The sequence below is a fragment of the Arachis ipaensis genome, chromosome B1, assembly GCF_059453495.1.
Source record: "Arachis ipaensis isolate K30076 ecotype BB chromosome B1, ASM5945349v1, whole genome shotgun sequence".
In the NCBI taxonomy this organism is placed as follows: domain Eukaryota; kingdom Viridiplantae; phylum Streptophyta; class Magnoliopsida; order Fabales; family Fabaceae; genus Arachis; species Arachis ipaensis.
The window spans coordinates 51,041,895-51,186,073 of NC_142436.1; the positions used below are offsets into that span (position 1 = coordinate 51,041,895).

General features: G+C 36.9%; 5 protein-coding genes and 1 non-coding gene across 6 annotated transcripts; 4 read left to right on the forward strand and 2 right to left on the reverse strand.

Annotated features, from left to right (window-relative positions):
- Positions 1–15,175: 15,175 nt before the first annotated feature.
- On the reverse strand, positions 15,176–16,076 carry LOC107630104 (uncharacterized). Its single transcript, XM_088500459.1, has 3 exons — positions 15,826–16,076; positions 15,607–15,631; positions 15,176–15,259 (listed from the first exon to the last, which is right to left on the reverse strand). The coding sequence occupies exons 1-3, from the start codon at positions 15,939–15,941 to the stop codon at positions 15,176–15,178; spliced, it is 225 nt and encodes a 74-aa protein (XP_088356585.1). The 5' UTR covers positions 15,942–16,076.
- An 18,939-nt stretch (positions 16,077–35,015) lies between these two features.
- On the reverse strand, positions 35,016–35,702 carry LOC107606639 (uncharacterized). The gene has a single exon (XM_016308682.1). It carries the CDS (start codon positions 35,700–35,702, stop codon positions 35,016–35,018), a length of 687 nt encoding a protein of 228 aa, XP_016164168.1.
- A 10,868-nt stretch (positions 35,703–46,570) lies between these two features.
- On the forward strand, positions 46,571–47,239 carry LOC148576533 (uncharacterized). Its single transcript, XM_088502742.1, has one exon. The coding sequence runs from the start codon at positions 46,571–46,573 to the stop codon at positions 47,237–47,239; it is 669 nt and encodes a 222-aa protein (XP_088358868.1).
- A 3,674-nt stretch (positions 47,240–50,913) lies between these two features.
- Positions 50,914–52,068, forward strand: LOC148576534 (uncharacterized). The gene is made up of 3 exons (XM_088502743.1): positions 50,914–51,087; positions 51,350–51,553; positions 51,808–52,068. The coding sequence occupies exons 1-3, from the start codon at positions 50,914–50,916 to the stop codon at positions 52,066–52,068; spliced, it is 639 nt and encodes a 212-aa protein (XP_088358869.1).
- Positions 52,069–87,644: 35,576 nt separating this feature from the next.
- Positions 87,645–87,752, forward strand: LOC148576535 (small nucleolar RNA R71). Its single transcript, XR_015903526.1, has one exon. It is a non-coding gene; the product is annotated as a small nucleolar RNA R71 (small nucleolar RNA).
- Positions 87,753–100,909: 13,157 nt separating this feature from the next.
- On the forward strand, positions 100,910–101,671 carry LOC148576536 (uncharacterized). Its single transcript, XM_088502744.1, has one exon. It carries the CDS (start codon positions 100,910–100,912, stop codon positions 101,669–101,671), a length of 762 nt encoding a protein of 253 aa, XP_088358870.1.
- The last annotated feature ends 42,508 nt before the right edge of the window (positions 101,672–144,179 follow it).

Here is a 144,179-nt window from a genome sequence, read left to right on the forward strand (position 1 = left end):
GTCGCCACCTTGTGGCGAATCCCATACCGGACCATGGCAGAGTAAAGTTGTTTGTTGCAGAAGTGAGTGCCCCCATCACTGATTAGTACTCTAGGGACCCCAAACCTGCTGAAGATATATTTCTGGAGGAACTTTAGCACTGTTTTAGTATCATTGGTGGTTGTGGCAACGGTCTCTACCCATTTTGATACGTAGCCAACTGCCACCAGAATGTACTGCACCAGAAGCTTGTCATGCCTCTGCCCCAGTACTGCACCAATGGCGTGATCACTGGCATCACACATTAGCTCAAATGGTAATGTCCAGTCTGGTGTAGAAATAACTGGGGCTGTGACCAGCTTGGCTTTCAGCATTTCAAACGCCTGCAGACACTCTGTGTCAAACACAAATGGCGTGTCAGCAACTAGCAGATTGCTCAGAGGTTTTGCGATTTTTGAAAAATCCTTTATAAACCTCCTATAGAATCCTGCATGCCCCAGAAAGCTTCTGATTGTCTTAACATTGGCAGGTGGTGGTAATTTTTCAATTACCTCTATTTTTGCTTGATCCACCTCTATTCCCTTGTTTGAAATTTTATGCCTAAGGACAATCCCTTCAGTCACCATAAAGTGACATTTTTCCCAGTTTAAAACCAGGTTGGTCTCTTGGCATCTTTTCAGAACTAGTTTTAGGTGATCAAGACAGGAGCTGAATGAGTCTCCATATACTGAGAAGTCATCCATGAAGACTTCCAGAAATTTTTCCACCATATCAGAGAAAATAGAGAGCATGCATCTCTGGAAGGTTGCGGGCGCATTACACAACCCAAATGGCATCCTTCTATAAGCAAACACTCTAGATGGACATGTGAATGCTGTTTTCTCTTGATCCTGGGGATCTACTGCAATCTGGTTATAGCCTGAGTAGCCATCCAAAAAGTAGTAATAATCATGACCTGCCAATCTTTCTAGCATCTGGTCTATGAATGGTAAAGGAAAATGATCCTTTCTGGTGGCTGTATTGAGCCTTCTGTAGTCAATACACATGCGCCACCCTGTAACTGTTCTTTGTAGGAACCAGTTCATTCTTTTCATTATGAACCACTGTCATGCCTCCCTTTTTGGGGACAACTTGAACAGGGCTCACCCAGGGGCTATCAGAAATAGGATAAATAATCCCAGCCTCCAGTAATTTGGTGACCTCTTTCTGCACCACTTCCTTCATGGCTGGATTTAGCCGCCTCTGTGGTTGAACCACTGGTTTAGCATTATCCTCCAATAAGATTTTGTGCATGCATCTAGCTGGGCTTATGCCCTTAAGGTCACCTATAGACCACCCAAGAGCTGTCTTGTGTGCCCTTAGCACTTGAATAAGTGCTTCCTCTTCCTGTGGATTTAAAGCAGAGCTTATGATCACTGAAAAAGTGTCACCTTCTCCCAGGATGGTGGTAATGGTTTGAGCTCGGATTTAGGAGGTTTTTCCTCTTCCAGAGGAAATTTCAGAGGCTCTTTCATTTCCTCTGAATCCTCCAAATCAGGCTGAACATCTTTGAAGATGTCTTCCAACTCTGATTCGAGACTCACAGCCATGTTGATCTCTTCTACCAAAGAGTCAATAAGATCAACTTTCATGCAGTCTTTTGATGTGTCTGGATGCTGCATGGCTTTGACAGCATTCAACTTAAACTCATCATCATTGACTCTCAGGGTTATTTCTCCCTGTTGGACATCAATGAGAGTTCATCCAGTTGCTAGGAAGGGTCTTCCTAGAATGAGAGTGGCACTCTTGTGCTCCTCCATTTCCAGCACTACAAAGTCAGTGGGAAAGGCGAATAGCCCAACTCTGACAATCATGTCTTCAATCATGCCTGATGGGTATTTAATGGAGCCATCAGCAAGTTGGAGACATATCCGGGTTGGTTTAACTTCTTCAGTTAAACCAAGCTTTCTGATAGTGGATGCAGGTATTAGGTTGATGCTTGTCCCAAGACACATAAAGCTGTCTTGGTGCAATTACCTTCTAATGTGCATGGTATCAGAAAACTCCCAGGGTCTTTAAGCTTTTCAGGAAAGCTTTTCAGAATGATTGTACTGCACTCTTCAGTGAGGAGAACTTTTTCAGTTTCTCTCCAATCCTTCTTATGACTCAAGATCTCTTTCATGAACTTGGCATAAGAAGGTATTTGCTCAAGTGCCTCTGCAAATGGAATCTTTATTTCAAGAGTCCTGAGATAATCTGCAAAGCGAGCAAATTGCTTATCCTGATCCTCTTGGCGGAGTTTTTGAGGATAAGTTATCTTGGCTTTATATTCCTCAACCTTAGTTGCTGTAAGTTTATTTCCTACAGAAGTGGTTGAAGAAGCCTTTTTAGATGGGTTGTCATCAGCACTTGTGTGTGTCTGATCCCTTACTGGCAATTGAGTGCCAGAGTTAAAAGCTGGAGTGACGTTAGACGCCAGCTCCTCATCTGTTCCTGGCGTCTGAATGCCAGAACTGTGCTTCTTTTGGGCGTTCAACGCCAGATCCTTGCTTGTTTCTGGCGTTGAACGCCAGTCCTGAGCATGGTCTGGGCATTCAGCGCCAGCCTTCCACCCAATTTCTGGCGTTTTAGTGCCAGAATGATTTTTCCCTGGGCTCTTACTGTCCTCAGGTGGATTTTGGGTGGTTTGCCCATTTCTTGGCTTCTTGCTACCTTGAGGTGAGGTATTTAACGTCTTCCCACTTCTTAATTGAACTGCTTGGCATTCTTCTGTTATTTGTTTTGACAGCTGCTGCTTTGTTTGCTTCAATTGTTCTTCCATATTTATATTAGCCATCATTGTCTCTTGTAGTTTATCCTTGAATTCGGCTAACTGCTTTGTTAGAAAGTCCAATTGCTGATTGAATTCAGTAGCTTGTTTTACAGGACTGAGTTCAGCAGTTACTGTTTTAACCTCTTCTTTCATGGAAGGGTCACTGCTTAGGTACAGATGCTGATTTCTGGCAACTGTATCAATGAGCTCTTAAGCTTTTTCAATTGTCTTTCTCATGTGGATAGATCCACCAGCTGAGTAATCTAGAGACATCTGAGCTCTTTCTGCAAGCCCATAATAGAAGATGTCTAACTAAACCCACTCTGAAAACATTTCAGAGGGGCATTTTCGTAGCATCTCTCTGTATCTCTTCCAGGCATCATAAAGAGATTCATTATCTCCTTGTTTAAAGCCTTGGATGTCCAGTCTTAGCTGTGTCATCCGTTTTGGAGGAAAGTATTGATTTAGGAATTTTTCTGTCAGCTGTTTCCATGTCCTTATGCTGGCCTTAGGTTGGTTATTTAACCACCTCTTAGCTTGGTCTTTTACAGCAAATGGAAACAGTAATAATCTGTAGACATCCTGATCTACTTTCTTATCATATACTGTGTCAGCAATCTGTAAAAACTGTGCCAGAAACTCTGTAGGTTCTTCCTGTGGAAGACCGGAATACTGGCAACTTTGCTGCACCATAATAATGAGCTGAGGATTCAACTCAAAGCTACTGACTCCAATGGAGGGTATGCAGATACTGCTCCCATATGAAGTAGTAGAGGGGTTAGCATATGACCCCAGAGTCCTCCTGGACTGTTCATTTTCGCTTAGGTCCATGATGGAGAAAGGGAGATGATGTAAAATAGAAGAAAATTATTTTTATTTATTTAATTATTTATTTATTTCGAAAACAAAATAAATTAAAATAATTAAAAATGGGTGAAGATTTTCGAAAAAATGAGGAGAGGGAAAGTGGTTAGGAAGTTTTGAAAAAGATATGATTTGAAAAGGGTTTTAAATTTCGAAAAAAAAAATTTGAATTTTAAAATTGATTTTCGAAAAATTGCTTTAAAAATAGAGGGAAAAGATATTTTTGAATTTAATGAGGAAAGAGAAAAACAATAAAATAACACAAGATCTAAAATTTTTAGATCTAATGCTCTTTGTTTTCGAAAATTTTGGAGGGAAAACACCAAGGAACACCAAACTTAAAAATTTTAAGATCAAGACACAAGGAAAACTCAAGAACACTTTGAAGACTCACAAGAACACAAGAACATGAAGAAACAATACCAAACTTAAAATTTTTAGAAAATCAAAACAAATTTTCGAAAATAAAAAAAATCAACAAGAAAACACCAAACTTAAAATTTGGCACAAGATTTATTCAAAGAAAAATTATTTTTGAAAAAGATTTTAAAAATAGGATAGTTAATTACCAAGAACATAAGCACCACGCTCTAGCTAATTGAGCTATAAATTTAAAGTGTTTTAACAACGTATAAATAATAAAAGACTCTAAACCAAAAAGAAATATTTTTCCTAATCTAAGCAACAAAATAAACCGTCAGTTGTCCAAACTCGAACAATCCCCGGCAATGGCGCCAAAAACATGGTGCACGAAATTGGAAATCACAATTCTTCACAAATTCGCACAACTAACCAGCAAGTGCACTGGGTCGTCCAAGTAATACCTTACGTGAGTAAGGGTCGATCCCACGGAGATTGTTAGCTTGAAGCAATCTATGGTTATCTTGTAACTCTTAGTCAGGAAAACAATAAAATAATTCACTTATCAAATTCGATTGCAAGGAATAAAAGGGCAGAACACAAATTATACTTGTATGCAATGATGGAGAATATGTTGGAGTTTTGGAGATGCTTTGTCTTCTGAAATTCTGCTTTCCTCTGTTTTTGGTTCATGCACGCACGTCCTCCTATGGCAAGCTGTGTGTTGGTGGATCACCGTTGTCAATGGCTACCATCCATCCTTCCAGTGAAAAGGGTCCAGGTGCGCTGTCACCACACGGCTAATCATCTGCAGGTTCTCGATCGTACCGGAATAGGATTTACTATCCTTTTGCGTCTGTCACTACGCCTAGCACTCGCGAGTTTGAAGCTTGTCACAGTCATTCAATCCCTGAATCCTACTCGGAATACCACAGACAAGGTTTAGACTTTCCGGATTCTCTTGAATGCTGCCATCAATCTAGCTTATACCACGAAGATTCTGATTAAGAGATCCAAGAGATATTCATTCATTCTACGGTGAACGGAAGTGGTTGTCAGGCATGCGTTCATGGGGGAATGATGATGATTGTCACGTTCATCACATTCATGTTGAAGTGCGAATGGATATCTTAGAGAGGAACACACATGTTTGAATAGAAAATAGAAATACTTGCATTAATTCATCAGGACACAGCAGAGCTCCTCACCCCCAACAATGGAGTTTAGAGACTCATGCCGTCAGAGATTACAAAGTTTAGATTTAAAAATGTCATGAGATACAAGACAAGTCTCTAAAAGTTGTTTAAATACTAGACTAGTAAACTAGGTTTACAGAAAATGAGTAAACTAAGATGGATAGTGCAGAAATCCACTTCTAGGGCCCACTTGGTGTGTGATGGAGCTGAGACTTAAGCTAATCACGTGCATAGGGCCGTTTTGGGCGTTCAACGCCAGCTTTGGATCCTTTTCTGGCGTTGAACTCCAACTTGTAACTTGTTTCTGGCGCTGGACGCCAGACTGCAACATGGAACTGGCGTTGAACGCCAGGTTACGTCACCTATCCTTGAGCAAAGTATGAACTATTATATATTTCTGGAAAGCCCTGGATGTCTACTTTCCAACGCAATTGGAAGCACTCCATTTGGAGTCTTGTAGCTCCAGAAAATCTATTCCGAGTGCAGGGAGGTCAGAATCCAACAACATCAGCAGTCCTTTTTCAGCCTGAATCAGATTTCTGCTCAGCTCCCTCAATTTCAGCCAGAAAATACTTGAAATTACAGAAAAACACACAAACTCATAGTAAAGTCCAGAAATATGAATTTTGCCTAGAAACTACTGAAAATAAACTAAAAACTAACTAAAACACACTAAAAACTATATGAAAAGCGTATAAAATATCCGCTCATCAAAGGTCGGCCAGTAAAAACTTGCTCGGAGTACCTTTTTGGAAAGAGCTCATGCCTCGAGGTGTTGCCGCACATGCCACTGTGGACCTCCTCAAGAACTTCCCTCGTGGCGGAGGTCGGGACACATTTTAAGAGGGGTGTAGAGATTCCTCTCCTGTATAGGACGTCGTGCACTATGGTGTAGTACTGTGCTTCTTGTACTAGCCTTTTTGCCTCCTTTTTATCTGCGGGGAGTGTTTCAGATTTGAGGTAACTAATTATGGGAGTCATCCACCCTTGGCTCTGGTCTGATATGCTTAAGACCTTCTTTTTTTCCAAAGTTGACAGATTTTGTAGTGTTTTCTGGATGAGGCTTCTATTATTGCCCCCCGGTTTGGTACTGGCTAGTTTTGAAAAGGCATCAGCTCGAGCATTTTGTTCCCGAGGTATATGTCGAACCTCATATCCCCTAAATTGTCCGAGCTGTTCTCTGGTTTTATCTAGGTATTTCTTCATGGTGGGATCCTTAGCCTGGTAGCTCCCTTCTATTTGTGAGGTTAATATCTGTGAATCGCTGAAAATGGTAAGCTTTTGAGCTCCTACCTCCCTAGCCAGCTTCAATCCAGGCAGTAGGGCCTCGTATTTAGCTCGGTTATTTGAGGCGGGAAATTCGAACTTTAATGAGAGCTCGATTTGGGTTCCCTGATCGCTTTCTAAAATGACGCCTGCGCCACTCTCGATTTTGTTTGAGGAGCCATCTACGTAAAGGCTCCATTCTGTGGGGGTGCCCGGGGTGTCAGTGTACTCTGCAATGACGTCGGCCAGGTACTGAGACTTGATAGCTATCCGAGCTTCATATTTGAGGTCGAATTCGGATAACTTGACTGCCCATTGTAGGATTCTCAGCTAAGTCTGTTTTCTGTAAGATACCTTTTTGGGTTGGTTGGTCTATACTCTGATGGTGTGAGCTTGAGAGTATGGTCAGAGTCATCGAGAAGTGAGTATAAGGGTGTAGGCGAACTTTTCTATCTTTTGATAGTTTAGTTCAGCCCCTTGTAGAGCCTTACTGATGAAGTAGATGGGCTATTTCCCATTTTTGTCTTCTCTGACTAGTGCTGAAACTATTGTCCGACTTCCTACGGCAAGGTACATGATTAGCTCTTCACCTTCCTTGGGTCGGGTTAGGATGGGTGGTTGTCCCAGGAATGTCTTGAAGTCTTGGAAGGCTTTTTCACATTCTGGGGTCCATTCAAACCTCTTTCCTTTCCTTAGTATTGCGTAGAAAGGGAGAGATCTTAATGCTGAGCCCGCCAGGAATCTAGACAGAGCTGCTAGTCGTCCGTTGAGCTGCTGGACCTCCTTAACACGGGTCGGACTTTTCATGCTAAGTATGGCCTGGCATTTATCCAGGTTTGCTTCAATCCCCCTTTGAGTGAGCATGAAGCCTAAGAATTTTCCAGCTTCTACTGCGAAGGTGCACTTTGTGGGGTTAAGTCTCATCCCATGCTTTCTTATGGTGTTGAACACTTCAGTGAGGTCGGATAATAAAGTTTCCTCTCTTTGTATCTTTACCAGCATGTCGTCTACATAAACCTCCATAAGCTTTCCGATGTGATTGGCGAATACTTTGTTCATCAATCTTTGATACATAGCCCCTGTGTTCTTGAGGCCGAAGGGCATGACTACGTAGCAGTAGTTTTCTCTTGGGGTTAGAAATGAGGTTTTCTCTTGGTCGGGTTGATACATCGGGATTTGGTTGTACTCCAAATAAGCATCCATGAAGGAGAGGTATTTGTATCCCGATGAAGCATCGACTAGTGTGTCTATATTCGGGAGTGGATAAGGATCCTTTGGGCAGGCTTTGTTGAGGTCGGTGTAGTCGGTGCACATCCGCCACTTCCCATATGACTTTTTGACCAATACTACATTGGCTAGCCATAATGGATATTTCATCTCCCTTATGAACCCTGCCTCCAACAAGGCTTGTACCTGCTCCTCTACGGCTTACAACCTCTCTGGACCAAGCTTCCTACGTTTCTGCTGTACTGGTCGAGACCCAAGATATATAGCTAACTTATAACACATTAGTCCAGGATCGATCCCGGGAATGTCGGTAGCCTTACATGCAAAGAGGTCGGAATTATCCCTTAGGAGCTTTGTTAGCAGCTTCTTTAGGTCTTCATTTAAGTTTGCCCTTATGTTCGTCATTTTTTCTTGAGTGTCTCCAATTTGAACTTCTTTAGTCTCACCTTCCGGCTGAGGGCGGAGTTCATCGCGAGCTCGAATTCCCCCGAGTTTTATAGTATTAGTTTCCTTTCCTCTGGGGTCGCCTTTAAGGTTCAGACTTTCATTGTAGCAGCGTCCCACGAGCTGTTGGTCTCCCTTTATGGTGACAATCCCTTCTGGCGTCGAGAACTCCATGCATAGGTGTGGAGTGGAGACCACTGCGGTGAGCTTATTTAGTGTTGTCCGACCTATGAGAGCATTGTAGGCGGAGTTCACATCGAATAAAATGTAGTCTATACTTAGCATTCTAGATCATGTTCCTTTTCTGAAGGTAGTGTGTAGCGAGATGTACCCAAGTGGTTGAATTGGGGTATTCCCAAGCCCGAACAGACTATTAGGGTATACTCTGAGTTCCTTTTCCTATAGGCCGAGCTTGTCGAAGGTGGATTTGAACAGGATATCCGCATGGCTTCCTTGGTCTACCAATGTTCAGTGGAGGTTGGCATTGGCAAGTATGATGGTAATGACCACGAGGTCATCATGCCCCGGGATGATGCCCGCGGTATCTTCTTGAGTGAAGGTGATAGTGGGGAGGTCGACCGACCTGTCCCCTCCTTTGACATGGTACACCTAGGTGTCTTTTGTAGGATGACTTAGAGATCCCTCCTCCTGCGAATCCTCCATTTATCATGTGGACATGTCTCTCAGGGGTGTGAGGGGGACGATCAGCTCGTCCGACCTCTTCATACCTTCTTCTCTTTTTTGGTTCATCCGCTCTGTTGGCTAAGAACCGATCTAATCTCCCTTCTCGTGCCAATTTTTCTATGACATTCTTTAGGTCGTAGCACTCGTTGGTAGAATGCTCGTAGATTCGGTGGTATTCACAATACTTTGTCCGACTTCCTCATCTCTTGTGTTTAATCGGGTAAGGTGGTGGGAGCTTCTCAGTGTTGCATATCTCCCAATAAACGTCCACGAGAGACACCCGAAGAGGGGTGTAGTTGTGATACTTTCTGGGTTTATCAGTAGGTTGGTCTTCTTTCTTTTTGGATTCTTTATCCTTGTCCCGTGGTGGGTAGGAGAATCCAATCTTGGAGGTTTCTCCTAATCGGGAGTTCTCCTCCATATTAATGTATTTTTCCACCCGTTCTTGAACCTCGTTGAGAGATGTTGGATGCTTTTTGGATATAGAGTGACTAAAGGGTCCTTCTCATAGGCCATTGATGAGACCCATGATGGCTGCTTATGTTGGAAGATTTTGTATGTCCAGACATGCTTTGTTGAATCTTTCCATGAAGTTGCGGAGGTTTTTCCCATCTCCTTGCTGAATCCCCAGCAGGCTTGGAGCATGCTTGGCTTTGTCTTTCTGGATGGAGACTCTAGCTAAGAATTTCTTGGCGAGGTCATCGAAACTTGCTATTGATCTTGGCGGCAAGCTGTCGAACCACTTTATCGCCATCTTGGTTAAAGTGGTCGGGAAGGCTTTACAACGGATTGCATCTGAGGCATCCGTAAGATACATTTGACTTCTGAAATTGCTGAGATGATTGCTTGGATCAGACGTACCATCATACAGGGTCATGTCGGGGGCTTTGAAGTCCTTTGGAACTTTAGCTTTCATGATCTCCTTTGTAAACGGGTCTTAGTCCTTGTGGGGGCTATCTTCGCGGTTGGATCGGATGGTCTTAGTTTTGAGGTTGGCTTCGAGCTTTAAAAGCTTGTCCTCCAGCTCTCGACGCCATCTTGTTTCTCTCCAGAGGTCTCTCTCGGCCTCTCGCTGCCGTTCAGCTTCCTGTTCGAGCTGTTTAAGGCGATCCTGTTGTTCACGGATTGCATCTAAAATCTCTGTGTTTAGGGTTTGCTTGTCTCCCTTGGATTGAGGTATTTCCTTGGATGCAGCATCCGTGTTCTTATGCGGCATTCTTTCTTCCAAACCGGAGTCATGATCATTGTCAGGATTATCTGCCATAATGGTGGGATGACTTCCAGGTCCCCGGCAATAGCGCCAATGTTCCGGGGGTTACCTAAAACTGAAGGTCGATCTCGGATGAGATCTTTGAGTATGATCAAAGTCGCTGGGTCCGACTTGCTGAATCTTGAGATACTGCTGATCCTTGGTCACCGGAGGATGGTGGTACTTGCAAGAGATTCCGATGTTTAAGTTAGCACAAGCTTTAAGCAGGTTTTTTGTGTAGAATCAGAGAGTGAGTTATACCTGTGTGCTCTAGTGTATTTATAGTAGTGTGGAGTGACCTCTCCTGAGATAAGTTAGTTATCTTATTTTATCTTTTTGTGGGTGAGTCCACTTATCTTTGGCCAGCCGCCTTCAGGTGGGTTGTGATCTTCTGCTTTGGGCCTGCTTAGGCCCTTATAGCGATTTGGCCGAGCTCTTTGAGAAGAGGTCGGTGGCGAGCCAACCTTATAAGAGGTCGGTCGTTTTTGTCTTCGTCCAACTCAGATCACCTAGCTCGACCCAGGGTATGAACAATCAGGTTATAATGTGATTTTGGTTGATGAATTTTGAAAATTTGATATTTAGTTGAGAAATATTATTAATGGTATATATCGTCAAATAAATTGAGTCTAGCTGCAAGTATGTATATTTAGGACACTCAAGACTTAGATGTTGTTTAGTAAATTATAATGTGGAGAGTTGGATTAAATTTGTGCAAGTAGATGTGTTTGTGTTAATTTTCAGTTTTGCGGCTTGTTTTAAAGCCTCTCAAGATAAATTAAGGAGAGATGTTGCATGTTAATCCTATTGATTGATAGTGTTGGTTATGATGAGTTTATTGAGCTTAGGGTGGTTAGATTTTGAGTAGAGCTGAGGTTTGAGTAAGAAGAATTAATGTAGTTCTGAAATGCAACAAAGAATCAATTTTTTGGTTGAGAGTGACTACCAATTTTTTAATAATCACAAAATATAGATTATCTAAGCTAGAGAATCGATTCTTTGGATAACAGTAGTTACAAATTTTTGAAAAAAAATGAAGAAAAATTGATGGTTTGATTTAAGGAATAAATTGATGAAAACTCTATTTTAAGTGAAAATGACATTTTCATGTTATAGAATCATTCAATGAAACAACAACACAACCTTAAAAATGTTATAGAATTCTCAAAGTGAAAAAGTGAGTGTGATTATTATCGAGTAAATGTCCAATTTTGTCCCCAGAATTCAAATTGCGCATCAATTAAATTCCTGATTTTCATAAATGACCAACTACATCCCTTAAATTGAAAAAAGTGAATCTTCGTTCATCCCCGAGTAAACTGCCGTTATCAAACCACCACCATTATTTATTCTTTGTCTCCATCATCAACACCACCATGTTCTCAGCCGCCACCACCACCACGACCACCACCACTATCATCCTATTTTTGTCTCCATCATCAACCTTACCATGCCACCTATTTCCACCACCTCATTCAACTTACCGTTGCCTCTTCTATATCTGTGACCCAGTATCATCCATTCTCCACCCTTATGTTCACTACCCACCCCACTTTATTACCTCACCCTCACTCCCACATCACCATCACCATCACCATCAACATTATCACATCTTTAAATTCTGATGCCTCTCTCTCTCTCTCTCTCTCTCTCTCTCTCTCTCTCTCTCTCATGGGAGAGGAGCATTGTCACAATAGCACCGGACCAGAGACATTTTTATAGAGGAAGACATAGCGTGCGGTCATAAAAGAGGCCAAAGGGACTTCCAAGGCAGATTAGGGGGTCACCGACAAAGACGATACTCTATTTCTTCAAATCCGAGAAGGCACAGTGATAGGCTTGCGTGGCAATGCCCATGAGACACCAACCATATATGGCTTCGGGGGATGGTTAGGGGCACAGAGTGTGAGGCTCGATCTCGACGTCTTGCAACATGTAGTGAAGGAATTTTCGATGACAATGGTTTCTTGGAATTAAGTGTTGATAGAGAAGAAGAAAGGAAAGATTAAAACTCCGGGTCTCAGCATGGGTAGAGCGGGTTTCATGTAAGTTTTTCTTGAACGACGTCGTTTTTATATTGCTAAATTAGCACTTAACGGTTGTTAAAGACGACAATTTATTCGAGGATGAACGATAACTCACTTTTTTCAATTTATGTAACGTAGTTGATCATTTATAAAAATAAGAGATTTAATTAATGCTCAATTTAAATTTTGGGAATCAAATTAGACATTTATTCGATTATTATCACTAGGAAATGGATATGGTAGTTATGAACTTATGGTGAAGTTGGATGTGGCACTAGAAAAATTTGATATCATTGATGAATATTTGATATCATTGATGAATATTCATTGTGGTATTATAATGATAAAAATGATATATTATTAATGTTAAGATTTGGTATGTCTTTATGATAATATGAATATAAAAATCATGATAAAGTTTGCACAACAATAAAGATGAGCTTATGCATATGATACTAAATGATTTTGTTCTTATTTGATTCTTTCAATTATAAAGATAATAGGACAAGTTGGGTCTGTCTTTAGTAAGTTCAAGTGTTTTGAGCTTTTGTGATAAGCACAATAAATAATTTATAAATAGACCCCAAATGGGATTTTAATAATAATTATTAAATTTTTATTTTTACTATAAATATTTTTAAAATTCATTTAGATAATCCTAAATTTGTTATCTTCACTCAGTGACTAAACCCACTAACACACTCTCTACTCTCGTTCTCTTCCCTTTTCACAGAAACCACTGTCGTCAACAACAATCCTTACCCACTGCCATCAACCTCAACAATAATCCCTATCCATTGCCTTTCTCTTCCCTTTTCATAGAACCCACTGCCATCAACAATAATCCCTACCCACTGCCATCAACCTCTCTTTTTCTTCCCTTTTCACAGAACCCACGTCTACTGCCAATTTATTTGAGAATTCCCTTTTCAGTTTCAGAGTGCCGTCGTTCTTTCTACCTTCATCGTGCACCGCGTCTTTTCGTCGTCCTCAGTGTCGTCCCCCCTTCATCTCTACACTTCAAGAGTTTCAATGGATTTGTGTTTGGGTTGATTTGGGGTTTGATCAATGAGATCAATGAGTTCCTGGATTTGTCAATTGCATAGAATTTTTCAATTAAGAACATAAAGCAATTAAAAAAATGGTGGAAAGAAGCTGTGATATTTTTTTATATTCAATAGATTATTTTTCTTGTTTATCTTGAAAATTGAAATGAAGTTGTTTTCTCTGTTAATATGTGCTGTAATTTGTAGTTTCTCAGGGGTATTTTTGTTATAGTAAGTTGATCTAAACATGAATTTATGCTTTGTTGAATGTCATAATAGATATTGTTTTCTCAAATTTTGCAGGTACAACTAGAAGCTTAGTTTGGTTAGAGGTATAGTTTGATGGCACAATTTCAAATAAAATCTTAATCTTTATCATCTGTCACTGCTACTTCTAAATCAGTTTCAGGTCAACCATCTCAACAATCCATCAAGTTAACTTTTGTAGGATAATTTGTTGGCACAAACTGTCATAATACACTAATTTAAATGTAATTTTTTTTCTCTCCAGAATTAAAAAAGATGTAATGTTGCTCCTTGAAATATAAGAGCATTTCTATGTGATTTTAAGAGAATGCCATGTCTATGAACATTATATATTCTGCAGTGCTCATCATGTGAACATAAATTTTCATAAGGTTCATCACTTGTGGTTACTCAATAGCACTTGCTGCACATCAGATCAAAGGGTGTCTTAACTTTTAAATAGAAAAAAAATTAAAAAAATCTAGTTATCAACATAGTTAATTAATATTTTTTTAAAATATCAATTGAAAATAATTATGACCAATCTCAATCTTTATTTAAATATTCTATTTCTATTCTAATACTAAAATTCCTATTTTCATGGCTTGATCTTGTTGGAAAGTTTCATTAACGGTCACTTTTGGAAACTCTTACTTTTACCAAATGTTGTAGCATATATACATTATTCCTTTTTGATGACATAGCAAAGAAATGCATGGCGTGTCTCGTAGAGGCAACAATTTTGGTCCCAAAACCTCACATAAAGGAATCTTTGTATTACACAGACCTCTTAAACCATTGCAAAACCACCAATTGCATAAAACAGACGCATGCCCAGATTGTTGTTAATGGTCACTAATATCAATTTCATACTGGAATCATGTCATTTGATGAATTGTCACAATGTTTCGTAAATATTATAAAACTAAATAAGTGAACAGGAATAATATTTAGTAAAGATTGATCCTCTCGAACTCTTTTATTCATAACTTGATAAAACAATTTGTGAGCTGATAAAACAAAGTGTGTTGTTTTTTTTGACTAATTATTGAGAGAGAAGCTGTCCTAAGGGAACTGGGAATTAATAATCCATTAAAGTGTTAAACCAATAAGGTTCTAAATAGGCATCTTGATCTTGAAAACCAAAAATTTTAACATTTTGGTTATCTTTGGATCGGTGATATCTGATATAAGCTAATTTGTAAACTCTTAAGGAAAAAATCAAATAATATTGTTGCATAAGATCCAAATATTGTTAAACAACTCGATGCAATAGGCAAAAAAACTAGTATCAAATAACATAAATTACAACAAAGTTGAGTAAAAACAAGGTTGAGTACAAATTAGTTTGCAATCAGCCCCAGCGCAAGGATCCTATTTCCTCTTCCAGAATGAATTGTGGAAGCTGTGTTGTTCCTGCCTTTCCTTTAGAGCAACATTAAGTTTATCCTTTCAAAAATCACTCTGTTGTGAAGAGATAGATTTCGTAGCAGTTAATGATTGTTTCTGTCCCAAGTCAGTGGATACAGAAGGAAAACTAGAAGACGCTTCCCCCACTGATTGTGAGTTATTCAAAAGATTTCTTACTCTTTGTTCAATATCTGTAGACATTCTAATTTTCAGAACACTTAACAAAGTTAAGTACATTTCTAAATCCTTCCACACAAAAACAGAAATCAGACATTGAAAAAGGGAAGATATACTCTATCTCTTTCTGTGTTGATCCATGACGCTCGTCAAGATTTGCACGGTAATCAGGCAAAGGAACTTTGCTTACAACTAGAGTTTTCCCTTTATTATAAGCATGGCTTTTTTTTCCCAAGCATCTTCATCTTCCCTATCTTGTCCCACCACTCATTCTCATCAAGCACCTCCTTCTTCTGCACCCCACCAAAATTAAAAATAAAATCAATATTATCAATAAATATTTGAAGTATCTATATCCTAAGTTCCTAATCAAACCAATATAGCACTAACTATTCAACTTGGGAGTGATTATTATCAAACACATCATACACAGAAAAAAAGAGTTTTTCCCAACTAGATTGCATTGACTACATGTGTAAGACTACGCCATTATATCATCTTGTCAGTCATATCCATATCAAACCATTTAAACCCTACTATACAACAATCACATCGTTAATAATAAAACTAATTTAAATATCTCTCTACTATCTATACTAAAGCAATATTGAGTTAACAGAAAGTGAGATACATTACATACCTCCTTCAACCTCTTTCTTTTCAGCCTGCATTCAACCAACTTAATCAATAAAAAAGAAGAAAAATCTCAACTTTAATTCAGTAAAGCTCCTCAATAGTGAAATTTCCAAGAATAGTGAACCTCACTTACCACATAAGAATCTCCATTTTCCAAACATAAAATAAAAATATATAAAAAATGAAACTTTATTAAAAAAAATTTGAAAAATGGGGTAAGTACCTGTTTGCGTTCATAGACCTAGCAGCAGACTCACGATTCTTGATCATGCGTCTCTGTTTCTGAAGGCTGGCCTTGTCCACTGGTTCCTCCACCGCCCTTCTCTTTCCCTTTGCCATCGCAACTGCCCCTTCTCCTTTACCACCACCGCCTCCTGATAATAACGAGGGTGCTGAGACTCCACTTGTTACCGCAGCATGAATCCCATTGGCAAAAGGCTCAGCCGCGGAGGAAGATAAGCCTTCAACGGTGGACACCTGCGGGAACTGATGAGGAACATGATGATGATTATGAAGAGGAGCAACAGCGGTGATGTCGTCATCAGTGACGGCAGCGCTTTTTGAGAGCAAAGCCTCAAGGGTAGGGAAAGAAGTGGAGGGTCATCGCGAAGAGAAAGAAGGCATCAAACTGTTGAAATGAGGGTTTGGTTCTGAAATTTTATATGGGGCAATTTTAAAATATTAAAAAATTTGTATCTCTTATTGTAATTCATAATAAATTATAAATAAATTAAATATAAACTATTAGATTGTTTATCAATCTAATCCAATGGTTTAAATTGTATGGTGCATTAGATCAGCTCAAAAGACCTGAGCTGATTTTAGACAGACCCGGACACTTTCCTTAATATCTCTAAGAAAAGGTGATAAGGAATTTTTCCTATGAGACAAACTTCTTAAAAGTTTTGGTTTTCCTATGATACTATATGTTGTGGACTCTGAAAAAATAACCAACCCACGAGATCATGGTGAAAAGGAACATACATAAATCATATGCATTGATTTGTATTATTTTAGTGTACTTAATTTCTTGTAAATGTCAATTATGTGTTTAATTGCTAATTGATATTATGTGATTTGTTTGCAATTTGATACTGACTGGATTCGCTTGTGTTTATTGGTCATATGGAGGTAATGGAGGTACGGGTAATGTCAGAGAATAGAGTTGACCCGAAGCCAAGAGTTTGTGCTAAAAAGGCAAGGAAAATGTTGAGTTTAATGCTATAATGCATAGATATTGATACAAGATATAATACGACATAAGACATATAGATACACAAATTTTAAAATTTTATAATATATATATATATATATATATATATATAGATAAATCATAATGATATTTTTATATTTTATTAATATTAAAACATAAATTAATTTTTTATACCTTATTTTAATTATATAAAGTATTTAAAATATTGTTTGTTTTAATAAATAATAATAATATATATTATTTCTAAATTTATTTCAAAAATACATATTAAGAATAAAGCTAGACATGCTGACACGTGATGATATTTAAGTGTGTCCAAATGTATCTGGAGAATAATTTTTTATTTTTTATTAAGACGTGGTTGGATACAGCAGACACGTGTGTCGGACGAGTGTCGATAAGTGTCGTGTCTGAAATGTATCCGACACGCAGACACAGCAACTCAGTAAAATATCCATGCTTCATAGTTTCAATGAATTACTTAGATCCTAGACAAGTGTATCCTTAGGATGAAAAACTAGGAATGCCTTGATAAACCCCATTTGTAGGGTTTATCTTGTGATGAATTTAGAGCATTTTGATAACCTTTCCTCACATTTATTCAATGAAATAGCATGGTTTTATAACTTCTCCTTTAATTGTGCTTAAGAGTGAAAACATGTTTTTAGGACTCAAAATAGCTAAATTTAATTCACCTTGATTCCATTAGATGCCTTGATATGTTTGTTAAGTGATTTCAGATTTAGGAGGCAAAGATTGGATCAAGAGAATAAAGGAAAAGCATGTAAAAATGGAGAACTCATGAAGAAATGAAGGAATCGCAAAAGTTGTCATGCCGACCTCTGTGCACTTAATCGGCCATAACTTGAGCTACAAAGGTCCAAATGATGCGGTTCTAGTTGCGTTGGAAAGCTAACATCTGGGGCTTCGAAATGATATAAAATTTTCCATAGTTACATCACGTTAAGGGGTGCGCACGCGCACAGTACGCATACGCATCGATGGTGGCACATGCTTCACTCAATGCAACTCGTGGCCAGCGATTTTAGAAGCCTTGTGGGCCCAATCCAACTCATTTCTGATGCTATTTAAGCCAAGGATTGAAGGGAGATTGACATACTTTTGATCATTAGTCATAGTTTAAGTTTTAGAAGGAGTTAGAGTTAGTTTTAGAGAGAGAAGCTCTCACTTCTCTCTAGGATTAGAATTAGGATTAGGTTTAGTTCAATAATCTAGATATAGGTTTCAATTCATGCTTTCTTCTTCTTCTTCTACCTCTCAATTCTTTGTTGTTGCATTTATGATTCCTCTATTCTTTTGTTGTAATTTTCTTTATGTTGTTTCTATGCTTTATTGTAGATCTACTCTTGTTCCTTCTATTTTCTTCCAATTCAATTTGACGTAATTCATAATAATTGTGTTTCTTTTGATTGTTGTTATTAATTCCTTGCAATAAGTAGTTGTTAGATTTCATTGTTGTTATCAATTTACTTTGCTTTCCTTTTATGCCTTCCAAGTGTTTGATGAAATGCTTGGTTAGATTTTAGTATAGAATTTTCTCCTCTTGGCTTTGGTAGAGTAATTAGTGACGCTTGAGTTATCTAATTCCTTTGTTGATTGAAGATTGAAAGTTGCTAATTGATTTGGATACCACTAAAGCTAGTCTTTCCCTTGGGAGTTGGCTAGGACTTGTGGAATCAAGTTAATTCATCCACTTGACTTTCCTCCATTGTAGAGGTTAACTAAGTGTTAGCAATGAACAATTTATGGTCACAATTGAGGAGGATAACTAGGATAGGACTTCTAGTTCTCATATCTTGCCAAGAGCTTTGTTAGTTATTAGTTTATTTTCATTGCCATTTATATTTCTTGTCTAAAATCTCAAAAACCCAAAATATTCCTCATAACCAATAACAAGACATTCTATTGTAATTCCTAGGGAGAACGACTCGAGGTTTAAATACTTTGGTTTATAGATTTTAGGGGTTTGTTTTAGTGACAAACAAATTTTTGCATGAAAGGATTATTGTTGGTTTAGAAACTATACTTGCAACGAGAATCCATTTGTGAATTCTAAACCACACAAAAGTCTTCTCATCATGCCTACGAATTCATATTTCTATATATAGTTTTTATCTATATTTGTTACAACATGCAAATGCAGGGAGAAAATGAGTAATCTCATTGATTAATTCTGTTACAGATGGGATATATATACATTTGCATAACACAGGGTTCTAACCGCTTAGTGAGGGAATGGTACTCTAACTAACTAATCAATTATTTTGCAGAGAAGCTAACTAACTAAGTTACATGAGTGACTGACTATTTGTTAGACTAGTGACTAATTAACTCAGATGGTCCATAATATCCCCCTTCAAGTTGGAAGATAAATGAGATTGTTGAATTGAGCTGGGGTCACTGGCTTGGTGAACACATCAGCTACTTGATGTTGCGTCCGAACATGAATGAGCCTAATAAACCCCGCAACCACCTTTTTGCACACAAAGTGGTAGTCCACTTCTATGTGCTTAGTTCTCTCATACAAAGTGGGATTAGATGCTATGTGAATAGCAGATTGAGAGTCACAAAATAACATAGAAGAGGGAATATCAACTTGAAAGTCAAACAGGAGGCCTTTTAGCCATGTGAGTTTAGCAGCAGCTACTGTCATGGCCCAGTACTCAGATTCTACATATGATCTGGAGACGGTGTTCTATTTTTTCGATTGCCATGCAACAAGGGAATCCCCAATGAACACACAGAACCCAGTGACACTCCGTCCAGTATCCGGGCAACCTGCCCAATCTGCATCTACATAAGCCATTAGTCTATTCTCATAGTTTGCCGAAAAAAGTAAGCCTTGCCCTATGGTGCCTCTGATGTATCGCAGCAAATGATGAAGGGCATGAAGATGTTCAGTGCGAGGTTGGGACAGAAATTGGCTAAGGGTGGAGACAGCGTAGGTGATGTCCGGACGCGAGATGGTGAGGTACATCAATCTCCCTATAAGTCTTCTATAGCTTGCAGGATCCTTGAGCAACTCCCCATCTAAGATACTAAGCCTTAGGTTGGGTTCCATAGGCAAAGAGGTAGGCTTAGATTCAGCAAAATTGGTATCTTCAAGGATGCTAAGGGTGTACTTACGTTGGCTAATTCCAAACCCAAAAAATACTTCAAATCACCAAGAATCTTCAATTTGAAGAGCGATTCCAATAACTTCTGTACCTTGTACATCATGTCTTTAGATGGACTGGCCAAGATAATGTCGTCGACGTATACAAGGAGATAGACTGTTTGGTCACCACTACCATAGGTGAAAAGGGAGTAATCGCGCCTCGATTGTTTGAAGTGGTGGTTAAGCAAAGCTGAAGAGAATTTGCAAAACCATTGATGGGAAGCCTGCCTCAAACCATAAATGGACTTGTTCAACTTACATACAAGTCCAGAATTTTTGGAATTGTAGCCGAGAGGTGGTTCAATATATACCTCTTCGAATAAATCCCCATTCAAGAAGGCATTGTTCACATCCATTTGAAGCAAAGACCATTTGTTTATGGCTGCCAACGACAAAAGCACTCGAACAGTGGTGAGTTTTGCCACGGGTGAGAATGTGTCCTTGAAGTCTATACCAGCTTGTTGGGTGTATCCTTTTGCAATGAGTCTGGCTTTATATATGTCCACAGAACCATTAGTTTTGCATTTGACTTTGCAGACCCATCTGCATCCAATGGTGTGTTTTTCAGCAGGTAGGGGCACCAAAGACCAAGTATTTGTGTCTTCCATGGCCTGGAGCTCTTCATCCATTGCTCTTCACCATTCTGGAAACTTAACTGCTTGATGAAAGAAGGCAGGTTCAGGGATTACAGCAACATTGGCAATGAAAGCATAGTGAGGTTGAGAGAGATGTTTAAAATTCATGTGGTAAACATTGTGGTATTGATAATCCTTGAGGTACAGAGGTGGTTTTGATGGTCTAGATGTTCGGTGAGGCTCAGTGGTGGGAATCGTCTGAGATGAAGTTGGGACTTGTTGAAGTTGTGGCTCTATATTGGTGGCAGGTGGAGAGGAACTAGGTGTCACATCCGGAAGGCAAAGAAGCATGACCACATCAGGAAAGATATCAACAATGGTGCCGAAAGTCTTAGAGGATTGTTGAAATGGAAACCCAGACTCCACAAAGGTAACGTCCCTCGAGATAAAGATCTTCTTAGTGATTGGATCATAGAGCTTATATCCCTTGTAGCCAGAAGGATATCCAATGAAAACTGACCACACTGCACGTGGAGAGAATTTGTGTCGTTTGGAAATGAGGGTGGAAGCATGAGCTAGACAACCAAAGACCCGTAAAGAATGGTAGTCCGACTGTTTGGAGAATAACTTCTCACACGGTGAGCTATATTGAAGGGCTGGACTTTGTAATCTATTGATTAGAAATGTGGCATTCAGAACACATTTGCCCCAAAATTCAATTGGAGCCTTGGATTGGAAGAATAGAGCCCAAGCCACATTGAGCAAATGCTGGTGTTTTCGTTCAACTACAGAGTTCTGCTCAGGCCTTTCGACACATGAGAATTGATGCACTATCCCTTTCGAATTGAGGTATTCTGTGAGGGAAAGTTCACCTGCATTGTCCGATCGCATTTGCTTCACCCTGGTCTTAAATTGAGTCTCAACCATATTGAAGGAATTGATAAGAGTATTAGAAGCATCAGATTTATGTTTCATCAAGAAGGTCCATGTGAATCTAGAGTGATCATCCACAACAGTAAGAAAAAATCTCATATTATTATATGTAGGGAGACGATAAGGCCCCCAAATGTCATAATGAAACAAATCAAAAATGGCAGAACAAAAGGTATTATTTGATTGAAAGGATAAACGCCTAAGTTTGGCTAATGGACACACATCACAATTGGAGTGATTGAATTTTAAGGGTGTTGAAGACAAAATAGAATTCAACCTATTGAAGACTTTTTTCAGATGTATGACCTAATCTTGCATGCCAAGTAGAGCTACTAACAAAAGAAACTAAATGACAATTATCAACATCAAGAGAGGGAGCATGCATTGAGGGTGGTGATTGCAGAACAAACAGATCATCAACTTCATCATCTCTGTCAATCACCAGCTTGGAGTTCTTATCCTGTATCACAAATGATAGGTAAGAAAAATGGACACTACAGTTTGACAATTTTAGAAGGGAACTAACCGAAATCAAATTGACTCTAAAGAATGGAATGAATATGATATTAACAAGTGTTAAAGAGGGGTTGAGGACAACATTACCAATGGCTAATGCACGAATTTTGGTATGATCAGGTAAAGCAACAAAGTGGTTAGATAATGATTTTGGGTCAATTAGAGAATTAAAGGAGTTGGTGATATGGGCGGTAGCACCTGAATCAACAATCCAGGCACTTGGAATTGCCTTTCGGTTCATGTAACAAGAAGAGAACACTTCACTTGCACATATCTTAGGTTCAATGTCTTGAACAGCTTGCTGTGGTTAAAGAAGAGCCATCAATTAGTTGTATTGAGCTGCCGTGAGAGAGAAGGAAGAGGTGGGTGATGAATCTTGCACTTCTGGAGCATGATTCACTTGAGCCACATGATGCACCTAAGGCTTGGGAGTCTTGTTTTGCAGATAGCCTGGTGGATAGCCATGAAGGTGATAACACTTGTCTTCAGTGTGTCCCATGAGTCCACAGTGAGAGCAAGTTGGATGATATTTTTTACCCTTTGGCTTCGAATTCTGATGCATAGAGAACTTTGGAGACTGCTTGACTGCGAATGCCATGTGCTGGCTAGGTTGAGGAGAAGTAAGTGCCCGTTGTTTCTCTTCTTGCAAGACCAGAGAGAAAACTTTGCCAATTGAAGGGACGTGATCTGATAACAAGATTTGGCTTCTAACATTTGCCAAATTTTCATTGAGCCCCATGAGGAATAGCATGACATATTCTTGATCGAGGTAGGTTTGAATCGATTTGACACCACTGCATGAGCACGAGACCAAAGGCTTGAAGGTATTGAGTTCTTCCCAAAGGATCTTCAACTTCATAAAGTATTCTGAAACAGAGAGAGAGCCTTGGGTCAGTGATATGAGAGATCGTTTCAGCTCAAAGATGCAAGGTGCATTGCTTTGAGAGAAATGCGTCTCCAGGTCCTACCAAAGGAGAGCGGCTAAACCCGCGTAGATCACACTCGCAGCAATGTCCTTGGAGATCGAATTTGCAACCACGTTGTGATGATGTCGTTGGTGCATTGCCAAGATTCTGCAAGCACGGGATGAACAGTTGGATCGGGTTTCTCCAAAGAACCATCAATGAAGCCAATCTTGCATTTGCCACTCAATGCAAGACGCATCGATCTGCACCACGAAGCATAATTGTCTTCTTGGAGCGGCTGAGAAACAAGCACGAGTCCTGGATGATTGCTGGACTGAAGCAAATAAGCCTTGGGAATCGGCGAAGACTGTGCCGAAGAGTTCGAGTTGCTTTGAGAGGGATTCGATTCATAGATTGTGGACATCTTGATCGGAATCAGTGAAGCAAGCAGCTCGAAAAAGAAAGGAAGGAGAAGAAAATTGAGGCGAAAAAATCGGGAAATTTTCCCAAAAAATCACAATGAATAGGAAAGTGTAGCGAAATTGTGAAGATAATTCACTTCTGATACCATGTTACAACATGCAAATGCAGGTAGAAAATGAGTAATCTCATTGATTAATTCTGTTACAGATGGGATATATATACATGTACATAACACAAGGTTCTAACCACTTAGTGAGGGAATGCTACTCTAACTAACTAATCAATTTTATTGCAGTGAAGCTAACTAACTAAGTTACATGAGTGACTGACTATTTGTTAGACTAGTGACTAATTAACTTAGATGGTCTATAATAATATTTTAGTAGATTAAGCTAGTTACACCTTTCATGTTTTGATGTGATTTTTAGTAGAAGATTTTGAGAAAGGCCAAATCTTATTGTTTTATTGTGGAATTAAAAATATTTTATCTAATTATTATGATGACAAATATTTTGTTGGTCTAATTAAGTTTGACCTAACTGATTTTATTGTTGATCGTACTATTAAGTGTTTTAGAATTTGATATTGATATTTATGTTAATTCGGTTATTTGTGGAAACAATAAACTATCAAAAACAAGATTTGATAAAGATTTAGAAGAGATTGCAACTATTATTAGAAAAGAAAATTATCATGACAATAATAAGAATTAATTTACAACAACAGTGAGCTAGAATAAAGAGCTACTGATTTGTTATAAGAAGAGGATCAATCGTGAAAAAAAGGTAAGAAGAAAATTAAAAAAGATAGAGTGCACTTTGAGGGTCATTATTCTTCTTTATTGGATTTTAATTCGATGATTTAGTTTTAGTATTTTAAGTCTTCCTAGTTTTGAGTAAAAAGCTTATCTTTCTGTAAAAGATTATTTGAGAAAGAAGAGCTTATGAGTGAAAAGGCATGAACTAAGAATAAAAGCTATAATAATTTCAGTTCAAGTTTTAGTCTTTGTCTTTGATTTTGATTTGGTGTTGGAGTTTGTCTTTGTTTCTCTTTATGAAGCTCAGAATTGTGCCTTCATTTGTCTTGGCATCTGTCTTTGTCTTTCTTTATAAAGCTTGAAATTATGACTTCGTTTGTCTTGCCGTTTATCTTTGTATTTGTTTGTGAAGCTCAAAATTATGACTTTATTGTATTAGAATTTATCTTTATATTTGTTTGTGTAGCTCAAAATTATGACTTTATTCTATTGGTGTTTGTTTGCGAAGCTCAAAATTGTGGCTTCATTTGCCTTGGCAAGAAACCGGTTTGGTTTATTTGTCTTCGTCTTCGTCTTGATCTTAGAATTTGTGTTTGTAATCTTAGTTATTGATATAATAAAATTCTATTAAAATTTTGGTAGAGATTAGACATAGACCTTATTGCACTTTGGAGTTGAACCAGGATACTTGATGGGGTCACTTTCTCTATTCCTTTATCTTTAAGTTTTTGTAGTTGCAAGAGATAACGAAAAAATCTCTTACTAGCTTAATAACCCGTTCTAAATTTGAAAAAGCATGTTGATCCAAACCCTCTCAAGGCCCATAATGTAATACCTACCACACAGAGCTTTATGCCTAGAACATAAATCAGAGGTGGTGAGACGCTACGACCTCTAAAAATAAAAATACAAATATAGTATGGTTGAAAGAAATGGTAACTAGGTCTCTTGAAAGAGAAGTTAAACAGAACCGTATCAGAAATCGCATCACACTTGTCCGGATAAGCACAAACGGATAAAGAGAATCGAAAAGAAGGATAAACTATATACAAAAAAATCAAAGTTTCCAAAGATACAATTATGAAGTTTCAGACTCGATCTGCGAAGCTAAGGCCATCCAGAGTATACATACATATATATAACCTAAAAGTCTAACTCAAACTCTAAAATAAACACCTGTTTCTCCAAGTCAGCCTCTAAGAGAGATAAAGCATAAAATATACAAGGCAGAGAATCTATTTACACATATGTACATACACAAAATACAAACTCTAAGTCCCAAAATAGTTCTTCGTTTCCAAGAGTCTCCAAAATGCTCAATGAGGTGCCTCTCGACCTGCATCTAAAAACAACAATATATGCATGGAATGAGAAATGGAAATTCTCAGCATGGTAAAGGTGCCCGCATAGTTAATATAAAAGGTCCCGAAAAAGCCAAAGACAGTCCTAGAACTTCACACTCAGATTTAAACTTAAGATCAACCTAAACGAGAAATTAGGTAAAACTATCTAAGGTATTCAAGTTCAAATCTATCTTTAACCTAATATTTCACTTTCCATCTCCTCCAACCCTTCGAATCACTAGTGGAACCACCCTCAGCGTCACCTCTGCCAGCATGAGGGATCTCACAGGTGCAAACACATACAATATAATCATGGAAAATACAATTAGGGATAACAAGTACAGTAGATAGGACAAGTAGTAACTAATTACAATTAAACAATTAGGCAAGCCAAAACAAAGTATTCTCAAACAAATCACATAAATGCACATGATGCATGTCTACCCTATGGCCGATGAGTCTCATCTGTCGGTTATATAGCCAAACCCGACATGTCCGACAGCGAACTTTGGACAAAATATCAAACACAGAGCAAGTGGATCCAAACTACAATCCTTGCATCTTACCCGTGTACCTCGAGTAAAGGGACAACCTCACCCTTGCCTCTTATCAAGGCGGTGTTACAATTCTCAACCCGAAGCAAACAGCGACAGAACTCAACCCTTACCTCTTACCCGGAGTCTCGAACTCTTATCCGGAGTAAGTGGACAATGGCACTGCATCTTATCCGGCTTCTCAACTCTTACCCGAAGTAAGTAGATAACACCACTGTATTTTATCCGGAGTCTCAACTCATACCCAGAGCAAGTGGAATTTAATGCTCTTTGAGTTATTTGAGCTTGTATTAGTGTGTGTTGGTGATGCAATTAATCTAGAGATTAGAGATCATGACTAAAACTACTGTTGAGGAAGAATCAGATTCATCCATGGAGGTTGAAGCTAGAAGCAATAACAACATTGTCTTTAGAAAGTGAGTGACACTACAAAAATATTTTATTTTGTGAGAGTTTTATAATGGAGGTTTTAACTAACCTGTGGATAGACTTAGAGAATAAAGTTTTCTCTTTTGTACTTTTTAAGATTTATTAGCGGCAACTTTTATTTTAATTGGCAGGAATTTTGAGAACCCCAAAATTTAAATTTATTACTCCAAAATTTATAACTAATAGACCAACAACTCCATTTCCGTGAACCCTAATTTCGTAGTGCTCACAATGTCTTTTCTACTCACTACTCTCCTGAGGTTGACTATTAGTTGTATTTGATGAGGTTGCTTATCGTTCGGTTAGCGCCACTATTGGTTCCATTTATCCCACTGCTAGTTGTTTGCATTCACTAGCTTTGTTGTTGTTGTTTTATAAAAAAAATATATAATACCCCTCTTCGAAATATTTATATAATAATCGAATTTATAATTAAAATTAATATGAAGAAAGAAAATGCTTATAGTGAGTTTGTAATTTGTTAATTATATGTTAATTAGTTTTTACATACATACTAGTAAATTTGTTATGTCTGTCATGAAGTACAAACATCAATTATAGGATTAAGATTATGGTGGTTTATAACTCCCACAAAATAGTCAAACTTGTTTGGGAGATGAGTAATTTGTAAGTTTGAAACTGCCACACATTTGATAAAAATCACTGTAAATTGTAGGAGTAGAAAATCTTCACAACGTCCAAAAAATAACCGCAATATAATAGGGGTTTCTTAAAACTGTCGCAACCTAATAGCAGGACACAAAATTGTGATAGTTTTATGAATTGCCATAACACATCTAGTAGAGATTAAGAATCGTCACAAATCTAAAAAAATGTAAGTTAGCGTCTTTTTGTAGTGTTGTTGCCAAGTGAAGAGAGGTGAAAAGAAGAAAAAGAGAAACAAGAAAAGAAATGAGAGAGCTTGCATTAGAGGACAACATCTAATAGAATTATAATTAGTGAAGTTAATGATATGACTCAAAGTCTATGAATCACTTCAATAGGATCTACCAAGATTGTAAGAATAGAAAATTCGCAGAAAAATTAGACAAAATTATATTTGATGCTATAAGACTCTGAAATCAACGATTCTACAATGAGAAGAAAGTTCACATTTTGAATCACAAGACTCAAGAATAATCGAAAATGGAGTTGTACGATTGTAAATATAAACGAAGTTAAGAATTGATATAAATTTGGATAGGATAAGATGGCACAATCAAATATTGATAATCCTAAAAATGCCACAATGATGATGAGTACCCTTGATAAATTCAGAGAATTCTGTAAAAAATTTGAGAGGTTAAACCTCGCAAAATATCAATATATATAATCTATTTTTACATAATATATGGATTTGTATTTAAAATGCTAAGTGGATAGAAAGTTTAATAAAAAATCCAATCAGATAAGATTTTTCCTCTAAATCTAATGTTCTACTACAGTAAAAACAATCATTAAAATGTTTAAAATACACTTAAAAAAAAGTCTTTAGAAAATATGACATAAAAAAGCACAAAAATTACATAAAATATACTTAATTAAACTAATAATTTTAGCAAATTCTTGAATACTTTGATTTGGGCTTATTTTGGTTGCTATCAGATTTAAGCCTCTTTTCTTTCAATTTGTATTAATCAATTCGCTATCTTGGACGATAATTCTTTTAAATTTAAACATGTTTTCAAACAATATCCAACAAGTTTATTTAGTGCCTCTTTTACCCTTTTTGCCTTGTTATTGGACCTCTAAGACCTTGTAATTCTTCCCGGTTATATTCCTTGAATCCTTGTGCTCTTTTTTTTATGACCTCATCGAATAATACGCTAACAAAATTCATTAGCCTCTACTACTATATATAGAAACTTTCTCTTAAAGATCTAATTCACCTAATTGATAGTTGTATATAAAATAACTATCTAATTTGTAAACTAAGCTAGGTAAGAATTACAAAAAAACATCACAATAAATGTAAAACATCATGAATAGTCATGAGTCCAGCAATCTAATATATTTCTACTGTATGTTGGTGCAAAGATGTACATAATTTTATTCAATTCTTATGGAAAGATGAGATTTTGTGCATGCATCTAACAGGAAGGGACTTGCTTAAGAAAAGAACTGCTCCCGATTAGTGCTAATTGCTTCCTAGTTCCTACCATTTCAGTTCTTCTTTAATCATCAATTTACCCTTCAAGTAACCATTGCCACAAATGCTAGCTTCTTTCATCCTAATTCGCATGCACCTTATATTGGGTATATTAGTATGAGAAGATGACTGATAAATTATTATTTTATGGTTTATCTTGTGCTAATTTGAGTGGTTTTTATCAACTCTTTACTCACTTATTCATATAAATCGCATGGTTTTACATTTTCTTTCCTAACTTTGTTCTATAATTGGAAACTTGCTTCCCAAGCCTTTAAATTACCAAAAATTAATTCTCCTTTATACCATTCGATGCCGTGATATGTGTGTTAAGTATTTTCAGGGTTTATAGGGTAGGAATGGCTTAGAGGATGGAAAGGAAGCATGCAAAAGTGGAAGGAATACAAGAAATTGAAGGAATTGCTAAAACTGTCCAGCCTGACCTCTTGGTACTAAATCGACCATAACTTGAGCTACAAAGGTCCAAATGAGGCGGTTCCAGTTGCGTTGGAAAGCTAACATCCGGGGCTTCACAAGATATATAATTTGACATAGTTGACTGGCTTTCTGGATGTATCAGAAATCATTGGGGGCGATTTCTGGGCTGTTTTTGACCTAGTTCTCGGCCTAGAAAACACAGATTAGAGGCTATAAAGTGAGGAAATCCATTCATTCATTCAGAACTTCTCATAATTCACATAATTTTAGGTTTTTAGATGTAGCTTTTAGAGAGAGAGGCTCTCTCCTCTCTCTAGGATTTAGGATTCCTAATTTTATACTGTTGAGTTGGATATTACAAACAGTTACTACCTCCGTGAAGTCTTTATTATTCTAGTTTGTTTTCTATTCCCTTACTCTTTTTAATTTTCTATTTACCTGTTCAGAGTTACAATTGGATGTCCCCTATTTTGAAATTTATTAATGCAAAAGATACTTTTCTATTTAATTTCTTTATCCGTTGATTATCCTCACTTCCATTCCAATTAATTTGATTATTATGCCTTCTTTCTACTTCCTTCTCCCAACAACAAAGATGGTATGCATGTTGATAGAATAGACTCCCAACTTGACATGGAAGTTGATTAAAAGGAGACACTTGAGTTGGAATGCTCAAGTAATTAGTTAAATTGGTAGTTGTTGGCTAATTCTTTATTTATTAACGCTAATCCTTCCCAAGGGAGAGGATTAGGATTTGCGAATAAGAGTTAGCTCAATCACTTGATTTTCCTTTGTTTAGTAAGGGTTAACTAAGTGAAAATAACAACCTTTTGATACTATACTTGAGAAAATCCAACAAGGATAGAACTTCCAATTAATCATTCCCCCGGTCAAGGCTTTTTATTTCTATTACATAAAACCTCTTGTTAATTTTTATTGCTTTAATTTATAATCATTTATTTTTCCATTCCTCATTCCAAAATTTCTCAGAAAACAAAAACCCATAACCAATAGTAACACACTTTCCTGTAATTCTTTGAGAGACGACCCGAGGTTTAAATACTTCGGTTATTAATTTTATTGGGTTTGCTTTAGTGACAAACAAGTTTTTGTACGAAACAATTCTTTGTTGGTTTAGAAACTATATTTATAACGGGAATTTATTGTGAAATTCTTTACTGACAAAAAATTCGATCGTCAATGACAAAATCTTATATTTGTGTAGTGGTTTCAAAGCACAATTAGATCGCTTTCTTTAGAGAGATATTTGTCCCCACACTTAGTTACTATAGGGTTGATGACAATACTCTCCCAGGATACAATGAAACCTAAGAATTTCTTAATTAGCAATAGTAAGAAATTCTCAACTCTCTTTAACAAAGAAAATCTCTTAATAGTTGAGTAAATTGTACACTTAGTACTTGTATTTTTGAAATAGTGGACAAGGACTTATTTATACATATTGCACGTAGCAATTATGATTAGTTACGTATACAAATGATTGTGTCTTTTCTATTGCCAATAGATACAATATTTTGAACATACACAACTCTTAAAGAGTTGTGTCCCTTTAGCCAATAGACACAATGTTTTGAACATACACAATCCTTAAAAGGTTGTGTCCCTTTAACCAAATGGTAATAAACGGTTAGTAACCATTTATTAATATTAATAATATTAATTAATCAAATTTGTAAATACCCTTCAATTCCCCACTATTTACAAAATTTAAATGTCATACAAGTATCTGCATAAAGAATGTGTCACTAAGATTAAACATTCTTTTAGTGTAAATTTTAAAGTTCTAACGAAGTAATAGGTGTCTAATCGATTAAACCTATACTCCATATACTAGAACCAAAAATCACACACATTACTTATACCCTCCAAGTTGAAGAGTTTACAATTTTAAGCACTTATATAGCCTTGTGCTCATCCTGGTTTCATGAATATTTACGAGAATAAAACCTCTAAAATTCTCGATTAGAGTGGCACCACTCTTATATTCATATAGGTGGAATCTTTTGATAAATAATATTATCATTCCATTAAGAGTTTAAACTCACCCTCCTAATTTATTGTAAATAGCACTAAATCCTGTACCTTAGTGCTCCAATTGCTAAATAACTTGTTATTACCCATTAAACCTTGAAACTAGTGGTCTACTAGAATAAGGTTGGGTTCCCATCATTTAGCAATAATAGGTTTTAATCCCATTTTAACAGTAGTTTCTTTGATTTTATCCCTTGACAAACCTTTAGTCAAAGGGTCTGCTAAATTTCCTTGAGATCTTACATAAGTAATGGTAATTACACCATCATCTATTAGTTGCCTCACAAACTCATGTCTCAAACTTATATGTCTAGACTTTCCATTATAAACCTTATTATATGCTCGAGACATGGTTGATTCATTATCACAGAAGATTGAAATGGCTGTCGTCTGCTGTGGCCACAGCTTTATATCATATAACAAATTTCTTAACCATTCCACTTCTTTATCTGCGGCTGATAAAGCTACAAACTCAACCTTCATAGTAGAATGTGTAATACATATTTGTTTCTTTGAGGCCCAACTTATTGCTCCACCACCTATGGTGAAAATCCATCCTGAAGTGAATTTGTTGTCACTAAGATTTGTAATCCAACTTGCGTCGGAATAACCTTCTAAAACTGTGGGATAATCACTATAATGTAATCCCAAGTTTATGGTTTTCTTGAGATAACCAAGAACTCTTGTTATAACTTTCCAATGTTGATTGTTAGGCTTTCCTATAAACCTTGATAATTTACACACAACAAATGCTATATCAAGTCTAGTATGATATATTGCATACATTAAACTTCCTATAGCACTAGCATATTCTAATTGTGCTATAGGTCTTCCTATGTTTTCTTCTAATTTAAAATTAGGATCATAGGGCGTATTAGATTCTTTAATTGTGAGATGATCAAACTTTTTCAATACCTTTTTGATATAATGAGATTGACTTAAAGTAAAGTCAACTTCATTCTTATGCACTTTTATGCCTAATATTGTATCAACTTCATTCAAATCCTTCATCTTGAATTTAGAAGTTAGATACTCCTTCGTTATATGAATACCTTCTAAATTTGTTCCAATAATTAACATATCATCAACATATAAACAAATAATTACTCCATAATTTTTAGTAAATTTTAAGTAAATACATTTATCTGCACTATTATGTGAGAAGCCATTTGATAACACCACTGAATCAAACTTCTCATGCCGGTGTTTAGGCGCTTGTTTTAGCCCATACAAAGACTTAATTAATTTAAAAACTTTCTTTTCATTTCCGGGTAGCACATAGCTTTCCGGTTGCTCCATATATATTTCTTGTGAAACATTAGTATTATTTTGGGGATATTATAAATTAGACGAAGTTGAATAATTGATAAATTTATTTTCAATAAATTCTACCTCTCTTGATTCAACAACTACATTAGACACTAAGTCTAATATTTATATGCTTTAAAATTTTGAGCATATACTATAAAAGTGCCTTTTATAACTCTTGGCCCCAATTTGGTTCTGTTTTGATCAGAAACTCGATAAAAGGTTAAACACCCCCCACACTTTTAGATAATTTAAATTAGATTTTCTTCCTTTCCAAAATTCATAAGGAAAAACCTTTCTATGTCTTGATGGTATCCTATTATGGATCACCCACAAATTGTTAGACAATTTTGCATTTAATAACATTGAATTAATCATATCCACTAAGGTACGATTTTTTTTTCTCAAACCATTTTGTTGCGGAAGATTCATGCACAATACCACATAATTCACAAAAGTTATCAAATTCATTAAAAAAAATATTTTTCACCTTGTAATGATTCAAAGATCACCACTTGTAGATCACGAAGTCTACTTACAAGGATTTGTAATTCATGAATTTGATCCATGACAGGTATAGTATCATTCATAATAAATTCAAAATATTTTATCATAATAAACTTATCTGTTCCTTGTCGTTCGGTATTGTACTTTTCTTCCAGAGATTTCCAAATCTCTAATGGTGATTGAATTGACATGTAGAGATCATAGAGTCGATCGGATAAAGTATTGAGAATATGACCTCGACATGCAAAAGTATCTTCATCACGTTTCTTCTTCAATTGAACAATCTTTTCTTTCTCTTCCGGTGTGACATTTTTAGCGGCATCGGCAATTGGTGTAGTCTTTGGGTCAATCACATATGCAAGATTGAGAACTGAAAGAAAAAACATCATCTTGTCTTTCCAACGGTTGAAGTTCGTTCCATCAAAGCGATCTAATTTGATGAACTCTTGATTCATGACCTTGAACGTAGTGTTTTGATCTTGTGCCATCTTCAACAAATATCTCTCTAAAATTGTTGGGTATATTAGTATGAGAAGATGACAAAATCTTATATTTGTGTAGTGGTTTCAAGGCACGATTAGATTGCTTTCTTTAGAGAGATATTTGACCCCACACTTAGTTGCTATAGGGTTGATGACAATACTCTCCCAAGATACAATGAAACCTAAGAATTTCTAATTAGCAATAGTAAGAAATTCTCAACTCTCTTAAACAAAGAAAATCTCTTAATAGTTGAGTAAATTGTACACTTAGTACTTGTATTTTTGAAATAGTGGACAAAGACTTATTTATACATATTGCATATAGCAATTATGATTAATTACTTATACAAATAGTTGTGTCTTTTCTATTGTCAATAGATACAATATTTTAAACATACACAACTCTTAAAGAGTTGTGTCTCTTTAGCCAATAAACACAATATTTTAAACATAAACAATCCTTAAAAAATTATATTTCTTCAATCAATTAATACTAAACAGCTAGTAACCATTTATTAATATTAATAATATTAATAATAATATTAATAATATTAATAATATTAATTAATTAAATTTGTAAATACCTTAGACATTGTGATGTCATCGTTGATATTATAGTGTAACATTTGTCGTAGCATTTGTCTATTAGCATGCCATGGAATTGGTGGGTGATAAAACAAAAGTTAGAGTAACTTGATGAGGGGATGTGCTGAGAAGAGAGTTGGCTTTATCGGCAATGCTAAATGGATATATTAAAGATTAATTATTAATCTGGTACAATATAAAAATATATATTTGATATTTATCAAAAATTTTATTATACTGCTGTAATTATATTTGATTATTTTAGAAATAAATTACTTTATTAAAAAATGTAAAATAACACGTACGTTTCATACCCGAATATTTAATGGCTAGTTTTTGGCATTTATGGATTTCTTTTAGTTTGATATGAAAAAAAAAAAAAACTAGAGATACATCTTTTTGGATATTTTATTTTATATAAAAAATTGACAAAATAAAGAAAATTACTATAGGTTTAGGGTATAATTAGCGCAAACGTCGAGAAAATTAAAGAAAAGTAAAAAAAAAATTAATCTGTTACTAAAGAGGTGAATGCTGGTATAATTAGCGCAAACCTCGAGAAATATATTAGTATTAGTAGTAAATTCGTGCCATGCACTGACTTATATTTAAATTTGACATGTTAAATTAAAAATAATATTTTATAATTATAAATTTTTTTAGTTTAGTATAACACGATCATTATCATTATATAATAAACGTACTGAATATGTTGTTTTATCTTTATTCAAAGTAAAAAGTAAATAGAAGAGTTTAAAGTCTATAATATTCTTGAACCATAAGGAGAAAGATATGAAAAAAATAAGAACATATATAACTATAATAATAGCATGTCAATTTTACACTAAATTTTATATCAAAAGGCTAATAAAAATTTTTCGACAACCTAGTATCTTACTAACTTCATTAGAAAAGCAATTGGCATATGTTGTTGTGCTCCTTGTTACACATTTCATCTCAAATCTGAAAATAGAGTTATAGATAAATTTGTTATATCTATAGTAAATATTTATAAAAAAGTGTAAATCATAACATGCTATTAAAATAAAAATAATATTGTTATTACCTAAATATTATTAAAATCTTCTTTCAACACGACATTTTTTGTTGATGACTTTAGATTGCCGTCTTCGTCTAGAATTAAAACATTGATGTCACTGCGACTCTTAACTCTTGACAAAGCAACATAAAGTTGTCCATGGGTGAATACTGATTTTGATAAGTAAAGTCCTACATGTGATAATGATTGACCCTGACTCTTGTTAATGGTCATTGCAAAGCATACTGTTAATGGAAATTGTCTCCGTTGAAACTTAAATGGCAACCCTGAATTTGAAGGGATCAAGTTCATTCTTGGAATGTACACTTTATCTCCAATATTTCTACCCGTCACTACCGTCACTCCAATTACGTTGCTGCCAAGTTCGTTAACTATTAATCTTGTCCCGTTGCATAAATCTGAAGTCTGGTCTATGTTTTGCAGTAGCATTACAGCGACTCCTGGCTTCAAAGTCAACTTATGATTGGGTAGTTCCGAATATTTGATGTCATTTAGGAACTCTGGTGTGAACCACTCTTGTTGTATATCTTCATTTTCATCAGCTTGACATGTTGTGTCAGAACTCAAATAAAGGCGAACATCAGACATCTCAGGATATGGCATTGATTGATAGTCTCTTAATGATCTCGCATTGCTGTTGAGTATCTTCTCAATCTCAATAAGACAGAGGTTTTTCAATTCGTCATCAGTCATGTTTAGTCCTAGTAAAAACACATTGTGGTTTTATGAAATATTTAATAAGTAATTTTAAAATAAAACTATTAATATTATTAATAAAAATAAAAATAATAAGAAAATACAATCTTGATATAAAAAAAGATATAGTAAAATATCTTGATTTTTCAAAATTTTTCTCCTCTTATATAGTATTCCATCAGCTAATAATGTCCAAGTTGCATTCCAAACATGCTTTGGGTTGCTAATGCTATTAGATATCAGTAGCATCGCAAATAATTTTCTCAATTGATAACAAGATGCAAGTTCAGCTACTTCATTAATAGTTGTAATGAATTCCCTATCATCACACAGTAGTCCCATGGAATAGCAAGCATATTGGAAGCTAGAATATGTAATTCCATTAACTGTTCTAATAGACTCATATGTTGTGCAACCTCTCTGAAAAGCTAACAAAATTCTCATATAATAAATATCACATGTACCCGATGGAACATAGTTTAACCTCTCGATAAAATACCCTCTTTTGCATGGATGTCATTCCCTTGCTTCTCTATCATAAACAAATTGATTTGGAAACTCAGCATATGTCAAAATTTGATCTGGTTCAAATTTTTTATTGGCCTCCATCCATGCTAAGAACATCGTACATTTTTCTTCCTCTTCTTCCACGATTTTCTCAATATCATCATCGTCTTTAAAGGTGATATTTTGCTCTCCAGGCAAATGAAAAGTTAATCTCATCACTGAAGGCCAATCTAATTCGATTTGTGTGCTCTAATGAATCTATAATAATTATATAGCATATACCAAAGATTGTTTTTAATAGACCAATTGAAAAATTAAATGTTTGGTCTTTAAGTAATAAAAGCATATTAACATACGCTGGCTTTGTAACTGGTCGATATTGTTTGATGTTTGTTGAAGCTGTTGTTGACTTGTCTAATGACATGGGCTATCATATGCTTCACGTTTGATACCCGAATTATTAATACTATTAATATTGGCACATTGTTCTTTTTCACTTACAGAGTGTGGATTAGTAGTTGGAGACCTTGTTCGATATGGTGTTAGGTTATTACCTAATAAGATAATTCGAGGCATTAATTTTGAACAAATTTTCTGTTAAAGTTTATAATTGAATAAATGGTAGGAAAATCAAAATACATAAAGTGAATGCATATTCACATAAGCAAGTTTCAAAAAAAATTCATCCAAAAATCAACCTGTATTGATGCTGCTATTTGTAATGTCCGACAACACCGATTCAAAATGTACACCATTAGAACTATCACTCGGATTTTCTGTAATTTTTTTATAAACAAATTTAGTAAAATATTACGAAGACAATATAAACTAATAATTTATTACTTGTCAATAGCTAAATAATGTATAAAAAATATTGTATTTTATGGGATTTTATTTAGCCAAAATACCCCTGACCCACCACGCACATTTGCTCCTTCTTCTCTGTTCATATTCCATCAAAAATTCTAAATCAATCATTATGTTTTGTTATATATTTATATCCATGTAGTTCTCATTTTTTCTCTATTTTTTTCCAACCATTTCACCAATTATCCTATTTGAATTCAATCTTCTCACTCTTCTGCATCTCTGCTCAACAAATAAATAACTAAATGGTCAGTTTAATTTCAATGGCGGTTTTAATTTTCTTTTCATTCTCATTTATTTAGTTACGTAAATATATTTTACGAAAAATAATATATATGTTTTCACAAAAGTTTTTTTTTCAAATAAATATAAGTTTAATCTCACAGTGAATAAATTGAACCAATAGTTAAATTTTTTTTATTTCCTTAAATAAAGAAATTGAAAATGAATAGCTTATAATTAAAAAGAGAGAAAAAGATAAAAGTACTTCTGTTATTGTAAAAATATCAACTGTATGAATCAAATTAAAAATAAAACCATAAGTAATAATCAAATAACTTCAATTTATATTTAAAAAAAATTCTAAATTCCAAACATAAAAATCCAAAAGAACCAAAAGAAAAATAACAACTCAACAAAAGACAATGTTTCCACCAAAATAAACATATGCTTGACATTATTCTATTAGATATACTCTAAAAGGGATTCTAAAACATGTGCATCCAAATTCTCAAGTTTCATTCTCAATCTTGATCTTCTTTCAAGTTGAGGTATCTCCTTGCACCTTCGAATCTTCCGACTACGAGGATAGTCGCTTGGTTGGTGTAATAGCATTTTTCAACACTTCAGATTCATCATTGTCCGCAACTTCATTGGAGATTTTAAGCAACAAATTTTGTACAAAATACAATGTTAAATTAAAGACTTTCTTCTCACTTTTGATTTTATCTCAATAATATTTTTTTAATAAAATAAAGATCTAACTTTGAGAAACCAAACAAACAAAAAAAATCATTTTTTGAACAAATACCTTAACACCTTCTACTTTCTCCCCTTCAACGATTGAGGAAGCCTTTAAAGTTGGAAGCAAACCACCGGTATAGTCAACATCCTAAAATTATAATTAGTTATTAATTATTATTTATAAATTAGATACTACTAATGACCAAGAAAGAGAAAAATAAACTGCTTTTTCATATAAAGTACACTTATAATTGTACTTACAATTTGAATAGGGTGAGCCTTTTTGAATTTATTTATGAGGTCCACATTATCAGTCATTTTCTTAACTTTATGAAAAGGTGAAAAATGTGGATTATCAGATATTTAAACTTCAACGATGAAGAGAATGTCTTATCAATTAGATTGAGTAAAAGTGTAGGTATATCCGATAGATCTCCTTTTTGCAGGGTATTACATAATATATTAATAATAAATAATATAAAAATTAACATTAAAAATATCTTCACTAATGTTTTTAGAAATAAATATTGGTTAGAACTTGCCAATAGGAGTAGATCAAGTATCTCTACATAGCTCTTTCCCAAAACTTGTTTTGCCTCCTTGTCACGAATCGAGACACAAGAACCCTCTTAACCGAGGCATGTATTTTTTCTCCCTAGAATTGATAAACAAAAATCAAAGAACAATTAGACGGGGATAAACAAACAAATTTAAAATATAAATAATATAAATTTAAAATAAAATAAAAAAATATTTATAGAAAACTCACGTCTTCATCGAGGCAAACCATCTCAATTGAGTATGACAACGAAGAATTACCGTAACTTGGTAGTGTCCAAAACCGTATCACTTGATACATACACACAAATTGTCGATTGTAGGTTTGATTTCTGCGATTTTGTGAATACCATCCATTGGAATAAGTAGAGAAATTTTAGATTTTGGATGTATGTAAAGAAAGGGGTTTGATGTACTTTGAATTGTGGTGCTACACATATCTCATAATTTATACTTTTATAGTTGACTCATAGCTAAAATTTTTTAAATTTAATTGACTTTAATTTAAATTTGAATTAAATTTGCAGATAAAGTAAATAAATATATTAACAATTTTTAAAATTCTAAATTAACGTAAATATATTTAAATTTACATATGTAGGCATGTAGCTGCAGTTTTTGAAAAAAATCTACAAAAATTTAAAAAATAATGCTAAAAAGAATCAACAAATTTTAAAAAAATAGTGTTAAAATTTAAAAAATAACAACCTAAGTACAACAATCTAAGATTTAAAAATAACAACTTAAATAAAAAAATTTAAAATTTAAAAAATAACAACCTAAGTGTAACAATCCAAATAAATAATTTAAAATTTGAAAATAACAACCTAAGCAAATAATAATTTATAATTTATAATTTATAAATATAAATCTAAAAATTTCTAGTGATGACACCTAAACAAATAAACTCTCAGACTCGACGTATAAGCGCCACGTCAGCATATAAGCTCCCCATTTATATTACTATAAAGATAATTTTTTTAAATTTAAATCTTTTAAATTTTAAATTTTATTTTAAAAGATAAAATGTAATTTTTATTATTTATTTTATATATAAAACTAAAAAAATGTTTAAAAATAAAAAATTATATTTTACCATCTCAAATAAAAATTCAAAATTTAAAATATTCAAATACATCCTTACTTAAACGTGAACGTTTACCAGGGTGCAGAACCCAACTTACTTCGCTCCCATTTGTCACAACGTTAATTTCTCTATGGATTTAGCAATATGCCCTCTTTTTCTTAATTTCTTTGCTTATCTCTACTACTGTATTCTCCTTGAAACACAGAGCACATTTCTTCAATAACTTTTAAAGTCATAACTAATTCTGATATTTAATCACTAGTATCTTTTTGTATATATATATATATATATAGACAAAATTGTTTTAAGCACCGACAAAATTAGAGGCGCCCCTTATTTCAAAGAGGGGGTGGATTATTCACATTTCATTTGATGGTCAAAGGCGAATTGAAAGCTAAGCTCCCCTAACTTTCGTCTCTCAGTGTCAGTGTCGGTCCAGCAGAGTGCTTTCGCCGTTGGTGTTCTTTCTGATCTCTACGCATTTCACCGTTCCACCGAAAATTTCCTCTGCCCTTACCGTACTCCAGCTTGCTAAACCCGTGCTGATAAATAACCAAACTCTTTTCGCTCCGCTTAGCCCTACTTCAGGGGTATTTTAGTGATAAGTTCTATAGGAACTGAACGATTCTATTTGGTCAAATACCTAGCGACAAACTCCTATATTCTTTTCATTACAGTATTTCTGAACAAGTTCCTATATATATATATATATATATATATATATATATATATATATATATATATTATCCGGTACTGAATTATTGACATTATAATTCATAATTACTTTTGGACCAAGCAGAGTAGGTAGATGTTCTATTCAGAATATATATAATTATATGTAATCATTATTTCATTAGACAGCCTCCTCTTCTTCTTCTTTTTTATTATTATTATTATTATTATTATTATTATTAAAATATTAGTTAAATATTAGTTAAATATTAGAGTTTAACTATTGTGTACTCTAAAAATATTAGTTAAATATATCATAAAAAAATATTTTAATGTTATTTATTATAAAAATAATTTTTTTACATTTTTAATTTATTAAATATATAAAAAATATTAAAATATTTTTTTATGATATACTTAATCAATATTCTTAAAACACAAGATAACAAAATTATTATTATTATTATTATTATTATTATTATTATTATTATTATTGCAATTTATGGACATGGATTTATAATAACAACATTGCAAGAAAAGGACATGATAGAAAAGTTGATCAGTGGCGATATTGGACTTGATGATATATAGCTACAATAATGCATATGCTCATGTTGGTGGAAATAATAAAGGGTATTTACTTTATATATTAAGTTAATTAATACGAACTAATATTATTGCTATAAGCATTCAAGGCTGATAAGAAAAGTTTGTCGTATAAAGAAGTTGACAGGTTTTCTTTAATAATTTGTTATTCATAAAAGACGTTAAATAGCATTTACAAATAGCAAAGATACATTAAATTTATATCTAAAGAAGAAAAACATTTTCTATATTTTTTGACAGAAAAGAAAAAAACATTTTCTATACTGAACTAGAGTACGCACGAGAGTTATCGAGTATAAAAAATGTTAAAAAAATGACAGATTTGTATCTTTTTAGTTTTCAAATCTATATAAAAAATATTGTAGTAAAATGATGAGCGAAAATAATCATCTTAGATATTAGTAAGTGCACCAGATCGTTTAAATTATACCAAAGTGAATGAATATTGTTTCCACGAGAATTAACAGATTGAGGCAAACAATCGCTAATTAAATTTTTAATTAGGTCGATCAAACCTTGAATTACAGATTGTAGATCCTGGAGAAAAGAAAGAACAATGAAAAAGAGAATGAGAGAATGCTTTGAAGTTGGAAGAAAATGAATAGATAAAAATATTGAAGGTCATAGAGATGTTTGATTTTTAGAAGAACAATGCTTATACTTTTTTATTTAATTCATGCAAAAATTTTTTCACAACAAATTATATTTAATCAAATCTCAACTCCTTGGTAATTTAATTTTTCTAAACCCAATTAATCGCCAATGTTTTTGTCAACACATTAAGAGAAGAGGTGAAGAATGGTTTTGATTTTAAATCACACAATATTCAAAAACTATCACTAGTTGAATTATATGTCACTTATTCAAGACTATTTATAAATAATTGAAGATTATGAGATGAGTTTCAAGCTAATTTCGAAATTAATTTTTCCAAATGTAATTATATCCAAGAAAGAATTAGAATATTTCCGATAGTTCTAATCATTAGTGATGAAGAACAAAACCCTTTCTTAGAAAAGTAAAGAAGCATGAATTGAAATAACGAAAACTCACATTATAAATCCATAAACCAAACAGAGCTCCTAACCACCAACAACAGAGGTTTAGTAACTCATGATAAAGAAGAAACTAATCCTAATGATGAGAGATGGTGTATGATTCGATTTTCCCTTCTGTGAACCTTGTTTACTTTTTTATATCATAAGTTTTATCTAGAATTCAAATTCAAAAACTCAATCTAATCTTATCTTTGGAAGGTTAAGATAGATAAACTACCTACTCAAATTCAAATAAAATCTTAACAATAATTCAAATCTAATCTAGAAACAAATCCTAACAACCAAATCTTTATCTTTCTAGAGAGAATTAATGCTAACTAATCTCTTGAATCTTGAATCTTTGGATGAGATTAAGGCTTTTTCATGATTTGTATATTTGAAATTGGGCCTTAATAAGTGTTGCATCCTGAGAGTTGAGGCTTAGAAACGATGTTTGTACTTCAAATTTGAGCGTTGGCCCAAATTGGTCTTCTAGGGATGTTGGTCGCCGGGTGGAGAGCTGGCCGTCGGGAGTGTGTCCCATTTGAGAAGAGCCTCCGAGCGTGTGTGGTGGCCATCATGCGTGTGTGGCTAAAGGCTGGGCGTCCAGTTTTTATGCTTTGGGTCTGGTTGGGCCTTCTTTGGATATATTTGTGTTTTCTTGTTAAAAAGGATTTAATCCTTGATTACTTTGAGAAAAAAAACTCTTGAAAACATAATAATACTAACATAACTACAAACACTTGATTAGTTTTGAAATTCTACTAGAAAACATAAGAAACTTGGTTGAAATCTAAGAAAACTAATGAAAAAGAAACCTAAAAACTACTAAAGATGCCTAGGCATCATAACACTAAAAATTTTGATTGTTCTCAAGTAAAAAGAAAAGTAAACATAGTTTATCTATAATAAAAGAATTGAAGAGTTTGTAAATTTAATTCCAAAAATAAAAGTGGGATTTATAATAATCTTTGTGATTACATTCGGGCTTCTCTTTTAATGAATCTTGCACTTAGGGTTTGAAAATTTCCAAAAATCTAGATTCGAATTGTATTATGAAAATTCTTTTGGGCTTATATAAGTTGAAGGCAGTTACTTCATATTTAATTTGGAAAAAAGATCATTGAGGCTTTTGACTCTAAATATTTTGTCACAAAGAAGCTTTTAATGGGCTTCCAATTAATAATCCCGAGTCAATTGCCTAAGTTACCGGGTGATTGATGCGTAAGCATCATTTTCATCTTTTCTTAGTGAATTGCATGCATATTTGTTGGATTAGTTTAAAACTTAGGTGTTTTAAGTCACCATAAATGCTACTTTGAGTTGTTTTGCAATTTGATTTATCACAGGTAGCATTAGGGCAAGTTTGGCAGAGTTCAGAGAGAGAAAAATCTTTAAATCCAAAGCTGCCAGGGTAGCGCCAAATGCCACCTCACCGGTGTTTGGCACCAGAACATAGAAAGCCCAGCTTCCCCTCTATCATAGGGACCTCGAAAAGCATGAAGAGTTGCTGCCCAGGTGGCATCAAATGCCACCGACCTAGCGTTTGGCGCTAGTAGCGAAACCAGAGTGGTCCCCACGTGATTCAACACCAAATCTCTTGCTCTAATTTGACTTTTAAATAAATTTTGAATAAAGAAAATATATTTTTAGGTTTTAGAATTTAAATTTTGAATAATTAGGATTAGATATAAAAAGGAGAAGATATCTTGGCTTAGGTCTTCCTTCTCCACACTTTTGCACTTTTTTCTGCTAGGATTTTTTCTGCACTATGAGCAACTAAACTTCCATTATTAAGGTTATGAGCTCTGTTATTTTAATGGATTAATACTATTGTCATTCCACTTTTAATCAATGCACTATTTTATATTCAAGGATTAATTTCGTTCCTCATCCTAGAGATTAGAGTATATTGGAAGATAACTCTTTTTTTAATTGCATTCTTGTTGAATCTTAGAAAAGTTAAATCACTTGAATAACAACTTGAAATTAATTCATCACAGCTCTCTAATTACCTAGACTTAATGTGATATGTGATATATAATCATCTTATCTTCGGGTACTTAGGGTTTAAACCTCTAATTTAAATTAAGTGACCAATGAATTGGCAGTTGATTGGGTTAGAGGAGATTAAATTACTAAGGAATTAGAGTTTAATCACCTAAAGTTTGTCATGAATTGAATCTCTGCATGATTAAAGTGTGTGATAAGGACCATTAATCCAAAATTTTAACATCTCCAAAATCTTAACTGATTTCTCATACTATTTTTACCAACTGTTCATTACTTATTTTTTTGAATTCTCTGATACATTGCTTTATGATACTTGGAACACAAAATACTCAATTTGGTTTGTCTGACTAGCCTAATCATTCAATTATTGTTGCTCAATCCATTAATCCTCGTAGGATCGACGCTCACTCACCTGAGTTATTACTTGGTACGACCCAGTGCACTTTTCAGTAAGTCTGTAGTATTCGAAATCTGCACCAAGTTTTTGGCATTGTTGCCGGGGATTAACTGTGATTGACAATTACCCGTTGTTTGATTACTTAGATTAGACACTTTCTTGCTTTAATTTGCTTATTTTTCTTTTTCTTATTTTCGAAAATTGTGTGCTGTTTTTCCTTTTCTTATTAATTTCAAAAATTTTACTTAAAATTTTTCTTTAATTTCAAAATTTCCATTTTCCGTTATTTAGCTAATTCTATTTTGATTCTTTTACTCAGTTTACCTTACTGGGAATCTTGTTCACTCTGACATAGAGATTTCCATTTTTTCTTATTTTCTGTTTGTTTATGAGTAGAAACAGGGACAAGAAACCTCTTCTTGATTTTGATCCTGAGATTGAAAGGACCATTAGAAGACGCCAACAGCAGGCTAGAACTTTTAGAGCTGCTGAACGTTTCAGAGACAATTCTAAGGAGGAAATTGAAGAAATCACTATGGAGCTAAACAACAACAACAACAACAATGTTGCTATTCCCAATGCTCCTGAGTAACTTAGAAGAACTCTTAGTTCTTACACTGGTCCAAATCTCACTTTCTATGGTAGTATCATTGTTGTGCCCTCTGTGAATTCCAACAACTTTGGGTTGAAGCCTCAGTCCATTACTTTGGTGCAACAAAACTGTCAGTTTCATGGACTCCCGCAGGAAAATTCAGACTTATTTATCTCTAATTTTCTGTAAATTTGTGATACAGTGAAGACCAATGAAGATCTACGGGGTGTTGCTCTTTCCATTTGCTGTACAGGACCGAGCTAAGAAGTGGCTTGATACACAGCCCAAGGAGAGCATGGATACATGGGTTAATGTGGTAAGCCGGTTCTTAACTAAATTCTTTCCACCTTAGAGACTGACCAAGATGAGGACCGATGTTCAGACATTTAGGCAACAAAAGGGTGAATCTCTCTATGAGGCTTAGGAGAGGTACAAGGTGATACTTAGAAAGTGCTCTCCCGACATATTTTCGGACTGGATATAGTTGTAGATCTTCTATGATGGGATTACCTAGGCCGCCAAGACCTCTTTGGATAGTTCTGCAGGAGAGTCGCTTCATATGAAGAAATCTACTAAAGAGGTTCTGGAGTTGATTGAGATGGTTGCTAATAACCAATATCTATACTCTTATGAGAGGACGCCATGAGGAAAGGAGTTATGGAACTAGATATTCTGGATACCATTCTTGCTCAGAATAAAGCCATGTCTTAACAAATAAATGCCATTACTCAATACTTGGGTGAATTACAAGTATCAACCATTAATACCTAAGATGCTTTTTATGACATGAATGGTGAATTTTCTCAAGGTGAGAGTTATGATTATGGTCAATTTTCTTCTAAACAGGTTAATTACATGGGCAATTCCTCCCGACCCCCGAATAATGATCCTTTTTCCAAGACTTATAATCTGGGGTGGAGGAATCACCCAAATTTTGGATGGAAAAATCAACCACAGAGGTAACCACACTTCAACAAGAACAACTCTACTCTGGGTTATTTTAATCAGAATAATTTCAACAATAACAACTGACAGTTTCAATCCTATCAACTACACCATGCGCCCTCCTCTTCTAAAAAATTCTCTGACCTGGAATCTCTAGTTGCATAACTTGGCAAGAACACTAATAGTTTCATGCAGGAAACTAAAGCTTCAATTAGAAACTTGAAAGTTCAAATAGGTCAGTTGAGCAAGCAAGTAGCTAAGAGGCCTCCTAATACCTTCCCCAGTGATACAGTGCCTAACCCAAGAAAAGAGTGCAAGGCTATACATCTGAAAAGTGGTAAGGTAGCAGGTTTAGAAGCACAGACTAGTGAGGACCCGATTGAAAAAGCTCTAGAGAAGGCTCAGGACAAGGTGGAGCACGCCTCTGCAAGACACCTGGACAACCCCTTTTCGGTTGATCTTGAACAACATAAAGTAAAGTCTCCAGTGCCTGAGTACAAGTTTAAAATGCCATATCCTCAGAGGCTTCAGAAGGCGTCCAAGGACAAGCAATTTTCATGATTTTTAGAGGTCTTCAGGAAGTTTCAGATCAACATTCTCTTTGTAGAGGCTTTGGAGCAAATGCCTCTCTATGCTAAATTTATGAAGGAATTATTGACCAACAAGAGGAATTGGAAAGAAATTAAAACTGTGGTACTCACCAAGGAATGTAGTGCTATTATTCAGAAGGATCTCCCTGAGAAGATGCAAGATCCGGGAAGGTTTTTGATTCCTTGCACCATTGGTGATATTACTATTCAAAGGGCCTTATGTGATCTTGGAGCAAGCATCCATCTCATGCCACTTTTTTTGATGAGAAAGCTCCAAATTGATGAGGTAAAACCCACTAGAATTTCTCTTCAACTTGCTGACTGTTCAGTTAAATTTCCTCTTGGAGTTTCTGAGAATTTGCTAGTGAAAGTAGGACCCTCTATTTTTCATGCTGATTTTGTGATACTGGATATGGAAGAAGATTTGAATACTTTCATTATTTTGGAAAGACCTTTTCTAGCTACAAGGAGAGCCCTTATTGATGTACAAAAGGGTGAATTGAATTTGAGAGTTAATGATGAAGAGGTTATTTTTAATATACTTGAGGTTTTGCAACATCCTAGTGATTCTGAAGGATGTATGACAATTGATCTTATTGAGCCATTAATTCAAGAGGTCTTTGAAGCGGAAGAGCTTGATGGTGTCTTGGAACCTCTTTTAGAGGATGGTTTGCTAGAGATTGATAATTCACCACCATAAAAAGGGGGAACCAAGCATGCCTATTAAAGAGGAAGGGTCACCCAAGCTTGAGTTGAAGCCTTTACTTCCCTCTTTGAAGTATGCATTTCTAGGTGATCATGATTTTTGTCCAGTGATTATTAGCTCCTCTTTGAGTCACGATGAAGAGGAGGCTTTGATAAAGGTGCTTGGAAGCCACAAAACAGCTCTTGGATGGACCAATAGTGACTTGGAAGGAATTAGTCCGGCTTTGTATATGCACAAGATACTACTTGAGGAAGATGCTAAACCAGTAGTACAACCACAAAGGTGGCTCAATCCAACTATGAAATAGGTGGTCCAGAAAGAGGTTATGAAGTTCTCGGAAGTCGGGATAATTTACCCAATTTCTTATAGTCTATGGGTGAGTCCTGTGCATGTGGTTTCCAAGAAGGGAGGTATAAAAGTGATCAAGAATGAGAAGAATGAGCTTATTCCTACAGGAACCATCATGGGATGGCGTATGTGCATTGATTACAGGAGGCTCAATATAACAACTAGGAAGGACCACTTCCCCTTGTCTTTCATTGATCAGATGCTTGAGAGGTTAGCTGAACATGCATTTTATTATTTTTTAGATGGTTATTCTGGTTATAATCAGATTGCAGTGGACCCTCAAGACCAAGAGAAGACAACATTCACATGCCCTTTTGGTGTATTTGCTTATCGGAGGATGCCGTTTGGATTGTGTAATGCCTTAGCAACTTTTCAGAGGTGCATACTTTCTATATTCTCTGACATGGTTGAAACGTTTATTGAGGTATTTATGGATGATTTTTTTGTATTTGGTAATTCTTTGGATTCTTGCCTGAGACATCTTTCCTTAGTCTTAAAGCGGTGTCAAGAAATAAACCTTGTTTTGAATTAGGAAAAATCCCATTTTATGGTAACTGAAGGTATTGTTCTTAGGACCTGAATTTCAAGTAAAGGAATAGAGGCTGATAAAGCTAAGGTGGAGGTAATTGAAAAATTACCACTAGTCACTAATGTAAAGCCAATCCGAGTTTCTTAGGACATGCAGAATTTTATAGAAGATTTATAAAGAATTTTTCTGAAATTGCTAAACCTCTGAGCAACAGATATTCCATTTTGCTTTGATGATGATTGTTTGCATGATTTTGAAACTTTAAAAGCAAAGATTGTCTCTGAACCCATCATAGCTCCTCCTAACTGGGATTTACAGTTTGAATTGATGTGTGATGTCAGTGACCATACTATAGGAGCTGTCTTGGGGGCAGAGACAAGACAAGCTTATGAACGTCATTTATTATGCTAACCATGTGCTAAATAACGTGCAAAGGAATTACACAACTATAGAAAAATAACTATTAGCTATAGTTTATGCTTTTGATAAGTTTAGGTCCTATTTGATTAGTTCTAAGGTTATTGTTTTTACTGACCATGCTGCTCTTAAGTACCTTCTAACCAAACAGGATGCTAAACCAAGGTTGATCAGGTGGGTGCTCCTTCTTCAGGAGTTTGATATTTAGATTAAAGATAGGAAGGGGTCAGTGACTCAAGTGGCTGACCACATTTTCAACCTTAAGCCTAGAGATGCTATGCAACAACCCACTCCTGTGACTGAGAATTTTCCTAACAAGAAACTCTTTGTTATTCAGAGAGTCCCGTGGTTTGCAGATATTACAAATTACAAGGCTGAGGTTCATCCAAAAAGAGTACACTAAACAACAAGTGAAGAAGTTACTCAGTGATGCCAAGTACTTCTTATGGGAGTACACTAAACAATAAATTTTCCGTTGCTTTTAGCATGTTTTTATTGTGTGATTAAGTGAGGCGAGTGATTTGCTTTGCTTGTTGCATGAAGAAGATTGAAGGATCCAACACTAAGGTGATCTGCATGGTGGTTGCTTTCAGTTTTCATTCCTCTGATCTAGGTTGTCAAGGAAAGGTTCTTTGAAAGCCTAGTCGGGAGCCCCTTCTGGTGACCTAGGTTGCTAAGAACAGGTTACTTAAAGGTCTAGTAGGAAAAACTCCATTTATCTATCTTTTGTTGTTCTCACTATGTTCTTTTGGGTGTGCCTTTTACTGAATAATCCTTATCTATTGTGATAAAACCTCTAAGCCCTAATCTATTTCTTATCATCTGGTATCAGTTACAGGTCGTAGGTAAATTCTTATTTATCTGCACGTTCCAGGATTGTTACTTAGTCTCTTTATTTTTCTCTTCAATTTCTTCAAATTTACTTCAATTGCTTCAAAAAAAAAAAAAATTCTTACTTAAATTCTGTTACTACAATTTCCATATATTAAAGTTAACGTTTGCAAAAAAAAAAAAAGTAAAAAAAGTGAAATTTTAAAATTTTCACCTTTGTTTTAGCTTTCCAAGTTTTCTTTGGATTCCAATTAGGATTCAATTTTGCTAATTTTTGTCATCTTAGTAGCACGTCTTATTTTCCTTCCTTTGTGACATACTTTGATTGTCTTCTTATCAAGTTGAACGTCTATAATTTAGATTAGCCTAGTTTGGTGTCTCAATTTTTCATTTTTTGAAGTGCAACTTATTAAAGCAATCCAAGAGTGGAAAAAGGCAAGAGTGGTGAGGTCAACAGAGGGTAAAAGCCACGTATTGAGTGTAAGCACGAGTGTCCTACTCCGAGTGATACATGTGAGAAGAGTGTTGTGGGGTCTTTTCTTTCACAGGTTTATTGATGGCTAACAACGATGGAAATCCCGATCCACAACTAACTTTCCGCATCGATGCACTCGCTGGCATCCTCGCAAGAATTGAACAGCGTCTTGATGACATGGATTCCCGAATGAATTCTTTTTCCCCTAGTCAAAGAGTGCGGTCCCAAGAATTCGTTCATAATTGTTCTGCAGAGTCTGAGGAGGAGACTTCGCCTAGATCCCGACGTCATGGACAACGGGAAGATGTTGATAGTAACCTCAATGCTATCAAGATGCGCATCCCATGACTTAAAGGCAGAAGTGACCTTGAAGCTTACATGGAATGGGAATGAAAGGTGGAGCTCCTATTTCAGTGTCACAACTACTCTGATGTGAAAAAGGTAAGATTAGCGGCTGTGGAATTCTCGGATTATGCCCTTATCTAGTAGGCCGAGCTGGACAAAAAGAAAAAACGAAATGGAAAACAACCAATTCAATCTTAGGAGAAGATGAGGAAGGTCATGCAACAACGGTTTGTCCCTTCTTGCTACTACAGGGAGCTACATCAATGGCTCCAACAGTTATACCAAGGTTCTAAGTCCGTAGATGAGTATCATAAGGAGATGGAGATGTTGCTAATCCAAGTAAATATTGAGGAGGAGTCTGAGGCTACTATGGCACGTTTCTTGAGTGGGCTGAACCGAGACATTGTAAATACTGTTGAACGTCACCCATTTGTGAATATGGAAGACTTGGTGAATTTGGCTATCAAGGTGGAAAAACAGCAAAAGGCGAAATGGCTGCATACTTCTTCCAGCCCTACTTCATGGTGGGATTCTAAAAGTGCTAATTTCAAGGAGAAGACTGGATCCAAACCTACCTAATCAAAGGAGAAGCCCACAGACCATCACAGGAATACGCACACACCTAATTCCACTTCTAAACCTCCTACACAGTATCGTGATATTACCAGCTTTAAGTACCACGAATTAGGCCATTATGCTTCTGAGTGTCCAAATAAAAGGACCATGGTCATTAAAGCAAATGATATTTTCTTGGAATCTGATAACTTAGATGAGTATAAGGACATGCCACATGCGGATGATGCTATAGATAATGATGATATCGTTGAGTATGTTGTTAGTGGTGAGACCCTTGTAACTAGGCGGATCTTAAATGTACAAGCCAAGGACGATCGTCTTGTACAACGTGAGAACATCTTTCAGACAAAATTTTTATTGGGAGGCAAGGTTGGACTCATGATCATTGATGCTAGAAGTCATACAAATGTTTCTAGCTTTACATTGATCACAAAATTTGGGTGAAAATGCACCAAACACCCTAACCCTCAAACTGGAGTGGCTAAGTGATGTTGGTGAACTGAAGGTTATGAAGCAAGCCCGCGTACAATTCTCTATTGGGAGATATAGTGATGAGGTACTTTGTGACGTGGTTCCTATGCAGGCTTGTCATCTACTCCTAGGACCTCCATGGCAGTATGATAGGAGGGTGATCCATGATGGTTTCACAAACCAATGCTCCTTTACTCACCTTGGGAAGAAGATTACCCTTGCACCTTTATCCTCTAAAGAAGTGTACTTGGAGCAATTGAGCATGCGCGAATCCACAAAAGAGTCTTTAGGATGTGAGAAAACTGAAAACAAGAGGGTAAAGAGAGGGCTCTGAGAGAATAAAAGAGTGAGAAAAAGAGTCAGGGTCTGAGTGAAAATGAGAGTTGTAAGAGAGCATAATCTGTAGAGAGTGAGAGTGCTTACAAGATGTGTTTTTATGCAAAAGAGAGGGATCTGAAGCATGCTAGCTTAGGAAAAAAGGCATTGGTGTTAGAGAGATTTAGAGAGTCTTTACTTTCTACCATTGAAACTAACCATGAACTGCCTAGTGCTTTTGTTTCACTTTTGCAGGAATTTGGAGATGTCTTCCTGGAGGAGATGCCCCCAGGTTTACCTTTGTTACGAGGCATTGAGCATCAGATTGACTTTGTCCGCAGATCAAGCATTCCTAACCAGCCAGCTTACCGGACCAATCCTGAGGAGACAAAGGAACTGCAACGGCAAGTCGAGGACCTTTTGGATAAGGGTTTTGTGAGAGAAAACATGAAGTCCTTGTGCTATTCTGGTACTGTTGGTGCCCAAGAAGGATGGCTCATGGAGGATGTGTGTTGACTGCAGAGCTGTAAACAAGATTATGGTAAAGTATCACCATTCTATTCCTAGACTTTATAATTTGCTTGATGAATTGCATGGTTCTGTTATTTTTACTAAAATAGATTTAAAGAGTGGTTATTAACAAATACGAATAAAACTTGGTGATAAATGGAAAACAGCTTTCAAAACTAAATATGGTTTGTATGAGTGGTTAATTATGCCATTTGGATTGACTAATGCACCTAGTACATTCATGAGATTAATGAATCATGTTTTGCGAGAATTTTTAGGTAAATTTGTAGTTGTTTATTTTGATGATATCCTTATCTACAGTAAATATCCTGATGATCATATTTTGCATGTTCAATCTATTTTATAGGTACTTAAAAAGAAAAAATTGTATGCTAATCTCCAAAAGTGCTCGTTCTGTCTGAGTAAAGTCGTGTTCCTAGGTTTTGTGACAAGTTCTCAAGGGATTGAGGTAGATGACGAGAAGGTGAAGGCTATTAGAGAATGACCCACACCTCAGAGTGTCTTTGATGTTAGAAGTTTTCATGGTCTTGGGGGTTCTTATAGGAGGCTTATCAAAGATTTTTTCACTATTGCTGCACCTTTAACTGAAATCATTAAGAAACATGTCAGCTGTAAATGGGATCAAGAACAAGAACTTGCCTTTAACACGCTGAAAGAATTATTGTGTTCTATCCCCATTCTTATTTTACCGGATATTTCTAAAACTTTTGAAATAGAATGTGATGTTTCCGAAATTGGTATAGGTGTTGTTTTGATGCAGGAAAAGCGAGCAATCGTCTATTTCAGTGAGAAGTTGAATGGAGCCCGTCTCAACTACTCAACTTATGATAAGGAGCTTTATGCCTTAGTGACAGCTTTGGAAGTGTGGCAGCATTATTTGCTACCTAAGGAATTTATGGTGCATACTGACCATGAATCCCTCAAACACTTGAAGGGCCAAGGGAAGTTGAACAATAGACATGCAAAATGGATAGAATTCCTTGAATCCTTTCCATACGTAATCACCTATAAGCAAGGTAAAGAGAATGTGGTTGCTGATGCATTATCTAGAAGGTATTCCTTAATCACAACCCTTACCTCTAAGTTGTTAGGTTTTAAATGTATGAAGGATATGTATGAAACTAATTCTGATTTTGCCTCTATTTATGCTGCATGTGAACATGGCGTACATAACAAATTCAAGCATGGCGGTTTTCTTTTTTGGGGTAATAGAATTTGTGTACCTACTTGTTCTATTAGGGAGCTACTTGTTCTAGAATCACATAGTGGGGGTTCGATGGGTCATTTTGTTGTGCATAAGACTTTGGATATTTTATCTGAGCATTTTACTGGCCCCACATGCATAAAGATGTTGAAAAGTTTTCTGCTAAATGCATTGTATGTAAACAAGCTAAATCTAAGTCATTACTACATGACTTGTATACTCCTTTATCTGTTCCTGTGCATCCATGGGTTAATATTTCTATGGATTTTGTTCTTGGTTTACCTAGAACTCGGAGAGGTAGAGATAGCATTTTTGTTCTGGTAGATAGATTTAGTAAAATGGCTCATTTCATTACTTGCCATAAAAGTTAATTTTTCATTCAGCTCAACCGACTCAGGTTTTAACACAAGAGCTACATCCGACGTGTACTTACGGAGTTGTGACACGTGGAATACATCATGTAAGTTAGACAAATGTGGCGGTAAAGCTACTTGATATGCCACCAGCCCGAATCGCCTCAAAATCTCAAATGGTCCAATATACCTCAGATTCAACTTCTTCTTCTTAATAGCACTCCAATCCCAGTTGTACGAGTAACCTTCAGAAATACATGTTCGCCCACTTCAAATTCCAACGGTTTCTTTCTCTGATCCGCATAGCTCTTCTATTGGCTCTATGCAGTCAAAATCATAGCTCGAATCTTTTTAATCTTCTCAGTAGTCTCTGCTACCAAATCAGGCCCCAACACACTTGATTCACCAGCTTCATACCAACAAAGTGGAGATTGGCACTTCCATCCATACAAGACCTCATACGGAGCTATTCCAATGCTCGCATGAAAGCTGTTGTTGTATGCAAACTCTACTAATGGCATGTAACGGTCCCAACTTCCCAGTTGATCCAAGATACATGCCCTTAGCATATTCTCCAACGTCTGAATAGTCTTTTTCAACTGTCCATCTGTTTGCGGATGATATGCCGTGCTGAGACATAGTCTCGTACAAAAAGTTCTTTGGAAAGCTCCCCAAAACCTTGAGGTGAATTGGGGATCACGGTCCGACACTATGCTCGATGGCACACCATGCAACCTAACAATCTTCTTGATGTACAACCTTGCTAATTCCTCCATGGAATAGTTCACTCGGATAGACAGAAAATGAGTGGACTTGGTTAAACGATCCACGATCACCTAAACCGTATCAAATCCCGACCTAGTTCTCGGTAAATCGGTCACAAAATCCATTGTAATTCCTTCCCACTTATACTGAGGAATCTCAAGTGGCTGTAATATTCTTGACAGTCTCTGGTGTTTTATCTTCAACTTCTGACACGTCAGACACTTAGATACAACTGTAGCTACATCATTCTTTATCCCATGCCACCAGAACATCTTCTTTAGATCATAGTACATCTTTGTACTTCCTCGATTAATAGAAAACCCATTGTTATGAGCTTCTGACAACAACTCTTGTCTCAAACTCCTGACATTCGGCACACAAATTCTCCCTTTATACCTCCACAACCCTTTCTCATCCTTAGTAATTTCTCCATGCCTCTTCTTACCAATTGGTAAGAACATCTTCTGAAGTTATTGCTCATCTTGCTGAGCCCTTTGAATATCTGAATTAAAGGTACTTGAAATGCACAATTGGTTCAAACAGGCTTGTCTATCAACTACACCAATATCCAGCTTGAGTTCTGCAAACTTATCTACTAGCTCCTCTTCCTTGATCCTCATCCACGCAACAGTCAAAGACTTTTTACTCAAAGCGTCTGCCACAACATTCACCTTTCCGGGGTGATAACTCAGTTCAAAATCATAATCCTTCAGTAGCTCCATCCACCTCCTCTGACACATATTGAGCTCTTTCTGATCAAAGATATACTTAAGACTCTTGTGATCAGATAAGACTCTAAACCTCACTCCGTACAAGTGGTGCCTCCAAATCTTCAATGTAAAGACAATCGCCGCCAATTCCAAGTCATGAGTTGGGCAATTTACCTCGTGTGGTCTCAGCTGACGCGATGCGTAAGCCACTACATTCCGGTATTGCATCAACACGCAACCCAATCCCTTCAAAGAAGCATCACAGTATACTTCAAACGGTTCATGTGGTTCAGGTAGAATTAAAACTGGCGCTGAAGTCAACTTTCGTTTCAAAGTCTGAAAACTCTCCTCACACTCTGCCGTCTACACAAACGGTGCCTCCTTCCGGGTTAACTTAGTCATCGGTAATGTAATTCGAGAAATCCCTCGATGAATCTTCGGTAATACCCGGCCAAACCCAAGAAACTCCTAACCTCTGTAACCGTAGTCAGTCTCTCCCATTCCATTACTTCCTCTACTTTCAAAGGATCTATGGCTATTCTACATTTACTCACTACGTGACCTAAGAACTTCACTTCCTCCTTCCAAAACTCGCATTTGGACAACCTAGCATACAATTTCCGCTCCTTCAGAAATTGCAACACAATCCACAAATGCTCTTCATGCTCCCTTTCCATCTAAAAGTAAACTAAAATATCATCTATGAATACCACCATGAATTTGTTCAAGAAGGGACGAAATATTCTGTTCATGTAATCCATAAATATAGCAAGTGCATTCGTCAACCCAAAGGACATCACTGCAAACTTGTAGTGTCCATAGCGCGTCCTAAACAAAGTTTTTGGAATGTCATCCTCCTTCACCCTTATCTGATGGTTTCCAGACCTCAAATCAATCTTTGAAAACACCCCAGCTCCATGCAGTTGATCCATTAAGTCATATATCCTTGGTAACGGATACTTCTTCTTCACTGTCACTTTGTTTAATTGTCGGTAATCCACGCAAATTCGCATTCCTCCATCTTTCTTCTTTACCAATAAAACTGGTGCTCCCATGGAGATACACTCAGTCAAATGAACCTCTTGTTCAGAAGCTCTTCTAACTGAGTTTTAAGTTTAACCAGCTCTACTGGAGCCATTCAATACGGCGCAATTGAGACTGGTCCGGCTCTCAACACCAAGTTAATCGCAAATTCAATTTTTCTTTGAGGTAGAAATTTGGGAATATCTTCAGGAAATACTTCAGGAAAGTCTCTAACAACTGGAATTTGATTTAGCCTCTGATCATCACCTAGAGCTTTTGCAGCCAATTGTATATATCCCTGACATTCTTCTCCACTACAATTCACTAAAATAGTGTTCAGATAATAACCCTCAGCTACCACTGCTCCACCTTCTCCTTCTGGCATAAAGCGAATTGATCGCTCAAAGCAATCCAACAAAATCTGATTCTTGGATATCTAGTCAAACCCCAAAATTATCTCTAACCCAATCATTGGCAAATAGATTAAGTTATGAACAAATTCTCTATCCTCAAGCTTCAAAGATCCTTCACTACAACCTAACTTTGTCACAACCGTCTAATATGGAGTATGCACATGCAAATCGAAAGCTAATTCTGGCACTTTCAATCCTAGTTCCTCAACTTTATCTAAGGCAATAAACGAATGCGAAACTCCAGTATCATATAATGCAACCAATGTTTTCTCACCAAATAGACAGTTACCTCTCATTATCGAATCCGACTTTGCAGCATTCTGGGCGTTCACAGAAAACACCCGACCTTGTTGGTTCTAGCCTGCGTTCGGGGTCCTCCTACGAGGGCGATCCTTTGCCATATGTTCAGGTAGCCCACATGTAAAGCATCCTCCTATACCCAACTTGCACGAGTCATTCGGATGAAAATTACCACAATGATCACAAGTTAAATCTAGAGAAGACTTACTCTAATTACCTCTCCTTTTGGCATGCTGGTAATGATCATAATTGTTCATCCTAAAGCCTCTTTGACCTTGAGGTACATGTCCTCCTCTCTTGAAGGTTTGAGCCCTTGGTTGAAAGTGTTTTCCTCGCCTCCGGTTGTTGTTTCTCCCTCGAGTATCTCTTGATGATGCCACTTTCTTCGCACACTCCTCAACTACTCTCGCCTTATTCACATGCTCGGAAAAGATCCGAATCTCCAAAGGAGCTATAGTAGTCATAATGTTGTCCCTCAAGCCCCCTTGGTACTTAATACATTTCCAACTCTCGTAGGACTTCGAGGCACCCTGACATACCCTAGAGAACCTACAAAACTCCTCAAACCGACTAGTGTAATCGGCCACGGACAATGAGCCCTGCTTTAGCTGCATAAGCTCCAACTCCCTCGCTTCCATTACAAATTCAGGAAAATATTTCTTGTAGAAAGTCGTTTGGAATACATCAGAAGGAATGTCGGCACTCTGAAGCTATAGTAAGTGGCATTTCCCTTACCACCAGTGCTGGGCTTCTCCTAACAGTTGATACGCCACAAACTCTACGAATTGGTTGTTCGGAACATGCTAAGCTTGTAACGCACACTCCATAGCTTGAACCAATTGTCTGTTTCCATAGGGTTAGTCGATCCTCTAAAAGTCGGTGGATGAACCTTGAAAAATGAAGCCAAGGTCATCGAAGCACCTCCCAAGTCATTACTGTTTTCGTCTCCATTTCCATTTCTATCCCCATTTCCGTTTCCGTTTCCCACCGGTTGACCCAATCCCTGTACAACTTACAAATAAAGAGGTAATAAAGCAAAGGTTAATCAGAGGTCACGACAATGCTAAGGCTCATACAATAATATATATAGAAAGAGATAATAATTCTAGAAGCCCGATAAAGAAATAAGCTCAAGACAGAGTTACAAAAGCGCAAAACGTTCATACGTAGCTACAAACTAAAGGCACGAGATAAAGATACAAGATAGCAAGATAGAAGTATATAAGATAGTTTAATAGTCATAAGGAACTAGCCTCAGCCCACGGAATTTAGGCCGACTAGTTATATACAGACATAATAAGTTTTGAAAGTAGAAACAGCTTATACAATATTTCTTTCAAAGTAAGCCACTAAGGCAAATATATAAATACAAAAGTGAGAGAATCTAAGCAAAAGTAATCAAAAGTGTCCAAAAGAAAATCAAGATCCTCCACTCTGTCACCATCACGTAACTCACCGAGGTGGGTTACGATCTGCATCTGAAAAATAACAACAAAGTATGAAATGAGAACCGGAGGTTCTCAGTATGGTAACAGTGCCCAGTAATGTAAGATATAAGACTCTGCGATACCAGAGGCAATCCTAGTGCTTCTTAGCGATCATGAGATTCAACTTAAAGCATATTAAAATTAAAACCATTACTTTAAAAACCATAATGAAATAGGGGAATCTAAGTTAGTGGATTTCTAATCTAGGAATTACCTGCTGTCCCACAGCCTTCACCAGTCTAACCACCATGCGATCCTATCGCCACCGCCTTCCGAACCTCCTCAATCTCAGTAGAAAACACAAGTAATAAAAGTGCAAGTAAAGCACAATTATAGCATGTATATCAAGAAATTCAAGAAGCAAATAATCATGTTATACAATTAGGCAAGCAATTCAAGTCGGCAAAGCAATACAAACAAATAGAAGATGCACATGATGAATGCTTATCCTAATTGGCTGTGATATCACATTGTCGGTTCAACTGCCAACCCGACACATCTCCATGGAGAGGTCGCCTTTTGGTCACGTATATAAGTGGGATCCCCCCATGGATATAGTGCTGGGCACACTACCCACGGATATAGTGCCAGGCACACTCTTGTGATCCGAAAGGATGTGAGCGGGATACTCTGCCTCAGACCTCACATATCAACGTAGGCGGGATTAACCACCATCCTTACATCGCCGCTGCGACCTCGACAAGAGGGATTAACTATCATCCTTGCCAGGCGCATAGCGTCTCAACAATCTCATTAAAACAATACATCAATGTTTTCAGAAATCATTTTTCAGTACTCAGAATTCCACAATTTCCACAACTCATATCATTAATCATCAATACAGTACTTCACCATCTCACTCGACTAATCCGTCCTCAGTACTCTAGAAACTAAGTCTCAATTTTCTAAATTGACATAGAAATTCACTAAAATAATTTACTAACTTATCTTTACCAATATTAGAACCTAAATATTAGACAATACTCTTAATCAGCCTTTAAAGGAATTTTAAAAAGTAGGAGAACCTTTGAAAACAGAGAAAAATCATGTTTCAGCAAAACAATGGTCTCACGTACACAAGCTCCTGCCTCGCGTACGCATGCTTTGAAAAAAGGGAAGTTGCGTACGCAACCCCCTGCTCGAGTACGCGAGATGCCCAACCCGAGTGGGTTGCTCGCATCGCATATTATAGTTCGCGTACGCAAGGGTTCATTTTTGATAGCTCGCGTATGCATGCATTGCCTCGTGTATGCGAGATGCCCAACCCGAATGGTTTGGTCGCGTCGTGTGCACCATGTCGCGTATGCAACTCTCACCAGACTTAGAAAAATTTCAAAGTTGCAGAATTCAGTTTTAGGCACCAAACTTTAAACAGTCATAACTTCCTTTACAAAAATCTATTTTTTTCAAACTTTATATCAATTTAAAGATCTTTAAATCAACTTTTATTTAAGACAAATTTCAAAAAATTTAGAAAATTGAGGCTCAAGTTATGATCCGTCAAAATTTCCCAAAATATGACTTTTACCAAAATAACTAGGTTCTCAAATTTCTGAAATTCACAATCAAAGCAAATCTAAACCACGTCAAACTTCAATTCACATTAGAACTTACCCCTTTGTGTCTCAATTCACCACTCTTACCAAATTTCCACTCACATTACATAATCTTGAACCCCAATGATCAAATTTATCATACTAAAACCATTTCTCAACCAACACACTCATCAACCATCATTCTATCACTACCAATCATCATAATTAACCTCATTCCACCTCAATATCAATCTTCAAAACCATAAAAAATTTCATTAATGAGTCTTTTTTTATGTTATTTCGTACTATTTGTATTGTACAATTCCTTTATTTGTGGGATTCTTTTTTCTCACGCGATAAAAAATTCAATTTTTGAATGGATTCCAACCTATTCCTAGATCTCAGATAAATGAAAATTTTATTGACAAGACCTTTTCTATTGTCAAGACCTTTTCTATTGTAGCCAATATCTTATTATGAATAATTCCGACAACCTTGGTAGCTTGCTTTTTGGTGAAATAAAAAATTTCATAAGAAAACAAAGACCTGAGAAGGCGAAAGAAATAGAAAAAGCTACCCAAGTCTTGTCATGGTCTTGTGTTCATTAATATCCCCCAATCTCATGTCTTTCTTTGTTGGACCAACCTAACCGGGGATTTACAATTCCAACAAGTCTCTCTTTTTTGGGGGGAGCAGAGCACGTTTACAAACAAAGAAATATATCATGAATGAGCAGGTCTTAGTTCTCTATGGACATCCCTTTGTTAGGTAGGGCCAGTGATGTCCAATTTATGCTATCATCAACATCAACAACATAATTCATCAAAATAATCAAAATCATCAAATCATCATACATTATTATTCAACAAGTTTAACAACCAATTCAATCCAAACCTATCATATGGTTCACTAGCCTAAGCGTCTAGAAATATTACATATTACATAGAGAAAACTGAAACCATACCTTGGCCGATTCCCAATATATGCAAAATACCAAGTTGACCCCAATCCAAGTTTCCACAAGTTTTCCAAACTTAATCAAGCCACCAATCAACTCCAACAAGCATTAACAATCAATATTCCAAGCTATATAATGAGTTCATATTTTTCGATATATTTTGACTCAATTTGGATAGATTTTAGCACATGAACTCACATTTAAGCACCAAAATAGCATACTTTTGTGTTTTGTCCCCAATTTGATCCTAAATGTGAAAACATGCAATTTTGTGCTTGAAATGAGCAATTTAATTCCACTTTTATTCTAATTGATGCCATGACATATTTGCTTAGTGTTTTCAGGCCTTAGAGGCAAGAATGGATAGCCAAAAGTGGAAGAAAGTATGTGCCAGGGGAGAAGACATGAAGAAAACAAGGAAAAGCACACACAGCAAAGTGTGCGTGTGCACAAGAAAGAATTTTCATGTGTGCGTGCGTACGCACAAGTCAATGAAAGAGCTGAAGATTGATGGTTTAGAAGTTATAGTAAACTCTCGTTGCAAGTATAGTTACTAAACCAAGCAATCGACCTTTCTTGCAAAAGTTTTGGTTGTCAAAAGTAACAAACCCCTAAATAAATTGTTAACCGAAGTATTCAAACCTCGGGTCGTCTTCTCAAGGAACTGCAGAGAAGTATGTTCTTATTATTAGTTATGGAGATTGTAAATTTGGGGTTTCAAGAATGAGGAGCAATTATGAAAAATAATTTAAATAGCAATTAAAATAAATAAATAACTGTAAAATAAATTTTTGGAAAGGTGTGAGAAATTGGAAGTCCAGATTAGTTACCCTTCTCAATAATAAAGAAGATTGAACTTAATTCCACTTAGTTGACCTTTACTAAAGCAAAGGAAAGTCAAGGGACTAATTAACTTGATCTTCGAATCCTATTTATTTCCTAAGAAAAGGTTGGGATCATTGAAGTTCAGTTCAATTAGCAAAGATAACAATTATCTTTTATATTGAGCTAAGATAACTCCTGAGTTACTGATTTCTTAACCAAGACCAAAAGGGGGAAAAGTAAATCTATTGGAATAAAGATGTCTTCAGAGTAAAAGCAATAATAGCATAAATAAAAGAAAGCAATATTAAACTGAAATACCTCAAATAACATTAATTCAAATAATCTGGAACATAGAAGAATTCATAAATTATATGGCAAAGTAAATAATCAACTAAAGTAATGGAATGAATAAAAGTGAAAGAGAAGCTTAAAACAAAGGAACATAAAACTTGGGATTGAGAGTCACTCCTAAAACTAAGAGAAGTCCTAAATCCTTAGAGAGAGAGAGAGGAGAGAACCTCTCTCAAACTAGATCTAAATCATGAGAAGTAACTAAATTGGTGAGCCCTTCCTGAATGGATGCATTCCCTCACTTCATAACCTCTGGTCTATGCCTTCTGGACTTGGATTTGGGCCAAAAAGGGCTTCAGAATTCGCTGGGAGCATTTTCTGCAATTTCTGGTGCGTGGCCTCTATCACGCGTCCGCGTGGGTCACGCGGTCGCGTCATTCGGAGCTTTTCTTGTCACGCGGTCACGTCAGTCATGCGACCCCGTCATATGTGTTTTGCTTAAGGCGCGCGGTCGCGTCAGTCATGCTGCCGCGTCGCTGTTAATTCGCGTTTGGCATGCGTCCGTGTCGCCCATGCGATCGCGTGGATGCCAGTTTCTTTAGAAACTCCATTTTGTGCTTTTCCTTGCATCTTTGTATGTTTCCTTTCCATCATTTGAGTCATTCTTGCCTTAGAAGATCTGAAACTACTCAACACACTAATCACAGCATCGAATCGAAATAAAGGTAATTAAAATAATTAATTTTAAAGCATAGGAAACATGTTTTTCACATACATCACATAATAAGGAAGGGAAAGTAAAACCATGCAATTAATATGAATAAGTGGGTGAATGGTTGAATAAATCACTCAAATTAAGCACAAAATATATCATGAAATATGGGTTTATCAACCTCCCCACACTTAAACAATAGCATGTCCTCATGCTAAATCCAAGGCAAAAAGTAAGGTTAAAGTGGTGGAATGTCATGCAATGCAATCTAATCTAAATGTAATCTACCTAGATGAATGATGCATCATGCAATTCTAATTTTTATTTACTTGAATATAAAGCTTGCATGTAGTTAAATTAATTCACATTCTCAAGGAGTCATGTATATATATAGCCAAGCCTTAGATAGTGATAAAGTGCCTTTACAATTGAGATGGGAGAGAAAACATTTTAAAAACTTGCAAGACAACTAACAATTTAAACAGAGATAAATGTTAATGAGCTATTGAACCCTCACTGGATTTTGTGTTTACTCTCTAATCACTCAGTGTTTATTGGGTTAATCACTCCATTCTTCTTTTTATTCTTACTTTCTATAACTTTGTTCTTCATCTAACCAATCAACAATCATAGAATATAGTCATACATAAAATCATGAGGTCTTAAGTAAGGTTGTATTGGGGCCAAGGTAAAGGTAAGGGTATATGTATAAAGATAAGTGAGCTAATAAGTGAATTCTTAATTAGTCTAAGATCTCACCTAACATACATACTTTCTAAAGCAAAGCTGTTTTACCTATTTTCCATATTTTTCCACTTTGATGTTACATGCTCATGCCTCAAATTTATTTTTATCCAACGTGCATTGCTTTATTTGCATTTGGGGGATCCTTTGGTGTCCCCTTTATTCAAATATTGAATTTTTTTTAATACACATGGTAATTTAATTTCTTTCACATGAGCATGTTTCCCAAAAATTCTTATTTTGAAACATCTTTATTCTTTTTCAACATGCTACCCTTTGTTTCTATCATCCATGTTCCCAATAGATTTTCCCATATTTAAACAATTACACAATTTCTATCTTAAGCTAACCAAGGATTCAACTTGGGACTTCTTTATTTGTTTTTCCCGCTTAAGGCTAGTAATGTGGTTATAAAACAAGAGGGGATTTAAAGGCTCAAGGGGGCTAACAAGGGTGATGTAAAAGGTAGGCTATTTTGGGATAAGTGAGCTAAAATCAAATAATGGCCTCAATCACTCTCCTGGTATGTATCTACATTCTATAATCGGACATATAGATTAAAATAAAGTGAAGAACACCAGAATATAAAAGAAGGGCGGAACACACAGGAATAAAAATTATGGTTTGAATGTAACCATACAATTAAGCTCAAAACTCACAGGCTATGTGTTCTCTAGCTCAAAAATCATTTATCACTTATGTATGTCATGCAGGTTTAGTTAAAAATTTCCATTATTCTCAATGTAAAACTTATATTGAATGGCTTTAAAGTTCTAGTGTTTCTCCTTGATGAAGTGTTATTAACTAACATGTAATGCTATATATACAAGGTGTGGGTTATTTTGATTCTGTTAAAGTCTCTAGTTTACTTCCTTTTTCTTTTCAATCTATTCTGAGTTATCTTATGCTAAAAAGGGTAAACTATACTAATCAATCCACAATTTCTATAACTAATAAGTTAGAATTGCAACTAAACTAAGTGGCTAAAATATGAACTAAAAATACAAAATGCATAAATAGAGTAAAAATACATGAAAGTAGCAATGTATAAGTACTCAGAAAATAAAAATAAAAATAAAGAGAAAAATACAAAAAAATATCCAAAATAAAAGAAAAAGAGTCTGTAGTGGTTCACCAAAATAATACGCCAGAGATGGCGAACTCCCCACACTTAAAATGTAGCATCATCCCCGATGCTCACTCAAGCAGGGTGTGAAGGAGTGTCATCACTGGAAGGGTGGGTAGCTGGGGTCTCTGTGGTAGTGATCTGAGGGTCTGACTGCTGTGGAGGAGGTGCTGACTGAAGAGGGATCTCAGGGTCTACAGCCTGAATCTAGGGTGGAGCCTCCTGATGGTGTGCTGCCTGCTGTGGGTGGGTCTCTGCCTTGGGCGCATCCGCCTCCTCCTTAGATGCCTCGGATGGTGTGTCGGGCTCGGAGGGGATATCGCCAGATCATATCATCAGCTTCAGGTGCTCATAGCGTCGCTTGTTGCGACGCTCCATCTGGTCAAGCCGTCAAAACAGGCGGTGCACTAGATGATAGATGGGCTCTAGGGCAGGTGGAGGTGCAGTGGTGGTGGAAGGTGTAGCTGTAGAGGAAGAGGGGCCCACAGATGGTGTGGCAGTGTCACCAGGAGCAGTGAGGACTGGAGGTCTGTAGCCCAAGGCCAGAAAGTTCCTGCTGTGCGGGATGATCTTCTTGCATTCTACAGCAGGTGGCCTCTCATCAGCATCCTCCCAAGGCACGTCAGCTCGACGGCCTAGCTGTGTGATCAAGTATGGAAAGGGAAGAGTGCCTCGGACGTGGACTATGGCCATGTAGAACCGGATAAAGCGTGGCAGGTACAGGTCCTTACCTTCCATCACACACCATAGGAGGGTGATCATAGCGGTAGGTATATCGGTCTCGTGAGTACTCAGCATAATGAAGTTGCTTAGTATCTGATGCCACAACCGAGCCTCATCATTCAAGTATGCCCGCTTGATTCCCTTGGGCATGGTGGTGTTCTGACCCATAATCCAAGGAACGGTCGGGTCAAGGGCTATCCGGGCCTTGACTGCATCTCAATCAAACTTTAGAAAGCGCATGTCTTCCTCAACTTTCTAATAACCATCTGGCTGATCAGATTTAGGCAGAAGCTTCAGAAGCTCTTCTATTGCCTCTTCAGTAACCAGAATCTGCTTTCCTCTGAGGTTCACTGCATCTAGGGAGGTCTTGAAGTAATTGCAGTAGAATTCTCGAACCCAAGATGCATTGACCTCAGTCAGGGGTCTCTCTAGGAAGAACCAGCCTCTTTGCTTGATCTGATCAGAGGTGTATTGCTGGAGTTCTCCTGGGATCTTCAAGGTCCTTTCCAGGTATAGGTTCCTGGAGTTTGCGAATACCGGATACTTCAGCTCACAGTATCGGTTTGCAAACTTTACTGGGTCATTAGTAGGGAGCAGCTGGTTGGCCTTCTCCTGCGGGGTGAAGTTTTTCTCCCGCCAGGAGGCATCATGCATGAGATCTATGATAGACATAGAGGATTCTCCTCTTTTACGTTTGCCAGTGGTAGCCTTTCCTTTTTCCTTTCTATGGGTATCTGACATCCTGAAAAACAAAAAACCAGGATATATAAAAAAAATAGGAAAACAAATAGGCAAATAGTCAAAAGAAACAAAAAGTGGCAAAGGAGAATTATCAGGAGGTAAATGAGTTAAGTAAATGTGCATTAAGGATTGTATAGGAGTTAAAAGTTTGAAAGGAAAAATTCACAGTCCAAAATGTAGTTGAATTCATGTTAAATAGAAAAATTATCACTATGCCATGGTTAGAAGGTTAAAAGAAAGTGAAAAACCAGAAGAAAGATTTCAAAAGGTTAGTTTGGTTAGAATTAAAAAAAAGTTCAGGAAATAAGAATTAGTGAGTTAGTGAAAAATGGGTTAAGGTAAGTGGCATAAGGATAAGTTTCTAAGTAACAAGCATTCATAATTAGAAGCGAAAGGTAACTCATAACCAAACCAGGAAAACCGGTTGATGAAGATTCAGATAGATATAGAAATAGCAAAAATTAGAATCAAACATCAAAAATGCAATTTATGAACCAGGAAATCAAAGAGAATAAGAATGCGTGCCTGGCATTCATGAATGGGTTTAGGTAAAGCAGAGGCAAGCAGATTTCAAAATGCCAAAACCAAAACATGAATGAAAATAGTTTACAGAAATTTGGGCTGCATTCCGGCTAAAATTGGATTGTTTCGGAAAATAAACAACAATAAAATAGTTCATATGAATTAAAATTAAAGCTTGCAATTACATATAAGGAATATAAACAAGAAAATTCAGTGTAAAGAGCAGCCTGAAACAAGAAATCACAGCATATGAACATTACAAATATCATAGTAACAGCAGAATTAAAAATTGGATAAAACAGAAACATGAACAGTGCAAGTAAACAGGCCTAAATTCACTAACCACATCCTAGGCTACCTAACAACCTAAAATCCACTACAACATGCATATCTAACTAGCCTAACATGAACATAAATAGAAAATAATGAAATAATGACTAAGGATAGAAGGGCGGCGTTCGTCGAAACCTGGTAGGCCGAATAAGGAGAGTGGGGAGAAAGGGGGCTGGGAGTGGTGGTGACGGCGTCTGGTGCGGCGGCTGGCGGTGGTGTCACGGCTGTTCGGGGCAGGGGGGAAGAAGGGTTGGCTAATGGGGTAGGGGGTAAGAGGGGAAGGGAGGGGATAGGTGTGTGTGTGGCGGATGGGGGTGGCTCGGCTGGGACGGGCGGTGGCGGTGGGTGGTGGTTGCGAAGGGGGCAGTGGCGGAGAGGGGGGGAAGAAGGAGAAAGAAGAAGAAAGAAGGGGGAGGAGGAAGGGGGTCGGTGGCGGCGGCGTCTTGGAGGTCTGCAGCGTCTGTGGGTGGCGGTGATGGTGGCTGGATGGTGGTGGTTGGATTGGAGGGGAAGAGAGGGAAAAGAGGGTTTCAGGGGGGGCGCAACTGATAGGGTTCACGTGGTTTGGGGGTTATAAATTTGAATCCACGCGGTCCCATGGCTTGAGCAAAATGGGGAGGGGAGGGGGTGACGCGATCGCGTGGGTGACGCGATCGCATGGAATGGCTAAAAGAGTGAATGATGCGATCGCCTGGGGCATGCGATCGCGTCGCTGGGATTTGTGCTAAACGCACAAATCCAGCGTCATTTCAGCGTAACTCTCTGACTCCTTTGGGGTGTTCATGCAATCTATGCGACGCGGTCGCGTCGCTCACGTGGTCGCATGGCGTTGGCATTGTGCAAGTGACGCGATCGCGTGAGTGACGCGATCGCGTGGGTCATTTGTGCGAAACGCACAATGGCCGCACGATTCCAGCCTAACTTTCTGGACGTTGGATCCTTACGCCGATTTCCAGGTCACGCGGCCGCATGGATGACGCGGTCGCGTGGGTAGTGTTTTTCGCAATATGACGCGATCGCATGAGTGATGCGGTCGCGTCGCGCACCCTTTTTTTTATATGCAGTGTAGAATGCAATGATTAATATGAATGCGATGCAAAGTTCCAGGTTCAATATTATAAAATAAAATAAAACTTGAAAATAAGCAAAACGAAATAAAAATTGAAAAATGAACGATCATACCATGGTGGGTTGTCTCCCACCTAGCACTTTTAGTTAAAGTCCTTAAGTTGGACATTGGAGGGGCTTCCTGTTATGGCGGCTTATGTTTAAATTCATCCAAAAATCTCCACCAATGCGTGGAATGCCAATAGCCTCCGGGGTCCCAAACTAGGCATGTAAAGCTCCTGAGCAGCTTCAAACAAATTTTTAGGCTCCCGGAATGACGAATGGCGGAATAGATTCCAGGATCCCAAACTTTGCTTTTAAATCCGCCTCCGTCTTGATCTATGCTTTTCCATCCGGGCGGTTTAGAAAGTAGATTCTCACCATGGTGACCAAACGTTTTCCTAGATCCATTCAATTGAGCATGATACCAATCCGTGCACTTCAAGTTGAAGCGTGGAACCTTATTGAACCTTGTGTACCAGCTCTGAGCACGAGCCATTTCCCTCTTACTCTTAAAGCCGCAGAGAGCTCTAAGTTGTCCATCTGTTTCAAGCAAACCGTATTCAAGTGAAAAAGTAAAGTTAAAAGTTAAGGTTTGTACCCACTTGAAGCTTGTATTGGGTGGTAATGGCCTTGGGGAAGGTGTTTCCGATGGTTTTGTAAGTTCTACTCCCTTGTGCTCTTTTGTGAATTCCTCCACTTCTTTACAAGGTTCTTCAAATGCATCTGTGTTCTAGTCAAAGTCTTCTGTGTCTTCCTCATCACTCGAGTCATAGATTGGAGGTTGAGAGAAATCTACCTCTGCATCATCTTCGTATTCATTTGGGGAAGATTCTTCGATCTCAGAGAATTCACTTGCGGATGCAAGTTCATTACTAAGAGAGCTTGACTTGTGACTATCATCATCAAGGGAATTTGTGTCCTGGGTTATTCCATCTAGTTCTTCATAAATGACTTGCCTTAGGGATTGTGCACTGTCCTCCTTAGCATTAACTGTTACGTCCTTGACGGAGTTCTCTTCAGCTCTGAATTCCCATGGAGGTTCAGCGTCTCCTAGATCTTCAACCAACTCTTCTTCTTGCATAATGACAGCTCCTTCTACTTGTTCTAGTACGAATTCATTCTCTGTCTTGTCCACTGGAGTTTCTAGTAATTCCTTCATGCTACGCTCTTCGTTAGATTGTCCACATGGGGCTGTGGTTGGTCCTTGAATGTTCGAATGTCTAGAAGCTAATTGAATTACTGCTTGCTCCAGTTGTCGAATAGTTGTTTGAAGTTTATTTACTGTTTCCTTGAGGCGAACCTCTGATTCTGGGTGATGGATTTGGACATGATACATAGGAAAGTGGTGGTGCTTGGGAGTGACTGGATTGGAACTGGGGTAAATAGGGATCATGTGGTGGCGAATGGTGAAGAGAAGCTTGTGAGTGTGGTGGTTCGAGGTTATGTTGAGAGGATGGTCTATAGGCACAGGGTGGGGCTTGTTGGTAGTTACAAGGTTGTCCACCATATCTATCAGCTGGGTATGCATTGTAGAATGGTTGTTGTCCATGATATCTTGGAGGATGTTGTTGCCTAAAGGGTTGATTAGATCCTCTTGGCTCCATCCATCCTTGATTGGTCTGACCTTGATGCATATTCCTGCTGTAACTTCTATTTCCTTCAACAAAGTTAGAACCAAACTCAAAGCGAGAAGGGTGAGAGTTCATAGTAGCAAATAAAATTAAAAAGGAAAAATATAATTAAATAAACAAGTAAAAGAAAAATATTTACAAAAACCAATAATAAGGCACACGTTAGCAGTTCCCCAGCAACGGCGCCATTTTGAAAGAGCTGAAGATTGATGGTTTAGAAGTTATAGTAAACTCTCGTTGCAAGTATAGTTACTAAACCAAGCAATCAACCTTTCTTGCAAAAGTTTTGGTTGTCACAAGTAACAAACCCCCACTACAAGAAAACACGTCTTTTGCCACGCTTTTAAAGCGTGGCGAAAAGCTGAAAAAAGCGTGGCGATAGCTTTTCGCCACGCTTTTTGAGCTATCGCCACGCTTTCGAAAGGGTGGCCTATCAAAGGGTGGCGGTTGCTCTATCGCCACGCTTTTTGCAGTCTATTGCCACGCTTTTTGTTTGCCACGCTTTTTTACAAACAGCCACTTGGAAAAGCGTGGCTGTAGGTGGAAAATACGACCACGCTTTAAAAGCGTGGCAATAGGTAGAGATATGGCCACGCTTTTGAAGCGTGGCAATAGAGAGAGATACGGCCACGTTTTTGAAGCGTGGCAATAGGGAGAGATACAGCCACGCTTTTAAAGCGTGGCGATAGGAAGACATACAGCCACGCTTTAAAAGCGTGGCGAAAAGCTTGTTAAATTAAAAAAAAAAATTTCTTTTCCTTACTTGATCTTAATTACTACAATATAAATTTTCAATCTTGTTTTATTACCAAAACTATAAATATAGTATGCAATTTTTATTGCAAGACAAATCAAACAGTAATTAGTGACAATTTTTGCTTTAATTATTTTATACATTAATAAACTAATATTCAAATACAAAATAAATTTCGAGTTCAAATTCCAAAACTAAAAACGGTAGAAAAATACAGAAACAATACAACTTAAACACTAAGTCCTTTGTTGTTCTTTCTTCCTCTAGCCCTCTCAAACTTCCTTCCCTTAGATCGTACATAAGGCTTGGTATGGCTGTGAGGAACACTAGGACCAGGACCAAAATGTTTCACAGCTTCCCTGAAATAGCAAAATCAACAAGGGAACAAAACACATGTTTAAGTTACAAAAGATAAAGTAAGACATAAGACAAGAAGCAAGAGTGTAATACTCCAGAATCCCCAATTTTCGGCTGAATTAGGACATAGCAAAGCCGAACTTACAATCTGACTGGGCAGAACAAGTCTTTTTCCATCAACACATCATTTCTGATTATAGTAATCCATTGACTCCTCAGCAATTGGAGAGAACTGCAGCACATTTAACTTACCAAATATAAATAAAACTGAGCAGCATAAAAAGAAAGATGGAGTAAATGTAAAGCAGGTTCATTAAATTTAGAAGAAAACGTTTAGATACTACTCACCTTCAAGAATAATAGAAGACTAGAAATCATCAACCTTGTTCGTTCCAGCCTTACAGTGGACAACCACAACATTCTCAATATCTAACTTCAACCACGAGTATGCACTATGACAGAAAGAGATAACAAGTTGAAGTATTGGGCAATTATGATCATCAAATGGAAAGCTAGCCACCTGAAGAGGGAATTTGATATTGCAGATGAAAGCAGCAGTTGGTTTGTAAAACAAATCTAAGTGCTGAAAAAACCTAAAACTCAAGTGAAACAGAAAGCTGACACATGTAGTCTAGGTGTTGGAAATTAATCAAGACATCTGCATGAACACTCTATTTCCTCGGAACATTTATGATCACATTAAAAGAGATAATGTTGTTAAGTAGAGTAATATTATATGGTCTAGTAATCAATAATTATTCCACGATTTCCCAGGCTGAGAAACCACGTTAACAATATGGGCTATGATATGTAACAATAGACAATATAATAATAGTGCATGATTGAGAAATGCAAATACAAATTCAAATGGCTGTTCAGAATTTCAGATTATATTAGATAATGGCAGCACAATGCAAGCATCAGAAACCACATCAAAGTAGGGACACAATGTTTTCTATCACAAACAAATGAATAACCTCAATCTCTCAGAATTAGCAGAAATCCTTCTCATTGAAAACATCAATTTAATTTCTATTTACTTTCAGATATCCAATGTTTTAGGCCACTGTCCCATGTGCTTTTGTACAATGTGAAATTAATTTAATTATTTACTTAATAGTGAAAAGAAAATGAAAAATAAGATCCATGAATAATTGTTGCAAAAGAATCCAAGTGCAATTGCATGATCACACAACAATTTCCCAATGCCAAGCAAATTTAGGCAAACACCCCCCCCAAAAAGAATCCAAGAATGAACATCATATATGCATGCATAGAAAGTGAGCAGAAGAGGAAATGCAAATTGAGAAATCAGCAGCAGCCAATGATTAAGGATGTAATGAGCATGAATGCATAATAAGCACAAAGAATCGCAACAAGAAAACGAGTTGCTAACACATGGCACGAAGCAGCAACACTTATTAAACAGCAGCAGTAAATAGCATGTTTCCCAGGTTCAAGCAAGCAGCAAACATAATTCATATGACTTAACCAGTTCCACAAACTGAAATCATTGCAGTTCATATAATATGGACCAAGCAACAAGCAGAGCAGAACTCAGCAACAACAAACCAAGAAAAATTAATGAAACAGTAACACTTCCACAGCATCTATTTTGGACAATGAAAAAAAATACAACAAACAGCAATCACAAGTCCAGAATTCAACACCAAAACAGCACAATAAACAAGTTCATCCAGGGCAACTTTCAGAGGAAAGACAAATTCATTCCAGAGTAAGGACTGAGGAGTTACATATTCAGAAATAGCAGAATTGGGATTGAAACTGGAAAAGGGCAGTACTGATTCGAAGACAAGAACAGAGGAGGCTGTGGTGGATCCTTCTGATGGCAGCTTGGACGGCGGCAAAGAGACTCACGGTGACCGTATAACGTGGCACAGACAACCTCAGCGACAACTCTCACGATAAAGGTGAACTTAATGGATAAAGAAGCTGGAGCAGGGTTAGGGCTTACCAACAGACACAGGCTTGAAAGGCGGTTTCCGGGGCCAGCAGCGGCGGCGAGGAGCTCCGGCAACGCAGCAACTGCGCGGGCAGAACGACGGCGAGCCCAGCACGCGGCGACGACGGAAGCTCCGCGACGATTTCCCTTGCGAGCGATCTCTGTTCGCGACTCCAACGGCGGCGATTTGAAGACGATAACACGCGGTGGTTGCAGCGGCGTTCAAGCTTCAGCTACGGCGTGGATGGACCCTCGACGGCCATGGTTTCCCCTGCGCGAAACTGACAGTGCGAACGGCAGTGACGCATGGCACAGTGGCGACGCGAGACAAGGCTGAGCGCGGTGGCGCGGTTGGACGAGTTCGACGGTGACGCGGCTTAACGGCGGGGTCTCCCTCCAAGGCTCGGCAAGGTTGCGACAGCGGCGGCAACACCCAGCAACACCGGCGCTCTCCTTCCCCTCTTCTCTTCTCCCCCGTCGCGGCCCTCTCTCCCCCTCCTTTCTCCCTTCTGTTCCTTCGTTCCCCCTCTCTTTTCTTTTCTTTCCTTCTTTCTTTAGTTTTTGCCAAAGCTGATAGGTGTTAGTGCTGTTAGGAAGGGAATGGCGGTGGAAAAAAGGGTGAGTGACGGTGAGGTGGTGGAAATTAGGGTTTGTGGGCTTTAATTTAGGAATTAGGGTTTAATTTGGGATAAAAATAAAATTAGGAATTTTGGGTAAATTGGAATTTAATAAATTTTAATAAAATTAGAGTATATTATATAAAATTTTTAGTATTTTACATTTGCTAAACCTTATAATTTGAAATATAGAAAATAATTCGATAATTATAAAATCAGATAAAATCTTAAATTACTTTTTAAACTCAATTAGTCAAAATTTGTTTTAAGTATCTTCAATAAAATAATTTCAAAGATTAAAATACTTAGTGATAAATAAATCTAAATTAGCTCTTAATAAAATCTTCTAAAATTTCTAGGTCTTACAGGGGCCCTCTCGCCACGCTTTTAAAACGTTATTGTTGCTCTCTACGGCCACGCTTTTGAAGAGTGGCAGAAAAGAAACTTTTGGCCACGCTTTTATTGCGTGGCAAAAGTGTACCAGCATATAGCCACGTTTTGTAAGCGTGGCCGTAATGAAACCCTGTCGCCACGCTTTTAAAACGTCCTTGTTTCTCTCTATGGCCACGCTTTTGAAGCGTGGCAGAAAAAAACGTGGCCTTTTCTCTAATCAATTGCCACCCTTACAAAAGCGTGGCCGTTGATCCTTTTCGCCACGCTTTTGAAGCGTGACAAAAAAAAAGTGGCCAAATCTCTAATCTATCGCCACCCTCATAAAAGCATGGCCATTGACCACTTTTGGCCACGCTTTTGAAGCGTGGCAAGAAAAAAGCGTGGCCATAGGCCTTTTTTCTTGTAGTGCCCTAAATAAATTGTTAACCGAAGTATTCAAACCTCGGGTCGTCTTCTCAAGGAACTGCAGGGAAGTATGTTCTTATTATTGGTTATGGAGATTGTAAATTCGGGGTTTCAAGAATGAGGAGCAATTATGACAAATAATTTAAATAGCAATTAAAATAAATAAATAACTGTAAAATAAACTTTTGGCAAGGTGTGAGAAATTGGAAGTCCAGATTAGTTACCATTCTCAATAATAAAGAAGATTGAATCTTAATTCTACTTAGTTGACCTTTACTAAAGCAAAGGAAAGTCAAGGGACTAATTAGCTTGATTTTTGAATCCTATTTATTTCCTAAGAAAAGGTTGGGATCATTGAAGTTCAGTTCAATTAGCAAAGATAACAATTATCTTTTATATTGAGCTAAGATAACTCCTGAGTTACTGATTTCTTAACCAAGACCAAAAGGGGGAAAAGTAAATTTATTGGAATAAAGATGTCTTCAGAGTAAAAGCAATAATAGCATAAATAAAAGAAAGCAATATTAAACTGAAATACCTCAAATAACATTAATTCAAATAATCTAGAACATAGAAGAATTCATAAATTATATGGCAAAGTAAATAATCAACTAAAGTAATGGAATGTATAAAAGTGAAAGGGAAGCTTAAAATAAAGGAACATTAAACCTGGGATTGAGAGTCACTCCTAAAATAAGAGAAGTCCTAAATCCTAAGAGAGAGAGGAGAGAACCTCTCTCAAGCTAGATCTAAATCATGAGAAGTAACTAAATTGGTGAGCCCTCCCTGAATGGATGCATTCGCTCACTTCATAACCTCTGGTCTATGCCTTCTGGACTTAGATTTGGGCCAAAAAGGGCTTCAGAATTTGCTGGGAGCGTTTTCTGCAATTTCTGGTGCGTGGCCTCTATCACGCGTCCGTGTGGGTCACGCGGTCGCGTTATTCAGAGCTTTTCTTGTCACGCGGTCGCGTCAGTCATGCGACCGCGTCATATGTGTTTTGCTTAAGGCGCGTGATCGCGTCAGTCATGCTGCCGCGTCGCTGTTGATTCGCGTTTGGCATGCGTCCGCGTCGCCCATGCGATCGCGTGGATGCCAGTTTCTTTAGAAACTCCATTTTGTGCTTTTTCTTCCATCTTTGTATGTTTCCTTTCCATCCTTTGAGTCATTCCTGCCTTAGAAGATCTGAAACTACTCAACACACTAATCACGGCATCGAATGGAAATAAAGGTAATTAAAATAATTGATTTTAAAGCATAGGAAACATGTTTTTCACATACATCACATAATAAGGAAGGGAAAGTAAAACCATGCAATTAATATGAATAAGTATTGAATAAATCACTCAAATTAAGCACAAAATATATCATGAAATATGGGTTTATCAGTCAACATTCAGCCAAGTGTGCGGACGCACAGACCTGTGCGTCTGCACAGGTCCCTGCACGTGATTTCATTAATGAAGCATGTGTTTCTCGATTTCTGAGGCCTCTTGTCCCATTTTGGAAGGCTTGGATGCTGATTTTGGATGCTATATGAAGGGGAATTCAACACATATGAATTCATTAGGTTGTAGTTTTAGTTTTCATTCGGTAGAAAGCATCATTAGGAGTAGGAGTAGTGTAGAGTAGATTGCTCTATTAGGGTTTTATTTCAATTTCCATTGTAGCATTTTATAGCAAGCTTTGATCTTTGATTTTGCTTCTTTAATTGTAAGTACCATAATTTCCTCTTTAATTATAGCGCTTTTACTTTCATTTCCTTTTGGTTCAAGTTACTTATTCATAATTGCAATTTTGTGTTTCTTGAAGTTTTGATCAATGAGTTTTATGTTTCATGCTTCCTTTATGTTTGATTGCTTGTTTATGTTTAGTTTTGTTAATAATTGGTTATAGTTTGTTATTTTTCTTTGCAATTTTTCATGTTTTACTTTTATGCACACAAGGTGTTTGTGGAAATGCCAATCTTAGATTTTGAGTAGATTTTCCCACCTTGGCTTGTAGTTTGAGTTCCTAGGATACTAGAGTCATAATGTCCGACATTTAGTGGTAATTCTTGGGGAGTTAGTTGACTATTGTTTCCATTAAAGCTAGCCTTTTATCAACTAGTTTGGTAAGTTGGTTAGGACTTATGGATTAAGGTCAATTATGCTTGCTTGACTTACTCTTCAATGTTTGGGGTTAACTAAGCAAGATTGACTCATGATAATTACCATAGTTGTGGTTATGGCAATGATAGGATTCCTTAAACTCTCATTCCCAAGTCAAGGCTCTTTTTGCATTTATAGCATTTTCACTAGTTTTGATCTCATATTCTCTTTACTTGCATCAATTATAATTTTGATCATTCCTTAGTTCTTTGATTTCTTAGTTCCTTTAATCTTTTGTTCTTTGATTTGCAAAACCCATTTTTGCCTCCACGATCAAAAGTATAGCATATCCAATTGCATCCTAGGAAGAACGACCCGAGATTTCATTACTCTCGGTTTATATGTTTTGAATTGAAAATACTAAACTTTGATGTTGAGAGTTAGTTGTTTATTTAGCTATACTTGCAATGAAGTGATCTTATTTTGAGAAATTTTAGATCGACACTAGTTCTCTCTATCAAGTTTTTGGCGCCGTTGCTGGGGAATGCAATTGGTGTTATATCTTTTGGTTGTTGTGAATATGTTAATAGTGTAAATAGTACTTTTTGGTTGTTTGTTTGCTTTTGTTAGTAAGTTTTTGTTTATATTTTCTTTATGAATTTTTCACACCATTACCACAATGCACCCCAATGGAACCCAAACACTTACCTTTCTAGTCACCAATTCTATACACCATCACATCACTGCATAAAAAGCCATGACCCTTACCCTCATGAGTTTGATTGTCAATCTTCATCACCTCAATCTTCATCTTCACATATGGATCAAGCCACACAAGAACTACTTTTCATGTTCATTCAAGAATAACAAGAGTTCCGGAAGAAGCAAGAGCAAGTCATGTCTACCGTAGCGGAAACTCTTGACCGGTTAGCTTCATTGCGTTCATGCCATGACTAAGAAATTCTAGTGGATGAATGTGTATAACCAAGTGAAAAGTGTGGAATGAGCAAAGAATTACAAAATTAAGTAGAAGATATCAAGTCACAACATGAAGCACAAGAGGAGATAAAAGAAGAATTGTGGGAAAATGATCAAGAGGATTCCATCATTCAAGATTTTTTATCCAACTTGGTCAACTCCGCCAATGACCTTCATGAGCCTCCCTTATTGGATTTGGAAGGAGATGTTAATGTGGACTTCACACAACCTCCAATTTTTTACTTGAGTGATGATGAGGAAGGTTTAGAGGAGGTTGAGAAAGATTCTATTCACCAAGAAGTAAAGATAGTTGTGCAAGAACGAATTGAGCGGATGAAGACTTCTCCGACAAGCTTTCTAGGCCCGCATAAATATGCCGTCTTGGAGACGGATTTTCAACTTCAAACTTTTCTTAGAGTAGTGGATGGTGGAGAGGAGAATGTTATTTGGCAAGGAAATAGAAAGTTCATCAAGGAAGCCGAATCAACATTTGGAGCTCAATTATGGTTCAAGAATAACTTTAGTGGATTTCGGGGAGTGCACAAGCATGCCAATGGTGATAGAGGAACTCAAGTATGGGATCCGGGTATCAATTTCAAGAATAAACACTTATGGATCTTAGTTGCTAGCTTGAAGTCTCTTAAGAGTTTGGTACAATTCATTTGGGACCCCAGAGGTCAAATCAATAGCAAACTTGGTTGGAGATTCAAGGAGGAGTGGAAACACAAGCCACCCTAACAAGGATCTCCTCACCAAGTCCAACTTAAGGACATTAAACCAAAGTGCTATGTGGGAGACACCCCACCATGGTAATATCCTTCTAACTTTCTCTCTTTTAGCTTTGTTTCTTGAATAATTGGCTATGTTGCTTGCTTGGTTAGTTGAATTTTGAAGTTTGTTGGGTAATTTTAGTGAAATAATGTGTTTTTGGGGTTTTATGGTATTTTGGGACTTAAAAACCTGTTTTAGATATCAAGTTTGATGCTTTAGAGGCGAAATTTTTGCTGCAGGAACAGAGTCCTGTGCGTCCGCACAGCCTTGTGCGCGCGCACATTACCCCTGTTTTTCCATCCATGTGCGTACGCACAGCAATGTGCGCACGCACACTCCCAAACACTTCCTCTGTTCACAGCACGCGCACCCCTTGTGTGTGTGTATAACACCCTTCCTTTTGCCCTGTGCAACTGCATAGTGCACCCGCACACATCACCCTGTTAAAAAAAAACTACTACCTGTGCGCCCGCACCTCTATGTGCGCGCGCACACTCTTTTAGCAACCCTCTATTGTAGCACCCGCACCCCTTGTGCGTGTGAACACAATCTCTTTTTCCCTTCTGTGTATCCATACACGAGCTTGTGCGTCCACACAGGTCACTTTTTGAACGTTAATTCGAACAGAGAGAGAGAGTCGCGCTTTAGTTTCCTCCAAACACCCCAACCCTTTCCCTTCTTTTTCTTCTCTGAACCCCATCACCCCAGCCCCTCAATCCTAATCACGACCCAACCACAACCCCCGTCCGACCACTTCACCTCTGGCGACCACCGTCTCCGACCCTTTTCTCTCTTCCTTCTTCTCCTTCTTCTCCATTTCCATTCCACCCCCCCCCCCCCCGTTATCTTCTATCTGCGCGAAGCCCATGTCTCTGCGCGACAGTAGCCCAAGCCAGTGCCTAGCCTCCATTTGCGCCTCCTAGTCCGGTGGACCTTTGCGCCGCCACAACCCTCCTTCTCCGTCCATTTCTTCTTCTCTCTCCCTCTGCATTACAGGTTCCATTTTCTTTCTTGTAACTTACTTCTTACTGTTTTGTTGCATTTCCTTTCTTTACCTGCTTTTAATCTTTGTTTTAGTAATTAGGTGGCATTAGGTTAGATGACTTCTATTTTTTGGACTGAATGTGGATGCTGGCTGATTATTTCTGATTTTTCTAGGTTGAATAACTGCTACATTGAATTTTGAATGCTGCTTTGATTAAACTGAGAATGCTATTTTCCATTTATGCACATAACATGCTTGGTATAATGCCTAAATGGATTTTTGATTCAACTCCTGTGTCTGATCAGCATAGGTTTTGAATTTTCTTTCCATTTTGCATTATTAATTTCATACTTGTGCAACTTTTTGTTGATTTTGATGCTGCCTGAGCTTTAATTTTTATTGTGTACCTTGTGTTATTTTTGCTGAAACATCAAACTGAGCTCAAAATCTGTAGCTGTGTAGAATACCAAGCTGACATTATTTTGTTTGATGCATTCACAAGTATATAACATGCTAGTTTGCTGCATTGTGTAGTGACTACTCATTTCTTTTTTTTCAAACACCAAACTAGCCTTAAACTCATAAATCTTGAAATCTGTTTGGTGCCATTTGCAGCAGTACATACATTGTTCTTTGAGTGAATTGATTAAATGCTTATTCATGTGTTTTTAACATCAATGACCATATACAGAGCCACTTGTTCCTTTATATTTTTGAGCAATGCAATCTGTTCTTCAACCAAGTATTGCTTTGGACAAGGAGTTATGTATATGTGATCATTTCTTATCTTCTCAACATGAATATGTGCATGCTTTTATTATGGCTTTGGTTATTGCCTTTTGTGCTAATATTTGCTAAGTCTTCAAACTTCAAATGCAAAACTGCAATAATCAATTTCTCTCTCAAGTCAATTCACTTGCATTGTTACACCTAAGTCATATCCATGCTTTAAGTGTTGTCCATTCCTTCATTTGTCACTTGGGTTGCTTGATTTTGGGAAAATGCAGTTCCTTTTGAGCGTTCAACCGCTTTATACATGTTTTCCCTTAATTGAGTGTTTGTTTATCTTATTGGTTCTTACTTTAATTGTTTGATTATAACCTTTTTCTTTCTGTGATTTTTATCTGTTTCTCCTGAGTTGTACTCTATTTTTATCTTTTTCAGGATGGCTGATGAGCGGATAATTTATACGCTTTTTGGCATTATTTTTACATTTTTTTAGTATGATTTAGTTAGTTTTTAGTATATTTTTATTAGTTTTTAAATAAAAATCACATTTCTGGACTTTACTATGAGTTTGTGTGTTTTTCTGTGATTTCAAGTAATTTCTAGTTGAAATTGAGGGACCTGAGCAAAAATCTGATTCAGGCTGAAAAAGGACTGCAGATGCTGTTGGATTCTGACCTCTCTGCACTCAAAGTGGATTTTCTAGAGCTACGGAATTCCAAATGGCTCGCTCTCAATTGCGTTGGAGAGTAGACATCCAGGGCTTTCCAGCAATATATAATAGTCCATACTTTGCCCAAGTTTAGACAACGCAAACTGGCGTTCAACGCCAGTTCCATGCTGCATTCTGGAGTTAAATGCCAGAAACAGGTTGCAAAGTAGAGTTAAACGCCAGAAACAGGTTACAAACTGGCGTTCAACTCCAAGAGAAGCCTCTACATGTGTAAAGATCAATGCTCAGCCCAAGCACACACCAAGTGGGCCCCAGAAGTGAATTTCTGCATCATTTACTCATTTCTGTAAACCCTAGTAACTAGTTTAGTATAAATAGGACTTTTTACTATTGTATTTACATCTTTGGATCATCTTTTGATCTTTAGACTTTTGTGAGGGCTGGCCATTCGGCCATGCCTGAACATTTATCACTTATGTATTTTCAACGGTAGAGTTTCTACACACCATAGATTAAGGTGTGGAGCTCTGCTGTTCCTCAAAGATTAATGCAAAGTACTACTGTTTTTCTATTCAATTCAACTTATTCCGCTTCTAAGATATTCATTCGCACTTCAATATGATGGATGTGATGATCGTGACAGTCATCATCATTCTCAACTTATGAACGTGTGCCTGACAACCACTTCCGTTCTACCTTAGATTGAATGGATATCTCTTGGATATCTAATACAGGGGACCGAGTCCAAGTTATTAGTGTCTTCGTGGTATAAGTTAGAACCCATGGACGACCATTCTTGAGAATCCAGAAACTCTAAACCTTGTCTGTGGTATTCCGAGTAGGATTCAGGGATTGAATGACTGTGACGAGCTTCAAACTCGCGAGTACTGGGCGTAGTGACAGACGCAAAAGGATCAATGGATCCTATTCCAGTATGATCGAGAATCGACAGATGATTAGTCATGCAGTGACAGTACATTGGACCATTTTCACTGAGAGGACAGTTGGCCATTGACAACGGTGATGCCTAACATACAGCTTGCCATGGAAAGGAGTAGGAAGGATTGGATGAAGACAGCAGGAAAGCAGAGGTTCAGAGGGACGAAAGTATCTCTATACGCTTATCTGAAATTCTCACCAATGAATTACATAAGTACCACTATCCTATTTTATATTTTATTTATTTTTTACTTACCAATTCATAAAATCAGTTGAATCTGCCTGACTGAGATTTACAAGGTGACCATAGCTTGCTTCAAGCCGACAATCTCCGTGGGATCGACTGGTGCACGAAGTTTTTGATCTCAGGCAACGGCGCCAAAAACTCTGTACGCACGTCTTAGCAAATCATTTTTCATTCACAACTTCGATACAACTAACCAGCAAGTGCACTGGGTCGTCCAAGTAATAAACCTTACGTGAGTAAGGGTCGATCCCACGGAGATTGTCGGCTTTAAGCAAGCTATGGTCACCTTGTAAATCTCAGTCAGGCGGATATCAAATGGTTATAGTATTTTCGAAAATTAATAATAAATAAATAGAAAATAAAGATAGAAACAGTTATGTATTTCATTGGTGAGAATTTCAGATAAGCGTATAGAGATGCTTTCGTTCCTCTTAATCTCTGCTTTCCCGCTGTCTTCATCCAATCAGTCCTACTCCTTTCCATGGCTGGCTTTATGTAAGGATATCACCATTGTCAATGGCTACTTTTCATCCTCTCTGTGAAAATGGTCTGATGCACTGTCACTGCATGGCTAATCATCTGGAGGCATCACCGCGGTCAATGGCTGCTTCCTATCCTCTTGTGAAAATGGTCCAAATGCTCTGTCATAGCATGGCTAATCATCTGAGGTTCTCGATCATACTGGAATAGGATTCACCCTCCTTTTGCGTTTGTCACTACGCCCAGCACTCGCGAGTTTGAAGTTTGTCACAGTCATTCAATCCCAGAGTCCTACTCGGAATACCACAGACAAGGTTTAGACTTTCCGGACTCTCATGAATGCCGCCACCAATCTAGCTTATACCACGAAGATTCTGACTAAGAGATCCAAGAGATATTCATTCAATCGAAGGTAGAACGGAAGTGGTTGTCAGGCACGCATTCATAGGGAATGATGATGATTGTCACGTTCATCACATTCATGTTGAAGTGCGAATGAATATCTTAGAAGCGAAATAAGTTGAATTGAATATAAAACAGTAGTACTTTGCATTAAATCATGAGGAATAGCAGAGCTCCACACCTTAATCTATGGAGTGTAGAAACTCTACCGTTGAAAATACATAAGTGAAAGGTTCAGGCATGGCCGAGAGGCCAGCCCACTAAACGTGATCAATAGTCTCCTAAGATGAACGATAGATTAAAACTGAGACCAAAGATGTCTAATACAATAGTAAAAAGTCCTATTTATACTAAACTAGTTACTAGGGTTTACAGAAGTAAGTAATTGATGCATAAATCCACTTCTGGGGCCCACTTGGTGTGTGTTTGGGCTGAGCTTGAAGTTTCCACGTGGAGAGGTCATTCTTGGAGTTGAATGCCAGTTTGGACTATTATATATTTCTGGAAAGCCTTGGATGTCTACTTTCCAACGCAATTGGAAGCGCGCCATTTTGAGTTCTGTAGCTCTAGAAAATCCACTTTGAGTGCAGGGAGGTCAGAATCCAACAGCATCAGCAGTCCTTCTTCAACCTCTGAATCTGATTTTTGCTCAAGTCCCTCAATTTCAGCCAGAAAATTCCTGAAATCATAGAAAAACACACAAACTCATAGTAAAGTCCAGAAATGTGAATTTAATATAAAAACTAATAAAAACATCCCTAAAAGTAACTAGATCCTACTAAAAACATACTAAAAATAATGCCAAAAAGCGTATAAATTATCCGCTCATCACAACACCAAACTTAAATTGTTGCTTGTCCCCAAGCAAATGAAAATCAAATAGGATAAAAAGAAGAGAATATACTATAAATTCCAAACTATCAATGAAACATAGCTCCAATCAGATGAGCGGGACTTGTAGCTTTTTGCCTCTTGAATAGTTTTGGCATCTCACTTTATCCATTGAGGTTTAGAATGATTGGCATCTATAGGAACTCAGAGTTCAAATAGTGTTATTGATTCTCCTAGTTCAGTATGTTGATTCTTGAACACAGCTACTTTATGAGTCTTGGTCGTGGCCCTAAGCACTTTGTTTTCCAGTATTACCACCGGATACATAAATGCCACAGACACATAATTGGGTGAACCTTTTCAGATTGTGACTCAGCTTTGCTAAAGTCCCCAATTAGAGGTGTCCAGGGTTCTTAAGCACACTCTTCTTTTGCTTTGGACCTTGACTTTAACCGCTCAGTCTCAAGTTTTCACTTGACACCTTCACGCCACAAGCACATGGTTAGGGACAGCTTGGTTTAGCCGCTTAGGCCAGGATTTTATTCCTTTAGGCCCTCCTATCCACTGATGCTCAAAGCCTTGGGATCCTTTTTATTACCCTTGCCTTTTGGTTTTAAGGGTTACTGGCCTTGTGCTCTTGTCTCTTGGTTTTAAGAGCTTTTGGCTTTTTCTGCTTGCTTTTTCTTTTTCTATTTTTTTTCGCCATTTTTTTCTATATTTTTTTTTCTGCAAGCTTTGTTCTTTGCTGCTTTTTCTTGCTTCAAGAATCATTTTTATGATTTTTCAGATTATCAAATAACATGTCTCCTTGTCATCATTCTTTCAAGAGCCAACATATTTAACATTCTTAAACAACAACTTCAAAAGACATATGCACTGTTCAAGCATTCATTCAGAAAACAAAAAGTATTGTCACCACATCAATATAATTAAACCAAGTTCAAGGATAAATTCGAAACTCATGTACTTCTTGTTCTTTTGAATTAAAACATTTTTTCATTTAAGAGAGGGGATGGATTCATAGGACATTTATAACTTTAATATATAGTTACTAAATACTAATGATCATGTAATAAGACACAAACATGGATAAGCACTTAACATAAAGAAAACGAAAAACAGAGAATTTAAGAACAAGGAATGAATCCACCTTAGTGATGGTGGCGTTTCCTTCTTGAGAAACCAATGATGTCCTTGAGCTCTTCTATGTCTCTTCCTTGTCTTTGTTGCTCCTCCCTCATTGCTTTTTGATCTTCTCTAATTTCATGAAGGATGATGGAGTGCTCTTGATGTTCCACCCTTAATTGTCCCATGTTGGAACTTAATTCTCCTAGGGAGGTGTTGATTTGCTCCCAATAGTTTTGTGGAAGAAAATGCATTTGAGGCATCTCCGGGATCTCATGGTGATGAGTTTCATGCGTCTCTTGAGCTCCATGAATGGGCTCTCTTGTTTGCTCCATCCTTTTCTTAGTGATGGGCTTCTCTTTCTCAATGGGAATGTCTCCTTCTATGTCAATCCCAGCCGAATTTCATAGATGGCAAATGAGGTGAGGAAAAGCTAACCTTGCCATAGTGGAGGACTTGTCAGCCACCTTGTAGAGTTCTTGAGGTATAATCTCATGAACCTCCACCTCTTCTCCAATCATGATGCTATGGATCATGATGGCCCGGTCTATAGTAACTTTAGACCGGTTGCTAGTGGGAATGATTGAGCGTTGAATGAACTCCAACCATCCTCTAGCTACAGGCTTAAGGTCCAGTCTTCTCAGTTGAACCGGTTTTCCTTTTGAGTCAATCTTCCATTGAGCTCCTTCCACACATATGTCCATGAGGACTTGGTCCAACCTTTGATCAAAGTTGACTCTACTTGTGTAGGGGCGTGCGTTCTCTTCCATCATTGGCAAGTTGAACGCTAACCTTACATTTTCCGGACTAAAATCTAAGTAATTCCCCCGAACCATGGTGAGATAATTCTTTGGGTTTGGGTTCTTACTTTGATCATGGTTCCTTGTGATCCATGCATTAGCATAGAACTCTTGAACCATTAGAATTCCGACTTGTCGGATGGGGTTTGTTAGAACTTCCCAACCTCTTCTATGGATCTCATGTTGGATCTCCGGATACTCATTTCTCTTGAGTTTGAAAGGGACCTCGGGGATCACCTTCTTCTTGGCCACAACATCATAGAAGTGGTCTTGATGAGCTTTGGAGATGAATCTTTCCATCTCCCATGACTCGGAGGTGGAAGCTTTTGTCTTCTCTTTCCCTTTTCTAGAGGATTCTCTGGTCTTGGGTGTCATCAATGGTAATGGAAAAACAAAAATCTTATACTTTTACCACACCAAACTTAGAATATTGCTCACCCTCGAGCAAGAGAAGAAAGAATGGATGAAGAAGAAGAAGAAAATATGGAGGAGAGGAGGGAGAGGTGTATTCGGCCAAGAAGAGAAGAGAGGGTAGTGTTGTGTGAAAATGAGGAAGAATGGAGCGCTATATATAGGGAAGGGAGGGGGGTAAGGTTCGGCCATAAGGGTGGGTTTTGGGTGGGAAATTGATTTTGAATTTGGAAGGTAGGTGGAGTTTATGAGGTAGGTTTATGGGGAAGAGTGGATGATGTGAGTGGTGAAGTGGTGATAGGGAAGAGAGATTGAGTTGATTGGTGAAGAGTTTTGGGGAAGGGTGTTTATTGGGAAGAGAGGATGAACATTGAGAAGAGGGAAGAGAGTGAGTGGAGGTAGGTGGGGATCTTGTTGGGTCCACAGATGCTGAGTTGATCCTGTGGGGTCCACAGATCCTGAGGTGTCAAGGATTTGCATCCCTGCACCCATTAGGCATGTAAAATGCCTTTGCATGCAATTCTGGCGTTTAAACGCCGAATTGATGCTTGTTCTGGGCGTTCAACGCCCAGATGCAGCATATTTCTGGCGTTGAACGCCAGCCAGATGCTTGTTTCTGGCGTTCAGCGCCAGCTCTTCTTCACTGCGCATTTCTGGCGTCTGGATGCCAGGATGCTTCTTGTTTCTGGCATTCAACGCCAGATCCATGCTCTGTTCTGGCGTTGAACGCCAGCCAGATGCTCCTTACTGACGTTTAAACACCAGTAAGATCCTCCTCCAGGGTGTGATTTTTCTTCTGTTGTTTTTGATTCCGTTTTCAATTTTTATATTTATTTTGTGACTCCACATGATCATGAACCTAATAAAACATGAAATAACAAAAAAAATAAAATTAGATAAATAAAAATTGGGTTGCCTCCCAACAAGCGCTTCTTTAATGTCAATAGCTTGACAGTGGGCTCTCATAGAGCCTCACAGATGTTCAGAGCATTGTTGAGACTCCCCAACACCAAACTTAGAGTTTGGATATGGGAGTTCAACACCAAACTTAGAGTTTGGTTGTAGCCTCCCAACACCAAACTTAGAGTTTGATTGTGGGGGCTCTGGTTGACTCTGTTTTGAGAGAAGCTTATTGTGCCTCTTTTCCATATTTACAGAAGGATGACCTTGAGCTTTAAACACAAGGGAGTCCTCATTCAATTGAAGGACTAGTTCGCCTCTGTCAACATCAATCACAGCTCTTGCTGTGGCTGGGAAGGGTCTTCCGAGGATGATGGATTCATCCTCATCCTTCCTAGTATCTAGGACTATGAAATCAGCAGGGATGTAAAGGCCTTCAACCTTTACTAGTACATCCTCTACTTGTCGATAAGCCTATTTTCTTGAATTGTTTGCCATCTCTAATGAGATTTTAGCAGCTTGCACCCTAAAGATTCCCATTTTCTCTATTACAGAGAGGGGCATGAGGTTTATCCCTGAACCAAGGTCACACAGACCCTTTTCAAAGATCATGGTGCCTATGGTACAAGGTATTAGGAACTTTCCAGGATCCTGTTTCTTCTGAGGTAATGTCAGTTGATCCAGATCACTTAGTTCATTGGTGAACAAGGGAGGTTCATCTTCCCAAGTCTCAATACCAAATAATTTGGCATTCAGCTTCATGATTGCACCAAGGTACTTGGTAACTTGCTCCTTAGTAACATCCTCATTCTCTTCAGAAGAGAAATACTCATTAGAGCTAATGAATGGCATAAGGAGGTTCAATGGAATCCTCCAGAAGATGCCTCTTGAGTACTGTTGGATGCAGCTTGCATTCCATTCAGACTCTGAGAAATCATATTGACTTGCTGAGTCAATATTTTATTCTGAGCCAATATGGCATTCAGAGTATCAATTTCAAGAACTCCTTTCTTCTGAGGCGTCCCATTGCTCACAGGATTCCTCTCAGAAGTGTACATGAACTGGTTATTAGCAACCATGTCAATGAGTTCTTGAGCTTCTGCAGGCATTTTCTTTAGGTGAATGGATCCACCTGCAGAAGTATCCAATGACATCTTAGCTAATTTAGACAGACCATCATAGAATATATCCAGGATGGTCCATTCTGAAAGCATGTCAGAAGGACACTTTTTGGTCAGTTGCTTATATCTCTCCCAAGCTTCATAGAGGGATTCACCTTCTTTCTGTCTGAAGGTTTGAACATCCACTCTAAGCTTACTCAGCTTTTGAGGAGGAAAGAACTTGGCTAAGAAAGCCTTGACCAGCTTATCCCAAGAGTTCAGGCTATCCTTGGGTTGAGAGTCCAACCATACTCTAGCTCTGTCTCTTACAGCAAAAGAGAAAAGCATGAGCCTGTAGACTTCAAGATCTACTCCATTAGTCTTAACAGTATTATAGATCTGCAAGAATTCAGTTAAGAACTGAAAAGGATCTTCAGATGAAAGTCCATGGAACTTGCAGTTCTGCTGCATCAGAGAAACTAATTGAGGTTTCAGCTCAAAATTGTTTGCTCCAATGGTAGGGATGGAGATGCTTCTTCCATGTAAATTGGAATTAGGTGCAGTAAAGTCACCAAGCATCCTCCTTGCATTATTATTATTTTCGGCTGTCATCTCCTCTTCTTGTTCGAAAATTTTTGAAAGGTGCTTGCTGGATTGTTGTAATTTAGCTTCTCTTAGTTTCCTCTTCAGAGTCCTTTCAGGTTCTGGATCTGCTTCAATAAGAATATTCTTGTCCTTGCTCCTGCTCATATGAAAAAGAGGGAACAGAAAAAAAATAATAGGGATCCTTTTTACCACAGTATAGAGGTTTCCCTAGGTGAGTGGAAGAAAAGAAGAGTAGAAGAAAAGAAGAAGAGAAAATCTGAACTCAGAGAGAGAGAGGGGGTTCGGATTTTTGGTGAGTGAGGAAAAGATGTTAGTAAATAAATAAATAAATAGAAGAAGATGAGAGGGGGAAGTTTTCAAAAATAATTTTTGAAAAAAGAGTTAGTGATTTTCGAAAATTAGGAAGAAATAAATTAAAATTGAATTTTGAAACAATTAGTTAATTAAAAAGAATTTTTGAAAAAGAGGGAGATATTTTCAAAAATTAGAGAGAGAGGGTTAGTTAAGTAGTTTTGAAAAAGATAAGAAACAAACAAAACGTTAGTTAGTTAGTTAAAACAAATTTGAAAATCAATTTTGAAAAGATAAGAAGATAAGAAGTTAGAAAAGATATTTTCGAAAAGATATGATTGAAATTAGTTTTGAAAAAGATTTGAGTTTTAAAATCACAATTAATGACTTGATTCACAAGAAATCACAAGATATGATTCTAGAACTTAAAGTTTGAATCTTTCTTAACAAGCAAGTAACAAGCTTAAAATTTTTGAATAAAAACATTAATTGATGATGTTATTTTTGAAAATTATGTGATAAAGATAAGAAAAAGATTTTTGAAAAATATTTTTAAAATTTTCGAAAATAACTAAGAAAAATGAAAAAGATTTGATTTTTGAAAAAGATTTTGAAAAAGATAAGATTTTTAAATTGAAAATTTGATTTGACTCATAAGAAACAACTAAATTTTAAAAATTTTTGAAAAAGTCAATCCAAATTTTCGAAATTTATGAGTGAAAAAAGGAAAGATATTTTTTGATTTTTTTTTAAATTTTCAATGATGAAAGAGAAAAACATGAAAAAGACCCAATGCATGAAAATTTTTAGATCAAAATGATGAATGCATGCAAGAATGCTATGAATGTCAAGATGAACACCAAGAACACTTTGAAGATCAAGATGAACACCAAGAACTTATTTTTGAAAAATTTTTTTATGCAAAGAAAACATGCAAGACACCAAACTTAGAAATCTTTAATGCTTAGACACTAAGAATTCAAGAATGCATATGAAAAACACCATACAACACAAAACAATATAATATGAAGATCAATCAAGAAGGTTTATCAAGAACAACTTGAAGATCATGAAGAACACTATGAATGCATGAATTTTCGAAAAATGCAGAGAATTTTTAGAAAAAATGCAGTTGACACCAAACTTGAAATTGACTCAAGACTCAAACAAGAAACACAAAATATTTTTGATTTTTTATGATTTTGTGATTTTTTTTTGTATTTTTATTTTATATTTTTCAAAATTAGTGTAAAAAAAAATAAGGATTCCAAAATTTTTAATATGAATTCCAGGAATCTTGCACTCTTATTCTAAAGCTCCAATCTGAGGGTTAGACATGGCTTAATAGCCAGTCAAGCTTTAGCATGTAAATCTTTTGGATCTGGAACAGCAGTAGGTGGATTAGCAACAACTAGCTTGCTCTTGATAATGTTGGGTTGGAAGCCCCAGTCCAAATGAATTTAGACATGGCTTTACAGCCAGTCAGGCTTCAACATGCTTCATGAAACACTAGAATTCATTCTTAAAAATTCTGAAGAACATAATCAAAAATTTTTTGAAAAGAATTTTTTTATTTTTTTCGAAAATAAAGGAAAATTTTTTTTCTGAAGATTTTTGAAAAATTTTTTGAAAATAAAACAAAAAGAAAATTACCTAATCTGAGCAACAAGATGAACCGTCAGTTGTCCAAACTCGAACAATCCCCGGCAACGGTGCCAAAAACTTGGTGCACGAAGTTTTTGATCTCAGGCAACGGCACCAAAAACTCTGTACGCATGTCTTAGTAAATCATTTTTCATTCACAACTTCGATACAACTAACCAGCAAGTGCACTGGGTCGTCCAAGTAATAAACCTTACGTGAGTAAGGGTCGATCCCACGGAGATTGTCGGCTTGAAGCAAGCTATGGTCACCTTGTAAATCTCAGTCAGGCGGATATCAAATGGTTATAGTATTTTCGAAAATTAATAATAAATAAATAGAAAATAAAGATAGAAACACTTATGTAATTCATTGGTGAGAATTTCAGATAAGCGTATAGAGATGCTTTCGTTCCTCTTAATCTCTGCTTTCCCGCTGTCTTCATCCAATCAGTCCTACACCTTTCCATGGCTGGCTTTATGTAAGGACATCACCATTGTCAATGGCTACTTTTCATCCTCTCTGTGAAAATGGTCCGATGCGCTGTCACTGCATGGCTAATCATCTGGAGGCATCACCGTGGTCAATGGCTGCTTCCTATCCTCTTGTGAAAATGGTCCAAATGCTCTGTCACAGCACGGCTAATCATCTGAGGTTCTCGATCATACTGGAATAGGATTCACCCTCCTTTTGCATCTGTCACTACGCCCAGCACTCGCGAGTTTGAAGTTCGTCACAGTCATTCAATCCCAGAGTCCTACTCGGAATACCACAGACAAGGTTTAGACTTTTCGGACTCTCATGAATGCCGCCATCAATCTAGCTTATACCACGAAGATTCTGACTAAGAGATCCAAGAGATACTCATTCAATCGAAGGTAGAACGGAAGTGGTTGTCAGGCACGCATTCATAGGAAATGATGATGATTGTCACGTTCATCACATTCATGTTGAAGTGCGAATGAATATCTTAGAAGAGAAATAAGTTGAATTGAATATAAAACAGTAGTACTTTGCATTAAATCATGAGGAACAGCAGAGCTCCACACCTTAATCTATGGAGTGTAGAAACTCTACCGTTGAAAATACATAAGTGAAAGGTTCAGGCATGGCCGAGAGGCTAGCCCCCTAAACGTGATCAATAGTCTGCTAAGATGAACAATAGATTAAAACTGAGACCAAAGATGTCTAATACAATAGTAAAAAGTCCTATTTATACTAAACTAGTTACTAGGGTTTACAGAAGTAAGTAATTGATGCATAAATCCACTTTCGGGGCCCACTTGGTGTGTGTTTGGGCTGAGCTTGAAGTTTCCACGTGGAGAGGTCATTATTGGAGTTGAACGACAGTTTGTAACGTATTTCTGGCGTTCAACTCTGGCTTGTAACGTGTTTCTGGCGTTTAACTCCAGATTGCAGCGCAGAACTGGCGTTCAACGCCCATTTACGTCATCTAAACTTGGCCAAAGTATGGACTATTATATATTGCTGGAAAGCCTTGGATATCTAATTTCCAACGCAATTGGAAGCGTACCATTTTGAGTTCTGTAGCTCCAGAAAATCCACTTTGAGTGCAGGGAGGTTAGAATCCAACAGCATCAGCAGTCCTTCTTCAACCTCTGAATCTGATTTTTGCTCAAGTCCCTCAATTTCAGCCAGAAAATACCTGAAATCACAGAAAAACACACAAACTCATAGTAAAGTCCAGAAATGTAAATTTAACATAAAAACTAATAAAAACATCCCTAAAAGTAACTAGATCCTACTAAAAACATACTAAAAATAATGCCAAAAAGCGTATAAATTATCCGCTCATCATCGACCCTTACTCACGTAAGGTTTATTACTTGGACGACCCAGTGCATTTGCTAGTTAGTTGTGCGAAGTTGTGACAAAGAATTAAGATTATGAACGTGCGTATAAAGTTTTCAGCGCTGTTACCAAGGAATGGAACCGTCACGATTTCTGCGCACCAAGATTTTGGTGCCGTTGCCGGGAATTGTTTGAGTTTGGACAACTGACGGTTCATCTTGTTGCTCAGATTAGGTAACTTTATTTTAATTTTAACCTTTTTGTTTTTTTTATTCTTATTTTTGAAAAAATCAAAAAAATATAAAAAAATAAATATTTTCAAAAATATATTTTTATTCAGAATTTTAAGAATGAATTCTAGTGTTTCATGAAGCACGTTGAAGCCTGGCTGGCTGTAAAGCCATGTCTAATTTATTTGGACCGAGGCTTCCATTTATCAGCATATGAAGTTGGATGAAGTATCAGCTGTTGTATGTCTGATTTGTATCTGCTGAAGCTTGGCTGGCCATTGGCCATGTCTAGTGTTTTGGACCGGACCTTTCACTGAAAGCTTGGCTGGCTAGTGAGCCATGTCTAATTCCTAGACCGAAGCTTTAGACTAACATTGCAGATTCCTGGAATACTTATAAAAAAATTTTGAAATCCTTATTTTTCTTTTTCAAATTAATTTTCGAAAAATCCAAAAAAAATTAATAAAATCATAAAAATAAAAAAATTTTATGTTTCTTGTTTGAGTCTAGTGTCAATTTTTAAGTTTGGTGTCAAATTGCATGTTGTTATTTTTTTTGCATTTTCGAAAATTCATGCATTGCATTCTTCATGATCTTCAAGTTGTTCTTGGTAAGTCTTCTTGTTTGATCTTTAAAATTTCTTGTTTTATGTCTTTTCTTGTTTTTCATATGCATTTCTAATTTGTTAGTGTCTAAAAATTAAAAATCTTTAAGTTTGGTGTCTTACATGTTTTTCTCTTCTTCAAAATTTTCAAAAATAAGTTCTTGGTGTTCATCTTGACATTCAAAGTGTTCTTGGTGTTCATCTTGACATTCATAGTGTTCTTGCATGCATCATGTGTTTTGATTCATAATCTTCATGTTTTGAGTCTTTTTTGTTGTTTTTCTCTTTCATCATTAAAAATTTAAAAATCAAAAAAATATCTTTCCCTTTTTCTTCTCATCAAATTCGAAAATTTGAGTTGACTTTTTCAAAAATTTTTAAAATCTTGTTATTTCTTATGAGTCAAATCAAATTTTCTATTTAAAAATTCTATCTTTTTCAAATTTTTTTCAAAAATCAAATCTTTTTCAGTCCTTTTAATATTTTCGAATTCCTTTTTAAAATTTTTCGAAATCTTTTTCATTTTTCTTTTAATGTTTTCGAAAATATTCAAATTAATTTTCAAAATCTTTTTCTTATTTTACTTTATAATTTTCGAAATTACTACTAGCATTTAATGTTTTGATTCAAAAATTTTTCAAGTTGTTACTTGCCTATTAAGAAAGGTTCAATCTTTAAATTTTAAAATCATATCTTTTAGTTTCTTATTAGTCAAGTAATCAACTTTAACTTCAAAAATCAAATCTGTTTAATTTTTTTTCAAATCTTTTTCAAATTAAATTTTTCAATCATATCTTTCAATCATATCTTTTTCAAAATCAATTTCAAAATCTTTTCTAACCTTTTATCTTTTTAAATTGATTTTCAAATCTTTTTTCAATCAATCCTATCTTTTTGTTTCAATCATATCTTTTTCAAAACTACCTAACTAATTCTCTCTCTCTAATTTTCGAAAATCACTTTCCTCTTTTCAAAATTTCTTTTTAATTAACTAATTATTTTAATTTTTAATTTTAATTTTATTTTTTTTTCTAATTTTTGAATTTTATTTTAATTTCAAATTAAAAACAAAAATATTTTTATTTTAATTTAGTTAATTTTCAAAAATTCTTCTCTCTCACCTCCTTCTAATTATTTATTTATTTACTAACACTCCTCTTCATCTAAGAATTCGAACCTACTCCTCACCCTTGTGTTTGGATTCTCCATCTTCTATTCATATCTTCTTCTACTCACATAAAGGAACCTCTATACTGTGACATAGAGGATTCCATATTTTCTTTGTTATTTCCTTCTTTTTCATATGAGTAGGAACAAGGATAAGAACATTCTTGTTGAGGCTGATCCTGAACCTGAAAGGACTCTGAAGAGGAAGCTAAGGGAAGCTAAAGCACAACTCTCTGGAGAAAATCTGACAGAAATTTTTGAAAAAGAAGGAGACATGGCCGAAAATAATAACAATGCAAGGAAGATGCTTGGTGACTTTACTGCACCAAATTCAATTTACATGGAAGAAGCATCTCAATCCCTGCCATTGGAGCAAACAATTTTGAGCTGAAACCTCAATTAGTTTCTCTGATGCAACAGAATTGCAAGTTTCATGGACTTCCATCAGAAGATCCTTTTCAGTTCTTAACTGAATTCTTGCAGATCTGTGATACTGTTAAGACCAATGGGGTTGATCCCGAGGTCTACAGGCTTATGCTTTTCCCATTTGCTGTAAGTGACAGAGCTAGAATATGGTTGGACTCTCAACCTAAAGACAGTCTGAACTCTTGGGATAAGCTGGTCACGGCTTTCTTAGCCAAGTTCTTTCCTCCTCAAAAGCTTAGTAAGCTTAGAGTGGATGTTCAAACCTTCAGACAAAAGGAAGGTGAATCCCTCTATGAATCTTGGGAGAGATACAAGGAACTGAGCAAAAAGTATCCTTCTGACATGCTTTCAGAATGGACCATCCTGGATATATTCTATGATGGTCTGTCTGAATTATCAAAGATGTCATTGGACCATTCTGCAGGTGGATCCATTCACCTAAAGAAAACGCCTGCAGAAGCTCAAGAACTCATCGACATGGTTGCAAATAACCAGTTCATGTACACTTCTGAAAGGAATCCTGTGAATAATGGGATGCCTCAAATGAAGGGAGTTCTTGAAGTTGATACTCTGAATGCCATATTGGCTCAGAATAAAATATTGACTCAGCAAGTCAATATGATTTCTCAGAGTCTAAATGGATTGAAGAAATCATCCAACAGTACTCAAGAGGCATCTTCTGAAGAAGAAGCTTATGATCCTTAGAACCCTGCAATAACAGAGGTGAATTACATGGGTGAACCCTATGGAAACACCTATAATCCCTCATGGAGAAATCATCCAAATTTCTCATGGAAGGATCAACAAAAGTCTCAACAAGGCTTTAATAATGGTGGAAGAAACAGGTTTAGCAATACCAAGCCTTTTCCATCATCCACTCAGCAACAGACAGAGAATTCTGAGCAGAATCCATCTAGCTTAGCAAATATAGTCTCTGATCTATCTAAGGCCACTTTAAGTTTCATGAATGAAACAAGGTCCTCCATTAGAAATTTGGAGGCACAAGTGGGCCAGCTGAGTAAAAGAGTCACTGAAACTCCTCCTAGTACTCTCCCAAGCAATACAGAAGAAAATCCAAAGAGAGAGTGCAAAGCCATTGATTTAATCACCATGGCCGAACCTACAAGGGAGGAGGAGGACGTGAATCCCAGTGAGGAAGACCTCCTGGGACGTCCAGTGATCAACAAGGAGTTTTCCTCTGAGGAACCAAAGGAATCTGAGGCTCATCTAGAGACCATAGAGATTCCATTGAACCTCCTTATGCCCATCATGAGCTCTGATGAGTATTCTTCTTCTGAAGAGAATGAAGATGTTACTGAAGAGCAAGTTGCCAAGTACCTTGGTGCAATCATGAAGCTGAATGCCAAATTATTTGGTAATGAGACTTAGGAAGATGAACTTCCCTTGCTTACCAATAAACTGAGCGATCTGGATCAACTGACATTGCCTCAGAAGAAACAGGATCCTGGAAAGTTCTTAATACCTTGTACCATAGGCACCATGACCTTTGAGAAGGCTCTATGTGACCTTGGATAAGGGATAAACCTCATGCCACCCTCTGTAATGGAGAAACTGAGAATCTTTGAGGTGCAAGCTGCCAGAATCTCATTAGAGATGGCAGACAACTCAAGAAAACAGGCTTATGGATCGGTAGAGGACGTGTTAGTAAAGGTTAAAGGCCTTTACATCCCTGCTGATTTCATAATCCTAGACACTGGGAAGGAAGAGGATGAATCCATCATCCTTGGAAGACCCTTCCTAGCCACAGCAAGAGCTGTGATTGATGTGGACAGAGGAGAGTTAGTCCTTCAACTGAATAAGGACAACCTTGTGTTTAAGACTCAAGGATCTCCTTCTGTAACCATGGAGAGGAAGCATGAAAAGCTTCTCTAACTGCAGAGTCAACCAAAGTCCCCACTGTCAAACTCTAAGTTTGGTGTTGGGAGGCCACAACCAAACTCTAAGTTTGGTGTTAAACCCCCACATTCAAACTCTAAGTTTGGTGTTGGAAGGTTCCAACCTTGCTATGATTATCTGTGAGGCTTCATGAGAGCTCACTGTCAAGCTATTGACATTAAAGAAGCGCTTATTGGGAGGCAACCCAATGTTATTTAATCATATCTATTTTATTTTCTTTTTGTTATTTCGTGTTTTATTAGGTTGATGATCATGTGAAGTTATAAAAACTACTGAAAAATCAAAAACAGAATGAAAAATAGCATTGAAAACAACACACCCTGGAGGAAAGTAGTCTGGCGTTTAAATGCCAGAAACAAGCATCTGTCTGGTGTTTAACGCCAGAAACAGGCACCAAGCTAGCGTTTAACGCCAGAAACAAGCATCTACCTGGCGTTAAACGCCAGAAACAAGCTACATTTGGGCATTTAACGCCAGAAATAGGCAGCAGTCTGGCGTTAAACGCTAGGATTGCATAGCAAGGGCATTTTACACGCCTAATTGGAGCAGGGATGTTAAGTCCTTGGCCCCACTGGATCTGTGGACCCCATAGGATCCCTACCACTTCTTCTCTCATCTTCACACCTTTTCATAACACTCTTCCTCAATTAACCTCCACCAATTACCTCCATTACTCCTCCAAAACCATCATACAACCCACCTACACCCACCCACTTAAATTTAAACCATCACTCCTTCCTTTTCACACATCATAACCACCTAAACCCCCTTGACCGAACCATTCACACACCTCAATCTCCTCCATTTTCTTCTTCTTCTACTCACTTCTTTCTTCTTTTGCTCGGGGATGAGCAAACCTTCTAAGTTTTGTGTGGTAAAAGCATTGCTTTTTGTTTTTCCATAACCATCTAGTGCACCTAAGGCCAGAGACATTCTCATTGAAGAGGACAAGCCCATCACTAAGAAAAGGATGGAGCAAACAAGAGATCATGGACCTCAACAAGAGCATGAGCAAATCCCCCACCATGAAATCCCTGAGATGCCTCAAGGGATGCACTTTCCTCCACAAAACTATTGGGAGAAAATCAACACCTCCCTAGGAGAATTAAGTTCCAACATGGGACAACTAAGGGTGGAGCACCAAGAGCATTCCATCATCCTCCATGAAATTAGAGAAGATCAAAGAGCTATGAGGGAGGAGCAACAAAGACAAGGAAGAGACATAGAGGAGCTCAAAAGCACCATTGGTTCTTCAAGAAGAGGAAGACGCCACCCTCACTAAGGTGGACTCATTCCTTAATCTCCTTGTCTATTTATTTTCTGTTTTCGGTTTTCATGCTTCATGTTTAATTATGTTTGTGTCTTTACTATATGATCATTAGTGTCTAAGTGTATATGCCATAAAGTTATGAATATGAATCCATCACCTCTCTTAAATGAAAACTGTTTTAATTACAAAAGAACAAGAAGTACATGGTTTTGAATTCATCTTTGAAACTGGTTTAATTATTTTGATGTGGTGACAATACTTTTTGTTTTCTGAATGAATGCTTGAACAGTGCATATGTCTTTTGAAGTTGTTGTTTATGAATGTTAAATATGTTGGCTCTTGAAGAATAAGGAAAAAGGAGAAATATTATTTGATAATCTGAAAAATAAAAAATTGATTCTTGAAGCAAGAAAAAGCAGTGAATACAGAAATCTTGCGAAAAAAAAAAAGAAAATAATAGCGAAAAAAAAAAGAAAAAGAAAAAGCAAGCAGAAAAAGCCAAAAGCTCTTTAAACCAAAAGGCAAGAGCAAAAAGCCAATAGCCCTTAAAACCAAAAGGCAAGGGTAAATAAAAAGGATCCAAGGCTTTGAGTATCAGTGGATAGGAGGGCCTAAAGGAATAAAATCCTGACCTAAGCGGCTAAACCAAGTTGTCCCTAACCATGTGCTTGTGGCGTGAAGGTGTCAAGTGAAAACTTGAGACTGAGCGGTTAAAGTCAAGGTCCAAAGCAAAAAAAAAGTGTGCTTAAGAACCCTGGACACCTCTAATTGGGGACTTTAGCAAAGCTGAGTCACAATTTGAAAAGGTTCACCCAGTTATGTGTCTGTGGCATTTATGTATCTGGTGGTAATACTGGAAAACAAAGTGCTTAGGGCCACGGCCAAGACTCATAAAGTAGCTGTGTTCAAGAATCAACATACTGAACTAGGAGAATCAATAACACTATCTGAATTCTAAGTTCCTATAGATGCCAATCATTCTGAACTTCAATGGATAAAGTGAGATGCCAAAACTATTCAAAAGGCAAAAAGCTACAAGTCCCGCTCATCTGATTGGAGCTAAGTTTCATTGATATTTTGGAATTTATAGTATATTCTCTTCTTTTTATCCTATTTGATTTTCAGTTGCTTGGGGACAAGCAACAATTTAAGTTTGGTATTGTGATGAGCGGATAATTTATACGCTTTTTGGCATTATTTTTACATAGTTTTTAGTATGATTTAATTAGTTTTTAGTATATTTTTATTAGTTTTTAAATAAAAATCACATTTCTGGACTTTACTATGAGTTTGTGTGTTTTTCTGTGATTTCAGGTAATTTCTGGCTGAAATTGAGAGACCTGAGCAAAAATCTGATTCAGGCTGAAAAAGGATTGCAGATGTTGTTGGATTCTGACCTCTCTGCACTCAAAGTAGATTTTCTGGAGCTACAGAACTTCAAATGGCACGTTCTCAATTGCGTTAGAAAGTAGACATCCAGAACTTTCTAGCAATATATAATAGTTAATACTTTGCCCGAGTTTAGATAACGCAAACTGGCGTTCAACGCCAGTTCCATGCTGCATTCTGGAGTTAAACGCCAGAAACAGGTTGCAAAGTGGAGTTAAACACCAGAAACAGGTTACAAACTGGCATTCAACTCCAAGAGAAGCCTCTACACGTGTAAAGCTCAATGCTCAGCCCAAGCACACACCAAGTGGGCCCCAAAAGTGGATTTCTGCATCATTTACTCATTTTTGTAAACACTAGTAACTAGTTTAGTATAAATAGGACTTTTTACTATTGTATTTACATCTTTGGATCATCTTTTGATCTTTAGAATTTTGTGAGGGCTGGCCATTCGGCCATGCCTGAACATTTATCACTTATGTATTTTCAACGGTAGAGTTTCTACACACTATAGATTAAGGTGTGGAGCTCTGTTGTTCCTCAAAGATTAATGCAAAGTACTACTATTTTTCTATTCAATTCAACTTATTCCGCTTCTAAGATATTCATTCGCACTTCAATATGATGGATGTGATGATCATGACAGTCATCATCATTCTCAACTTATGAACGCGTTCCTGACAACCACTTTCGTTCTACCTTAGATTGAATGGATATCTCTTGGATATCTAATACAGGGGACCGAGACCAAGTTATTAGTGTCTTCGTGGTATAAGTTAGAACCCATGGACAGCCATTCTTGAGAATCCGGAAAGTTTAAACCTTGTCTGTGGTATTTCGAGTAGGATTCAGGGATTGAATGACTGTGACGAGCTTCAAACTCGCGAGTGCTGGGCATAGTGACAGACGCAAAAGGATCAATGGATCCTATTCCAGTATGATCGAGAACCGACAGATGATTAGCCATGCAGTGACAGCGCATTGGACCATTTTCACTAAGAGGACAGGTGGCCATTGACAACGGTGATGCCTAACATACAGCTTGCCATGGAAAGGAGTAGGAAGGATTGGATGAAGACAGCAGGAAAGCAGAGGTTCAGAGGGACGAAAGCATCTCTATACGCTTATCTGAAATTCTCACCAATGAATTACATAAGTACCACTATCCTATTTTATATTTTATTTATCTTTTACTTATCAATTCATAAAATCAGTTGAATCTGCCTGACTGAGATTTACAAGGTGACCATAGCTTGCTTCAAGCCGACAATCTCTGTGGGATCGACCCTTACTCACATAAGGTTTATTACTTGGACGACCCAGTGCACTTGCTGGTTAGTTGTGCGAAGTTGTGACAAAGAATTAAGATTATGAATGTGCGTATAAAGTTTTCAGCGCCGTTACCAAGGAATGGAACCGTCACGATTTCTGCGCACCAATGGCTCACAAAAGAAAGGAGAAAGCCAATCCCGTCCTCCTCCTGTTCCTCCGAGTAACCAACCGAACACATTCATTAATGCTGAAGCCCAAGAACAGTACAAGAAACTGGCAAAAACGAGCATTTCACTATGAGAGAAAGCTGAACTTGCCCAAGAAATATGCGGATCAGATTCTTAATAGATTAAATTTTTACCATTGGAAACTCGTAGAATTCGATCCGGTGGAAGTCAATGACCACCAGGTCAAGGAATTCTACGAAAATTTCCTAAAGAGGGATATCCCAACTGTTTTTCTACGAGGTGTCACACTGGACACCTCTGATACTGCTTTAGAGGCCCTTTTGGATATTCCGCATATTCCTCCGGCTAGGGATGCTTTCACTCAAATAGTCAAGGACGTGACAATGGATAAGCTTTCTTTGGATGTGGTTCTGAAAAAGATTGGCCTGCCTGAGGCCACATGGGAGTACAGCAAACAGGATAAGGCGGTTCCGTTGGGCATTGCGTGCACAGACCTAAATCCTGAGGCAAGGATCTAGCAGCAGATCATTGCCGATTACATCCTATCGAGCACGCATGTCATGCACATTAGGGTCTGTGTGGTGGTTTTGCTTTGGGCTATTTTGGAGGGGAAGAGGATCTCTGTTCCCCTTATTAGAGAGTCGATGTGGAAGGTGAACCAACAACAGAAATACAACATTCCCTTCCCATCGATGATCACCAGATTAGCCGCTTTGTTTGGAGTGAAGAGACGCTCAACAGACCGGACATCTGTCTTCATCAGCAAGCAGCCATTCTTACCATATGGCGACTATGACAGACCGCCAGAGAAGAAGAGGAAGATGACTAAGCCACCATCAGCAGCAGAGCCCTCAGCACCTCCTACAGCTCCCGCACCCACACCCCCACTTCAGACACCTTATGAGATGGGTCGGGAGATCATTCAGCTCCTCTACCATTTCGAGCGCTGCAACGCTCGCCGCTTCCAGTGGATAGTGGCGAAGTTTGAGGGTAAAGACGCTGGGCCACCTCCTCCAGATACACTAGAGCTTGAGGCCGAGACCGAGGAGCCGGCACCGGAGGAGCCAGCAACTGAAGCTGGCCAGGCAGTTGAGCCCCCTGAGAAAAGACCGGCGGAGCCCATGGTCGAGGAGGCTACATTTCAGAGAGTTGAGGAGCCGGCAGCTGGAGCCGAGCAGATAGTAGATATGGCAGCAGAGCCAGCTAGGCAGGCAATTCAGGAGCTGGTAGCTGAGACCACCACAGAGACATCTCGAGCCATAATTGTTTATCAGCATCATCATCACCCACCACCATCTGACGGTGGAGCTTCTCATGGTTGACCCCCCTATTTTATTCTTTTGGCACGGAAGATCGTGCATGATTTAAGTGTGGGGGAGCATCTACGATTTTTTGGTGTAAACATTTTCTCCTGAACACTTTTCATTTAGTTTATTTTCAGTTTTTAGTATTATGCCTTTTGTAGATATTTCTGATATTTTGTCTTATGCACTACATTTTAATACTTTAGTTCGTATATATATATTAGTTGTTTCTAGTTATCTTTAGTATTGCATTTTCGTTTTGGTATATATATACATATTGCATCTTTATTTTGCTTAGTATACAATATAGATATGGATTGTGATTGGATGATGTGAATAGCTTATGCCTAGTTTATTTTTTATCCTAATTGTTTATGCTACTTTTTGCTTGTTGAAAATTAGAAAAAGAACTAGGAAATTTTGAAAATTTTGCATCCATCACAATATCATACATACATATAGGAAATAATTTTGGTGAAGAACAACAAAAATTTTCAAGAATTTTGTTTCAAGGGCATTCTATTGAATTGATTGAGAAAATTATTTTCAAACTTGCTTGAAGGATTTTTTTATGGAACATAGAAGAGTAAAGAACAAATACCTTGTGAGTTTTGGGCTATAATGAGTGGTTACACCTTTTAACCACTAATTTTATTCATTGTGGGCTATATCTCTTCTATGATCGTGATCTTGGTTTTGCTTGATTCTTTATTTCCAATAATTGATGTTTTGAATTGCATTGAGCATGATTGAGGCCATCTTTGATTAAAAGCTCACTTTACCCATATGGCCTACCCTTTGCTTCCACTATTGTTAACCCTTTTGAGCCCTATTGACCCCATTGTTTGTAATATCAGCACATCACAACCATAAACAGAAAACCATGATCTACCTTGGATTGTATCCTTAATTAGCTTAGTTTGAGGAGTGTGTTTCATTTAAGTGTGGGAGAATTTTTGGGAAACATTGGTAGTGAATGAAAATGTTTAATTTGGGTATTTCATTGAAAATTTTGGAAAATGGGAACAATCATGTATGAACTACTAAAACCATATGCATTTTACTTTAAAAAAAAAACATCAAAAAGGGAACAAAGGTTGTCCCTAAGAAAAGAAAGGTGAATAAGGAATGCATATGTGATGTGGATGATAAAGCATACATGAATGTTGTGAAAAAGAAATGATGGAAGGTTAGGATTGCATTTTATTTTGATTTGGTTGATATAAGTTGAGTTGGATACTTAAACTAATCAAGGATTCAATCAATTTAGCCCACTTAGCCATATCTATCCTACCTTAACCCCAACCCTATTACAACCCTAATAAATCCTCATGATAATTATATTTATGCATCAATTACTTGTCGATTGTTAGATGAAAAGCAATTCCTAGAAAGCATGATTAGGAAGAGACTTGAGTGATTAAACCCTAGACACCGAGTGATTAGAGTGTATACACACCTAGTGAGGGTTCAATTACTCAATTCTATGTTTCCACATCTCTTATCATGTCTTCTTGCAAGTTGCTTCGTTTTGATATCTTGAATCAATTCTTTAGATTTTGATTGCATTGAGCTATCTCCTTGCTTTGCCCTATTTGTCTTTACTTGCTTGGGAATTTGATTATTTATTTTCACTAAATTAATAGGAAACTATAGATATATAGATATATATAGTATATACATACTTGCATGCATATAGGTAGTTGCATTTAATAAGTTGGTTACCCCCTTGATTGTTTTCCTTGTTGGTTTAGCATGAGGACATGCTATTGTTTAAGTGTGGGGGAATTGATGAGTCCATATTTTTCGATATATTTTGACTCAATTTGGATGGATTTTAGCACATGAACTCACACTTAAGCACCAAAATAGCATACTTTTGTGTTTTGTCCCCAATTTGATCCTAAATGTGAAAACATGCAATTTTGTACTTGAAATGAGTAATTTAATTCTACTTTTATTCCATTTGATGCTATGACATGTTTGCTAAGTGTTTTCAGGCCTTAGAGGCAAGAATGGATAGCCAAAAGTGGAAGAAAGCATGTGCCAGGGGAGAAGACATGAAGAAAACAAGGAAAAGCACACACAGCGAAGTGTGCGTGCGCACAAGTACCTGTCCGTACGCACAGGTCAACATTCAGCCAAGTGTGTGGACGCACACGTCTGTGCGTCCACACAGGTCCCTGCATGTGATTTCATTAATGAAGCACGTGTTTCTCGATTTCTGAGGCCTCTTGGCCCATTTTGGAAAGCTTGGATGCTGATTTTGGATGCTATATGAAGGGGAGTTCAACACTATGAAGTCATTAGGTTGTAGTTTTAGTTTTCATTAGGTAGAAAGCATCATTAGGAGTAGGAGTAGTGTAGAGTAGATTGCTCTCTTGGGGTTTTATTTCAATTTCCATTGTAGCATTTTATAGCAAGCTTTGATCTTTGATTTTGCTTCTTTAATTGTAAGTACCCTAAATTTCCTCTTTAGTTATAGCGCTTTTACTTTCATTTCCTTTTGGTTCAAGTTACTTGTTCATAATTGCAATTTTGTGTTTCTTGAAGTTTTGATCAATGAATTTTATGTTTCATGCTTCCTTGATGTTTGATTGCTTGTTTATGTTTGGTTTTGTTGATAATTAGTTATAGTTTGCTATTTTTCCTTGCAATTTTCCATGTTTTACTTTTATGCACACAAGGTATTTGTGAAATGTCAACTTTAGATTTTGAGTAGATTTTCGCACCTTGGCTTGTGGTTTGAGTTCCTAGGATACTAGAGTCATAATGTCCGACATTTAGTGGTAATTCTTGGGGAGTTAGTTGACTCTTGTTTCTATTAAAGCTAGCCTTTTATCAACTAGGTTAGGACTTATGGATTAAGGTCAATTATGCTTCCTTGACTTACTCTTCGATGTTTGGAGTTAACTAAGCAAGATTGACTCATGATAATTACCATAGTTGTGGTTATGGCAATCATAGGATTCCTTAAACTCTCATTCCCAAGTCAAGGCTCTTTTTGCATTTATAGTATTTTCACTAGTTTTGATCTCTTCTTCTCTTTACTTGCATCAATTATAATTTTGATCATTCCTTAGTTCTTTGATTTCTTAGTTCCTTTAATCTTTTGTTCTTTGATTTGCAAAACCCCTTTTTGCCTCCACGATCGAAAGTATAGCATTTCCAATTGTATCCTAGGGAGAACGACCCAAGGTTTCATTACTCTCAGTTTATATGTTTTGAATTGAAAATACTAAACTTTGATGTTGAGAGTTAGTTGTTGATTTAGCTATACTTGCAACGAAGTGATCTTATTTTGAGAAATTTTAGATCGACACTAGTTCTCTCTATCATTATACACATTAATACACCACAAATCAATACCTAGGGTTCCTAAATACTCAATTTCACAAGGGATATATGTAAGCTTACCTTACCCAACAGTTTTGGGAGCGAAACCCAATAGTAACCAAGTGTTAGAGTGTACCTAAACATCCAAAATTACAAAAATCTCTCAAAAACTAAACCTAAAATTTTGAAATTCCTAGAAAAGAAAAATGGGGAGAGAAATCAGAAATCTTACCAACAAAGATTAGATAGAACTAACGGGCTCAGCAAGAGCTTCGCTTAGCCACCGACAGCACGCAAATCGGAACACTGTAGCTTGAGATATGATCAATTGAAGTGAGATGTGAATAGTAACTTTCTCTCCCCTTTCACTCTTAACTCATGCAGCTGGGATTTATGTTTGAGTGTGTGTTATGAGCTGAATGGGTTATGTTTGGAGTGTTATATGTGTTGGGCTTAGGCCCAACTTGGGTCTGGTCCAACCCATTAGCATTTTTGGTCTGTTTGGCCTAACTTTGGGCCAAACCTTTAAAATTAGTGCTTATTTTCAATTATAAAAGTTTTATTAATTTTTTCTACTGTTTTTATCATTCTCGCACAGTACCGACAGACTTAAGCCGGTACTGCCGGTTAATTTACCGGTTCGGGTTTTTACACTGTTTTTCATAGAAAATTACATTTTCCAACTCAGAAAAATCTACGGAGTCCAAATATCATATTTATATTTTCTAATTAACATTATAAATTTTTGGAACCTATTTTAGACAATTTAATTATTTAATTAAATGATTAATCAATCGCGGTTCTTACATTTTGCGGTTAGAGTTTGTTAGAAGATTTGTTTAGTTCTGATTTGCTTAGTAGTATTTTTTTTTTTGAAAATTTAAAATTTAAATAAAATATGATCTAATTCATTAAAGATCAAATTTGATTTAAATTTCAAAATCTTATCTTATCTTTTTTAGTTTGTTAAGGGGCCTATTTAAACACCTTTGGTGAGGCCATTTACACAGCTTTTGATGAATAAATTTTCCATTGCTTTTAGCATATTTTTATTGTGTGATTAAGTGAGGTGAGTAATTTGCTTTGCTTGTTGCATAAAGAAGATTGAAGGATCCAACACTAAGGTGATCTGTGTGGTGGTTGCTTTCAGTTTTCACCTTCTGATCTAGGTTGTCAAGGATAAGTTCTTTGAAGGTCTAGTAGGGAGCCCCTTCCGGTGACGTAGGTTGCTAAGAATAGGTTTCTTAGAGGTCTAGTAGGCAAAACTCCATTTATCTATCTTTTGTTGTTTTCACTGTGATTTTTTGGGTGTTCCCTTTATTGAATAATCTTTTTCTATTGTGATAAAACCCCTAAGCCCCAATCTATTTCTTATCACTCATATAACTACATTCTAGTGGCAGTTGATTATGTGTCCAAGTGGGTGGAAGTGGTGACTTTACCCACTAATGATGCCAAGGTGGTGCTCAACTTTCTTCAGATATATATTTTCAGCCGGTTTAGTATCCCAAGGACACTAATTAGTGATGGGAAAAGACAGTTCTGCAACATACAGCTGGACTCTCTTCTTCAGCGATATGAAGTCCATCATAAATTTTCTATCCCCTATTATCCTCAAACAGGTGGACAGGTTGAGGTCTCTAATAGAGAACTCAAGAGGATTCTGGAGAAAAATATTAGTACTTCAAGGAAGGACTAGGCTAGGAAGCTTCGTGATGCTCTTTGGGCATACCAGACGGCATTCAAGAATTCTATTGGCATGTCTCCATATCAGTTGGTCTATGGTAAGGCCTGTCACTTGCCGGTGGAGTTAGAGCACAGAGCATACTGAAAAACAAAGTTATTGAACTTTGATGCCAAAGTTGCAGGAGAAAAAAGGCTCCTTCAACTCAATGAGCTTGATGAAATCAGAAATTCAGTATATGAGAATGCCAAGCTCTATAAGGAGAAGACAAAGGTGTGGCATGATAGAAAGATAGCCACCAGAGCATTTGAATCAGGCCAGAAAGTCTTATTGTTCAATTCAAGGCTCAAGCTCTTTCCCGAGAAGCTGAAGTCCCAGTGGTCAGGACTGTTTTCGGTAACTAGAATGTCGCCATATAGTCATGTAGAAATGGCATTGCTCGTTGGTTCTCATGCAGAGAATACTTATCCACTTCTTTCACTCAGTTCTTGGGTAGAAATGGCATTGCTCGTTATTTCTCATGCCTATATACATATCAACAAAACGGGTGTGCCAAACAACAACATTGCCATATCACTAAAATTGGCATGGCATTATTAGCAACTGCTCCAATCCCTTTGATATATTGGGATGATGTTTTTCTCTCAGCAATGTAGCTTATCAATCGTTTACCATCTCTCTCAAATGAACACAAATTCCCTTATGAACCCTTTCATCCAAATTATAATTTTTTAAAGATTTTTCGTTGTGCTGCTTATCCTTGCAAAAACCATATAATACTCACAAATTTGACTTCAAATCTACGCCATCAATTTTTATTGGCTATACAGCTAACCATAAAGGTTATAAGTGTTTAACAGCATCTGGCAAGATCATAATTTCTAGACATGTTCTTTTCAATGAGACTATATTCCTTTACAAAGATCTTTTTTCCTCCACTACAACTCAACCTCAATCTAAAAATGACTTTTCTTTCCCTCACACTACATTTACTATGCCAGATTATCACCCAACTTGCTAGATCCAACTCCCTTACAGACTCAAATACCTTCATTTCCTTCTTTTTCAACTCTAAACAATACATATTCATCTTAGCCAACTCTAGAGTTTACACCCAAATCTATTCTTTGGTCCACAAATTTTTATTATTCATCAAATTCACCTTCTCATACACTAACACTAATTTCTTCTTTATCTCATTCCTCATTAGTTTCACCATAATCTACACCTCTTCACACCAAATTACATCACCAAAGCATCCCCATCTCAAGAATTCAGATTCAGTTTGGAGATTTACCTCCATCACCTTCTACAGGAAGTATTCATCCAATGAAACCTCAAGCAAAGTCAGGTATCACCAGGCCGAAAATTCTTTCTACTTTTATCTCTTCAACTGTTGACCTTATAAATAATGTTTCTATCTCTATTAAATAAGCTTTGGATTGTCCTTACTCGTATGAAGCAATGGTTGAGAAGTTAAATGAATTAAAAATAATAATATTTAGATCCTTATTACTCCATCTTCCGACAAAAAGATTATTAGGTGTAAATGGGTATATGCCATCAAACAAAATCTATCAGGTAAGATTTTAAAATATAAAGCTTGACTTGTTAAAGAAAACTATCAAGTCGGAAAAATTTATTATGACCAAGTGTTTGCACCTGTGATTAAACCTACTACCATCAGAATTTTTTTAACAATTGCTTTACATTTTGGTTGGTGAATTCACCAATTTGATTTCAGTAATGCCTTCTTGAATGGTGATTTAAATGACTTAAACCTCGTGCTTGGTTTCTCAAATTAGCTTCTGTTCTTGCTTCTTTTAGTTTCAAAAACATATTATCTTATCCGTCTTTATTCTTTAAGAATAAGTTATAAGTTTACATTTTAGTTTATGATATTCTCATTATAGGTAATAATTCTCAAGCCATTATTTCCACTATAAGTCAACTAAATAATTTGTCATCTTTGAAAGATTTAGGTGAAGTAAGTTATTTTCTTCATGTTGAATTTACTCTTTAGATCTCTTCACTTATCACAAAAAAATATCTTATTGACTTACTTAAGAAGGTTGGCATGTTATCATCAAAACATGTACCTACTCGCATGATTTCATCTCAAAAACTCTCATCTATTAGTGATAGGACCTTTAAAGATCCAAGCCTATATTGATATATTGTGGGATCTTTGAAGTATGCTACATTAACTACACCTGGGATCAATCATGCTGTTAATAAACTAAGTCATTATATGCAGAATTCTCTTCTTCCTCACTAAAAATGTGTAAAAAGGATTCTGCAATATCTGGTTTGAACTTTAGACCAGAGTCTTCTTTTTCATTCAAGCGCTAACTTACAACTATTTGCTTTCTCAGATTCTGATTGGGACTCGGACTTGTATGATCGCTGTTCAACATGTGATATTGTGTCTATCTAGGATTCAATATTATTGTATGATCCAGCCGCAAACAAGCCTTAGTGAGTCATTCCTCTACAAAAACTGAGCATAGAGGTTTAGTAGCAGTAAGTTGATTTGGATATAGAATCTCCTCCATGAACTTGATTTTAAGATTCAAGGCATCCTAACACTTTATTGTGACAATTAGGGGTGGCAAACGGATCTAAACTCGTCGGGCCGGCACGCGTAACCTGCCAAAAAAGGCGGGTCGGGCTGGAAAATTGGGACCGCCAAATAGCAAAAATCCGCCTAATCCGCACCGCTTAAACTGTGGGCTTTGGCGGGGCGGGGCCGACTTCCCTGCCGGGTTTAGTATTTTTTTTAGTAAGGGGTATTTTTACAATTTTTTAGCCAAAATCCAACTTCTCCCAACCCAACTTACAAGAGAATGAAGATGAAAATTGAGTGTTTTGGATTATGTTTATTTTGTTTTAGAGATAATATTTATAATTATATTTTGGATTATATTTATTTTGTTTTGGGAACAATATTTATAATTATGTTTTGGATGAAAACTTGGTTTATAATTATGTTTATTATATATTTATAATTACAAAGACTTTAATGTTATTAAATATAAAAATTATAATTTGTTTATACCTTTAGAAATTATTATAGTTAAAAGTAAAAAACAGAAGAAATTTTTTTATGCCTTTACATATATATTATTTAATAGTTAAAAATAAAAAAAGATATTTGGCGGGCTTAGCCCGCCGGCCCGCTAGCCCGCCGTTAGGCGAGACGGGATGGAATTTTGAGACCGCCTCACTAGGGGGCGGAGCGGGACGAGGCAGACTTTCCCGCTTGCCACCCCTAATGACAATACTAGTACTGTATTCTTTTGGCTGCTAACACAATACTTCATAGTCGCATCAAGCATTTTGAGCTTAATCTTCATTTTGTTTATGAAAAATATTAAAACTAATTAAAAGTAGTCCATATTATTGCTTAACATCAAATTGTTGATATTTTTACTAAACCACTATTAGCAACTACCTTTGACAAATTCAAAACCAAACTCAAGATTATTCTTAGAGTTATCATGGATTTGAGGGAAGATATTGAAGATAAAAAAGTGAATGATCATGTGACTTAATATATATATATATATATATATATATATATATATATATATATATATATATATTAAGTTTTATGCATAATTTAATTCACTTGTAATCAATACAATCTAATCTTTATACAAATTCTCTTATTTGCATTTGCTGTACTTATTGCTGATTTCACAAACCTTATCACGATGAGAAAATAAGGATCAAATCGATATTAAATCTATTATATATATGACCAATTTTAGAATAAAAATATGTTACATATCATTTTTTTATTATAATTAAAATTAAATTTTTTTTTAAAATTAAAAAGTTTTTTCCTTTTCTTTTTTTTCTTTTTCGATTTCTCTCATTTCTTCATCCACTCTATTTTTTTATATATCATTCAATGACTAATTACAAATTTGATAATTAAAACATGTAACATGTCATTTTTTAATTATAATTAAAATTAAATTAAAACTAAAATTAAAATATAGTTATATTATATTACTATTTAACAACTAAAATATGTCATATAGCACTCTCTTATCATTAAAATTGAGATGAAATATTTTCTTTCAAAATTAATAAACTCCCTTCTTTCATCCTCTTATCTACCTCTCTCTCCTTTATTCTCTTTATTATTTTCACTCTATATATAACTTATAGTTTATATTTTATATTGTTAGTTTGACAAGCTAAAATTAATGTGTCATGAGATATTTTTTCATTACAATTAAAATAATTAAAAAATGATCTCGTAATATTATTCACATAAAAAAATACAATTATTATATGAATAATATTTTAGTTTTTTTTATTTAGTTTTAATTTTTACAACTTATCTTTCTAATCTATATTTTCACTTCTTTTCAAATATTTATTACATATCATTTGGAGACAATACTAATATTGTAATTAATAGTTCGAATCAAGATTCAATTGTTTAAAAAAATTCATTTTATGTTAATTTTATAATTATCAATATAAATTTTTTATACTAATATCTAATTATATTTATATAAATAGAGAGAGAAAAGATATATTATTTTTAAATAATAAACACAAAAATTAATTATTTTTATTTGTGCAATAAATTTAACACTTAATCAAATATAAAAAAATACACATTAAATTCTTTCCGGTCTTAGTTAATGAAGATTAAAATTAATTACTAGTAAAAAATTAGACTATTTCATATAAAATAATAACTAAAAAGATTATTATTTAATTTTTTATATCTATAAAAACTCTAATCTTTTTAGTCGATGAAAATTTTGTCCCCTACGATTTTTTGGTAAAGTAGTTTGATTCTATAATTTTTTTGTCATGTCAGAATAAAATTAACATAATTTCAAAATATTTATATGTTTATAATATTATTACATAATATTAATTATCAACAAAAAAATCATTTAATTTTTTTTAAATGTTATTAATTAACATTTTTTCTTCTTTTCTTTTCTTTTCTTTTCTTTTCTTATCATATATATATATATATATATATAGTTCATCATATAAAATAAAAGTATAATTCTGATATATGTGTAAGGTTAGGACGGGAGAGGGACAAACCCAATAATTAATCCGTATAGTAGAATTTTTAATGTCAAATTGGTAGAAAACAAAAATCAATTAAATAAACAAATACCCCCGAAAATAATAAATGTCATCTCTTTGTGAGACAAAAACTATCTACTTATCTCTAAGCCCATGTGTCTTTATTAAGGGCAGCTTAATCCTTTGGCAATTCCATGTGTTTGGCCCCCACAAGCATCTAAAGCAAGCAAGATAGTTAGTCCCAATCACAAGTCTAATCCTTACACTACTATACATAATATAAATACACCTATAATCATACTCTATAAAACGAAAAAGGCATATCCACTTAGCTGTGAGTGTCACATAAAGACTTTAATCCACGCTTTGTGACCTTAGATAAAGCAATAATTCTATTGTCCCATTTTTTTCCGTATGTTTTGTAAATTAGTGTTTTTTTCTATCATCCTTTTTGTGAAGACTACGTGCACTAATTGACACAGAGGGAACAGCATTGTTTGTTCCATTTTATGCAATCTATAAGATACTGATTTGAAGCTAACCATTAACAACCCCTCCCCCTACCCCCTTTTTTTTTCTTGTTTATTTTTAAACTAATATTTTAATTAATTAATTTTTTTTGAGTATCAGAAGTCTTGGAAAAGTGTTACTTAGAGGATTGGGATTGGGGATCGGTGATCCCACATGGTCATGTGTTAAAAGGAGTGGAGAACGCCTTGACATAAGGGTTAAATTAAGTGATATGATGTCACCATAAAAAATTAAAATATCTCCCTCACGTTTTTAGCTACCTACTACTATGTATACTAATGTATACAATATTTTTTTTTTCAAATATTCTGAATAAAAATTACATATGTGGCTCAAAAAAACTCATTCACTTTTTTACTTTAATTTATCTGACCAATATTGAATTGCATCAAACTAATTTGACATTATAAGCAGATCATGTGGCTTGAGATAAACTAAGAAGACTTTAAAGAAAAAGGCGCAGATCTGTCTTATTCCTATCAAATTGAAAAGGGATGGTTGAATTAATGCAAAACGAGATCCAAATAGCGACCGCTTCATTATTTTTCAACCTCTTTTTCTTGGAGATACATTTCGACTTCTTTTCCCCTCTCTGTTTATTTTTTTCTCTCCTTTATTCTTTTCAATAAACAAAAGTTGAATTGAATTTGATGAAAAAAAAAAAAACATTTTAGGTTTAATATATATTTATAAATAATTTCTTATTTTTACATCTCAATATTGATAAGTACACTAGATTATATATGTATAGTAATTTTTAAAAGACATAATATGGCACAAATAGACACAAAATACATGTGTTTAATTTTTTTCTTATTTCTCACTAATATTTTTTTATCTATAATTATATTACGGGAATATATGTAAAATTTTGATTAAATGAAAATTAAATAAATAGTTAATTAATTATGGGCTGTCGGAGTAGAAAAATTTAAAATCATAATTTGGATATTTAAATATGATATTGGACTCGATAGAGTTTTTTGAATCGAAAAACATAGTTTTTTGCGTAGAAACGCACACTGAAAATTTGACTGGCAGTACTGGCTGAGATGTGTCCGATACTACAGCTGAGAAATTAATTATGGGTGAAAAAAGTTAATAAATTAGAATTTATGATTTGAGGAGGTAAAAATATTTAAAATTTGAGTTAAAAACACTAATCTTAAAGGTTTTAGTCCAAAATTGGGCCAACGGATTAAAACAAGTGAACCAAACCCACCGAGCCCAAGTAGATTCAACCCCACACACACGCACAGGTACACGCACACGCACACGCACACGCACGCGCGCGCGCGTGCACGCATGCACGCACGCACACATATATATCCATAACTAAATGAAATTCAGCACCAATGGCCCCATTTTGAGAGAGAGGTTCAGTGGTGAAGACAGAAGAGAGTGAAAAAATGAAACCCTAGCCACCATCAATTTCAAACCTCCGTAATTTTTGCTTCGGTACTCCGATTGAGGAGTTGTTTGCGACCACGCATCGCTCTCCTCATTCTCTTTGAGTTTATCTAAGTATTATGGTGAGTATCATGTTGTCCTCTGCCCAGTTTCATTTTCCCTCTAAATTTGTGTTTTGGTTTAGGTTTTGAGAAAATCTTGTGATTTTGGTTGTTTAGGGGTGCTCTAGTATGAGCTATTGATGAGTTTTATCAACACATTTTATAGATTAAGGTAAGAAATCCTCTAACCCTTGTGATTTATGAGATTTTATAAACCCTAGGTTGATTATGTATGAATTTGTGTATATTAGAGTATTGGATGCTTTTGAGTACATATTTGGAACTGGAATTAGCTTATGGAGCTTTTGGGTGAGTCTTGAAGTGGAGAATTCAAGTGTTTGGTGTGAACCGTTGACGATCGGATTTCTGCCGGTAAAGAAATTCACAAAATTAATCGCGTTGTAAGTATAGTTTCTAAACCAACAGAGAATTCCTTTCGTACAAAAGTTTTGGTTGTCACTTAAGCAAACCCAATAAAATTTATAACCGAAGTATTCAAACCTCGGGTCGTCTCTCAAGGAATTGCAGGAAGGTATGATTTATTATTGGTTATGGAAAAAGGTATGTTTTTGGGTTTTTGAAATAGGGAACAAGTAATTTAAATAGCAAGAAGAATAAATTAATAATTAGAAAATTTCTTGGCAAGGTATGAGAACTGAGAATCCTATCCTAGTTATCCTTATCAGGTGTGATGAGAATTGGATTTTTGCTCCCACTTAGTTAACCCTTACTAAACAAAGGTAAGTCAAGTGGACTAATTTACTTGATTCCTCGGTCCTAGTCAACTCCTATGGAAAGACTAGCTTTAGAGGGATCCAAATCAATCAGCAATCCTAATTTCCAATCAATTGCTGAGTTTGATAACTCAAGCGTTACCAATTACTTAATCAAAGCCAAAAGGAAAAATAAACCTAAATTAAATTGAAAGCATCATAAATAGAATAAAACAATAATTAATCTGAAATACCTCAAATTATATTAAATATAATATTCAAATCTTAACATGAAAATTTCATAAGCTAAATTGTCAACATAAGTCAGATACAAGTAAAAGCATTAGAATAAATAAAAGTAGAAGAGAAACATAAATTAAAGGAACATTGAACCTGAAATGAAGAGAAGTAACCTAATCATAATAGAAATCCTAAATCCTAATCCTAATCCTAAATCCTAAGAGAAAGGAGAGAGCCTTTCTCCCTAGAAACTACATCTAAATACTAAAATTATGAATATGAAAGTATGCTTGAATGAATGGATGGATTTTCCCACTTTATAGCCTCTAATCTGTGTGTTCTGAGCTGAAAACTAGGTCAGAAACAGCCCAGAAATTGCTGATTGCAAATTATGTCACGCTGATTTTTGTCACTGCGACATGTCCGCGTTAAGTACGCGTTCGCGTTACCTAGCTGTATGGCCACTATGACAAATTATATATCATTTCGAAGCCTCGGACGTTAGCTTTCTAACACAACTAGAACCGCATCATTTGGATTTCTGTAACTCAAGTTATGATCGTTTGAGTGCGAAGAGGTCAGGTTGGACAGCTTAGAAATTTCTCCAACTTCTTGTATTCCTTCTACTTTTGCATGCTTCCTTTCCATCCTCTAAGCCATTCCTGCCCTGTAATCTCTGAAATCACTTAACGCACATATCACGACATCGAATGGTATAAAGAGAGGATTAAAATTAGCTAAATTAAGACCAAAGAAACATGTTTTCAATCATAGCACAAAATCAGGAAGGAAAACGTAAAACATGCGAATTGTATGAATAAGTGTGAGGATAATGGATAAAATCCACTAGATTAGGCACAGGATAAACCCTAAAAATAGGGTTTATCAACCTCCCCACACTTAAACATTAGCATGTCCTCATGCTAAGCTCAAGAGTAACTATAAGAGTGAAGAGGAATGGTAGAAAGTATGAAATGCAACCTATCTATATGAATGCAACTAAATGCAGAATGCTTTTTCCTACTTGGTTAAAAGTAAACAAATCCTTCAAGAACAAATATGAATTGGATTTCACTAATTCAAATCATAAAATAAAGTACAAGTGGACTTGCAGAAGAAAATAGCTCATGAAAGCCGGGAACAAAGAATCGAGCTTCGAACCTTCACCGGAAGTGTATACACTCTAATCACTCAAGTGTTTAAGGTTCGATTCTCTCAATTCTCTACTAACCTTGCTTTTTAAGGCTTGCTCTTCATCTAACAATCAACAAAAATTTAATGAATAGATACACATATCAAGAGGTCTTTTAAGGGTTGTAATGGGGTTAGGGTCAAGGTAGGATTGTATTTAGTCAAGTGGACTAAAATTTGAATCCTTAATTAACTTAAACTTTTCCCACCTAACTTAAGACAATCCATGTAATCAAAATACCACATCTAACTATCCATTAACCATGTTTTCCACATATTCATGCATCCTAATTTCGAGTGCAGTACATATGCATTGCTATCACCATTTACTTTGGGGCATTTTATCCCCTTTTATTATTTGCTCTTTTTCTTTTTTTTTCTCTTTTTTTTATTTTTTTCTATTTTTTTTATTTTTTTATTTTTAATTTTATATATATATATATATATATATATATATTTTTTTTTTCTCAATTCATATGATTAAATTATTGAATGCATGAACATATTCTAAATATTTCTTTCATATTTTTATAAAGATATATAATACCCAATTCTTAAACCAAACGTTTCCAAATCCACTTTCTCCACACTTAATTTATGAGCACTCTCACTAGTCTAAGCTAACCAAGGATTCAAATTAAGGACATTATTGTTTTCCACTTAGAGTTAATGATGTGCTAAAGTAAAGAACAAAGGGGTATAATAGGCTCAAATTGGTTTGCAAGGGATAATGAAAGGTAAGGCCATATGAGTATGTAAGCTCAGTGAAACGAAAGTCTCAATCATATAAGTGCATGCATACATCAAACCATGGAAATATAGAATTAAGCAAGACAAATATCACAATTTTAGAGAGAACAACACACACCAAAAATAAAATATTGGTTGATAAAATGCAACCAATTTAAATAAGCTAAAAAATCTTACAGGTTTTGTATGTTCGAGCTCTAAACCATGTTCCAGTATAATATTTCTTCAAACAGGTTTGTCAAAAATTTTAATTCAAATTAGTGAAATGCTATAAAAATTTTCTTGAAAAAGAAATTCGTTACTTCAACCAAGCAGTGGTAGAATATGCACAAAATCAAATAATCATGCAATCAAACATGCAAATGCAACAACTAACAACGAAAATAAACCATTGGTGTTGGGACAGGAAGGTACTAACCCACGGAGATCGGTATCGACCTCCCCACATTTAAAGATTGCACCGTCCTCGGTGCATGCTGAGATGTTGCAAGTGGGCGGGCTGCTACAACTGTTGCTCCATATAGAAGTTTCTCCCTTTTTTCCTTCTTCAGTGACCAGCCTAAAAGAAGAGAAAGAAAAAGAGGAACAGGAACCCAGAAATAATGATAGAAAACAAATAAAATATGAGTGGGTAATGCTAAATAATAAGGGTCTCAATTACAAGGTAGCTACAACATGCAAAAGAGAAGACAGTAGGAGCAAACGGCATATCAATAGTGCAAAAATTACAACAAAGGGGAAGAGTGTGGGTAATGAGAGACAGCGTAAGTTCATGTCAATGCAAAAAGGGATACATGTATCATAAAAGATTGGCATTGACAGATAAATAATATTACCCAATTAGAATAAAACAAGTCATGAAGCACCAGAGTAATGTAAGAAAAGATGCAACAGTTGAATAAGAACGTTTAACACCAATGGTAAAATAAGAGATTTAGAAAAGCAGATAAAAATATGTATAAAATTAAAATACAGTGAATGAAAGTATGCAAATGTAATAGGAAAAATAGAATGAAAGAGAATAATGATGAGAAGTAATGAAGAAGAAGAAATTAAGAAAGAAATTAGGATTAGAAAAGAAAAGATAAGAAAAGTGGGTGGCGCAAGAATCTGGTGATGAAGCGCTGTCGACGCGCACGCGTGCTCCACGCGTATGCGTGAATTGCGTAATTGGGAAGGCGACGCGTAAGCGTCAGTCACGCGTACGCGTGACCGTGTTTGTGCTACTAGTGCGAGGGCAACGTGGCACTCGCACAACTCTCTGTTTGTCTTGGGGTATGTGCCAAAATGTCATATGACGCGTGCGCGTCAGGCACGCGCACGCGTGGAAGTGCATATTTTGAAAGTGACACGCACGCGTCCACAACGCGTATGCGTGATGCAATTGTGCCTCGGGCACAGTGCCAGCACCAAGCCAGCCTAACTTTCAGCCAATACACCTTTTACGTCGAATTCGCAGGGTCACGCGTTCGCGTGGGTGACGCGGACGCGTGAGCGTATTTGTGCCTAAGGCACGCCTCCAGCCATGCTTTCGCGTGACTTTTTGTTCAATTCTCTTTTCTTCAGAACGCACCTATGACGCGGACGCGTCAGCGACGCTTGTGCGTTGCGTGCATTTTTTTTAATGTAGTATACAGAATGCAGAATGCAAAATGTAGATGACTATGCAGAAATTATAAATGAACACGAATGAAAATAAAATAAAATAAAACTAAGAACAAAAAGGAAAGAATATACCATGGTGGGTTGTCTCCCACCTAGCACTTTTAGTTATAGTCCTTAAGTTGGACATTTGGTGAGCTCTTTGTCATGGTGGCTTGTGCTTGAACTCATCCAGGAATCTCCACCAATATTTGCAATTCCAATATCCTCTGGGATCCCAAACTAGTTGCATAAAGCCTTCAAGCGAGTTAAAGCAAGTGACAAGGCCCCAAGAGTGTTGATTGTTGGGATGAATTCCGGGGTCCCAAACCTTGCTTTTGCACCCATCTTTGTGTTGATCATCATTATTCCAACCGGGTGGCAAGCAATCTGAATTCTCAATGAAGTACCCAAACAACTTCCTAGACCCATTCAATCGAGCTCTACACCAATCCTTGCACTTCAACTTGGAGCGTGCAACCGTATTGAACCTTGCAGGGCAACTCCTACCACTAACCATTTTCCTCTTACTCTTAATGCCACAAAGAGCTCTAAGTTGACTATCTGTCTCAAGTAAACCATATTCAAGTGGGATGAGAAAGCTAAGGGATATGAATTTTACCCACTTGAATGTTGTGAAGGATGATGGTGACTTAGGCGGAGAGGTCTCCAACAAATTTGGCAAGGTGATTTCAAGCTCCACTCCCTTGTGCTCTTCTTTGACAACTTCCACCTCTTTGCAAGCTTCTTCAATTCCAATCTCTTCCTCTTGGTAGCTTTCTTCCAAATTAAACTCTTCTTTATGGCTTACCAAGGGCATAGGAGGTTGTGCTTCCTCTTCTTTAATCTCCATCTCTTGATCAACCTCTGCAAAGTCTTCAACCATGATATGCCTTGGAGGTTGTACACCTTTCTCAACATCAAACATCTTGGAAGGAGGCTCTATGACTGGACTTTCCCATGGAGGTTCAGCATCTCCTAAGTTTGTAACCACTTCTTTCTCTTCAATAATTACTGCTTTGTCCAGTTGTTTCAGTATAAAATCGTACTCATCCTTGATGATTTCCCTTCCATGACAACTCCTTTCAACTATTTCTGCATCTTCAAGGGTTTCTCCTATCTCCACATTTTGGGCCTCCTCTTGCTCTAAGACAAAATCAAACTCCTCCTTGATGTCTTCCTTTACTAATTCTTCAACCATTCCTTCGACTTCAAGGGTCTCCACTACCTTCATCTATAGGGCTTCCTCTAGCTTCTTATGAAGTATGGATTCGCGAAGATGATTTCTTCTTTCTTGTTCCATATCAGTAGCATAACTGGGATCATCTTGCTCTTGGATTGATGGATGTGGGTGCTCTTCTATGGAGGGTGGTGATGGGATGGGAAGATTATTATGTGGTTGAAAAGGAAGTGCACTGAAGCTTGAGGGTTGAATATTGGAGGTAGAGGGTTGGTCCATGCGGGATATAAGATTTTGGAGTGTAGATGTGAGACCAATGATTTTAAAGATGAGTGTGTTGTTATCCAATGGAGGTTGGGGTGGATAGGAGGGTTCATTTGTTGGGAGAAAGGGCTCATAATACGGAGGTGGTGAATATTGAGGTGGTGGTTCTGGGTGTGGTTCATGTGGTGGTTGGTGTGGTAGATGTGGGTTAGGGTCATATGGGGGTGTTTGGTGGTAAGAGGCTTGTGAGTTTGGTGGTTCAAAGGTATGTTGAGGAGGTGGTTCATAAGCATATGGTGGGGCTTGTTGGTAACTACAAGGGGTCCACCATATTCATCATCTTGGTACGCTCCCTGGAATGGCTCTTGACCATAGTAATTTGGTGGAGGTTGGTTGTCACGGAAGGGTCCACCATAACTATTGTCTTGGTATGCATCACAGAATGGTTGTTGGTTATAGTGCATTGGAAGGGGTTGTTGCCAAGAGGGTTGATCAAATCCTTGTGGCTCCTTCCATCTTTGATTCTTCCAACCTTGATGCCTATTTTCATTATAGTTTCCATTCCTTACAACAACATTGGAACCAACCTTGAAACCAGAGGGGTGAGAATTCATAGTAGCAATTAAAGACAAAAATTAATAAAAATTAATGAAAATAAACTCTTAAAACTAGAAACACTAAAAAAATAAACGAAAAAAAATAAGGCCAAAGATATGTCTTAAAATTAAAGATACTTGTAAGAAAATAAATAAGAGAAAAGATTTGAAAAAGATTTGATGTTAAGATTAGAAAAGATAAGATAAGTTAGGTAAGAGAAGATAAGTTTTTAAATTAAATAGTTTTGAAATTTAAATTTTGAATTTGAAAATTAAATTTTGAATTTGAAATTTGAATTTTGAAATTTGAAATTTGAATTTTGAAAAACGCAACAATATAAGATAAAGATTTGAAAAAGATTTAAATTTTGAAAAGGTTTGAGTTTTAAAATTTTAAATTTAAAATTTAAATTTTGAATTTTGAATTTTGGAATTTAATTGAAATTTGAAATTTGAATTTGAAAGAAGATAAGATAAGATTTTGAAAAAGATATGATTTTTTGAAAAAGATTTGAATTTTGAAATTTTAAAGCTAAGATAAGATAAAATAAAAAATTTTAAAATAAAAATCTGAATTTTTAAAAAGGAAAATTTGAAAATCTAATTAAAATAAAGAGAAAAGATATTTTGAATTTAATGAGGAAAGAGAAAAACAATAAAATGACACCAAACTCAGAATTTTTAGATCAAAGCAAAGAAAACAAAGAAAAATATTTACAATAACCAATAATAAGGCACACGTTTGCAATTCCCTGGCAACGGCGCCATTTTGACGATCAGATTTCTGCCGGTAAAGAAATTCACAAAATTAATCATGTTGTAAGTATAGTTTCTAAACCAACAGAGAATCCCTTTCGTACAAAAGTTTTGGTTGTCACTTAAGCAAACCCAATAAAATTTATAATCGAAGTATTCAAATCTCGGGTTGTCTCTCAAGGAATTGCAGGGAGGTATGATTTATTATTGGTTATGGAAAAAGGTATGTTTTTGGGTTTTTAAAATAGGGAACAAGTAATTTAAATAGTAAGAAGAATAAATTAATAATTAGAAAATCTCTTGGCAAGGTATGAGAACTGGGAATCCTATCCTTGTTATCCTTATCAAGTGTGATGAGAATTGGATTTTGCTCCCACTTAGTTATCCCTTACTAAACAAAGGTAAGTCAAGTGGACTAATTTACTTGATTCCTCGGTCCTAGTCAACTCCTATGGAAAGACTAGCTTTAGAGGGATCCAAATCAATCAGCAATCCTAATTTCCAATCAATTGATGAGTTTGATAACTTAAGCGTTACCAATTACTTAATCAAAGCCAAAAGGAAAAATAAACCTAAATTAAATTGAAAGCATCATAAATAGAATAAAATAATCATTAATCTGAAATACCTCAAATTATATTAGATAGAATATTCAAATCTTAACATGAAAATTTCATAAGCCAAATTGTCAACATAAGTCAGATACAAGTAAAAGCATTAGAATAAATAAAAGTAGAAGAGAAACATAAATTAAAGGAACATTGAACCTGGAATGAAGAGAAGTAACCTAATCATAATAGAAATCCTAAATCCTAATCCTAATCCTAAATCCTAAGAGAGAGGAAATAGCCTCTCTCCCTAGAAACTACATCTAAATACTAAAATTATGAATATGAAAGTATGCTTGAATGAATGGATGGATTCCCCCACTTTATAGCCTCTAATCTGTGTGTTCTGGGCCGAAAACTGGGTCAGAAACAGCCAAGAAATCGCTGATTGTGAATTCTGTCACGTTGATTTTCGTCACTGTGACGCGTCCGCGTGGAGCACAAGTTCGCGTCGTCTATCTGTACGGCCACTATGGAAAATTATATATCATTTTGGAGCCCCGGACGTTAGTTTTCCAACGCAACTGAAGCTGCATCATTTGGACCTCTGTAGCTCAAGTTATGACCGTTTGAGTGCGAAGAGGTCAGGCTGGACAACTTAGTAATTTCTCCAACTTCTTGTATTCCTTCCACTTTTGCATGCTTCCTTTCCATCCTCTAAGCCATTCCTGCCCTGTAATCTCTGAAATCACTTAACGCACATATCACGGCATTGAATGGTATAAAGGGAAGATTAAAATTAGCTAAATTAAGACCAAAAAAACATGTTTTCAATCATAGCACAAAATCAGGAAGGAAAACGTAAAACATGTGAATTGTATGAATAAGTGTGAGGATAATGGATAAAATCCACTAGATTAAGCACAGGATAAATCCTAAAAATGGGGTTTATCAAATCGCCATCACTGAAGGTACGGTTTAAGTTTCAGTTAAGTAATATGTGGTGTAATGAGAATTCATAGGCTAGATACCCCTAGGATTAAGTTTGAATTGTGTTTTTGGATGGATTTGATATGTGTAGATGATATGTTGTGATAATTGATGATTTAGATGAGAATAGTGTGATTATGCATAGTTGATGTGTCGTTGGAATTGGTGTTGGGTAGTGAATTACGTAATTATGAATTATATAAGTACTGAATTGATGAATATTGGGTCGGATGCTGAAAAAAATAGGAACGGTAAGTAGATGAATGTATTGTGTAAATGATATTTAAAATGAATGGAATTTGATAATGATTGTTGAAAAATTGGAATGATTTGATAGGATATTGGGAATTGAGGTTTGAGATGTGAAATGGATGAAAGTCAGGTTGAAATAAGTAAATGAAGTAGATTTGAATTTGGTTGAGTGTGAGTATGTGATTTGAGTTGGGTTAAGGTCCTTTTGATATATTAAAACTTATTTGGTTTGTAAATTTTTGGAAAATTGATAAATTCTTCTTTTTGGTAAAACAGATTTTTGGCCAACTTCAGTGGGCTATAACTCAGTCCTCGGAGTTGAAACACTTTCAAAAATAAATTTTTATAAAAATTCATTTATCGATCTTTCCAAAATTTTAAAAATAGTTGAAAAATGAATTTTGTACCAAAAAATATGGAGGTTTGAAAATTGGGTTCAAAAATTGATTTTTTCCACTTATCAGCTTTTTGTAATCCTGCAACATCATGAGTACGCGGAAGTGCACGCGACGTAGACATTGGGCACTGACCAGTGATCTCGCATACGCAGATGGAGGCACGTGTATGCGGACATGACACAATTGCAAAGCTCGCTGATGAGCGGATAATTTATACCCTTTTTGGCATTGTTTTTACATAGTTTTTAGTATGTTTTAGTTACTTTTTATTATATTTTTATACAAAAATCACATTTCTGGACTTTACTATGAGTTTGTGTATTTTTCTGTAATTTCAGGTATTTTTTGGCTGAAATTGAGTGACCTGAGCAAAAATCTGATTTAGAGGCTGAAAAAGGACTGCAGATGCTATTGGATTTTGACTCTTTTGCACTCGAAGTGGATTTTCTGGAGCTACAGAAGCCCAATTGGTGCGCTCTTAATTGCATTGGAAACTAGACATCTTGGACTTTCCAGCAATATATAATAGTCCATACTTTGCTCTTGATTTGATGGCCCAAACTGGCGTTAAAAGCCAGCCAAAAACTTTCTGGCGTAAAACGCCAAAACTGGCACATTTCTTGGCGTTTTACGCCCATTCTGGCACCCAGGGTGGCGTTTAACTCCAACTTGAGGCATATGCACGTGAAAGCTTTAAAGTTCAGCCTAAACACTCACCAAGTGGGTCCCAGAAATAGATTTCTGCACTATCTGCACTTAGTTACTCATTTTCTGTAAACCTAAGTTACTAGTCTAGTATAAAAACTACTTTTAGAGATTCATTTTGGTACCTGATGACATTTTACACTTCATATTGTATCTTCTACGGCATGAGTCTATAAACCGCATAGGTGGGGGTGAGGAGCTCTGCTGTGTTTCAATGGATTAATGAAATTACTACTGTTTTCTATTCAATCACGCTTGATTCTATTCTAAGATACTCACTCATACTTCAATATAGAGAATATGATGATCCGTGACACTCATCATTATCCTCAACCTATGACCGCGTGCTTGACAACCACTCCCGTTCTATCTGAGCTCAACGTAGTCATTGGGCGACAGCTTCAGTGCGTATCTCTTGGGTTTCTAATCTACGGACCGAGTCCGGAGGTTAGAACCTTCGTGGTATAAGCTAGAATCATTGGCATCATTTCTGGGATCCGGAAAGTCTAAACCTTGTCTATGGTATTCCGAGTAGGATCCGGGAAGGGATGACTGTGACGAGCTTCAAACCTGCGAATGTTGGGCGCAATGACAGTGTGCAACAGGACAAGGGTCCTATTCCGACGTTAGTGGGAACCGACAGATGATTAGCCGTGTAGTAGCTGTACATGGTATTTTTCATCCGAGACGAGAAATCCGACAGTTGATTAGCCGTGCAGAGATCGTACCTGGTATTTTTCATCCGAGAGGATCATAAAGCTTGCCATTGAAGGAAGCCATGCGTGTTTGGAGAAGAAGACAGTAGGAAAGCAGAGATTCAGACGACAGAGCATTTCCAGAACCTCAGCCTGTTCCTCATTACTGAATCACAAGAACTATTTATTTCACAATTATTTATTTTTCATAAATACAATCACTCTTATCATTAATCTCCTAACTAAGATTTACAAAATAACCATAGCTTGCTTCGAGCCGACAATCTCTGTGGGATCGACCTTTACTCATGTAAGGTATTACTTGGACGACCCAGTGCACTTGCTGGTTAGTTGTGCGGAGTTGTAAAAAGTGTGAATCACAATTTCGTGCACCACTTGCGTACACGGACATGGTACGCGACGCGAGCATAAGCTGCTGTTTTCAACTCTCGCGTATGCAGATGGAGTGTTGCGTACACGACATGCCAAATTTTCACATCATGTGTACGCAGACCATGCATGCTATAACACCCTACCACACAGAGCTTTACTCCTAGGATGTAAAACAGAGGTGGGGAGGTGCTACAACCTTTAAAAATAAAATATAAATATACATAATATAGTTGAAAAGAAGGTTTATCTAGGAGACTTTGAAAGAAAGTTTTAAAGCAAAGCGTTCAATAGAAAAGTGCATCACTCGCGGCTCGTAAACGATAAACGGAATAAGATAAGAGAAGCTAACATGGATATAACCAAAAGAGAGTTCCAAGGTACAAATATCAAAGCACAAGATTAAGCTCGCGAAGATAAACCGACCTGAGCACATAAGTATATATACATATATATAAGAGAACCCAAAATGAGCCCAAAATACAAAGTTACATAACCTATTTTTCCAAAATAACCTCTAAGAGGAAGTTAATACATCAAATACATAAGCAGTGGAGATGAAAGTATCTACATATATACATATATATCCAAAATAAAGCCCCAAAGACAAAGATATCCGCTATCAGAAGCATCCAGCATGCCTCAACGAGGTGCCTCACGTCCTGCATTTGAAAATCATAAAATATGTATGGGATGAGAACTAGAGGTTCTCAACATAGTAACGGTGCCCACATAACTAACATATAAGGTCCCGGGAAAGCCGAAGGTGATCCTAGAACTTCCGACAATAGATTCAAACTTAAAACTAACACTGTAAACCATAAACAGGCTGAGGTATCAAAGGATTCTTGGTTCTATCTCAATTTCTAACTTAACCCCTAAGCTCATCACCTTTTCTCCAATCCTCTGAAACACTGATGCACAGACAAACAATATATACAAGGAAAACACAAGTAGTTTATAGTTACTACATACAGAACATATAGCAGTTAAACATAGATTATTAATTAGGCAATCCCAAAATCGCAAACTCAAACAAAATAGACAAATGCATATGATGAATGCCTGCCCTATGGCTGATGAGTCTCATATGTGGGTTATAAAGCCAATGCGACATGTCCTGGTAGCTAAGCATTGGACAGAACACCAAATACAGAGCAAGTGGGACAATGCTGTAACCCTTGCATCTTACCCGCGTACTCGGAGCAGGGGACAACCTCACCACTGCCTCTTGCCCAGGAGGTGTTATAATTTTCATCCCAGAGCAAGTGGCGATAGAATTCTAGCCCTTGCATCTTACCCGAAGCCTCGAACTCTTCCGGAGCAAGTGGATAACTCCGCTGGATATTACCCGGCTTTTTGACTCTTACCCGGATCAAGTGGATAACACCACTGCATCTTATCCGGAGTTACATTCAGAAATGCATTCTCATTATTATTATAATTCACTGTTATTCATTCAGCTTTATAATCAATCTCAACTCTCATCATTCTTCTTTCTCATTTCTTTCCCTGGAGATTTGAACCCTCAACCGGAGTAAGTGGATAGCACCACTTACCTGGAAAATCTCGCCTCTTACCCGGAGCAAGTGGATAACACTACTACGTCTTACCCGGAGGCATATTACAATCAAATTCAAGTTCATTTTTATTATTATTCCAATTCATTAGTTCATCTTCCATACATTCTCAACATCTCTACACTTCCTTAACATATATCCGGAGTAAGTGGTCAGTGCCACTGCCTCTTATCCGGTCACCTCTATCTCAAACATAATCATTACAAGTCATAAATCTAATTTAACATAGCCCTAAAGCTCATTCGTGAAAAAAATACCTATTGAAGTGGAGGTTTTCTTCCAACAATATGGGGCTGGGTCAACTACTCAATCACAGTACTTCTGCCACCCTCATCATTTACTTTACCCTATTACTAAGCATACAACTAAGTTTTAGGGGTTAAAAGAGTGAAAATAGAATTTTAGAGGCTCGAAATTAGGTTTTAAAACATAAAATTTCACTTTGCTGAAAACAAAGGTCATGCGTACGCGTGGACCACGCGTACACGTGGATGGGTTTTTCCTGCTCGCGTATGCGAGATTTTGAAACCGAAAAGGTTGGTCGCGTCGCGTGCAGTATCGCGTACGCAAGTTATGCAGAATGGGTAAAAATGATAAGTGCTGCAGAATTTTAGTTTTACACACCGAACTTCCGACGCACATAACTCTCTCGTTTTAAAATATTTTTCATCCGTTTTATGAACGACGTTAACTTTACGGACCCAATTTTCGTATGAAACAATGTTTGAAACAATTTGAGAGTCTGGAAACCAAGTTATGCCTCGCCAAAGTTTGACTAAAAATCAAGTTTTCATAGAAATTCTCAAAGATTGCTAAACCTCAATTTTTACAACAAACCAAGTTCAACCCTTTTTAAAACTTACCAAACAATATCAAACCAATTCCAAACACTCCTCAACACACCACATTTTTAATCCACATCACACCAACTTCACCTATATAATCACTCCCACACAATAATTTATTTCTAACAACAACAAAAGCCATATTAACAACTCACACACACACACACACACACACACACACACACACAGACACACACACACACACACACACACACACACATACCTCATCATCATTATCATTATCACATATATCATCAATTACCTCTACCAAACACAATACTGATAAACTCCAATTTTGTGGTTTGTCTTGTACTTGATTTAGGAGATTTTATCACCTTTTCTCACATTTATTCAATGAAATAGCATGGTTTTGTAATTTTTCTTTAATTTGTACTTAAGTATAAAAACATGCTTTTTAGGCCTTAAAATTGGTGATTTTAATTCACTTTAATTCTATTCGATGCCTTGATGTGTTTTTTGAGTGATTTCAGGTTCATAAGGCAAGTATTGGATGGAAGAAGTGAAGAGAAAAGCATGCAAAGTGGAGAATTCATGAAGAAATGAGCATTTGGAGAATTGAAAGCCATGCGCACACATCATCCATGCGTACGCGTGAGTTGAAGATTTGCAAGCCATGCGCACGTGTCACCCATGCATACGTGTGAGGAGGAATTTTGGCCAGTGACGTGCACACGTCACCCACGCCCACGCGTGACGCTGATCACGTGACCTCATTAAACTGAATTCGCTGGGGGCAATTTCTGAGCTTCCCAAGTCCAAATCCAACTCGTTTCTGAGAGTATTTCATGCAGATTTCAAGCTTGGACAAAAGGAGAGCACTTAGTTGTAGGATTAGCATCATGTAGGTTAGTTTCTAGAGAGAGAAGCTCCCTCTTCTCTCTAGAATTAGGTTAGGATTAGGTGAAATTCTCCTAGATCTAGGTTGAATTTCTTGTTTTCATCTTGTTTTCTTTACAATTCATTATCATATTGTCTTAATTCTTCTCTTTTTCTTGTTAATTTCTCATTTTGGTTATTTTTATGTCATGAACTCTTGTTAATTTCCATTTTCTTTAATGCAATTTTGAGGTATTTCATTCTTAATGTGATTTCCTTAGTTGTTGTTGTTAATTTCTTGTATTGGGTAGTGGTAGATTTCATTAATGAGCACTTTGTTGAATTTAGTTTGATTGATGTTCTTTTATTGTTAATTGAGTTGTTGTTATTATTTTCTTGTAATTGGTAGTTGTTAGATTTCATCCTTATTGTCATTTTATCTTGCTTTCCTTTTATGCCTTCCAAGTGTTTGACAAAATGCTTAGAAGGATGTTAGAGTAGATCTTTGAGCATTCTTGGCTTAAAAAGAGTAATTAGGCAATCTTGAGTCATTAAGATCCAACTGATGTTGGTGATCTAGAGTTGTTAGCTAGTATTGTTTCCATTGACTCTAATCTCTTGCTAATTCAATTAGTAGGTTGATTAGAACTTTTGGATTGAGATTAGATAGTCTTATTTGACTTTCTCCCTATGTGAAAATAATATTATACCTTCTTTCATTGTTGGAGATGACAAAATAAGATAAATTCTTGTTAATTATTGATATTAGTGACTAGGATAGAAACCCTATATTCTCAATCTTTGCTATGAATGTCTCTCTTTATTAATTGTTTTCTTTAGTTGTTCCCTTTACTTTTCTTGTCATTTATTTTCTTGTCATTTCACCAAATCAAAACCCCCCATGTTTCTTTATAGCCAATAATTGAATACTTCGTTACAATTCCTTGTAAGACGACTGATGTTTAAATACTTCGGTTAATTTTTATTGGGGTTTGTACTTGTGACAACCAATCTTTTAAATTTGATTTGAGGATTGACTATTGGTTTGGGCTATGCTCACAACGAAATTATTTAACTAATTTCCGAACCGGTACAAAACCTTCACTATCAAATTTATGCCACCGTTGCTGGGGAATTGCAATGGTGCTATGTTATTGGCTATTGTATATATGTGAATATTGTGAATATGTTTTCCTTTTGCCTCTTTGTTAGTTGTTGCTAGTTGTAGGACTTTGCTTTCTTTGTTTCTTGTTAGTTTTTGTTTTTATTTTCTCTTGTCACCATGAATTCTCATCACTTTGGCTATGAGTGTGGTTTAAACTATGTTGTAGGAAATGGAAGCTTTAATGAGGATTTGCATCAAGGATTTGGAGATCAAAGGTGGGAGGAGCCCTAAGCTTATGGACAACCTCCTTGGCAACAACCTCCTCTGGCTTCTTATGGGTACAATCTAACTCTTGATGCATACCAACCTAATGTGTGTGATGACCCTCATTGTGGTTGTCAACCACAATCATCATATGCACATGATCCTTTCCCTCAATATAGTCCTCAACAACCATACTCACAAGCCTCATACCACCATTCACTTCCATATGACCCTAACTCATACACACTATACCAACCACCATATGAACCATACCTAGAGCCACCACCATTCCAACACCAATACTTCCATGAACCACAAAGTCCATACACACCACCTCAAAAATTTCACCAATATGAACCACCTTCCAACTATAATACCCTACCCTCAAACAATGAATTCTCTCTTCCACCACCACCTCCCGATGAAGCCCTCATGCTAGAACTAAGAGATCTTGAATCTCATATCTTAAGGCGACAAGAGGAGGATGAAAAGAAGTTTGAGGAGTTAAGAGCTAAGATGGCTACCATGGTAGAAGCCGTTAGCAACATATACTCATCCTGCCTAAGCTTATGCGATCAAGGCACTCCCATTGTTGAATGTGGAGAAGCAACCAAAGAGCTTAGTGAGGGAGTGAACTTGAAGCTCCAAGGTGAAGAAGAGGAGTTAAAGAAAGAAGTGCAACAAGAGGAGGAAGTCGATATTATTGAACAAGAGGAAGTAGTGGTTGGCATCTTAGGATATGTTGAGTACATAGAGGGATCACAAATTGAAGAGCTTTCTTCCATTGGGCTAGAAAGCAATGTTGAGAAGGATGTGCAACCTCCAAGGAATATTGTGAGTGAAAAATTAGAAGAAGTGTTCCAAGCAACAAGCCCTCTTATCTATGATGATTCCGCATCAACATATGATCCTTTTGAGTTTGATGAGTCCTTCCCCACCATGCTTGGGATTGATGATAAGGTAGACTTCACTAAACCTCCCATTTATGATTTGAGTGATGGGGAAGAAGAATGTGAACTTGAGGAATCTTGGCAAGAGGTAGAGCTTGAAGAACCTTGCCAAGTGGTGAACGCCTCTAGAAAAGGATGGATGGGAGTGGAGCGTGCTTTGTCAAGACCGTTGGGAACTCCTCTACCTAGATTGTCATCTAATCCTCTATTTGAGTGGGTAAAACTTCTAACTCTTAAGCTTTATTATCCCACTTGAATTTGGTTTTCTTGAAACGGATAGCTAACTTAGGGCGCTTTGTGGAATCAAGCATAAGAGGAGAATGTTTAGTGGTTGGCATTGTAAGTCTAGGCTCATTATGGTGGGAAGCTCAAAATTGAGTAGCATGGATTGGTGTAGTGCTCAATTGGATGGGTCTAGGAGGGTAGTTTGGTGTATTTATGAGAATTCATCTCTCTTGCCACCCAGAGGAAATCACCATGATCAACTCAAGGACGAGTGTGAAAACAAAGTGTGGGATCCCGGATCGCACAAGGAAGATCAACTTTGGGAGTCCATGGTTTGTGAAGAACTCCATCAAAGATTGGAGTTATTAACATTGAATGATGAAGCACAATGGAAGTCCAAGCATTGGTGGATGTTCAAGAATGGATTCAAGCACAAGCCACCTTGATAAGGAGCTCCCCATAAGTCCAACTTAAGGACAATAAATAAAAGTGCTAGGTAGGAGACACCCCACCATGGTAACATCTTTCCTTTTTCCTCTTTGTAAATATTGGTAATTTAGGTTTAATTTCATGTTTTGTCTAGTTAGTTGAGTTTAATTGGGACTTTAGTAGGTTAAATAAGGTTTTATGATGTTTCGGTAGCTGTTTGGAGGTTTGGAATGCTTGGTTTGGTGCAAAAACATGGAAAAATTTTGAAAAACAGAGTACCAAACCACGCACACTCATGCTCCACGCGTATAGCGTGCGTACACTGTGCCTTTCGCGCAAAGCAACTCACGCGTACGCGTCGCTCTCGAAATAACCCATCGACGCGCACATGTGCGTCATGCGTACGCGTCGCGCCCATTTCACCATTCCACGCGCACGCGTCACTGACGCGCACGCGTGGCCTGCCCTGCATCAACAATCTTCTTTTCTTCTCTTCTTTCCATTTCTTTCGTTCTTCTCTCTTCTCTTCCTTTCTTTTCACCCTTCAAACATCATCCAACACTACCAAACACCATATAACACCATTTCTTTTAGTAGCTAGTTAGTTTAATTTTTGTCTAATTTTGATTTTCCATTATAAGTGTTGGATTACTAATCTTGTTTACTGTTTACTGCTGCTTATTACTAATAGGATTTTATCTTAACATCAATTTTGTTTATATTCCTTATTGGATTCTTGTTGAGGTTATATTTTGATTACTTGGTTTGGAACTTTTTATGCTTAATATTTTTGAATACCAAGTACATGTTACTTTGCCTTCATGCATCTTAACTCTTTGAATTGCATATTTTGGCCACCATGCATTCATCATCCATTGTTAGGCAATTGTACATTACCAATGCATTTTTTTTAAGGATGCTTGTTCTAATTGAGCATCATCTATTTCATGCATTGAGATTTTTGGAATTGTGTAATTGGATCGAAAGCTTACCTAGTGACATATTTTTGAGCTTTCCAAGCTTTGTGGACCATGCTTGCTATGTGATTGATTTTAACTCTTATATCTCTTTTTCTAAGTTCCATAGCATCCATGTCTTCCATCTCTATGTCACTTAGGTGTTGTAACAACTTTAATATGTGTCATTGTTTGATGTGTGAGCTCTCCATACCATTTTGTTCACCAAGTTACTTACACATCAATCAATGTCCATTAATTATCCAGTTTCACAATTGCTTGACTTTTGGCTTGAATGCTTTCATGCTTCTTTATTGGTTGTTTGGTTGTCTTATGGTGCACGAAAATTACTTCACACTATGTAATTCCGCACAACTAACCAGCAAGTGCACTGGGTCGTCCAAGTAATACCTTACGTGAGTAAGGGTCGAATCCCACAGAGATTGTTGGCTTGAAGCAATCTATGGTGATCTTGTAACTCTTAGTCAGGAAAACAATTCACTTATCAAATTGAATTACGAATAATAAGAGAGTATGAAATAAATACTTAGTATGAAGTAATAGAGAATATGTTGGGGTTTTGGAGATGCTTTGTCTTCTGAATTTCAGCTTTTCTCTTGTATTCCTCTTCCCTCATGCATGCAAAAGTGCAAAGTTCCTTCCATGGCAAGCTCTATGTAAGGTGTCACTGTTGTCAATGGCTACTTCCCATCTCCTCAGTGAAAATGGTCCAAATGCTCTGTCACAGCACGGCTAATCATCTAGAGGTTCTCGATCATACTGGAATAGGATTTACTATCCTTTTGCATCTGTCATTACGCCCAGCACTCGCGAGTTTGAAGCCCGTCACAGTCATCCAATCCCAGAATCCTACTCGGAATACCACAAACAAGGTTTAGACTTTCCGGATTCTCCTGAATGACGCCATCAATTCTAGCTTATACCACGAAGATTTTGATTATAGAATCTAAGAGATACTCATTCAATCTAATATAGAACAGAGATGGTTGTCATGCACACGTTCATGGGTTGAGGAAGGTGATGAGTGTCACGGATCATCACCTTCTCCATAATTAAGCGCGAATGAATATCTTAGATAGGAACACGCATGTTTGAATAGAAAATAGAAGTACCTGCATTAATTCATCGAGACGCTGCAGAGCTCCTCACCCCCAACAATGGGGTTTAGAGACTCATGCTGCCAAAAGATACAAATTTTAGATCTAAAATGTCATGAGATACAAAATAAATCTCTAAACGTTGTTTAAATACTAAACTAGTAACCTAGGTTTACAGAAAATGAGTAAACTATGATAGATAGTGCAGAAATCCACTTCTGGGGCTGAGACTAAAGATTCTCACGTGCCTGGGCTGTTTTGGGCATTCAACGCCAGGTTGTAACCTGTTTCTGGCGTTGAACTCCAACTTGTAACCTGTTTCTGGCACTGGACGCCAGATTGCAACATGGAACTGGCGTTGAACGCCAGTTTACGTCGTCTATCCTTGAGCAAAGTATGGACTATTATATATTGCTGGAAAGCCCTGGATGTCTACTTTCGAACGCAATTGGAAGCGCGCCAATTGGACTTTTGTAGCTCCAGAAAATCCATTCTGAGTGCAAAGAGGTCAGAATCCAACAGCATCAGCAATCCTTTTTCAGCCCGAATCAGATTTTTGCTCAGCTCCCTCAATTTCAGCCAGAAAATACCTGAAATTATAGAAAAGCACACAAAATCATAGTAAATTCCAGAAATATGAATTTTTCCTTGAAACTAATGAAAATATACTAAAAACTTAACTAAAACATCCTAAAAACTACATGAAATTAACCCCAAAAAGCGTATAAAATATCCGCTCATCATCTTAGCCTACAAGTTTAAAGCATCTCAAGCACACTAAAATAAGTGAAGTGTATACTTTCCTTGTGTAATTATGACATAGCTCTCTGTGATAGCGTGTGTGTTCTAAAGGGTACCTAATTGATGAGCGGATATTTTATACGCTTTTTGGGGTTAATTTCATATAGTTTTGAGTATGTTTTAGTTAGTTTTTAGTCTAGTTTTATTAGTTTTTAGGAAAAATTCATATTTCTGGACTTTACTATGAGTTGTGTGTTTTTCTGTAATTTCAGGTATTTTTCTGGCTGAAATTGAAGGAGCTGAGCAAAAATCTGATTCAGGCTGAAAAAGGACTGCTGATGCTGTTGGATTCTGACCTCCCTGCACTCAAAGTGGATTTTCTGGAGCTACAGAACTCGAAATGGCATGCTTTTAATTGCATTGGAAAGTAGACATCCAGGGCTTTCCAAAAATATATAATAGTCTATACTTTACACAAGGATAGACGACGTAAACTGGCGTTCAACGCCAGTTCTCTGTCCAATTCTGGCGTCCAGCGCCAGAAAAGGATCAAAAGCTGGAGTTGAACGCCCAAACTGGCATAAAAACTGGCGTTCAACTCCACAAATGGCCTCTGCACGTGAATTGCTTAAGTTTCAGCCCAGCACACACCAAGTGGGCCCCAGAAGTGGATCTCTGCATCATCCATCATAGTCCACTCATATTTTGTAACCCTAGGCTACTAGTTTAGTATAAAAACAACTTTTAGAGACTTATTTTGTATCTCATGACATTTCAGATCTAAACTTTGTATTCTCTGACGGCATGAGTCTCTAAACCCCATTGTTGGGGGTGAGGAGCTCTGCTGTGTCTCGATGAGTTAATGCAAGTATTTCTGTTTTCCATTCAAACACGCTTGTTCCTACCTAAGATGTTCATTCGCGCTTAACTGTGATGGAGGTGATGATCTGTGACATTCATCGCCTTCCTCAAATCATGAACGTGTGCCTGACAACCACCTCCGTTCTATATACGATTGAATGAGTATCTCTTAGATTCCTTAATCAGAATCTCCGTGGCATAAGCTAGAACTGATGGCGGCATTCAAGAGAATCCGGAAAGTCTAAACCTTGTCTGTGGTATTCAGAGTAGTATTCAAGGATTGAATGACTGTGACGAGCTTCAAACTCCTGAAGGCTGGGCGTTAGTGACAGACGCAAAAGGATAGTAAATCCTATTCCAACCGGATCGAGAACCAACCGGTGATTAGCCGTGCTGTGACAGAGCGCGTGAGCGTAGTTTTCACTGGAAGGATGGAAGGTAGCCATTGACAACGGTGATCCACCAACACACAGCTTGCCATAGGAGGACGTGCGTGCGTGAACAAGAAGACAGAGGAAAGCAGAGATTCAGAAGACAAAGCATCTCCAAAACTCCAACATATTCTCCATTACTGCATAACAAGTAACCTTTAATCCATGCTCTATTGTTTATTTGCAATTCAACTGATAAACATAATTGACTTCCTGACTAAGATTTACAAGATAACCATAGATTGCTTCAAACCAACAATATCCGTGGGATTCGACCCTTACTCACGTGAGGTATTACTTGGACGACCCAGTGCACTTGCTGGTTAGTGGTACGCGTTGTGAAAAGTGTGATTCACAATTCGTGCACCAAGTTTTTGGCGCCGTTGCCGGGGATTGTTCGTGTTTGAACAACTGACGGATTATTTTGTTGCTTAGATTAGGAAAAAAAATCTTTCTTTTTGGTTTAGAGTCTTTTATTATTTATCCCTTGTTAAAACACTTTAAATTTATAACTCAGTTAGTTAGAACGTGGTGTTTATGTTCATGGTAATTGGCTATCATAATTTTTTAAAACCTTTTTCAAAAATAATTTTTCTGTTAAATCCTATGCCAAACTTTAAGTTTGGTGTTTTCAAAAATAATCTTTCTTAAAATTTTCGAAAATTCCATAACTCATTTGGCTAGAGTGTTAATCTGTGTTCTTGGTAATTGGGTTAGAATCTTTTATACTCTTTTCAAAACCTTCTTTTTCATAAATAATATTTTCTCTATTAAATTGTGTGCCAAACTTTAAGTTTGGTGTTTTCTTGTTGAATTCCCTTTGGTTTTCGAAAATTTTGGTGGTTTTCTAAAAATTTTAAGTTTGGTGTTCTTTCTTCATGTTCTTGTGTTCTTGTGAGTCTTCAAAGTGTTCTTGAGTTTTCCTTGTGTCTTGATCTTAAAATTTTTAAGTTTGGTGTTCCTTGGTGTTTTCCCTCCAAAATTTTCAAAAACAAGGAGCATTAGATCTAAAAATTTTAAATCTTGTACTATCTTATTGTTTTTCTCTCTCCTCACTAAATTCAAAAATATCTTTTCAAAATATCTCTTCTAACTTCCTAACTTCTTATCTTTTCAAAATTTGTCTCAACTAACTAACTAACTTTTTGTTTGTTTCTTAACTTTTTCAAAACTACCTAACTAACTCTCTCTCTCTCTAATTTTCGAAAATATCTTCCCTCTTTTTCAAAAATTTCTTTTTTTATTAACTAATTAATTTTTATTTTTTTTATAAAAAAAATTAATTTTAAAATTCAAATTCTTTTTAGTTATTTTATTTTATTTAAGTATTTACTTCTTATAAAATAAAATAAATAAAAAGATAAATCAGTCCAAGTTATATCCATATATCCATCATGGACATAAGTGGAAATGAACAGTCCAGGAGGACTCTAGGGTCATATTCTAACCCCTCTACTGCTTCATATGGGAGTAGCATATGCATACCCTCCATTGGAGTTAGTAGCTTTGAGTTGAATCCTCAGCTCATTATCATGGTGCAGCAAAGTTGCCAGTATTCCGGTCTTCCACAGGAAGAACCTACAGAGTTTCTGGCACAATTTTTATAAATTGCTGACACAGTACATGATAAGGAAATAGATCAGGATGTCTACAGACTATTACTGTTTCCATTTGCTGTAAAAGATCAAGCTAAGAGGTGGTTAAATAACCAACCTAAGGCCAGCATAAGAACATGGAAACAGCTGACAGAAAAATTCCTGAATCAGTATTTTCCTCCAAAAAGGATGACACAGCTAAGGCTGGACATCCAAGGCTTTAAACAAGGAGATAATGAATCTCTTTATGATGCCTGGGAGAGATACAGAGAGATGCTACGAAAATGCCCCTCTGAAATGTTTTCAGAGTGGGTTCAGTTAGACATCTTCTACTATGGGCTTGCAGAAGGAGCTCAGATGTCTCTAGATTACTCAGCTGGTGGATCTATCCATATGAGAAAGACAATTGAAGAGGCTCAAGAGCTCATTGATACAGTTGCCAGGAATCAGCATCTGTATCTAAGCAGCAACCCTTCCATGAATGAAGAGGTTAAAACAGTAACTGCTGAATTCAGTACTGTAAAACAAGCTGCTGAATTCAATCAGCAATTGGATTTTCTAACAAAGCAGCTAGCTGAATTCAAGGACAGGCTACAAGAGACAAGGATAGCTAATATACATATGGACGAACAGTTTAAGCAAACAAAGCAGCAGCTATCAAAGCAAATAGCAGAAGAATGCCAAGCAGTTCAATTAAGAAGTGGGAAAACATTAAATACCCCACCTCAAGGCATCAAAAATTCAAGAAATGAGCGACCCACCAAAGATTCACCTGAGGACAGTAAGAGCCCAGGGAAAAATAATTCTGGCACTAAAACGCCAGAAAATGGGTGGAAGGCTGGCGCTGAACGCCCAGACCATGCCCAAAACTGGCGTTCAGTGCCAGAAACAAGGCAGGATTGGCGTTCAACGCCAGAAATGGGCAAGAACCTGGCGTTGAATGCCCAAATGGGGCAGAATCCAGCGTTGAACGCCCAAAATGGGTACATTTCTGGCGTTCAGGCGCCAGGAACAGACAGTGAGCTGGCGTCTAACGTCACTCCAGCTTCTGACTCTGGCACTCAATTGCCAGTGAGGGATCAAACACACACAAGTGCTGATAACAACCCCTCTAAAAAGGCTTCTTTAACCACTAAGGTTGAGGAATATAAAACCAAGATACCTTATCCTCAAAAACTCCGGAAAGAGGAGCAGGATAAGCAATTTGCTCGCTTTGCAGATTATCTAAGGACTCTGGAAATAAAGATTCCATTTGCAGAAGCACTTGAGCAAATACCTTCTTATGACAAGTTCATGAAAGAGATCTTGAGTCATAAAAAGGAGTGGAGAGAAACAGAAAGAGTTCTCCTCACTGAAGAATGCAGTGCAGTCATTCTGAAAAGCTTTCCTGAAAAGCTTAAAGACCCTGGGAGTTTTCTGATACCATGCATATTAGAAGGTGATTGCACCAAGACAGCTTTATGCGATCTTGGGGCAAGCATCAACCTGATACCTGCATCCACTATCAGGAAGCTTGGCTTAACTGAAGAAGTTAAACCAACCCGGATATGTCTCCAACTTGCTGATGGTTCCACTAAATACCCATCAGGCGTGATTGAGGACATGATTGTCAGAGTTGGGCCATTCGCCTTTCCCACTGACTTTGTTGTGCTGGAAATGGAGGAGCACAAGAGTGCTACTCTCATTCTAGGAAGACCCTTCCTAGCAACTGGACGATCCCTCATTGATGTCCAACAGGGGGAAATAACCCTGAGAGTCAATGATGATGAGTTTAAGTTGAACGCTGTCAAAGCCATGCAGCATCCAGACACATCAACAGACTGCATGAAAGTTGATCTCATTGACTCTTTGGTAGAAGAGATCAACATGGCTGAGAGTCTTGAATCAGAGTTGGAAGACATCTTTAAAGATGTTCAGCCTGATTTGGAGGATTCAGAGGACATGAAAGAGCCTCTGAACTTTCTTCTGAAAGAGGAAAAACCTCCTAAACCCGAGCTCAAGCCACTACCACCATCCTTGAAATATGCATTTCTGGGAGAAGGTGACACTTTTCCAGTGATCATAAGCTCTGCTTTAAATTCACAGGAAGAGGAAGCACTTATTCAAGTGCTAAGGACACACAAGACAGCTCTTGGGTGGTCCATAGGTGACCTTAAGGGCATAAGCCCAGCTAGATGCATGCACAAAATCCTATTGGAGGATAATGCCAAACCAGTGGTTCAACCACAGAGGCGGCTAAATCCAGCCATGAAGGAAGTGGTGCAGAAAGTGGTCACCAAGTTACTAGAGGCTGGGATTATTTATCCTATTTCTGATAGCCCCTGGGTGAGCCCTGTTCAAGTCGTCCCAAAAAAGGGAGGCATGACAGTGATTCATAATGAAAAAAATGAACTGGTTCCCACAAGAACAGTTACAGGGTGGCGCATGTGTATTGACTACAGAAGGCTCAATACAGCCACCAGAAAGGATCATTTTCCTTTACCATTCATAGACCAGATGCTAGAGAGACTAGCAGGTCATGATTATTACTGCTTTCTGGATGGCTACTCAGGCTACAACCAAATTGCAGTGGATCCCCAGGATCAAGAGAAAACAGCATTCACATGTCCATCTGGAGTGTTTGCTTATAGAAGGATGCCATTTGGGCTATGTAATGCGCCTGCAACCTTCCAGAGATGCATGCTCTCTATTTTCTCTGACATGGTGGAAAAATTTCTGGAAGTCTTCATGGATTACTTCTCAGTATATGGAGACTCATTCAGCTCCTGTCTTGATCACCTGAAACTTGTTCTGAAAAGATGCCAAGAGACCAACCTAGTTTTAAACTGGGAAAAGTGTCACTTCATGGTGACTGAAGGAATTGTTCTTGGGCATAAAATCTCAAACAAGGGAATAGAGGTGGATCAAGCAAAAATAGAGGTAATTGAAAAATTACCACCACCTGCCAATGTCAAGGCAATCAGAAGCTTTCTGGGGCATGCAGGATTCTATAGGAGGTTTATAAAGGATTTTTCAAAATTCGCAAAACCTCTAAGCAATCTGCTAGCTGCTGACACACCATTTGTGTTTGACACAAAGTGCCTGCAGGCGTTTGAAACGCTGAAAGCTAAGCTGGTCACAGCACCAGTCATTTCTGCACCAGACTGGACATTACCATTTAAGCTAATGTGTGATGCCAGTGATCATGCCATTGGTGTAGTATTGGGACAGAGGCATGACAAGCTTCTGCATGTCATTTATTATGCCAGTCGCGTTCTAAATGATGCCCAGAAAAATTACACAACCACAGAAAAAGAACTACTTGCAGTGGTTTACGCCATTGACAAGTTCAGATCCTACTTAGTAGGATCAAAGGTGATTGTGTACACTGACCATGCTGCTCTTAAGTATCTACTCACAAAGCAGGATTCAAAACCCAGGCTCATCAGATGGGTATTGCTTCTGCAAGAGTTTGATATAGAAATAAGAGACAGAAAAGGGACAGAGAACCAAGTAGCTGATCATCTGTCCCGGATAGAGCCAGTGGAAGGGACGTCCCTCCCCTTTCTTGAGATCTCTGAGACGTTCCCTGATGAGCATCTATTTGCCATTCAGGAAGCACCATGGTTTGCCGATATTGCAAACTATAAAGCTGCAAGGTTCATACCCAAGGAGTACAATAGAATACAAAAGAAGAAATTAGTTACTGATGCAAAGTACTACTTGTGGGATGAACCCTATCTCTTTAAGAGATGTGCAGACGGAATTATCCGTAGGTGTGTCCCCAGAGAGGAAGCACAGAGAATCCTATGGCATTGCCACGGATCTCAATATGGAGGCCATTTCGGAGGTGAGCGAACAGCCACCAAGGTCCTCCAATGTGGCTTCTATTGGCCCACACTCTATAAAGATTCCCGAGAGTTTGTACGTAACTGTGACAGTTGCCAAAGAGCTGGCAATCTGCCTCATGGTTACGCCATGCCTCAACAAGGAATCTTGAAGATTGAGTTGTTTGACGTATGGGGAATTGACTTCATGGGACCTTTCCCACCGTCATACTCAAACACTTATATTCTGGTGGCAGTTGACTATGTATCAAAATGGGTTGAGGCTATTGCCACACCCACCAATGATACTAAAACAGTACTGAAGTTCCTCCAGAAACATATCTTTAGCAGGTTTGGTGTCCCTAGAGTACTAATCAGTGATGGGGGCACTCACTTTTGCAATAAACAGCTTTACTCTGCCATGGTTCGGTATGGAATTCGCCACAAGGTGGCCACTCCATATCATCCACAAACCAATGGGTAAGCTGAAGTCTCTAATAGAGAATTAAAGAGAATCCTGGAACGGACAGTAAATACCCGTAGAAAGGATTAGGCACGGAGCTTGGATGATGCTCTGTGGGCTTACAGAACAGCATTCAAGACCCCTATAGGGACCTCTCCATACCAACTGGTGTATGGTAAGGCATGTCACCTGCCCGTGGAACTGGAACATAAGGCCTACTGGGCAACCAGATTCCTAAACTTTGATGCCAAATTAGCAGGAGAAAAAAGATTGCTCCAGCTAAATGAGCTAGAGGAGTTCAGATTCACAGCTTTCGAAAATGCCAAGCTATATAAGGAAAATAAAAAAAGTGGCATGACAGAAAGCTGTCATCTAGAATCTTTGAACCAGGACAGAAGGTTCTGTTGTTTAACTCTAGACTCAGGCTATTCCCCGGAAAACTGAAATCCCGGTGGAGGGGACCATACGTGATTACAAGTGTATCACCATATGGTTATGTGGAGCTTCAAGATATTGATTCTGATAAGAAGTTCATTGTCAATGGACAGAGAATCAAGCATTACCTTGAAGGCAACATTGAGCAAGAATGCTCAAGGCTGAAGCTAGATTAAAAGCTCAGCAAGGTCCAGCTAAGGACATTAAAGAAGCGCTTGTTGGGAGGCAACCCAATTTTTATTTATTTTCATGGTTTTTCATGTTTTATTAGGTTCATGATCAAGTGGAGTCACAAAATAAATATCAAAAATTGAAAATGGATTCAAAAACAGCAGAAGAAAAATCACACCCTGGAGGAAGCAGTTGTCTGGCGTTCAACGCCAGAACAGAGCATGGTTCTGGCGCTGAACGCCCAAAATGGGCAACATCCTGGTGCTGAACGCCCAGAACAAGCATGGTTCTGGCGTTCAACGCCAGAAATGGCTAGTAAATGGGCGTTGAACGCCCAAAATGGGCACCAACCTGGCGCTGAACGCCCAGAGTTGTGTGCAAGGGCATTTTGCATGCCTAAATTGGTGCAGGGATGTAAATGCCTTGACACCTCAAGATCTGTGGACCTCACAGGATCAATTCAAGATCTGTGGACCCAACAGGATCCCCACCTTCCCTCCTCATAATCCTAGTTTTTTTTCTTTCCACATCTTCTTCTTCATCTATTCCCTCTTCTTTTGCTCGAGGGCGAGCAACATTCTAAGTTTGGTGTGGTAAAACAATTATGTGAAAGATCTATAGCTCAGTGGTAGAACATGTGGCTGTAAATCAAGAGATACCTCAGGGGATACACTTCCCTCCACATAATTATTGGAAGCAACTGAGGATAGAAATACCAAAAATCACTAGGAATCAAGCCACAAAGGCAAGGAAGAGACATAAAAGAAGCTCAATAACATCATTGGTGCCTCAAGAAGGAAATGCCATCATCACTAAGGTGGACTCGTTCCTTGTTCTTACCTTCTCTGTTTTTTTTTTCGTTTTCTCTATGTTAAGTGCTTATCTATGTTTGTGTCTTCATTACATGATCATTAGTAGTAATTAGTATCTATTTTTGATTTTATCTCCAGTTAAGCTATAGTTTATTTTTCTCATCATCAGCAAACATGAATAAAGTAGTAGATCTCTTGAATAAGAGGCAATAAAATTTCGAGTTTTAATAAGAGAAATTCTAATTAGTTAAATGTGGAGGCAATGCTTTCTGTCTTCTGAATGAATGCTTGAACAGTGCATATGTCTTTTGAATTTGTTGTTTAAGACTGTTAAATATATTGGCTCTTGAAAGAATGATGAACATGAGACCTGTTATTGATAATCTGAAAAATCAAAAAAATGATTCTTGAAGCAAGAAAAAGCAGCAAAGAACAAAGCTTGCAGAAAAAAAAAAGGTATAGAAAAAAAAATATAGAAAGAAAAAGAAAAAGCAAGCAGAAAAAGCCAGTAACCCTTAAAACCAAAAGGCAAGGGCAAATAAAAGGGATCCCAAGGCTTTGAGAATCAGTGGATAGGAGGGCCTAAAGGAATAAAATCCTGGTCTAAGCGGCTAAACCAAGCTGTCCCTAACCATGTGCTTGTGGCGTGAAGGTGTCAAGTGAAAACTTGAGACTAAGCGGTTAAAGTCAAGGTCCAAAGCAAAAAGAAGAGTGTGCTTAAGAACTCTGGACACCTCTAATTGGGGACTTTAGCAAAGCTGAGTCACAATCTGAAAAGGTTCACCCAATTATGTGTCTGTGGCATTTATGTATCCGGTGGTAATACTGGAAAACAAAGTGCTTAGGGCCACGGCCAAGACTCATAAAGAAGCTGTGTTCAAGAATCATCACACTGAACCAAGAGAATCAATAACATTATCTGAATTCTGAGTTCCTATAGATGCCAATCACTCTGAGCTTCAATGGATAAAGTGAGATGCCAAAACTGTTTAGAAGCAAAAAGCTACTAGTCCCGCTCATCTAATTAGAATCTGAGCTTCAATCAAAAACTCTGAGATATTATTGCTTCTCAACCTATTAGTCTTCTATTTTATTTGTCTAGTTGCTTGAGGACAAGCAACAGTTTAAGTTTGGTGTTGTGATGAGCGGATATTTTATACGCTTTTTGGGGTTAATTTCATATAGTTTTGAGTATGTTTTAGTGAGTTTTTAGTCTAGTTTTATTAGTTTTTAGGAAAAATTCATATTTCTGGACTTTACTATGAGTTGTGTGTTTTTCTGTAATTTCAGGTATTTTTCTGGCTGAAATTGAAGGAGCTGAGCAAAAATCTGATTCAGGCTGAAAAAGGACTGCTGATGCTGTTGGATTCTGACCTCCCTGCACTCAAAGTGGATTTTCTGGAGCTACAGAACTCGAAATGGCATGCTTCCAATTGCATTGGAAAGTAGACATCCAGGGCT

Bases quoted from the DNA above. Each gene is read 5' to 3' on its own strand.
- LOC107606639 (XM_016308682.1), bottom strand. From the start codon at position 35,702: ATGACTGATGACGAATTGAAAAACCTCTGTCTTATTGAGATTGAGAAG.
- LOC148576534 (XM_088502743.1), top strand. From the start codon at position 50,914: ATGGTCATTAAAGCAAATGATATTTTCTTGGAATCTGATAACTTAGAT. The intron at 51,088-51,349 runs GTACAACGTGAG...GTTCCTATGCAG, and splicing joins AAGCCAAGGACGATCGTCTT to GCTTGTCATCTACTCCTAGG. The intron at 51,554-51,807 runs GTAAAGAGAGGG...TCACTTTTGCAG, and splicing joins AGAAAACTGAAAACAAGAGG to GAATTTGGAGATGTCTTCCT.
- LOC148576536 (XM_088502744.1), top strand. From the start codon at position 100,910: ATGCACATTAGGGTCTGTGTGGTGGTTTTGCTTTGGGCTATTTTGGAG.
- LOC148576533 (XM_088502742.1), top strand. From the start codon at position 46,571: ATGCCTCTCTATGCTAAATTTATGAAGGAATTATTGACCAACAAGAGG.
- LOC107630104 (XM_088500459.1), bottom strand. From the start codon at position 15,941: ATGGCAAAGGGAAAGAGAAGGGCGGTGGAGGAACCAGTGGACAAGGCC. The intron at 15,632-15,825 runs GTACTTACCCCA...GGTTGAATGCAG, and splicing joins AGGTCTATGAACGCAAACAG to GCTGAAAAGAAAGAGGTTGA. The intron at 15,260-15,606 runs GTATGTAATGTA...GGTGGGGTGCAG, and splicing joins AAAGAAAGAGGTTGAAGGAG to AAGAAGGAGGTGCTTGATGA.